We start from the raw sequence: 144179 nt of genomic DNA, 5'->3' as shown, positions 1-144179 counted from the left end.
CAAGCAGTAAAGACAGAAAGAAATGAGATTCTGTTTCTAATGCCTTCCAGGACTGTTGAGTATGGAGAGAGTGTAGGGGCTAGAATCATGGAAGGAAAAAAAAATGGGACAGAAGAGAGCTGCCAGTCCCCATGACACCCTTTCCTGGAGGGCAATAAAGGGTGCTTAGTTTGAAAGATGATGGCAAAGTCAGTGCCTTTTGCACAGCAGAAGATGACTGAGTCCTTCCTGTGAGCAAGATAAAGTCCTTCAAAAAGCCTTGGCAGAAACCAGATGGTTTTCCCCATGTAACTGTGCCTGTCCCCTTGGCTATGGCACGAGTGCTTTGATAGCTTCCTCTGTGGAAGGGGATGGGGTTTTGTGGGGTTTATTTAATACCTCAATCTGGAGGTTAGCACCCTGCGATCACAGTTTTAACATGCTAGGATGCTTCTGTCATTATACTCCCAAGAGGAGGCGTATAATGTGAGTAGGGGTTAGAAAAGGCAAGGTGGTTTTTTTTTTTCCCACTGGAAAAATCACTTTACTTTTCTCTGCCTTTCTTTCCCCATTAGCAGCAGTGTTCTGGAAGGCTGAAGTCCCCAGGGAAGAGAGATATCATAGCCTGACATCATTGGGTGCCTTGTTTCTAATTCTCTGGAGAATTGAAAGTAGCTGTTGCTTCCTTATGACTGAAAAAGGGCTTTTCTAAAATGTTAAGGCCCTTAGGTCTCCAGGACCACAGCAGCTCTGCCAGAACTTTCTCATGATCTAAAAGGAAACATTTTTAACAGAGGATTTACACTGGCCATACAAACAAGGTGTTTTTCATCCATTCTTTCCACCATTTTCCTCCTGAGGAGAGCTGGTGGGAGGCCAGGCAGAACGCCCCACTGGCACTGGTCAACAGCATCACCCTTCTGAAAAGCCAGGCAACCACGCAGTGTGTAAACACACCAACAGACCTTGACAGTGCACACGGGAGGATGCAGAGACCCAGCCCAAAAAGGGTTACTCAGACATACCACTACCGACTTTCCTCCTGACTGGGAACTAGAACTTTGTACATCGGCACTAGTTTTATTTGAGATTCTAATGACTGTATAAATATTGATTACCACTTAAAACATGCAGCTCAAATGGAGGATTGTCTCTGAACTGCTGTTATGGTAGCCACTTACAAGAAGTCCCACTTCCTTGTGAGTTATAGTATGAACCCACAAGTTTCATGGACAATGGGCACAAGATCTTCCTTCTGGAAGGAGCCTACAGTATCCACTGGAGAGAGGTCGAGTTTGTACCTTATGTTCCTTAGAAGCCAGAGGATTCTCTTTTCCTCCTACACAGCCCATCTCCTAAAAATGAAAGGACAGAAATAAATGTTTAAACACACCAGCTGATATCACCATTATAAAAAACAAACAGGAAAAAATGGGCATATTCAGCTAGCTTAAATATCACCAAGTGTTGTCTTTGTCTCATGTTTCTTGCTGTCTGGCTCAAGACACTCACTCTGCAGTTCCCTCAGGCTTTCTGAATTGCTGTCCAGTGGCACTAAACCCACTACAGGCACAGACATTTAGGCGGAATTTGGGCTGGCTGGAAACAGCCCAAAGCAATTTGAAAACATAAGTTATAAGACAGAGCTGCAGAAAAAGAAAGAAGTGTCTCCTTGTTCATTGATATTCTCTGCTCCTTGAAAACCTAATGAGAACTAATTGAAGGTCTCAGATTTCATGTGACACTGTTTTCCTATAATTTTCATAAGGAGTCTTTCTTGCTCTGTTACTTTTCATTTTGGGATCAGATCTTGGCAAAAGGAGAAACAACTCTTATACAATACATGGTATATTTTCACTTTAGTGATAACTGAAACTCTTGTGGGCAGGGTTTTCATCCATGGAGTTCTCAATAGCTACCCCCAGAAAGGATCCTCACTCCCTTTCCCTGCAACAAAGCAGGCTTTATAAATCCACCGGTATTTCAAAATATGTCCTCTTGTGGGAGAGAAAATATTCCCCTCCTTTTCCTTTCTAGCCATCACTTTTTTCCAATTCAGCTTTTATTTTGGGGAACAAAGCCTGATGTATCTCACCCTTTTGAGCAAAAAGGAATGAATGTTCCTATGGGCCTAGATCCAAACACACTGAAGGTAACACAAAATCTCCCCAAAAATTCAGCTAACTTTGTATTAAGCTCACCGAAGATAAACATATGCAGCTTGTATAATGAAAATAAATGAGCATCCGGATTTTAAGCTCCTGCCAGCTCATCCAGTGAAACTCGATGAGGCAGCTGCTGTCAGCTTCTTGACTAAGCCAGGCTAATAATGCTATGAAACAAAAATTGGTGGGGAAGAACATCCTGGCCCAAGTGCGTGAGCTGGCTCACAACTGAGCTGGCTCCACAGTAAACTTATGTTTTCTTAGTGAGCTGAAGATTTGACAGAGACTCTCGCTTGACAGTGCATCATAGTGATGCCATCATCAGCACCCTGGTGTCCAATTGAATTATTAAAGCAACATAGTCACATGGGTACATTGCAAAGAAGAATACTTCTTTAGAAGACGGCTTTGTATGGAAATTGGTCCAGCTTTAGATCCTGTTATGTTGGTCTGCTTCTAGGTGGGAATTGTAGTCTTCTATCTTACAGCAAATCCACACAAAAGAGATGGCAAAATGAGCAGTGTCTTACTCCGCAGTGCTTTACCAGGAGGGGAAGAAGCTCCACCCTAAAAAAGCCCTGAGGCAGGAGAATGGTCAGGGTCTCAGTGGTTTACCTGAGGAAAACATGGTGCAGGAGGGAATCAGCTGTTTAGGAGAGATTTGCAACACAAAAAGGTCTGTGCTCCACAAAGCAGCTGGATGAGGCAGCAGCCAGCTCTCTTCTCCTTCTGTCTATCTACCAGAACAAATATCAAAGAAGAGTGTCCTGCAGGTCTACACCACTGCAGTGCTCCTTCCTTGGATGAAGCTAGAAGCTGAAAGGTGCTGAGCCACTTGAATAAGACCACTGATGATGGGAATCAGTCACGAAAGAGCCCATGGTACCTTCAGCTGGAAGAGGAACGTCAAATCCCAGCTGATGATGGCATTGCCTATGCAGGTTCCCTTCCCACCATTCCACCCAGCTTGAAGTGCATTCATTTTCTGCATTTACACTCTCCAGGCTGCTAATTTTCTGCTGTTTCCTGCACCAAAGGGAAGTGCTTTCCAGAAACTGCCAGTTCCTACTGGGAGAAGTGTCATGTAGATACATTAATTGATGGGGCAGAATTTAAGACCATCAAGCAAAATATCTAACAGAAATTCAAAAAACTCCTCTGATTGCTAGTCCCAAAGTTTTAACTCCAGGTAGCATATTTCCAATATATTTCTTTTGTTTCTGTACTGGCAGTAGTAAGGACTAATGCCAAACAACCTTTACATACAGAAATCCTATGTGAGTTGGGTCAGGCTAAAAGAACAGATAAGAGGGCATTCTGCCACACTTCACTAGTGTGTTTTCTGCCCATATTCACCCAGTCCCTACACCTGAGTCTGTTGGTAAAAGCTCTTGGACTTGGAGAGCTCTACTCACCCCAGACCTCCTCCAGCTGGCCCTCAGGTCCTTGACTGGAGTGAAACATAGCCTTGACAGAAAACCTTTTCAATGGATGAGTCTAGAATTTTAATTCCAGCTACTATAACTCACCATACATTTTGATTTGAACTATAACCCTAATAAAAGCCACTTCCTATAAAGCTAAGCTGAACAGAAGTGGCTGCTGTTTTACTGAGAAGTAAAAAAACCAACCCTCATCTATTACAAGAGACTCCTTGCCATCAGATGTGCTCTCCAGCATTTATTATCTGATTTGATGTGTTAATGGCTGGTTATTCTCATTAGCTGTTCTCTGGATTGATACAAGCTGGTTTTCTGCACTTAGGCTGTGCAGCCTACTGTGTAAAGGTAATTAGCATGGGGCCTATGGATTAACTGGAGAATCAGATGTCAGCTGTGTTTCCATTCTCTAGCAGTGGCCTGAAGGAAATGATGCTTCTGCAGTGCAGTTAGCTGTGCAATGTCAAGCGCCCCTGGCTGAGACGAAGGCACCGGTGTACAAACAGGAAGGCAGTTGCTGCCCTTCCGAACTTGCACCAGGGAAAGACAAGACAAAGATGGAGGTGAAGCACAGCCACAGAAATTAAGATATCTGTTAAACAAGATTATACCAAGTGGGAGACAGGGCTCTGCAAACATGCTGCTTTGCAGAAGAGTGCTGGGTTTTAAGCAGTTTTACCTGGATGCTCCACTTGCTGTGACAGATCCCTCCCCTGCGTCACATAAAAACTGTGCACTGTGTTAAGGAAATCTGTGCAAGGATGATCAGTCACTCTATACCAGAACCAACAGAAGATCAAATGAGAGAAAACTGGAAAGCTACAATAGCACTTAGAGCACAGCAACTCTTGTCTCATGAGGCCTGACATTTAAGCGCACAGACATTCCTGTTGTGTGTGAGGTAATGCTGTCCTCAAGGGCAAAATCACTTTAAGTGATATGACTGTGAGAAATACAGTGCTTCACCTTATTCTTAAATCATCTGAGAACAGACAGCCTTTTATTTTGTTCTTTTGTAGTCAGAGCAGGTGCAGGGTAGAAGCTGGAAACTAAGAGCACGTGCCACACCTACATCTGATGCTGAAAAGGGGTTGTCTTTATGGCTGGAACAAAGAGCTAACAAATTTCAGCTCTCAGGCATAAAATCCTTGTCCAGGCTGCTTGAAACCTTTCTGTTGCCACAAAGTATTACAAAAGGTAGGGCCAGAACCTAGAAGGGACCTGGAAACAGATCTAGCTGCCCAGTGTGATAGGACTGCTTGGGTGGTGCTGCCGGATGAAGCAAGGCTGGTAATAGCAGCCTGCCTGCATAGCATGCCCCAAAACAAAGTAAAGAAAGAAAAAAATTAGCACATACAAAAAGCAAAATGTGCATTTTCAGGTTAGAAGAGGAAAAGCACATGGAAAAGCATAAACAAAGTGTTTGAAAAGCCGAACCTAGTGGGTCAGCCTGGGATCTTAAAAAGAGTCTTTGAGTATGAGGACTGAAAAAAGCACACAAGTGTCAAAGGGATTCAGGCTCATCTAGATCACTACGAAAAGCCTAATTCAACCCAGCCTAGGTTTGTATCTAAACAGAATTTGGAAAACTGAAACATGCCAAGAAAGCCATAGGGGCTCACTGTGTTCAATGTGAGGGACACAGGCAAAAGAAGGATGTCACTATTGATGTACGGTGCTGCATCCGCAATACCATCTGCTGGTTCATGGGAGAAGCTGGTCAGCTAAACATAAAGGTGCAGACACACCATGGCAAAAAGGAAGAAAGCCACTCACCCCCTCCCCAGCATCCATATTGCCCCATGCCTGGTATATCTGTGGTAACATCATTCCAAGGCTGCTGCTGTTGCACTCAACTTCTACAGTAGGGTCTTCTGGCTGCATGGTAACATGTTACTATTACCAATTTACACATGCAGCCACCTTAACTGCTAAAAGCGTATCTATAACTGTGTTCTGGTCTTATTAGCTCTAAAGTATATCATTAGGGTAGACATGGTGTGGATGTGATCCCGGGCTTTGAGCTTGCATGGCTAAATAATTTATACTCATGGATTATGGTAGCCAGTTAATATCTGCTACAATTCCACATGAACAAACCATCACTATGCAAATCTGCCATATTGACGGCCTGTCAGTCAACAGATCTTGTGTTCTCCTGATATACCCAGTAACCCACCAAAAACATTACTTTGTCCTTTTAGAGGAACCACCTAAAGACACAATGCACTGTACTCTGAGAAGCAGATTACTTAGTCTATGGAAATGTTCTGATCAGCAGAAGCATCTATTAGTGTGCCCTCAGAAGGGAACATCCATTAGCATGGCCAGGCTAAAGGATGCTAAAAATTTGACCTGTAATGATGGTTTTGAAGGTGTGTGCAATGTATCAGCTGCTACTAGCAAACTTGGTTTGGCCATATGTGGGAGATAATGTGGGTCCATCCTGACAAGAGCTGATTATGCATTCACTTCAAACAAATCATTCTGAAAAAGCACTGCACAAGAAGAGGCCAGGAGAAAGAGTCTGGGGGGATGAATCTGGCTCTTCTCCTGCAGCTGCTCTACAACAGCATTCTCATTAGCTGCAGGAAAGACAGAGAGAAAACATGTGGCAATATATTGGATATGCTGACAGTGATGAGGAGGGGCAAATCCTGATTCACCTGGGACAGAAACAGTATCAGATACTAAAGCAGAGGACGACAGTCATGATTAGGGGAAAATGCTAAACAGCACAGCTGCACATGCGTCCTAATACAATCTCACCACTCCAAGGCAATCACTTACCCTCCGAGCCGATACTGAGGGCGTATGCACTGGTGGCCTGCAGAACCATCTTACATTCACAATCTTACAAACTCAGGCAAGCAGCCCCAGCCTTTGAGAAATAATCACGATGGGCACAATGGGAGAAAAGCAATCATATCTGCTCATTCCCATGAAACCGCCCACAGGCAGATGCAGAGCTCAGTGGTGGGTCCTCAGAGACTATTTCACATCAGTAACTGGAAGATGTCAGCCACAAGCAGCTGTGACAGCATTTTAGGCAAGCCAAGTGGTAAATTGATGGCATTTAGTGACACAGATTCAGTCAGCCTCAAACCAGCCTGATTGGGGGCAAAAGAAGAGCAAGCCACATGCTGCCTTCAGCTGTGCCATCATGTGTGACAGCTGGAGGCCCTGGGCTTTGCCAAGCTGTCAGCCATATGGCAAATGAGGTAGAGAACCATTAATCTACGTCCCCACCATGAACCTCTTCAGATAATGCAAGCATGGAGCCATGTTAGCACACCACAGATTTTGCTTCACTTCTTGACGAAAAGCAAACCCACCCCCCCACCCCCCCACCCCACATGCACTTGCAGTTCAGGCAGGTAGGGAAATAGTTCATGGTGCCATTGACCTAACTGCATGGGCGAGTCACCCCGCAGGATGCATTTGGGATGGCAAGGTCCCGCTAGCCGCGCTTGTCTGAGCCACCCTGCCAGAGCTGGGTACAGCCCAGGGGTCTTGCCTTCCAGATAAAGTATTTTCTCTGAAGTCTTAGGAGGGTCATCAGAGATAAAAAACAGGGCTGAAGTTCAAGGGATTTGGTCCTGGGGTTAAAGAAGGATTTGAATTTGGCACTGAAGCCACTGAAAGGGGAGGCCTCTCTGCTCCTGGTGGTAAGAAGTTGATGCAATTACCCTCTTTGATTTTTGCTTTCGAGAGTTAAACACAAACAGTAAACCTTGGTCCTCCCTCAGGGTTGAGATACAGAAACAGGCTAGGATGCAGCACTTCAAATTCCAGACAGACGCTGTAATAAAATGTGGAAATTGGATGCAAATTATTTACTCCATTTATGATACCACATTATTTCCTGGAACTGCAGTTTGATAATGACAGCAATAATTTTAAAATTACCTTTGCTTGGCATACACTGTCTTTTATGAGTACTGACATGCTTCCTGTTCTTAAGCAGAGGGGATTTCTACGACTTGTCCTATGCTCTGAAATTGAAATGATTTGTAAATAACTATGGAGGCCAAATGAACTTAAGGCGGATTTTCAAGGGCACATATGGCAGTGAAGCATTATTTCTTTACAGACAACAGGACGTTAAATTAATGATTTGTTGCAGACCGCACAGGAAGTCCCATGTAAAACACTGTGTGAAATTCATGGCTCCTAATTCCCAGCTAGTCGGGAAAAATAAATGAAAAGCCACTAAACCAACTTTCTTCTAGCGTTTACTAGATCCTCATATACAATGATTGCCTCTAACTCCATATCTGAAAAGCATGCAAGTTCCTGAGTTGAGATGATAATCTACACTTGATAAGCTGTACCTTGGGACATGTGCTCAGTATTGACTTGCTTAGGTCTAATTGTTGGCTAGGACACATGGTAAACCAGGACATCAGATATGTGCTGGGAGTAGGTGGAAGATCAGAAATATGATCCTGGGAGCCAGCATCTTGGCATACTACATATCCAGACAGGCAGTACTGTAAAGTTGAGTATGAACAGGAAATTTTCCTTTCCCATTAAATCAATTATCCATTAACAAATAAGCCAGAACAACAGGAGTTGTTTGTACTTCTGAGTACTTCAGCATAGACACAACTAGGCAAGACATCCCAAGTCTCACAACTTCTAAGAGATGCTCGGGGAGAACAATCTCACAGAAGCTATCGTCCATCAAAATGATTTGACTCAATATGAGGAGACCCTGGAACATGATTATTGCACGATGGTCATCTTTCAGTTGTGCTTTTCTGATGTCTACACCCTAGGATAACGGCAAACATGGATTACTTAACTGATGATGCACACAGTGTATATTTTTATCCTAGAGCCATCGATACACAAAAGCACATTTATATGCTTATTAGGTATAATGCAATAAAAATAAAAAAGCAAACCCAAAACAATGAATCATTTCCTTGAAAGGGTTTTGCTTAATCACGTGCATGGTCATGCTGAGTGAAGCTGTTCTGAGTATGCTGACACATCTTCAGCTTAGTTTTCTCTACTGACTAAAAGAGGCACGTCTGTGAAATACTCTTGTGCATCAGCAATTTAATGTGTTGTCTTGTTCTTGTGTTTTTGCTAATTAAGTTTGTTGTGCATCATAGGGCAAGATAGCAGGTAGCAATCAGATATTAACTGTTTTCCACACTGTGCAATATATCCGGCACAGATGAGCAGACCAGAAAAAGCCCGGAGCGAAATACGAACTTGCTCACATGCTTTCTGAGGTGCTCTTTGGTCTTACTATGACTAAAAGTGATTGGCCCTTTGACACACCTTTGGATTGCAACCTTGGTTGTTGTCACACTAGGATGAAATTTATCTCACCTAACTTTGCTGCCCTAAAACACAGGCATCTGGGCTACTAAAGTAGGCTGCCTTTCAGGCTGATGGGGGAAAGCAAGGCATCTCCTGACTGCATGACTCCTTTGAGAGTGGTCAAAGCCAGGTGAGCAAATCCCTCCCATGCCTCTGTACTCACACAGGCTGGCAAGAACTGCACATGCATCAGGAGGAGGGAGTAGTAGTGTATCTCTGGAGAAAGTCCTCAGTGGTGCTGGAAAATACTTAGTGCTTACAGATCTATTTGAAGTATGAGAGCCAGATCCTCAGCCCATGCCTGCTCTTATCCGCTTGCAAGAGCCACAGAAGTTTGCAGGTACTGAGTTCTCCTAAGGATTAAGCAGTCAGCAGAGGCAGTGTGTTATCAGAAAATGCCAGCTAGCATAGTCTTATTGTAGCACCTTTACTCCAGTATTACCATCTTTATTCTCACTGCAAAGTCACATTTGCTCCCTATCATCCTTATACTGTGAAGCCTATTAGTCTGCAGTATCCACTAGCTGCTTTGCATCTGACACCTCATCCGACATTTGCTGGGTGATAACATGTCACTTAAAAACTCTGTCCTTCCTTCCTATGCTGTGAAAGCAATGATGCTTTCAGTAACACAAATCAGCTGGGTGTAACAAAGTCTGAAATTACTTAGATATTTCAAATTCACTATCTTTCATCTCTGGAGCCTGTGTGTTTCACAGGTTTATTACTCAGCCAGACTACCCTTTGCAGTATTACAACGCAGGCTTTTGCTCACGGGGCAGAGTAGGTATTTGTATTTCACAATCTGCATTTATTTGACAAACTCACAGTGAGGGATTCTGTTCTGCTATAACCACAGATCGTCTTATTTACAGAGAGGGTAAAACTAATAATTAGTCTAGTGAGACAATTAGGCAAACACCATTAATTATCAAGTGTGTAAACAAAATAGGTCTACATCAGCATTCACTAAGCTGAACAGCTGACCTTTCCACTGCAGCAAGCCTTTGCCTTTTCTTCTGTTTTCCTTGTATTTGCTGCTCCAGTCATGAGGTTCGAACAGCCCACAAGGCACCCCTCTTGCCATCATTCCACTACCGTAAAAGCTGCTCCCATTTTCAGATGGCACAGAGGGAGGAGACCGTACCTGGTGGCCCAACACGCTCTGCAGGAATGTGTCAGTGTCAATGAATTTCTGACAAAGCCCAGGCTGGTTTCTGGGGGAAACATGCCTGTCGGCCAGATTGACACTGGAAGCCAGCCTGCTCCCTGTTAGTGTGCCTGGCGGGCACCTGCACAGCTGTCATGGCAGTCAGCTTGGATGCCAGCTTTCCCGAGCTCCCGGCTCCTCAATAGCCTGCCTTTGGTAATAGAGACACTTCTACTCAAGACCATCTGACCCCCTGGCAAAGAAGAGGTTGTTCCACTTCCCACTGAATGTCTGTCAGCAGCTGCTCTCGTTGGATCTCAGCAGTATTCTGATTGCCTGCCATTTCTTATATTTCAGGTGACTTTTTTCACCTCTTTATCACGTGCAGGGTCTGCATTTGTGTATTAGGTGTATTGTGTTGTCCAGGACAGTGCTGGTTTCATTGCTGCCAGGAGAATTCAATGCATCTTCAAGAAACAGCACAGTGTTGTCCACAGCTGCTCCCTTTTTGTTATAAAGTCCTTGCTTTCTCTTGAGGCTGTAGATTTCTTACCTGTGTTCAGCTCTTCTCATGGACCGCATGTGTAAGAAATAAGCCGTATAAAAGAAACTAACCGATGGACTGAGGCAGAGTTGTGCTGGTGCAAGACACCAGCAAAATGTGCTGTACTAGGAAAGCTAGGGGAAAAGCTTAAAGAAAACCTAAATACATAGGACAGGTGGAGAAACACTGGCATGTTTTAATCATGCTCTGCACACACTGAGCTTCCCTCTTTGGCTAGGTGGCTTCTTCTGGTCCCCAACACAGAGACTGTCAAAAGCTCAAGCTCTAACAACTGTATCCAACTCTCAAAAGTCCATCACTCATCAGTGCTTCTTGTAATGCTTAAGGCCAGATATTCAGCTCCTTCAGATGTTTTTCTGAGATCAACAGAATGCCTGACCCTGTGCAGAGTACACAGTCACCCCAAAAATCCTGCCAAGAAGAATAAAGCACATGGAGGACCTGTGCTGGTAAATGCTAGCACTCCATAAACCAGAATAAAGCAGAAAGTAACCTCTTTGGGAATACGCACCCTTCCAGGAAAGGTATTGGTTTGCTGGTGCCACTGTAGCTTAGTGAACATGTGTAGAGGAATGAAGCTGGGTTAATTAACATTGATAACATACACTGTGGGCTGGCTTCAGGGGTGTCAGGTTGGCAGATGTGGATAAGGTGCAGCTGTGGCTGGTTCTGTGAGGAGGCTGGGCAGCCAGTGAAGAGGGAGCAGCTGAGGAAGAGAAAGAAGCAGAGAGAAGAGTGAGAATGCACACCCTGGATAAGGCGAGATGAGGAGAAGGCAGTAGAGGGACTGGCACGAAGAGTATGTTGGTATGAGATAGTAAAAGACCTTTTTGCAGCTGGCTAGTTTGGAGAGTGCTGTGACAAACATGCATTGCCTCCTTAAAAATTTCATCACAAGCTGTAAGACAGCTATCCATCAGATGCTATAATTTTTTTTATAACAATGATAAGGGTCCATAAGATCCATCTAGTCTTTTGTTTTCCCTGATAGAGTGTTTTTTTTGCCAAGAACCAGCTTTCAAATAGTGGAAGCACTGTGTTTTGGGTGGCTGATCAGCCCATTCAGACTTTTTTACCTACTGAGGCCGTCATACTTCCTGAAGGATCTCCTCTGTCTACTTAAGTTTTGGTTTTGATGGAAATGCTCCTCAGCCTCCAAGTCAAAAAAGTGCAGGTTTCAAACACTCCTGGTTTTCTTCTGGGTATATCTCACTGTGAAGCCCCAGGGAAAGATCACACACAACAGGTCTGCATTGGTCTGTGTGGCGTTTGCTGATCTACTGGAATCAGAACTGGAGCTAATGCCTATCCATGAAATACCTCCCACGAAACACCTTTTGAACTATAAATGAACCTGGAACAGAGGTACCCAACAAAAGCAAAGCTTCCTAAGGGAGCTTTTTCTCCCTACTTGCAGGGGCCAAGGCTACTTGCTTCTGCACTAGTAAATTCCTGAGACACCTGTATTTACCTGCTACAGTAAAGAAATCCAGGAGTGGTCAATCTGCACTTTAGCCCCAAGGCATCTGCAAGACAAAACCAGCTCTGGCTTGTTCAGTTCTGATTCTGGAAAAACAATTAAATTGAACCCTGAAACGCCCACAGGATGATGAAAGATGTGCTTTACCTGCCTTTGATAAATATTTGGTTACCAAAAATCTGTCACACGTGGGAACACAGACTCTAGGTTGCAGCCCTCTCTGCTCCTGCCTTTTGCTCTGCTGCTCTCTCTTTACTTAACAGTTCCTCACTCCACTACTTTTTCAGGAAGGGTACAAATGGGAGCAACCCCAACAAGAGAAACCCAGAGAGGCTCAGGCTTAAACACACACAAGGCTGGCTTTAGGAAACTTATTTTAAAAGCCCCACTGCAAACTAATACATTTGTGGTTTTGAACTAAACCTGCCTTAACATATAGCTGAAATATGATGCGGTTTCTCTTTGTTTCTGGGCTTTTTTACTTTTCCTTAACATGGCAGTGGCTCACTTGGATTAGGCACCAGACTGAGAGAGTGAGTTCAAGCAGAAAGAAAAGCACATAGAGAATCACCTACTTCTCTCTCTCCGCCGACTGAGGATTAACCTTGCGCATACTCCTCTGCATTTCCTTCTGGCTGGTTGGGGAGGTTTCTTGCTCAACTTGCTGCTTTCTCTGAATCTCATTTTCCAAGGTCCATACTCTACGAGGGCACCTGTACAGGGCACCTCAGTATCTAACTTAGGGCCAGTTAAACCAGACGGCATAATAGACCCCATGTCAAAGGGTTACGTACTGTAGTGCATAAACCCATTTATGGATTGCTGTCCCACAGAGTTTGTATAGCAGGCAGGAAAATTTGATCAATCCCACGCTCTTTCACTCTTTCAAACACTTGAAATAGTAATAGAAAGACAAACTGAGGGTCTGTGAGTATGAACAGGCAGCGTAAATTTCCTCTTCAGCTTAAACACTGCAGTTACCACAAGATTTCTGTTGTTATAAATCTTCAGACATGCAGCTTCCACCCCTCAGCTCCGATATAGTAGAAAATATAGGGAAGTAATAGCTTATTACTGTGACTTCTGCATTAATACTGATGCTTCATGATGCAATTCCTATGGTTCAGTTAAAGCCATCTTCTTGTTATATTGCATTTGAAGCATTTCACTCCGATATATTAAGAGCTTTCGTAGGTGGCAGATGAGGTGAGATCAATAAATACAAGGCCACTCTACTTGGTCCAGCTTTAAGCTCCTACCTAAAGACAACCTTCAAATGGGAAAGATGTTGGGCATTTTCTTTTTTGTTTCTCTTCTGATGTAAAAGCAAATGTGAAATAGCTTAACTTCAGAAATATCAAGTCTTGCTTTCATTTCCTTACTGAGATTTCTTTTAGAACAAATTCTACTTCTTTTTGAAGGGTTTTTTAAACCTTCTTGGGATGAAGCTAAGGGAGATTTGACTGTGGTTGCTAAACACTCAGAAGATGAAGCACATGAGAAATATAAACTACAGTGTAGGGGGGAGTGCAGAATTAAGAGTTCTATGAAAACAAATTAAGTAAAGTTAAATGCAAGGTAAAAACAGAATACTTTTTAGTAAGTATAATGAAAAGTAGAAATATCATGTAAGGAAAACCAACCAACGTTATTGGCTATCCAGTCTTCTTTAAAATTACATAAAGCAAAAAATTTGTGCAGCAAAATCCCCTATCAATAAAGGAATACTCAAAAGGATTACAAAAATGTCAAGAGACAGTACAAAAGCAAGAAATTGACAGTACATATGAGACCACAGACGAGTTACTACTGCTTCAGTCTTATAAACTCCCATCCTACAAACCCTGAAATTACAGTCCTGTTGTTTTGCAGAATTACACAGTAACTGCCATAGACACAGTATATTTACACAAGCTGGAGAATGGGAAATCATTTAAAGTCTCTCCCAGTAAAGACAGGCCACATTATAAAATGCAGTGCCTCAACTATGAAAAGAGCTCATCCCAGTTAAAGAACAGCATTTAGCATTTATACAGTTCTTTCATTCACAAATGCTTCACAAATATTATCCAATTTGGGGCACAGAAGATCTTCCCAATCTGTTTGCTTTTTGGGACATAAGCTGGAGGTTATTGGCCATACAACAAGCTCTGCCTGTGTTCCTTACCCGCTCCAGTGCAAAGTCAGGGTGGTGAGCCCAGTCACTTCCACTGATGTGTACAAGGAACACTCACCTGTATACTCATGCACTATCTGGTAGCCATTGTAGGGGTAGTAACCTCCTTCAGGGGGATGGCAACACCCACAAGGGATGAAACAAAGCTGTATTTCCAAATGCTCCTTTTCTTAACACAGACGTACTCCTGACCTTCCCTTTGAGAGACAATACTTTTACTCCTAATGGCAGTAACACTCCTGTCTCAGAACTTCTTTTGGAGTACCACTGCGACCAGAAAAATTTCCATCCTGTTCCCTCTCCTATTAAAGCTATTGACAAAGTGAAATGGTGATTTATTGGTGCTGCGTTTCCACAGCATGGAATTTTGGCAGCAATAAATCTCTGTCCAGACAGATGATGTCATAATCTGAGCTTTCTACAAATGACTTAATGTTTCTTGGTGATTCCTACAACAGTTCATATTTCCTAATTGAATGAGGAAATGCATGGACTATTTCTCGTTACCAAGATTAAGTTTCCGAAGAAGATTAGATGTTTTTTTAACTGTCTTGTCCTGTCTGGGGTGGTAAAATGGTCCAGCTGGTCATAAAAAAATATGTGCAATTTCTCAGCCTTTTCCATCTGCAAACTTTTAGGTAATTTGTGACTCATATGTTATAACCAAATAGAGAAAGACATAAATCGAAGGGCCAGATCTGAATCCACACACTCCACCCTTCTGAAGGAATTTGAGGCAAACTTCATTCCACCAGCACTGGGATTTTTGCTAGAGAGACTTTTGTGGTGAAGTCTAATTCATTCAGACATACATGAATACATACAAACGCGCACACACACACGCATGCACACTCATTCTCCAATTTGCACCATGTCTCTGTGTCTCTGTGGTCAGTCTTCCAAATTGCCTAAGGGATACTTGCTTTATATTCAGTTCATATAAAACTTTAATTTGAATGCAGTAATCCTGACAAGTAGTATCTGCATTTTAACGAAAATCAGGGCTAAGCATCTTTCCTAAGGCTGCCCAATGAATCAGGAACAGAAGCTTCTAGCCTTTATTTCCAGTTTTCGGCACTAACTACTTCGCAGCTCAACATTGCCAAGAACTAATGACTGTCTTGCCCTTTTTAGATTTGTCTTTTCTTTTTCAGAGTCTACTAATAAACACTTGTGCTAGCTTCCTCTTCTTCAGGGCTCATCACTTTGCCACCTCAAAGAGAGAAAAGCTTGAATAGAAACAATGGAGCTGAACTCCTTGAACTGTAAGGACAACGATACCTGGATGCTGTCTCTGTGTTCTGTGACTCACACCTCTTTGTAGCTTTGAGAAATAAACTAAGTAGATAGCCTCTGTATCACATTGTCAAAACAGCAGCTAAGCTAGCCGAGTTATTCTGTCTTCATGTAAATGCCTTACTGCAAGAACCAAAGCAGAACTATGCAGATCATCCGGGAAAGCTACCTGTTCTGCAGGGCAATCCATTTTACCATTACGAAGAAACATGTGGGGAGACTGTGCATTACATTTCATCGCTCTCCCCTCCTCTCCTGCCTGTTTCTAGTTGGCCCAGCCAGGTAAATTGCATGAACGCGTTGCTGATAGTAAGGCATCACTAAAATCCTCTGTGATGAGCTACTGTACAAAGTTCATAGTCAAACAAAAGATCCCTAATTTCCTGCACAAATCAAATTAACTGAAATCTTGCATTTCTTGCTTGCTGATTTCTATAAAATTATATGAAGTGACAGTGATGGATTAGCTAAAAAAGCAGTGTCCACCCTTTGTGTCTCCTGAAAAATCTGCAGGATGCTTCCCTCCAGGGATCGGGTCACCCTTTCACTTGACTGAACAACAATGGCAGTTCTTAAATCTTGGCAAAAAAACACCTCACCAAGATCAAATATTTAAGTTTCTATGTCCATTTAAAGACCACTGAAAATGTGGTATGGTCCTTGGAGGACATTCGATACAAATGAAATTAGAAGGATCTATACACCAACTCCCTTCTTTTGGATAAACAGGAGAGTGTTTCTGGGAACTTCAACAGAGATAACTCAGGATATTTTTCTACAGTTAATTCAGTAAGGGATCACGGATATGGCAAAGAGTGAGTGAGCATCAATTATTGTATTTAGATTAACTGCCAGGACATTCCAGCTTACACCATCCAAACTGGAAATCCAGTATCACGCTCCATCTTTCCCCAGCCTGGAACCAGCTCACACCTTCACTCGGCCACACAGCTGCCATCAGCTCTGCAAGTAACTGCCAGTGTCAGCCATAGCACCAACCACAGCCGTGGGGCAGCACCTACAAGAAGTCGGACAGATGCTGTCTCAGCAAACCCAGAGATACACATGCTACAACAGGAGAGCCCATACAATCAAAACAGCTTACTCTGTCACTCCTCAAGGAAATTTTCCTTTAACATATTTTCTGAAGACACATGCTTATTTCCTCAGTGTTGGTCATGTTTCTTCCCAAAGTCAGGTACATTTTAAAAAGCTCCTTCAGTGAGGGTGTTTATAGGACTGGCAGTGACTACAACATGTATCACCTGCTGTTGGTCCCCTACACCTAACATCTATCCTGAACTTGGAGCTTCTCTGGACAGGAAAAAATTACCTCCAATATCTGGGAAAAGGCTCCATCCATATGCAGGGCTAGAAACAACTAATTCAAGCCAGTGCCTATACTGTGTTGTCTTTAAACAGATGGGGAAGGGAATGTGTAATGAAAATGTGATCAGTAGTATTTATTATTGAGTTGCCTTCCTTGCTCTGTCAGTTATTGCTGCAGGAAGCCCACTGTTCCATGCCCTGCTTCCTCTCCTGTCCTTCCAAAAATAAGCTGCATTGAGGCCAAAAGTTCTCCTACTCGCAGTTAGGAAAGCATGATTATCCATCCCTGAGAGAGAAAGGGTTCTTCTGTAGCAGGCTTTTCCTTTCAGACCATAGCAATGACGCACTTAATGTCCAGGTCAACAGCTCCCATCCCCGCCCCACAATGAAACCAGGATTTCTTAGGTGCAGCCCCAGCGCACTAAGATAGTTGATGCTAGGTCTTGATCAGCTACAATGACAGCGAGATCCTGTAAGCTTTATCTTCTCAGCTAACAAACATGTGGGACCTGTTACTGTCACAGTGTGAACTGTGTGTTTGTGTGCATGGTGGCACTCGGCAGTAAGCGCTGACTTGCCCTCTCCATAAGCAGTGGGGTTCTGCAGTAAGGTGTTCATCCTCATAAACAATCACAGCCTGCAAGCAAGTGGACTGGGGAAGACATTCCAAAATTGGGTTAATTAGGAAAAATGGAGTGAATAACTTCTCCACATAATTGGTCTCCTTATCTTACATAGAGACATTTTTTCAGACGATTCAACAAACTGATAATGTCTTGCCTTACATTTCGGGCACAATGCCAAAAAGAAATTCTCTTAACTTTGACTAAATCTTGCCCTATTGACCAGCACAGGCTTGCATAACCAGCTTTGCTTTAAGCTTTCATTACACAACTTTTTTGAAAACAAAAATCACCAACTACTTACTGCATTCCTAATTCCCTTTAATTTAAAGTGTCTTGGTTCAACAAGACCTGTAATTTGGCTTGTTCTTGCTTTCACTTTTTTATGGCCATTCCACTAGTCAATTTTCCTTACAACATAGTCCTTCTCTGTATTTTTAATTAACATGTCATCATTAAAACGCACACAGGCAAAGAGACTTGAAATATGTACAAAGAGTCCTTTCCCTTCTAAAGAATAACTTTGAAGAACAGATATTGTGGTGATACAACACATTAATGAGAGAGAAAAGTCAATGTGTAAGTGATGCAGTTCCTGCTCTCAGCTCCATCACTAAAGCCGTGACCTCACATGTGCACAGTGTCATGAAAGCTTCATGCCACACGTGATGTCAGAAAGGAACAATCCCACGGCAGGGATAGGAAGGCAGAGGTGACAACAGGTTAGAAGAGCAGCATCCCTTGACTTTAACAGTGCAGGACTGAACTTCAGCTGTAAACCGTAACTAGGTAAGAATTGCCATGTTCTTTCATTAATCATGATCTGGATGGTGCCTGCTTCTCTTAATACATTACCAGAAAAGATCTTATTTTGGCAATAATTAGGAGAATTTCTAATACTTTTTTAAGAAAGCTTAAGAAACTGGTTAAAAGTTTTAGTGCCAGTTTTAAATATTACAATAGTGGAACTTTTGTCAATCACTGCCAGCTTCAGGAGCTGTCTCTCTAATGACAACTTTTCCTGGCAGATCTCAAAACTAGTTCAGAGATGTCACTTCAAGAAGGGTGTGATGAAAATTTCACAAGCAAAAGGGTGTAGTCTTCTGTAACATACCTAATTGAGATGCGTTTGTTGCTTTTATTTTTGATTGCCTCACTGATGTTACTGCACACCTAAGAATATTATTACAGGCAAGAGCAGCAGAAATTTGTCACCCATTTGCAGGTGTCAGGATTGCACCCATGGAGCCATCCAGTCCCTAGGAACTTAGCCTGGTTGTAGTTGATGCCTTTTATGGATAGCATGCTAGTCTTTTATATCTCAGGCTATTCACCTTGTCTTATCATACTTGTATCTATCTGCTTCATGAGGTAAGCCCATACTGGGAGTGGATGTGGCAACTACCAAGTTGCTGTAATAAAAGGCGACTTAGCACCCTTCTGTAAGGAACTGGTACGTTTGGCTACTTGCTCTGGCTTAAATAAGGCATTGCATGGTGCTTTAGACATGAGGGGAGGAAATTATGGCAATTTAAAACAAAATCAGGAAGTTTTACCATTAGATAAGTCAAAATTGCCAGACCAAATATGGTAACACTTGAAGTAGCTTTACCAATAGGTTACTTCTTAATTGTTTCTTGTTGAATGTTCTCTTTTTGAGGGAGTTCTTAAGGGTTTTTTTTTACAATTCTATTCAACTCAAAATAGCTCTTGGACAGGGTAATAGCACAATGGCATAAGTTCTGCCTTCTTGGATTTAGTTGTGCTGCATCATTATATTTTTGAAAATCCAGCTAGTGAAATGTGATTTTTACTGGCAAAGGAAGTAGCTTTTCATCTTCTTTTCACCTAATCAAGAGTAACACAGAAATCCTGCACTAGGCTGAAGACAATTATTTGTAAGGTAGTTGATAGTTTGTTCTTTGACAAAATTAGCTCTCTTCACATAGCTGGTAGAATATGAATGTCATGCCTAAAATACAGCATGTGAACTTGAAATCAAATGAAGAATGGATAGGAAAAAAATCAAGCTCAAAAAGGCACAAATGTAGTGATCACTTGGCTAAAATTAGTGATGTGGCTTAGTCTGACAAGCCAGAAGAGTAGTAGGATAAAAACCCTGCTTGAAATAGACTTTTTCTTGAGTGAAGGTAAAGTAGAGGTAGTTGCAGTGGTTCAGTTTCCCCAGTATTTTGTATTCCCCAATATTTTAACATGTATTTTAATAAAACAGACAGGGCCTTCCAGAGTGGGGAGGAGCAAGCAGAGCACTCTGATTATCATCTCTTGTGATGATATTACCGTACACCTAAAGTTAGTGTGGAGAGTCACAGCTTTGGATTTTGGCCTAAGCACCTCAAACCATTGTGTAGCTCAGTGACCAGAAGCATTCAGTAAAGTCAAATTTCACTAAATGCTTTATCTAAATATCTGTTTACTCTGAAGTATGTTCTATACCCATTTTGCCAGCAACTAATGTCTAACAAAAATCAGACTAAAAAAGCAAAATCAGATAAGACCAGATGAAGAGCAAAACCAACTTCACAGACAGTCTAAGAAACCCATTACAGAAGTTCAATACCTGCATGCAGTTGCCAGAAAACCTCTAATAGTCAATAAAAGGCAATAAAAGGCCTGCTTAAATAAATGTACCATTCAGTTGTCCCTTCAAGAGCTCTAAACTCAGACTCCAGTATATCTACTAGGAGAAAAAAGATCTCTTATCCAGATGCCTTAAAAGGAATACATTGCACTAGTCCCAGACCTCTCCAGAAAGCTTCCAGGTGATCACAGAATCTGAAAGCAGAGTGATTGAGATGAACTTTACAGTATTCAAATGAATACATGGGAAAATGGAGTTTTCAGATATGTTCAGAGCTGTTAGGGATTGCAGCCAACACAATTTACAGCGAACAGTAAAGAAGAAAGTATCTCTTGCTGGTCATTACTGAAGAGTATTTGGGGGATTATCAGCTGCAGAAGCAAATCACAGTACCAGCTATGAGGTTTAAACTGTTACCAGTGGATGAATAGGTTTGGAATGTAAAATACAAATGCTTCTAAATGAAAAGATGGGGTTTGAACCTAAAGAAAACTGCAATGATGATCAAGGGACTGTGAAGCATCTGTCGTATCAGGAAAGGCTGAGAGCTGGGATAGTTTAACCTGGAGAAGAGAAGGCTCAGGGGGAATATTATCTGTGTTTATAAATACTAGACATGAAGATGTAAAGAAGACAGAGTCAGACTCTTCTCAGTGATATCCAGTGAACGGGACAAGAGGAATGGGCACAAAATACTAAGGATTCCATCTAAAGCTAGGAAAAAAATTTTACAGTTAGGGTGGACAAACTCCAACACCGGTACTCGTTGCCCAAAGAGGCTGTGCAGTCTCCATCATGGAGATATGCAAAACCCAACTGAACATGGTCCTGAGGAAGCTGCTCTAGTTAACTTTCCTGTCAGGGGGGTGCTGGAATACAGGAGCTCCAGAAGTGCCCCCCAATTATATGAGGCTATGACTCTGAGTTCTGGTTTTGTTGTGTCAGGAGGATGTCTGCTGGTATGACTGCAATGTGTGGTTAACTCTTGGCTGTTCATGTAGTGTAATACCTGAGTCGGGGCTTGACCATAACACACCTTCAGAGACACATGAGCTGGCTCTGCAGGCAGAGTGGGACAACAAATGTAACATCTAAGGTGCATTCTTGTGTGGATGATGCTCTGCTTTTCCAGGATGAGCTGAGTTTAATAGCTTTTACAGGTCAGAGTTCAGGCGAGTAAACTCTGCTGGCTCTAGCTACATTCTGCTCCTGGCACTGGAAGCATTGGGCATCTTGATGTAGGGACACTTGGGTCACTCCTCACCTAACTTAGTTTCACTTATTTTCATACTGAATATGAGCTGGCTCCACTTGGAGATACTTTCCTTTCTCTGATCTGGATTTTTTCAAGTTCCAGATTTTTTTCATGGGAGTGTGCCCTCTGCTACACTGTGTAATGTGATGGGAAGCTAAGAGTATGTTAATTTTCAACACCACAGCTCCTGAACACTTTCCTTTTCAGATCCCTAGAAAGTGGTGTGTATGACATTATATTGAGGCCAGCCTATGCTGACTGATCTATGGGAGGAGAAGAGGCTTCTGCCTCTGTAATCTCTCTGTCTCTGGAGAAATTTCACATTTCATGTGAAAATGAACATGCAAACATCTTCAGGTGCAGTAAAAAAGAGGAGCAGTGTGCAGTAATGATTTGCATTATGGTGTACAACACTGAAAAGAATGTTTCATCCTCTTTAGCCCCTACAGTAAAGTCCATCCTCAGCCTTTTTCAGGAGTGTAGCTGCTATATAAAGCCAAAGAGTATGGAAACAAGAACTGTCCTACTCACGTCCAAGCAAAAAATGACACATTCTTTCAGCTCTGCTTTTATGCTTAGGAATGCTGGCAATTTGGTCACTGGGTCAAAGATTGCCTTTAGCCTACCATGCCCTGCCTCACCAAGGCTCTTTTTCTCCTGTCTCAGCTTCGCCGGAGAGAAGGAGGAGGGGGAAGAGCTTGGCAGGGCCCTGAGGGCACCTGTCCAGCTTTGCCTGGAACATCTACCCACAGCTTCTCCAAGGGTCCATGGGGCTGTTTAAGCTCAGGCCTGGGCTTCAGACCCTGCCAGAGCTACATTGTAGGTGTGCTTGGCTTTAGTTCCAACTGTGTTGGCCATGGACGCCCTTGATCTGGATCAGGCCTGACTGCAGAACTGCAACGTTGCTACAGACTTGTTTGATGATCACAGGCTGAGCCTGACCCTCATTGCCGATGCTGGGCCTAACCCAGACTGGCAAACTCATGTTCCCTTGGGCCTGCCTCATCACCGTGGACTCACCTGATGATCTGGACTCCTGGCTGCCCCCAGCTGTCATCCCTAGGGCTGCCCTGCTCACCTTGCTTGGAGGCAGTGGGACACTGGCGGGTGAGGCACTGGGCCTGCTGGCCGTGGTATCATGCTTGGCTTCCCAAACCCTGGGGAGCATCTAGCCCCCGCTGAGCCCTGACAGATCAGCAAGGAGAACTGGTGGTACACATATTGTCACCTGCTGGGGAAACCTTACCTGGGCAGTTAATTAGGCAAACATGGAGTTGCATAAGACTTCCTAGCTCTAAAAGTGGGGGGAAATGCAGGAACAGCTGACGTGGTTGCACTTCTTGGAGAGAGCTGGACAAAACTATAGCAAAACAATAGGGACATGTGCCTGCTGAAAATGTCCTAGACCATTCACAAATGGCCCCAAGTGACTAGCTCCCCTCTTCCATTAGCAATTTATGGAGTTATGTCTTGCTAGTAGCTGTTTTGCCACCACTGCTCACATCAATAAATGTCCACAATATGCCTGTAAATGTGTCAAACTGGGGCCCTGTCAGATCTAGAGAACAAAAGACTAACAGAAGAGGCAAAGAGCATTCCCTTTCAAAGACATGTCTCTTCTGAAAGTATTTCAAGAGTTCCTCTTTCTTCTGGAAACCTCTTTTGAGACGTTTGCCTTCATGTTCTGTGTTTGTGAGCACATAACACTTTGGCCTGCAGAGGTGAAAACTTTTATGTTGTGACTTCCAACAGTGACTTGGTCCATAAGCTGTAAAAACCTTTAAATTGCATGAGTGTGTGCACATTGACACTGGAGACATGGGTCTCTCAGTTCACTGTGTATGTCTGACCTAATTTTAAATTTGGCACCTCCTTGGCACTGGCCGAACCCTGGAGCTCACAGCAGGCTGCCAAGCCATCCTGATAAACAGGGCACCTGCAGAGGTAATCATCTGAACTGATCTCTGGGCTACCCTGTCTAGGCTGCTCCCTATCACCAGTCTCCCAGAGCAGATGAACTGTGAGAGTCAGTCTGGTACTTCAGCAGGGGATGCATGGGGCCAGAGCTAGTGTGGTAATGGGCAGGGTCCCCTCTGCCCAGTGGCAGAGGAGCAGCACGTCCAGTTTCCCATGGTGCTCTTGCTCTGGATCTGCCACCTCCCTTGCTGACCCCATTCCTGGCAGGGGTGGGAAGCACCCAGCCAACTCCAGCCCCTCTTTGAAGCAGAAAGAAACCCTTAGGGGTTTGCTTTTGCAGTCAGGATGCCTGGAGACGACTCTGTTGTCACTAGTTTCCAGGCTGGATGGTTTAAAATTTGCTCTGGGTTATCTACATTAAAGTCCAGTCACAGAACTGTACAGAAGTCAGCAATACAGGCTTACTCTGTAACGCAAGTGAAATGATACATGGTGGTCAAACTAACAAATGAGATTTCCCTCTGTCCGCTCAACAGTAGAAACAGTCAACATACAAAAAGGACACGGCATAATGAAAAAGTGAGTAGCCAGACAAAAATATCTTCACTTAAAGATATAAAATATATGTTCTCTAAGTCTTAGTAATGTTGTGTATTTTTCACTAGTAGGTAAGCTTGTAAAGACCTCAGTGACCCTCACTGAGTGAGGGATTTGGGTCTCTTCAGTTTTTAAAGAACAAGTATCACATGTTCAACTCTAAACAAGAGCAAGAGCTGGGACAGAGGCAGTTCATGATAAGGAAACATCTCCATCCCCTGCTCTTACTGCTGTCCAACACTGGTGTCGGTGGGCTTTGACCGAGGCCTGGAGTGACGGAAGATTGTGCAGGTCAGGTTCAGAGAAAGAAACCTCAAAAAACCAGACATAAAGTGAGCACGTTTGAGTATGTATCTTCATTTACCTTCAGTTGTCTGTAGCAGGCAGTAAGAATGACAAGTGGGAAAGGGAAGGAGGCCACTAACAAAAAAATCTTACATATGTTTGTATGTCCTCAACTTGGAAATAAAACTCAATGAGCTGCATAGTCGCCACAACTGAAGAAAACAGATTTTTGCCTATTGCTGTTAGAAGTTAAATGCTCTAACTTTATTAGCTAATATAAATTGCTGAAATACGCAGAAGGTCATCCCTGAGCAAGATAACAACATTAAAAACTACAAGAAGCTAGAGATAGCAAAGGAGGAGTAGTGCATATGCAGCTGGCAATCCCTGACCTGTGGCTACACTGACAAGATAATAACATGAAAAATGTCAGAAATGAGAAACATACATAACAAAAGAGGGCCTCTGACAACATGGAATTGCTGACTGAAGTAGAAAATATTGAAGCACAAAAAAGAGTAACAGGAGGGGTGATGCAACAACAGTTAACCAGTGTGGTTGACTTGGGAGGGATGAGCATGGGAAAGAGGAAGAACCTGGGAGGGTGAAAAGGAGGATCATAAGGTGATGCAAACAATGTAATGGGGACTGACTGGAAGTACCTGCAATAGCCTTGCACCTGATCTTTACCATTCAGAGGACAACAAAACTGCTGTTTCCACCTTACTCATGCCTGAATGACCTCCCTGGTCAGGAAGCAGCTTGCATATTTTTCCTTGTCAGGGCCTTCAGTCCTTGCCCCAGTTATGTTGTAGATACTCCTGTGCCTAGCCCTGTCTCTGGCACTGTTTCCTAGTTGGATAGCTGAACTGTGTTGTAGGTAGTTTGTATCCTGTCTCCTGGACAGACTTCAGATCTACATTGTAGTTCTGTCTCTAGTTCTGTCTTACACTGCTCCTGACTGGACTCCCTGGACAGACTCCAGACCTGGCTATCACCTTGCCTTGCCTGGGACTGTCGATGGATGCTGCACACCCTGTTCACATAGTAGGACTGTGCCCTAGCCAGTGAGGGCATTATCTGTGCTGTGATCACCCTTCCCCCCAGATTGTCCTCCCTTACAGAGAAACCCTGCTCTTGCTCCTCCCTGACTCTACCTAACATCAACAGAGGAAGACCTAGAAGGTACCATCTAGTATCACCATCACTTCACACCTTTGTCACAGCATCAATGAAATTACTCTCTAAGTTACCTTTTGAATCTTATTTATTGCAACGAACATCTATGAAAAGTGAGTTTATATATCCTTCTCCCCCTTCAGCATAACTGACCAGTTGTTCGTGTCTGAAATACTTTCTTCCAATAAGAAATTTCTCCAGCTTCTCTGAAGAATTTGCTTAGTGTTTGTTTTTGTCACATCTTTCCATATTTACTGCCATGTTTTCTTAGCACACAATACTTAGTGTGCAGAACCAAAGTCTTCAGTCCTAATTTTACAGTTGCTCTGTGGGTCACTCCTCCACCTCTACTTGCAAAAGGACAGGTATCTCATTAAAGAGTAGGGATTCCTAGTTAGTTCAGCTGATGAAAAATTTCCAGCTAGTGAAACAACACTAATAAATGCAATCTCTTTGAAAACAGCCTTGGAACTATTGGTTTTACTAAGAAATGCTACTATCCCAGGGAGACAGGACACTAGTTAAAATAATAAGAAACGTAAGAGTTTTCATCCATGCTTACTTTTTTTTGTATGCACTCCCTTATCACCAGGCTACGATATTTGACTTCTTGTTGTCCTTCTAAAGCTACTTTTTTTGTCAGTAATACTTCTGAGTATACTGATTTTTTTCACCAGTTCTGTGTTAACTCAGGTGGTCAAGCTGTGGCCATGCATGGCTGATTATATTGGAAGGAGAAAAATGAGTACATTGATTAACATTCTGTTCCCTTTGGAGAGACTAGGAAATTACTTTGGCAGTTCCAGATTAACTGACACCCTGCTGGCAGTTTATTGCCTGTGTTTTCTGAATTGCAATCATTTTCAAAAAATGTGGCTGATCTTTGACTGTTGACTGGAAGGGTGAGAACAGAGTTCCAGGGATTTGACGTTTGATGCTGTTTTAAAAAGCTTTTCTTCATTGGGTCCCCTGTGGCCTCTCTCCATAGAGCACTTGAGCATTGCAGGCTTAATTACTTGCTCTGTTTCCACTTGTGCACAGCAGCCTGTGCACAGGGCTCTGCACTCCTGAGGACTCCAGAAGAATTTCATGGGACATAATGACAGTCAGAGAGAACCAGCATTATACAGCTTGTCCTGCTAAACGTGCCTGGGCTGACTGCTCTACCCCTCCATGATGTTACACTTATTCAGAGACAATGCTTTGGAATAAGTGTATGGAAACCAGATCTTTTGTGGGCTTATATTGAGACCTTAAACACATATTTTTTTTGTTAGGGTTGTCCTCATCTTTATCAGACCCAACTGTTTCTTCATGCTGTGAAAATTAATTAGATTATTTTCATTTAAAGATCCAAGCCACAAGATAACTGGAATGGAACGGAATTGTTTTCCTTTCTCTGTTCTCCCTCATTAGTAGCATAAACAAGTGTGATGCTGCATTAAGTTTATAACTATTTTATTAGCTTGGAATCACTTTCTTCTGCAGGTGGAGATTGTGCTTAGATCATTATATTCCAGTGTGTGGTTGTGTTATATTAAAAGGAAAAAGGAAAGTTAAAGTTAGATAATTTACATTTTCAATTACCTTGACAGTGAAAAAGAGGGACAACAAAGGTAAGTGTCACAAAGAAGAGCAGTAAAAAAGAAAGGAAATTATGACATGTTTACATATTTTTTACTACAAAGGTAGCATAAAAGGCTGCCGTATCAAATCTCTGTGCTGAGAGGATGAATTCAGAAAATGGTAGTACGATTGCGAGCTCTGCCTTTAAGACAGGTGAGACTTCCAAGTGTCATCCCATTTATTTTTGTGTGTCTTCACAGAGTGATTGTCTCAATTTCTTACGGGCTTAACCTACAAGTGCAATGATTGACCAGTTCCTCTCCTTAGTAAACTTCGAAAACTATTACTGAAATGTTCAAACTATTGCTGAAATGCTCACAGTAGTTAACACTTCATTTGGAAACTTTCAGAGGCTCACTTCTGGGATGAATGGGAGAAGCACAGACTCATCTCTCTCCACATTGCACACTGGCTGAACATTCAGGCAGATACCTTATTGCACAGGGCAATAGCATGCAGCATTACTTGTTCTTTATTGACAATAAAACTTATGAATGCAAGCGATCTTGCTGACATAGGCCAGTATACTCGACATCTTCATGTGCCAGATTCAATTATGCTGACTGTGCTTGTGTGTAGGACAGACAAATGGACAGTCAGAGACCGCACAAAATTTATGTGAACCAAGAACTGATCCTTGATAGTTTATGAAGACTTCAGCAGCAGCACAGTTCAACTTGTACTAGAAAAAAAGTACATTTTCTGCATATTTACAGTGACTGTATGAAAGACATGAGGAAATTGATTCTCATACCCCCATTTCAAATGAGAATTACACTTTGATTTTGAAACGTTTTGTCTAGAAACTCCTGCTTCACATTATGATGATGCACGTAGCTAAGCAGATTTGTGAAGAAGCCAGCTCATTTAGGAACTGACCTTTGCCAAATTGAGAACTATTATTTTTATATCCCTGTAGATAGTTACTGCATTTAATTGATGTGTGAGAAATACCCAGACCTCAAGCCTGACTCCTCTCTCCTGCAGAGTTCTCTCTCTCGTTGCTCTGCATAGCAAAGCCAAAGTTCACTGTTTACTGCCAAGGTTATAGAAGTGCCCTTTCTGCAACTTCAGCAGTAAAGGGCACCTTCCTCACTAGCAGTCTGTAGCTTTGAGGGAAAAGCAGAGGTGTAAGAGGAGCATAGTTATGGTAGAAACAGCAAGGGTTCAAGCACTTGGCTTCAGTGCTGGCTGGAAGACAATACCTCCCAAGAAAGAACCAGGTTAGTGTTAAAAATTTAGAGGAGCCTTCTTATATTATTAAATAGATAGCAATATGGAAAATACCCCTATACTGTTCACTAAGGAAGAATCAGTAATGAAAGACATCACAAGGGCATACTTCACACACTGGAAACAAAGGAGAAGCTCTGCCAATCTTAGTGAGTTGGAGAAATGTAGTAGGAATGTGCAGCAACAGTCAGGTACCGCTAAGGAGACTTAGGGAAAAGGAAGGGCTCTAGGGAACGGAGCTGAAAGATAGTGAGGGAAAGAACTGGAAATGTAAATCAAGAATGCAGCAGAGCAGTGACTGCATCTTTGTGTGTGTATTTAGGATGGAGATTTCTGGCTTGCCATTATTCCACTGAAATGGAGGACAGTGGGGGAACAAGGCAGAGGAAATTAAATAACCAAACCACTTGACTAAACCCCAAGATTTCATCACCATCATCTCCTTCTTCTTTTCCAGACTCATGGGTTTGTGAGTTTTGAGAAAGTCTGGGAGGGGAAAGCTGATTTAAGATTTTTGCGCACTTAAGAATTTGCAGTGCTGTGTTAGCCTTGGATTAGCTTAGCTTTGGGTAAGAAAAACCTGCAAAGTTCCTTCTGGTGATCCCTTTACACTGTCCTTACTTCTTCCATCATGGAAACTGTGGGCCTGCTCTTGAGACTACTTGATCCGTGGAATTGTGGTTTTCTCAGGCTGTGACCCTTGCTTTAGCCTCTTCCCTCACCAAATCCTTCTCCCTTCAGGGCAGAAATATCTACTCTTAAGTATCTACACTAGACCATGCATCTTAGCAATAGAATGTCTGAACATGAACACAAGCTTATGTTCTAAATTTATATCAGCCACTTTTGGACAAATCTTTCATGGTCCTAGAAACATTTCTTCACAACCCCAGTGATGTTTTATCCTGCTTCCTTGTAACCCATCCTCTTTCCTTCCATACTGACTCCATACTTTGAGCTACAGACTCTGGAACTAACTGCAGGTTTTGATTCCCCTGCAACTTACCATCCAGACATGAAGATATCAAGAGGGAGAGAGGCCAGAAGTCCATGGCCTTCAGGCAGGAAGGCTGTCACCTTGCGCAGGCAAACTTCAGCCCCATTCCATGTGACCAGACACACGACCCTATCCTGTGACCTGAAGCGTAGTGTTTCCAGCTGCAGCAGAAGAAAAGTAGAAAGCCCAATTCCAGTCAGGCTAGCTCCATGCCTCCTGTGCCGATTTTGTTCACTATGCTGTGATGTCAGCCATCCCTTCCAAGCAAGAATGCCTCCCCTAGGCTGTTCCAGAAACCTGGGTTCAATGCGATAGCTTCTGTGAGTATAGACGCTTCAGTATCAGGACCTGAAAGAGATGCATTAGGGTTGAAAAACAGAGAACAGAATGTAACAGCAAGTTGCATCATTTTGTTTACATTTTGTTCCAGTTTCTTTTTTTCTTCATTTATTTTAAGAGCTTTATGCCAGACACAAAAGCTGAACTAGACAGCTATATTGCAAAGACAAGCAGAAAGCAAACATTAAGCAAAAAGACAGACTGTGGGGCAAGCTTGCAAGATTCAGATAATTTTCCATGTATCAGGACAATGTGAAAATAACAATGGATCTAGCAAAGAATCTGCTGAGAATCTTTGCTAAGAGGAAAAATGCATATGGTCACTCCTGAAACAGTGTAAGAACAGGTCAAATATATTAACTAAGAATAAAATGTCTGAAGGAGTGTTTTTGTTAAATACATTATTTTATATCCCTGGGGTTGAGTGGAAAGATTGTCAACTTCATTCTTCTCTAGAATTTTTTAAAAAGGACAGTGCTCACTATGCTAACTGATGAAGAATGTTTATTAATTATTAATGGTTAAGCTTCCTTAATAACTAAAAGTAGTTGTTATTATTAGTGGTTTTGCTAAATTTTTTTGTTCCAGACTTTCCATGTTTCTTTGTTTATGGAAAAAGATCATGTACTAAATATGCCTCTTGCAAGTCCATCAAGAATTTTCTCCAAAGAGAATCATGGAATAATATTTTAAGAGATTACATTGTTTAAGTGAACTCAGCTATAAATATTTCAATTGCTTACAAAATGAATCAAATTTGTCACATCCTTAACTCCTGCATGAGGAATTTGGTATCTCTGTGCCAGGAAGAACTATGCTGTGGGTTTCAAACTGCCTGCAAAAGTCACAGCCAAGCCAGAAGTTCATGCTAAAAAATAATAATACTTACATACAAAAGAAGTAATTTAAATGGTACTGAAAATTGGCAAAATACTGGTTTTGGAAGGATACTTGTGAATTGCTAAGACATTCAGGATACAAGCTGACAGTCTGTAAGGTGACTAGTAATTTCCTTGATTTTGTATAGCTGAATGAGATGCTTTGTTCCTTAGAATACACATATGAAAGCACAAATGGTTTCCCAGTGACATAGATGCTATTAATATAAAGAAAATTATCTGGGCTCTCAGGAAAGTATGAACTAGAACTTTCTAAGAACGGGTCTGGAGATAGCAACAGTCTGTAGTTGCCTTTATGGAACAAAGCTGGATTGTTGCAAATGTCTTCAAAAGGCATGTCTTTTAAAAACTTTAATATTACTTACTTGCTGACATGGCTTAACTTTATTACTATTTTTAAGAGGTATAGCAAAATGGTGTATTCTGATTTCAAGTTAAGAGGTGAGGCAAGAAGTACATGCCCCTGGATAAATTCATGGTTTATCCACATTTTCAGTAGTGAAACTCTGGTCTCTTTACTTCCAAAAATGTAATAGAAATGGAAAAGGTTCAGAGATGAGCTACAAGGATGACAAAAAGTATGGAACAGCTTCCATGCTAGGACTCTTCAGTCTGGAATAAAAATAACCGAGAAGGTATGGGACATAAAAAAACCCAACAAGAGTGGCACTGCCAGGATGGACATGGTTCAATAGTTCACTGCCTGTGCTGATACCAAAACCAAGATCCACACTGAGATCCTTTCAGGAACCATGTTCAGGACAAGCGAAAGCAGATTTTCACACAACAGAATGTGGAACTCCTGTGTGCTGGGAAGATGTTTACAACTTTTTAAGAGACTACACAAGCACTTGGAAGAGCAAACCATTGGAGTTACTACATAGACAGAACACATCAGGCTCAGGATAGTTGGAGAATGGAAGGGTTTTAAAGGAATCCATTGTGAATTTTTTCTGATCTTCCTTTTCCCTAGGTGTCTGCCCATGATCACCAGGAAGACAAATGTGACCTAGACAGAGTCTAGGTTTGAAACAGTGTAGAATTCCTATGTTGTTAGATCTTTTCAAATATTGATGACAGTTTCCTAAATATGGAGCCTGACACAGGGAACAACCAGGTGAATAATGTTCTGTCAACAGTCTCACAGAAGTAAACCCAATCAATTTCAGTGTTACCTAAGGCTTAAAGTGTTCGCAGGCCCAAGAACTTAATTGTTTAATTTAACTGTGAAACTTTGCATATGAAGTACAACTATATGTGCCTCCTTCTAAGTTTGCATTCTGCCTATTACAAAATTACATTTTTTTTTCTACTCCACAGCATTTTCTAAATATTTGATTTCACTACTGTGCCCCACTGGAATCAAGCAACTGAAGATCTACAGTATGTTCAGCAGGTGTGAAATCTTGTCAGAATTGTGTAATAGCATGCTAAGCATCATAAATGAGATTAAAGGATTTGTGTTTTTTCCTGGCCTTCTACGTGTTAAACAACAAAAACATATACTTCTGTTATTTAGGCAGATCAGGGACTTACAAGTAAAATTAGGATTAAAAATAGTAATGACAGCAGCTAAAAAAGTCATAATAAGACACTGGAAAACCTGTGTGAATGTTTTTGTATAGCTTGCACTATGCTTACCTAGCTCTGCATTGTTTCTTAATCAGGCTTAAAAGTTTTGGTATTTTTCAGCTTATTTTGAAGAAATACAACTGGGTTATATTGTATAGGAAAGTAGTAAGAAAGCAAGAAAGGGAAGTCAGAATTGATTCCTAAATGTTACATTAAGTAGTTAGCTGCAAACTACTTGTAATGCCTCCTGTGAATTAAATGTTTACAGGTTATTTCTGAGGCTGAGGACTTTTCATGGTTAAAAAAACCCCAGAATCCTTCCAAGAGACACCTCTCGCATGACTCTGATACAGCAAGTTGTATTTGTTACATCAATTGACTGCAGAAGAAATTATTGTCAAAACCTCACATAAATGTCCTTTCACATACAAGCTATCCCTCTGTTGAATTACAATAATGAGGGCAATATTGTTTTCATTTGCTACAGACCTTCCCCTAAGTTTTTTGAAGGCTTCAGAGGTTCAGTGGAATTTGACAAGAGGTATTTAGGCTTTTGTGTTTGCCTTTAATTGCTGCGCACCAGGGTGTATCCCAATGCTGCAGCCGGAACCGTCTGAGCAGAGGGTGCAGAACTTTTTGCTGCTTGTTGCAACTTGCAGGACTGGAACATTACACAGTGTGCAGAAGTATGCACATTTCAAGCAAAGATTTTGCTTCAAAATGGTTTTGTAAGTCCTATGCCTGGCAACTTAAAGAGATGTTGCCCTTCTACATAGTGAATAGTTACTTATACCTCTAAATTAAGGGCTAACTGCATATATACACAAATAGAAGTTATGGGGCAAACACTGCTGTTAATAACTGTTAAGCTGGATCGCAGTTTTGGTTAAAACTTCATGTATTTCTGTCAAGTCTCCACACTTCTTTTGCCTGCACAAACATTATTTGCAGGCTTGGCTCTTCCGTGGTTTATTTCAGGATGACCATTTGGTTGCAACTTTCTTTAAGTATGCAGACCTTCAAAGACTACCGACATGCTTAACTGTAGGCACGTTAGATATCCCATTGACTTCATCTGCAAGTGGTGATCCCATTGCAAGATCAAGTAAGATAACCTTCTACATGTACAGCTATGTAAAAAGATACGTAAAATTAGAAAATTAAACTGTGTCTGTTTTGCAATGGAAAGTCCACCAACATAAATACTTTTATAGTCACATAAAAATAGAAACATGAAATAGTTAGTTTTTCCATAGGTCTCTTAAGTAACAGCCGATGCTATTACTACAATGCTGTTTCTCTTTTTAATTGTACTACTATTTAGGAAAACTCAGGATTCTGACCTTAGAGGAAAGTTATATGAGATTACAAGGAAAACTTATAGCATAAACAGACATTTATCATTCATCTAAAATAGAAGACCAGTTCTTTACATGCCAGTAATTTTTGTAGTCTTAGGAACCATTTGTTTTCCTTTTCTCTTTTGAAAATTATTAAATAAATACAAGTTTGCCCCACTTCCCCCCTCACACATGCACATACACAGCACCAACAAAACTCAGTAATTTTCCACTGGCACAACGGTCTTTCAGTGTCTGCCATCTGCTGTGCTGGCAGGACCCACAAAAGGAGTAGCAGCAGCAAGTCAGGAATTGTAACGTCATGTTGTGAATATTCATTCAGTTTTCATTGTCACAGCTGGTCCTCATTGTCTCTGAGACTGACCTTGCCTCCCCAACTTCCCTTTGACAGCTTTAGAGCAGGGCAACAGACAGAACCCAGATACTGAAACCAAAACTCTGAAATACCAGAAATCCCCCAGTCAAAATCAGTCCCATTCCTGTTGGTGGAGGGCAGGGGTGTCCGTCACTCCTATTTACCATTGTTACTGTTACTGCTACAGATTTTTAAAGTGTGAAGAGTGCTTTAGTGAAACACTGCTTTTCTAGGTCCGTAACTGGTTTATTTTTAATTTACCAATCATAGTGTAGAGTGTCTTTTCCCCTCTTGCTAATTCTTTTTCTGGTATTTTTTTTGTCTGTACTTTCAACACTGCAACATGGTAAACGTGAATGCACAACTTCATTACTGCAGGCTCCAAATGTGGAAACGGAGTTCAGGTATCACAAAGGGCAGTCCCTCCAGGAAACATTCAAGTTAAAACATGCTAATTTGAGGCTTCTGTTATTTCAAACCTACCAAATCTAATGCTTCTGAAAACTGGTCTCAGCAGGTAGGTCCACAGTGCTCAGGGAGGTTCATGATGAATTTCTGGCTCTGCCTGCAGGCAAAGGGGACGTGTAGATACACTTGCAGATCCTGAGACTGTAAAATCTCGGGGCAAGAAGTCTGCTTTCATGCGCAGAGCTCCTAAGACTCTCGTCTCTATATAAAGACTGATAAGGTAAAACAACTTAAACGCAACTGCCAGATAAGTCCTCTTTGTCAGCATCTATCCTGAAGTGACGACACTAGGACAAATTTTCACTAGCTTCCACACGCTGCATGTGGTGACAGAAGTGTAAGATGGTTGTACTTTGTCACTCTCCCAATCTGAGCGCTAGAGCAGGGGTCCTCAAACTTTTTAACCAGGGGGCCGGCGCACGGATGAAGTGGCAGGCAGTCATCTGCGGCTGCTTGGTTTCCCCCCCAACTGCCGGCGGGGGGTTCTGTAAATACCGGGGGCCGGATTGAGGACCCTGGGGGGCTGTATCCAGCCCATGGGCTGTAGTTTGAGGACCCCTGATCTAGAGATTTGCCTTCTACATAGCTGCCTTTGAAAGACATCTGTATCCCTGCACCCCTGGGGTAACAGCTTCCCCCGTTAAGCGCTGCCGCTTTGGTTTGTGACCAGGTAGCACTAAAACCAAAATGGGGTTTCACTGATCTTCTGCCTGTGTTAACATCCTCACCATCCTACCTGGGTAGTGGGACAGACAGATACAAAAGCAAAAGGCCTGACAATGCACGACCTCCAGTTAATTCTGCTGCCTTCTGCTTGAGCACCGGGGTGCCCATGTCTACTCAAGGCAAGTTTCACAGTGACAGTGCCCTCCTGACCGCAGGGTCTCCTCAGTGAACCTCGGCACCACGGCCTGCAGGGAGCCTAGGGTGACGCCGGCTGCGCGGACCCAGGCGACAGGCACTCCCTTCGGCGCGCGGGGAGCCGGGGCAGCGGCTGCGCTCCGGGAGAAGCCGCAGGCGAGGCCGCTCGCTCCCGGCCACCGCTCCTGGGGCACTTTCGGCTGCTCCAAGGGGGGCGCAGGGGCAGGCCGGGCGCACGGCGGACGCGGGTCGCGCTGCGGCTCCCGAGGCACCTGCCTGCGGGGCGGGCAGGGCCGGGCCGGGCCGCGCCGCGGCGGGCGGGCGGGCGGCGGCAGCAGCCAATGGCGGCCCGGTTCGGCGGCGCCGGCCTCTCGCGAGAGCCGCCGAGTAAACATCCCTGGGCCGAGGCCCTCCCGCCGCCCTCCTCCTCCTGCCATTAGCGCGGGGGAGGGGGCAGTGCTCGCAGAGGCGCCGGGCGCAGGCAGCGAGTGGGGAGCCGGCGGGAGGGCGGCGCGGAGAGGTGAGTGCCGTGGGGAGCCGCCGCTGCTCTCCGCCCCGGGGGCGCCCCTCGGCCCATCCCGGCCCTCTCCCTGGCGGCGGCCGGAGGGGGGGGAGCGGCGTTCCCCAGGCGTGGTGCGGAGGGAGAGTGGACCCCGTCATTGGAGACTGGAAATCTCCCTCTGCTTCCCCCTCCGCCTTCCTCCCCCCCACCGTGAGGCAGCAGGAGCAGCCATAGCCGTAGAGTGTGAGGGAGGACAGCCCTCGCCCGGCTGCTGCTCAGCGCGGGGAGGAGGCGGGAGCATCGGGGGTGGCTCTCGGCTCCGGAGCCGCCGGGGCAGTTTGCCCGCCTGCCGCCGGCGCGCTGCCCCTCAGGTGACTTCTCCCCCTGCCCCCAGCGGGCGAGCCGGGGCTGCCGCCTCCCGCCAGCGGCACAAGTTGCCCGAGTTCGCCGGTCTCCCCGAGGGCGGCGCTGGGGGTGCCCTGCCGCGACCGCCCGCCGCTCCATCCCCCGGCAGGGCCGGCGGCCGAGCCAGCGGGCGGCAGGGCGCCGTGGGCTGCGGGGCTGGCGTGGCGGGTAGGCTGGCGGAGAGCCGGGGGCGCCCCGCGGGGTGGCGGGGGCAGGGGCTGCGCTTGGCGGGCGGGTTCGGCGCTTAGCGGGGCGGCAGGCGAGGTGGGGGGTGTGGGTGCCGTGCCGTGGGTCAGGCTCAGGCGCGGCCGGCGATCGTGAGGCGGTGTGGGGTGTACCCGCGGTGATAACGTGGCTTTCGGGCTCTCCTGCCCTCTTTAAAAATAAACGAACAAAGGGACGACGTTACCTCAGTAATGCGCGCTTTAAAAGCAAACAAAACCTCACAAGTTTCCACTCTGGGACGAACAAATCCACAACCGGCTTTTGTACCGTTTCCCCGAGCCAGAGGGGGTCTGGATCGGGCCCGCGGTCTGACAGCCCGGCCCGTGCTCTGCGTCTTTAGGCGATTCACGGTGACGAAGAGAAAAGTTAAACTGAAGAACTGTGACATGTCTCCTGGTTTTGTTTGGTTTTAATTCGTTTGAAACGTCTCCGCTTAGAACGACAGAGTTCACATGCGTGCTAAAAGGCTGCCACTGTGCGCACCCGATTTCCTGTTGCAAAATCCAGAATAGGAATAAATGAGCCTTGATGTAGCCTCTGAATAAAAAGTAATACTGAAGTTTGACTTAAAAAAATCTTCCAGGATGTGTGGTGGGATATACTCCTGTTATTTTGCTTTTACTTGCTCTTTGCTGAAGAGCAGTGAAATTTATTTTGGAGACCACAGACGTTGGATTTTGTCGTGTACGCTGGTTCAGTATTTTGATTACGGTTTGAAGTAGAGGGATCTTGTTTGTGAGCATATGTAATGCTAAAAAATCTCGCTCAATTGTTGTGCGTGTTCCATAAAAGATGTCTGAATATACACAGAAATGTTAAAACCTGCTTTCATTCCTTATCCTTTAGGAACTTAGGGATGAAAGAGTATCAGTGTTGATTTTACTCTGAGCAGTTAACTGAAATGCTAGCCTATAGGCTACTAACCTGAGAGGTGATGAGCAGTGGCCATGCTCATTGCATATGAGAAATTTCTTCCTGTATCTAATAGAACTGATGCAGTTTTACCTTCTGTGCTATATGTAGGCATGTTTTCCTGCTTTTGTTGAAAGATGTCTAGGATTAGGAAGAGTCAAATTTGTGTAGCTCTGTGAAATGGAACTCAGCTGTTTTGTTGGACGTATAAGTTCAATTTAAATATTGTATTCTAACAGAGCTTAAAATTTTCTGATATTATAAACATTTTATTTCTCAAATACTTCAGGGGAAAAGAAACCCCCAAACCACTAGCTAAACAGAATTCAGAAGCAAATATTTACAGTGGGTAGGAAACTGCCCCCACCCCTGAAGTTACTCTTTAAAATAAATAAATAAAAAAACCAAAACCCAAACCAAACAAAAAAGAAACCCCATACCCTGTCATTAACTTCTGGTGGACTTGGACCAGGTCCCTATGCTCTTGGTGTGCAGTGAGGGAGTGTTCCTTGGAGAACAGAAGTTTTGGATTTCTGTCAGATGATCCATTGTGGGCTTGCTTGTGCAAGCAAGCCTTCGGGAACTGACCTCTGAGGGTCTGATCCTGTTCTTGGTGGAGTTGCTGTGGGCCTGTCATGGATTGGACTGATAGGGGATAGTATGCTGTATAGCTTCTCACACGCTTGGGTGGGGTTTGCGTAGCTATTGTTTTTCAGGACTTCTGTGTAGCCTCCTTTTGGCTCATCTGTCTGTGTGCCCCTGAAGCTTGAATGGTGGGTAGAAGTTTTTATCATTTGAGTTACATGCTGTAGTTTGGGATCTCTTGAATCCTTTAGTGACCACAAGGGGCTTATTCATAGTTTTAGAAGCACTGGTTTTGTCCACTGTAACTGTCTAGGCAATGGGTTTGTCTTGGTTTTAAATCTTATCTTCTCCCTATAAATTAGGTTTTCACTCAGTCCATGTTTATTCTAGTAAAAATGTTCTTCTTCCCACCAAGTTAAAGCTGAGAGTTACTTAAAAATGCAAAGCCAACTGATAAAACTTCGTGTTCTAGGGGATGCAGGGTATACATGTAAGTTACAAGTGAAAGAATTACTTCTCTGAATACAGTATTCATCAGCACAAAGACTGCTAAGCTGATATTATATGGTAAATGGTTTGCTTTTAGTCCCCGAGAAAGAGGCATTATGTATCTTACGGTAATGACAGTTAACATAAATCAAACATATTATTGTCTACAAAATCACTTAATCTTCCTCTTATTCACAGTTCATTTCAACATATAGCTGCACTTAGAGCGTACCTGTCACCAGTAGTAATTGCATTACTGTAGCATGCAAATCTGGGTTTGATAAATGACTGAAGTCTAATTCTTCAAGATGGGTCAATGCAGGATTTTTCAAAGTCTGGTGACTAAATAATGTCTTTTGTTATGCAAAAAGAAGTAACAGTGAGGGTAACCCAATCTAATGTTACAGGGTATGAATTCAAGGAAGAGTTATTTAGTGCATGGTGTGAATTTATGTGGTGAACTGTATTTAAGGTGGGAGATCTTTCCATGAAGGATCAGAAGTTAGTTGTTGCTAAACACAGAAGAGTAGAACTCACTACTTGATTGGTACCAAAAGTTCCACAGCTCTGCAGTCTAAAACTGCAGAATAAATTTTGGCAGTCCCACTGCTCCTGCATCTGCATGAGAAAACAACAATGTTTTTGTTTGACAACAATAAAACCAAAACAGGAACTGGAGGCGGGAATTAATTTATTGGAAAAAAATTATTTTCATTGTCATAAATTATTTGATCAGTATGGGCAAATGGGCAGTTGTCACAGTTAATACTGTCTTTTACTTGTGAAATCAGGTGATTTTGTGAAGCTTGCATTAATATCTCAACACTTTGTAGAGACTTAGAAAGCCAAAGGCAAACAACAGATTGGGAAAGTGTATTAATCTTTATGCTTAAAATACCTTGTTTTCTGATTTCTTAGTAATTTTGGCATCAGATTTTACATTCTGGTTTGAACTGTAGATTTGGAACTTAGTTTGTGATGTATGTCTTTTTATCTACAGACTTGCAATTTGTTAGCTGACATATGGTTTTATGGGAGTTGCAACTGAATAGAATATGAGGAAAGCAGATATCTAGAATTTTTATGTAATAAACTTGCTTCAGAAGACTACTTACATGAGATTTTGTTTGTCAAAGGAACAGTTGACTTCCTTACTTTTACTAGTGAAGGGAACAGTGGTTGATGAACATGGTATTCTGGGTTTATGGGATTGCACAAGAGTGAGAATCTCCTGAAGCAGTAGAAAGAGACACAACCATTCACCTTTTAGTAACAAGGAGCAGACAATATTAAGTAATAGCTTGGTGTGAGCAGGTGCGCAAACAAGTTGAGTTTATTATAGATGGCAGAATGAATGGGAGGGAGGAAGTAAATGGATAAATCAGGTCAGTATGGGGAGAGGAATTGTGTTTAAAGGAAGAGAGTTTATTGTATTGCAACTTAGATTAGCTATGTCTTTTATGTTCCAGAGCTTGAGCCTGTGATCGCTGACAAGCTGTAGAGGAACTGCAGACTTAGCAAAGATCTTGGCATACTGGAACTTGTCAAATTTCCTTCCACAGAAGCGGAAACAAAAACCTTTTTGTTATCTTTGGACAGGTGAAAGGCAATAGCAAAAGGTCTCACCGTGTGTAATAAAGATAGCACTTTACAGTTCTTTGAGAGTACAGTGTGTAATGTCCCATCAAGTAGGGCAATGCTAGTGCATATATAAAATGTGCCAAGATGTTTTAGCAGGTAAATCTCCTTGTAGTAAAACAAAACCAAGCAAACCATGCCCCAGATGATTAGAAAACTTTAGTCAAGTGGCTACCTTACTGGAAATAAGTACTTTGTTTAGGGCCCTTTTAATGAGGTGCTATAGTAGAATAATGCTTATGAGAAATACGGTGTTGCTTAAGTTGGGTGCAATTAAAGTGAAGATACTGGGTCACACCAAGCCATAGGAGTTACAAATAGTCAGTCTCCATATGCAGGAGTTTAAACTGAGGGGGGAGTGGAATTAACCGTAACTGTGGCGAGACACATGACTACCCTGAAGCTACTGCTAAGAAGGATGCAAACAGCAAATGTAAGCTGCTTGGTGGAAGCAGCTTGCTACAGGTGGGGAGTTGTGTGTGCTTAGGGGGGCTCTTCTGGTTGTCCAAGGTTAGGCTCCATCTCCCTGTCCCTGATGCAAGAGAGAGTGAGACAACTTACCTAGCACAGCTTGTGCTCTACCATGAACTTCTGTCAGTGTCACTAGGAACCTGCACAGAGGACAGATGTCCTCTTCCTGCCAGACCAGTGCCAGTTTGGGGACTTTTGAGTGTGCTCTGTGGGAAAAGGGTTTTCTAGGGACAGTGTTCATTTCCAAGGTAGATTTGCTTCTGCCATGTACGCAAACCTTGAATTTGCTGGCACTGTTACCAGCGTGAGCTCAGTCACTTGTGGGGGTCCACTTGAAAGTGGACTGTTCCCGCAGATCACTGTCTTCTGCTACGTGTTTTCCAGAATGAGTAGAACTGAATCTAATATGGAGAGGCCTGACAAAGCTGCCATGTAACATCAGCACAGCTATAGCTTCACTTGGTAGAAAGCCTCAGTGTTATTATGAGTGCACTAGTAAAAGAAGAATGGATAGTTAAATTCCAAGTAATATTTCGTTGTCTTCAGGAGAGCTGTTCTGTACAAACCAGCCAATATGTGGATTACCTAGCCACAGAACCCGCTTACCATTCTTTGAAGCTGAATTTAAGATTAGCCATCTTAGTTTTCCATGTGTCACAACTGAGCACACAGTAGAGGGTGACAGGACATAGGTGTGGTCTGGTATCTCCCCTTTATTTCTCAGTGCAGAACTACCTCTTTGGCTGGTTAGCTAGGTCTGAACCAAGATGTGGAGAAGGCAGGAGCAGCTCGCAGGCTTAAGTGTTCTACTCCTTCCCATAAAAACTGAAAAAACCCTTTCCTTTCAGGAAAAATTCCCTTTTTCCAGATTAACCAGGTAGAAATAGCAGACCTTAGTCCAGTGGCATCAGGCTGCTTTTGTCTTGCTTTGTATGGTGGGAAAGTGTTTACCACAGATATTTCTTAAAATTTATTTTAAATATGTTTTTGCAATAAATAGTTGCATGATGTGTTTCCAGCCCTTCCCTCTCACTGGTGCCTTATAAGGGAGGTAGCCAGGACGCCAGCCAAATATCAGCCTGATGAAAGAATTGTTCCACTTAAAACGTCACTCATTTTTAGCATGCTGAGTCCTGTACAAAGAAGAAAGCTTGTATTAGTAGCTCCACAGACAAAAGTGTTGTACCGCATTATTTAAAGGCAGTTGTTTCTTGAAGTTAAAGATAACTGGATTATTCTGTTTTGTGGTACTTGGTGTTTGGCAGAGCAGGAAAGGAGAACAAATTCAATCACAGGATAAGGATTTAATGGGAGTACCTGTTTTTACAAACTGTAGAAACTGAATATGAAGAATGAAGTCAGCTTAACAATAATTAAAAGCATAATTTAACAAGCTCTAACATCTGGAACTATAAGGGAATTTGTGTTCTGTGCATGAGCTCTGTGGGACGCTAGGCAATCATACAGCAATGAAAGACATGGCTGTTACATGTTTGTAACAATTGTTAAAAACTGTTAAAACACATTCCTATTTAGTGGAGTAATGGCTTTTGGTCAACAGGTATTTGTAGCAAGTACACTTTGAGACTTTACTTGTCAAGTAAGGTCATCCTATGGTACAGATCATAATAGTGGAGTGTCTTGGAAAGCAGTTGAGTATATCACAGTGATTTCCAACTGTCAAGATGAGTGAAAGAAAGCAATTTTGTTGCTTCTGGTGTCATTAACATGCATCTTTGTCACTGGGTTTTGTTGGGTTTGTTTGTACTTGGTTAGTCCACTAAAGTGAGAAGAGCTCTGGTTGAGCAGGCGAGTTGATACGCTTTGTGACTGACTTGCCATATTTCACTTTGGTGCATCAAAAATTTTGTGTGCCTAAAGAAAATTTCTCTTACTAAATTAAGCTTCCTGCTTACAGTTTAAAACTTATTTCCTTCACTTTGTGAAATTAGTTACAGCATGAATCTTGGTTGCTGAAATGCTGTAGTAAAGGAATTATTCACATTAAAGTTGGGGGGGGAGCGCAAAAAACCCAACCCTGATTATATTATAACTACGATTTTTCAGTCCTTTCACAATTTTAACAGGTATAGGTAGCATCTTACAAAGTAATGACTAAGGGCAGATAAGCAAGGTTTGTTAAAACAGGAGTTCTCCATAAATTCAGCTCTCAAATCTCTTGTGAGCAAAGTATATACATGACCATTTTCTATTGAAATGTATTAGGAACAGGTTCTCTTCTGGTTAATTATTGTATGGAGACTCTTTCCCAACTCTGTACTGTTCACTTTCTCAAGGAGTTTCATTGAACAGAGTAAGAGAGTTCATATAAAATACATATTATGGGAGCATCTTAGCCCACTGGTGCTCTGGTATGGTGGCCTCACTGCTCAGTTGCGTAAGTAGCAATTAGAAACCTTTTTGTGGCTGGTTTTGTTGTGTTTGGGGTTTTTTTTTCTCCTTTATAAAAAAAAGTAATTGTATGTTAAGAGCACCTGGAATAAATCTTTTGTAAATTGATTATGCTTTGAATTTTTTCCAACTAGAAACTGAGTGAACTTTATTGTCAGGCAAAATGACAATAAGGTGAATAAAAACCTGTAGAGCAGAGACTGTTTTGAAGTATTTGAAAAGCCTGAAGTGCAGAATACAGACATTAAATCAGGGGGATCCTCATGGGGAAAATAAAAATGTGTGTGTAGTATAAAACATGAATATAATTGACCTTTAGTATCTGCTTAAAGAGATACATGTGGAACTGAAGTCAAATAAAGCTCCCCCTGATATTCAGCTGAATCTGAGTGTTACAGCTGTCTCTGAGGTTAAGTTATACAAGCCATGGAGGGGTTAGACAGCAACAGAAGTTGAGGCTGTGGTTCTCAAGTCCAGTGAACCACAGGCTACTGTCAAGCCACAACACTCCCAGACAACCATGCACTTTTGATTAAAAAACACTTCTGTCCCATTGACCAGCCACAGGCTGCTGACAGCGTCTGTGGACCACGGGTTGGAAATCATTAAGTTACAATGAGCTGTGGTATTAGGAACAATAATCTCCAGAAATAGTTCTAGGTAAGAAAATTAATTGCAGGTAATTTATTATATGATTTTGAGAAGGACAGCTTTTAAATGAAGGGAGATAAAGATCTGGAAAAACAAAACTAGTTATTTTGGTTTGGAAGATGAAAGGAGTAGAGAAAGGGGATTCCTTCTTCCCTCTGTTAAATCTTTTTCCTCTCCTTTTCTCTCCCAGCCTTTTTCTCATGAGCCAGTGATAAAGGGAAAAGAACAAAGTGGAATGCTTTAGATTTTCAAACTTTCCTGGCAAACCTTCAATAAAATTGGAAATTTTTTTAGCTGCTTCGTTACGTTGCAGCATGCCCCCACTTCTTGACCAGCTCTAGTTCTCAGTAATAAGCAGTGTTTACAGGCAGCGTTCATCCATTCCTTCAACATGAAGGAACACACTGAAGTCACTGTGAGCCCCAGGTGCACAAGGAAATGCGAAGTTGTCTCCAAAGAGTTGAGGCCATGTAGCTAAGGTAGTGTTTCAGAACAAATACATCAGGTGAAAACTTGGATTTCAGCTGTGCTGGCATGGTAGTAATATGTGGAAGGATGGAGCTGTCCAGGTGAGGATCATAGTATGTTTACCAGCTAATCAGTTTGAGCATGTAAATCTTGGCATTTCCAGAGGGTTGGTTACACCTGGGGTGTAATTTAGATGCAAATAAACTTGTATCAGAGTTTCTTGTGACAGGAATGGTGGTGTGTCCTCTTGTCTTCCAAGACTTACTGCTCTGGGTTTTGTCATGATGAGGTGTGTGAAATGGATGCTGTACTCATACAATCAGGCCCCCCCGGTGGTGCTGTGAATCTCAGACTGTGGATGTGTTAGTGGGCTAACCAATATGTGGATTTTCAAGTTGACAATATATTGCAGCTCTAATCCCAACTCCTTTATCCAACATCAGTGGTGCTGATATTATTGTAGGGTGACCTAAAGGAACTTTCCACTCGGTTCTTCAGGAGGCATCTGAATACAACCTGCCATGTTCCCTGCTATCACAGTGCCACTTGCTCTAAGTTGATACTGAAAGCGTTGTCTCTCACAGCTGTGGTTCATTCAGAACTCCAAAGTCTTAGGCTTGCACATGGATATGTTTAAGCCCTATTTAATCCCAAAGGGCACCTGATTGATGCTAACTGCTTTTGCTTACAGACATGTAAACCAATTGTGTAGTGGTAAATGAAAAAAGAAGAACAAATTCCTTTCAGTGTTCAAAACCATAGATGAACGTTGTATCGCCCGAACCTGAGAGAATTTCATGTCTCTGAATACAACCTGACCTACACTACTGATTTCAATTGCTGCTTACGGCTCGTGCTGCAGCCTGGCTGACAGAATAACTTTGCTGAACACCTTTGCTGGAGATCAGCAAAGAGGTTCCTTGGAGCCAGCCAAAGTGCCGTTGCCTTCACCGTAGCTTGTCACCAAGATGCAAAACTCTGGCTGTGGTGAGGGTGCAGGGAAAAAAGGTACTTGCCCATTATCTGTTTAAATAAGCAAAATGACATTCTGCTTTGTAAAAGAATGTTTACAATCAAAAGCAACATTTAGAGAAAAAACATTAATAGATACATCCATTTTTTTCATGCGTACTTTTGATCACTGCATTTAAAAGGATTGAAAGACTAGTGGAAAGTAAAAAATCAAAAAGGAAGTCATTATGAGGTAACTGGGGAAAATTGTTATATTGTAGTAAAGATAACTAATTTTAGCTAATCTTCCCTCTGCCCTCTTTATTAAATGCAGTAATATCTAGAAAACAAATTTCGGTTTTGTTTGCAGTCCAGTGTCAGTTTCAGATTTTGACCCCCAGGTGTGGGATGAGCTGGTGGTGTTTAGGGAGAAAAGGCTGCAAGAGAACTGTGATGATGACTTTGGTTATACTATTTCTCTCCTTTATTTTTTTTTTTTTTTAAAAAAAGGGCAAAAACCCACAAATGAAACCTGTTAAGTGTTCTTTGTATTTTTTTCCATGTAGAAGCTTGCTTCTGAAACTAGTCCTGACAGTATCTTATTTCTATTTTACTGTAATTTTCTCAGTCTGAGAAACAGAACGTAAATGTATTTTCTTGGTTCTTCTGCCTAAGTGCTCTGAAGCAGTCAAGTCATCTTTAAGGAATGCTGCCATACAGACTAAGAGGAGGAAAGCTCTGTATTCTTACTTAGGACCTTAGAGAGTGATAGTGAATCTGCATCTGCCTCTGCAGCTGAAGAATGCAGTTGCATGATGAGATTTTCTTCTGTCATTGTGGAATCTTAAAGCCCTTCTCCTCCCTCTCTTGCCTGCCAAGGCAAGGCTGGACTTCACCAGAAAGATGTTGGTTAAGTAAGGTCCACCCCCCCAACCCCTTCTCTTTGAATCATAAAGTAAATCCTCTCCAGATACTGCAGACTAATAAACCACAGTAAGAGCAGTGCAGATTAAGCTCCATATTTGTCTTGGATGGAAGGCCAGACTTCTGTCTGGAACATCTGAATCGGTGCTTTGGGTGCAGCTTCCTTCTGTTCAGGAGTGGTGATCATCTTGTCAACAAAGCATCTGGTTTACAAGATGAAGTCACTTACAGAAGTAAGCTCTCATCATACATGCTCATCTAGGGAGGGAAATAAGGACTTTTTTCCTTGTAGTATAACAACTGCTACACCTGCTTATGCTTTTTCCTCCTACTTTCTCCCCTCTAGGTAGATTGGGCATGTAGTTTGTGCTTGACCAAGAGAGTAGGGTTTGTAACAGAAATAAAATTTGGCAAACCTTACTTTTTACAAGGAAAGCCGCACTGAATGAATTCTCATGGCTTTCCAGATTAATAGGATCTAAATTAATATTTGCTGATAACTAATGTATAGATAAAATAATATTTTTTTAAATTCTTGGCTTCCTTTGGTACCTCAGCCAATGCTGCTTCTAGGCAAGAAGCCTCTTTTGTTGATACAAAGATAAATCTACTCATATTGAATTTGGTGTAAAATGCTCACCAATTTGAGGGAGAGGGGACTGATAAAGCATAATCCAGCCTCCATTTGTGGATACCTAGGACTTCTTTTTTTTTTTTTTTTTTTTAAGCGATAGGCAGAGAGAATATATGAATGTACCAAGATCCTTTTATAAGTGCCTTTTTCAATATTGAAAGATCTGGTGCTCTTTGAGGTACCAACCATATTTGACTTTGCATACTTCAGAGCCATGGTTTAGTCACTTTAGCAGCTGTTTACAAACCACCAAAATCCAGAAGGCTTTCATCATCTTTGAATGAAAAACATTATTTTCTGTCAACTTTGCATCTCTAAATTTACTAAGCAGTACCAGTCCCCTAATATTGTGTTTATATTCAGTTACCCTGTGCCATCCAAATGCAACAAAGTTCACAATAATGAATGTAATTGATTGGGGTTTTTTCCAAAACTATTGCTCTGAATTGTATTTGTGACATGTATGCTTTTGCTTTCTAGCAAACTTGATTCACTGGGATCTATATGATGTTTTCTGTGAGTGTGGGGATTTATTATGAGAAATGAAGATTTATGTTTGTGATCAAAGATTTTGTTGACATACTATCTGTGTCCTCTTCAAATTACTCTGTTCTTAAAGCAGAGTCTAAAGTACTGTTACTTTTTTCTTAATTTTCTGAGTTTGCGTTACTTCCTTCATGCCCTTTTATTGGCAAGAGACAAGGCAAATATTCCTAATGACGTGATTATTAGGAAATTGAGTGGCTTATTCAAGGTCAGCCTATGTTTGTATGCTAAATTTTCTTAAAGAAGAATACTTGGGAGGTGTTAAACTTTTGTTGGCTCTGGAAAGCAGAAGTGCAGTGAGCATGTGGGACAGGAATATTCCTGTTGGCTGCTTTTCTTTTGCATGGCTCTGGCTTGTTGGGAGTCAGTAGGTCTTGGGTTTTCCTACTGAGAAAGTGTGGGGTTACATGTATTCCTTAAAGATATACATAGATTAGTTCATATTTTGTAAAAGCACACTGGGATACTTTCACCAAAGATGCTAGGTAAAAGCAATTAATGTTTTGAAGGAACGTGCTATTTTTAGGGAGGATAATTCATTTTGCCTAGTCTTATTTGTTCAGTCCTTGGCCTTTAGAATGGTATCAACAAAGGAAGTGACTCTTACAGATGCTTTTGTGATGTGGTTCCTAATTTATTGAGAGCTGGACTGAGATCCATTGACTCATTTCATGTAAGCCATCAACAAGCTATTTCCAGTTATTGCCTGGACCAGGCCTTTCAGCTGAAAGATGCCATCTCTAACTGCCAGCCATGCTTCACAAGAAGCACAACAAACTCACATTACAAATATTTCAATGTTATAATACAGCCTGTGAAGTTTTGGCACTTACTTGGCAAAGGATGTCTCCAAAGAGGTATTTTTAGCAAACACTATATAGAGAGCTTCAGATCTTCATCTTTTTTCTTTGTGGAGAATATTTTTTACTGTGAAGTGCCCAGAAGTAAAGGATGTAAAAAAATTACAAGATGCTCAAACCACAGTTGGGTTCAAATTGTCTTAAGTTTGGTGGGAGCTGGGTCTATCCACATTAGACAGTTGCCTGGTCTTCCTGTGCTGGAGTTGCTCTGTGGTGCAGATGGGGTTGGAGGACGGATGCCACCTATTTTGTTTGCTTCATTTGGCCCTTGGATCGTATTTTAACTGTAAGACAAGTCCGTTTGCTGTAGGACTACTATTTGATGAGGCTGGCTTTCTAAAACAGCTTGAGAAGCCTGTTATAGACATGGCCAACAGTTACGTGCTTTTGAGATGATCAGTAAAAGCAGACTGCTAAATCCAAAGGTTAATTCTAGGTACCTGTACCATAATGAGACTTGGCATGCTATTAGCTGCCAGGCAGGGTTCATCTACCTAGCCTTGGGTGCTGAAAATTGCCCATCCAAGCCAGTCATCTTAACCATCCTTTGTAGTCAATGGAGATGGAAAAAGCAGTAGGAGATATTTGCTTCTACCTTCTGCAAGGGTGACAATTTTAGGACTCTGCCACCACGGCTGGTAGAACAGAGGTTAACATCTTTTTCAGGAGAAAAAGATGGGTACAAACAAGGCCCTGGTTGACTTCCAGTTGTGCAGCCTCGAATGCACGTAAACACTCTGGAACTGCCGTGTGACTTCTGAGTTGTTTCCTATGGCAGCTGAAATTTCGACAATGAAATCTGCTAACTTCACCTTAGTAAAATATCCCTTCAGGTGCATCCAAAAACTTGTGAGTTCACAGATTCCTTTTGTTTTGCCAACAGCTAGTCAGAATCCATTTGTTTTTCTCCAGAAGAGTGTGAAGAATGTGCTTCCTCAATAGCAGCTGTGAAAGCCCCAGGGCCCCATGTAAACGACAGTGTAAGTAGGTAGAGCTCCTCTGCAGTTGCACTTCTGAAAAACCCTGGGCTCAGGTCAACTAAGATTTTTTTTTCTGTTCCCTGCTGTAATTCTAGCTTTTTCCCATGCTTCATTGTGCCATTTAGTGTTAAAAATAAGATTCCATAAAACATTTTTATGTTCCTTAAGTGCACATTTTAATTTTCAAATGTGTATCTGTATGAAGGCTTGCCAGAGAAACAGCTTGTCTTTCCCCAGTGCTGACCTGATCTGACTGTAATACTAAACTCAAGGTAAGAGTTGACATTAATGCAGCAATTCCATGTCTCTGCTCTTCCTTCAGGTTTCTGGCAGCTTTTGCAAATTACACTTTATGCTTCAGATGCTGGTAAGGTGCTGCGTAGTTGACTTGGTTTTAATTATTTTTTATTTTGGTGGCTCTGATTAATTTTGTTGTGCGTCATTTTCCCCACTTCTAAAATGAGATTGAAATTGCCCTCATATTTTGAGAACTATGTGGAGGATGCTATGTAAGCCTCTGTGTTATCTTGGATCTATTTCTGCTACTAAGTATGTGGACCTGGAAGGGGTCTGTTCCCCAGGCCACTGTAGATACTTGCTATAAGGCAGGGTTCTCCGGTCAAGTTCTTCCCTTGGTCATTCACCTTCAAAGTCTTCCCAGGATTAAGCCTGGGTTCATTTATTTTCCTTCATAGTCAATAGTGATGCAGTTGCTGACTTTCTCCGTACCAAGATAACGTGTTAAGTTTCAGTTTTGCAAGTACCTCAAGGTCTGGGTGGAAAATACTTTAAAATGGCAAAACATAATTTTCTTCAAGGCTGGAAGGAAGGTACATCACATAGGGAAGCAGAATAAAGCTTGCAGCTCCAGTTCGTTGGAAGATGAAGATGCTTTCTGGCATTAACAGGAGGAGAGCAGCTTGAGGCTGAGGAACAGCCTCAAGAGACCCTTTGCAGCTTTGGGCATGCTGGGAAGGGGGAGGGCACACCTTCCCTCCCAGCGACTGCCAGCAGAGCAGCTTCCCTGTGCCTCCAGGATTTGCTGAAATTTCCATAATTTACTTTATTACTGATTTACTTTGCAAGATTTTACTCAAGGGGACGGAAAAAAAAATAGACTAGCCTCCAGATCTTGCTTCCATTGCTGTGTTACCATCTTCGAGCTGGGGAGAGTAATGAAATTTTTATTATGCTTCTAGGCTAGGGAGGTATCAATTGAGGCATAATCTGTGGAATAAAAAGAGCTAGTTTTTGCACAGACCTTTTCTGACTGCAAGGGATATTCTAAAATAAGGGATTTCACTTGGTTTGCTTTCTGTAAATGAGTACAAGTTGAAATGTATTTTTAAGACTCAATTAAAGCAATAATTAATCATCGGAGGGATTATAGATGTAAATGTCTTTTATTCTGTACTAATACTACATTACCTCCTTTCTCTTTATTTTTCTAATACCCTTCATATTTTCAGAGGTGAAGAGAATGTAGCAGAGCTTCCTAGTGATTGGTGAAATTGAGACGTATTCTCTCTTACCCTGTGTTTTATCAGTGTGACAGCCTACATTCCTGACATTGTGTGGCTTTACCCGGGAACTGGTAAAACTTTCCAAATGTCTATTTATCAGTGTTTTAAAAGACAGCTGATTAATGTTATTTGCATATGAGCAACAGAATGTGTAAACATTGACTGGGGAGTCATTCAAATGAATGCTTTCAGCTGGATTCACAATAGCAACGTTTCACCAAGGCTGAGTGTAGCTCAACTTGGAAAAGTTATCACCAAACTTGGCCACTTGCAGTACATTAACATCTACTTGTCTTTTCTGTTGCCTTTTGCCATATATTTTCCTCCAGCTTCTGAAATCAGAATTAGACTTCAACCCTGTCCTTGGAACAGTGAAAAAATTTCGGTTGCTTATCTTGCCACACACCCTTTCAAACCACAAGATGCAGATTAATGCCTCTTCTGCAGTCGACTGTAGTGGTTATCTCATCCAGTCTGATCGAATGGGCAGCACAGAGAAGTGCAATGACAAGGCAGGGGCCACATGTCTCCTGAGTTTTGGGACCAGGTTAAATAATGAGTTTTCAGAATGAGTTAATAAATAATTTTTAAATACTTCTTTAGCATCTTTCCTCTTAAGAGCCCAGGTTCAGTGCATGTGAACTCATTAAGCCTCCTAACATGACCTGCTAGGTACAGAAATGATATGTTTGTTTTCATGTAGGGTAACTGAGGCACACCCTAAGTATGTTTTTTTTTCTTTCTTTTTTTCTGTAGGGTTTGTTTTTGCGCATGGGAAATAAAATAGAATCCAGATCCTCTGTTACTTAATGCAGTTTCCTGTGTTGTACCCACAAGAGTATCCTTCCTTTGTACATACGTAGTCTGCAATTAGAAAAAGAAAACTCAAAATATTCACGATGTCAGTGCTTGCATCATTGGCAAATACCAGGAATTTAATGTGGTTTTGTTCTGCAGAAAGATTTGTTCACCTCAAGTCACCATTAGAGGTTGTGTTAAGGATACCTTCGCTGGTAGCTATTCTGGTAGAGTCATTGAGTAGAATGAGAGGAGACATGTTAAGGAATGAGTGAGAAATCAGTGGGCCTTTAGGCAGATGTTCTTGGTGTGTTACTGTAGATCAGGTACCAGACTTTGCTCTGAGTCCATGCTCTTGGCATTCTTTGGGTGAGCATAAAATTATTCAAATTCAAGTACAAATTATGTCTGTCTACTGCATAGCATAGACTTCTGCTCCATGTCAGCGTTGCTGTTCGAGCTTGCTTGTCAGTGTTGGTCTTTGTTCAATGTACAGGAACCAAGCAGCGTTCCAGGAGGACCACTTGGTGTGGCTTCTGAAGCAAGCGAAAGCAGTATGTAGTAGGAACCCTTCCTGGTCTCTGTAAATATAGCTAGGATTATTCATGAAGAGTGCAGCATATGGTACACTGTCTAGGAGATACCTGTTCATCACAATTAGCCTCACCATAATGACTTTCATCAAAATCAAATTAATTATGTTCGGTATTGTTGCAGCCTGAAGTAAAGGAGATGTGAGAAACTAGTTATCTAGTTATAGCCTGTCTTTTGAAAGCTTGGCAAAGCTGTCTGCTCCATCAGCCAACTTCCAAATGGAGCCAGCAAAAGTTAGTGCAAGAAGAATGTGACTTATTAGTAAGAGTTAACATTTGTTTAACAGTTCTTACCATTAGACTCTGGGTTGTATGTTGTACCCAATCTGATAAAACTGGCCACTGTGAAGAGTCCTGTCCTCCCACTGCTACCAGCGTATCCAGGCCCTCTTGGATGTAGTTCAAATTCTGGTGCTGGCAAAAGGGCCAGTGCTTTTCTCCCCCTTGTCCTCTGTACCCATCCACGTTTCATTACTCCACTTTCACTGGATTTAGCAGTTGTGTAGTTGGAGGGTGGGACAAACCAACTTGCCGATCTTATGGAAGAGTGGTGCTCTTTTTGACAAGAGCATGGGGCTGGTTGGTAGCTCTAGTTTTGTCAAGCTGCTGAGTTCACCTAACACACCTGTGCCTGCAGCTGCATTGTTGGGAAAACTGTAGGACTACATGGCCAGGACTGGAGGGATCAGTGCAAGCGAGAGGGAGGGACCCCTCTCTCTAAGAAGAGAGAGACCTGCATTGACACTCTTTGAAACAGAACTTGGCAGCAATGTCTATCCCTTTTTGTGTAAGGGCCTTGTGCATGGGGCCCATCCTCACAAGGAAACATTAATGTTAAATAATATTTCAAGAGTGGAAATTATCTCATGCTTCCTACGGCTTATTTGGGTTTTTCTCTGGTTACTGTTTACGGGAAATAGCTGGTTGTATCCAGCTTGTCAAGCAATTCAGGTCACTGCCTGAAAGACTTCTTTATTTGCCGCTCCACCAGTCTCCATCTTTACACAATGTTTGCACTAAACTGGTATTTCCATTCAGATTTCCTGCTGGTAACTCCACTCATCTTTGTCTCCACTTGGCAGATAAAGAAGTGGAAGCATAGTGACAGTCACCTTACAGGGCAATAGAAACTTAGGCCTTGAAAAGGGACAGTGAGAGCCATTCTGCAGGAACACAAGTGTTGCTTTTCCTTCTGCTTTCCTGTAAAGCCCATACCTTTGTATGAGCTGATCTGTGTTTCATGCAGAGTCCTTCTGCTGATGAGTCTTGCTCCTTTTCTCGGGCAAGAGCATGCGTAGCCCTCAGGGCATGCTGCAAGACTGTTCTGAAGGCTTTCTTGGTGGGAAAGGTTTTCTCCTAGAGAAGGTGTCATCTTGTTCTCTTCTTCTTTCATACAATTTATCTCGAAAGTGCATGAAACTGGGCTTTTTAAGATACGTTTTTTTAAATCTGGAAATTTGCCTATTATTGCATGATTAACTATAGTATAGCAGCTATGTACAGCCTTAGTATCTTACAGAAACTTTAGCAGATATCTTCTGTTCCTTTCCCTCTCGCTTTATCTTGCAGCTGGATATAGCCAGAGCTTTTACCCACACCCTGCTTTTGCCTGTCTTGTCCTTTAACTAGGAAACCTGATAATAGAATCAAATCTCTGAGATTAATGTAAAGGAAAACACCACCCATTCTGAGTGAGCTTTCCCAGGCCAAGATGGGAGACCGATGTTTCATGGGAAACGAATGCCCATCACAAACATAATAATCTTTCACCTAGGGCAAATTTTTTTATTTCTTTCTTACCCTTCTCTTATCTTCCTAGAAGAGTGGATATGTGATTGTGTAGGAGGGATCATGTATATATACGCATAGCCATTACAAAGCACTCCTCTGGTCACTCTTAGCCCTAGAGGAGATGAGCAGTTGGGATCTTAAGCAATAGGCTGCAGGAAGATTCTTGGATTTCATGAAGGCAAGGCTGTTTTGCTCTATACCCAAACCTGTAAATCTCAGAAGGATAAGCCCCAGCTACCCACTTGCAGTATATTTTTGTTCTCAAAGTTATATACGTATGGATACAGTGATATGTATGTTCTCAAAGTGATATAAGTGTTGAAATGCCAAACCACATTTGTATTGACTGTTCTGCCCTAAAAACAGTCTGATAATAAGGCAGAATGGTAATGCTTTCTCTTTGCAGTTGTCGTTGTTATCGCTGTAGGGATCAGATACTGCCATTACATTCTTCATGAGGTGATATTTCTTTCTCCACCTTTGGTAATGATGGCCAGAACTCCTGATGGCTTGGTGGTAAGAGTATGGCACAGTTCCATCCGTAGTGTTCCAAATCTGCTTCCCAGCTTCAGGCACTAGGAAAGTGGTACCATGTATTCCTCTCTTACATCAAGAGACTGCAGACATCTTTTCATATCTCTGTATCCTTGACCTTATCAAGGTAGTCTGTTTTATGTGCCAACAGCTGTTTTCTGCAAAAATCAGTTAAAGAAATTAATTGTTGTAGTGGGATTTTAATGGGTAGACACCTGTTCTGCAGCATTGCATGTACTAACAAGATGTACTACCTGCATTTGCAGCTTTTTGAGGCCAGAGGGATCTGTTGTGTTCATTAACCCTGACCAGAGGCATTGCACAGACCATAGCCAGTCATTGATGTTCTGCATCTGATTTAGCAGTCAGCTCCTTTGCTGCCATGGACTTACCGTGTGTAATTACAATATTTAATTTGATTGGTGTGATCTAAAAAGAGCCTAGCAAGAGTCAGGGATTTGAACATAATATCAGTAAAAAGAAAAACAAACTTAATGCCCTCTTCTCCTCCAGCATTCTCCAATGCAAAAGTCCCTCCTAGTTCCCGAAGGTGAAGCCCCACTTGGCTCCTGCTTCCCTGGGCTCCTTAGAAAACAGGCTTTACAGCATGCCTAAAATTTTAGTAGAGATTCTTGGATCAAAGCTGCTAGTTCAAGGAAACTTTATGCAGGTGCCACATAAGAAGCTCCTCCTCTTACTCATCTGTCCTAAGTGGTGTCTCTTGGCCGTGAAAAAGCCAGGTGTAGAGAAATCCCCTGCATCTGAATCTTACTTTTGGACAGCTGTATGTTTTTTGGAATGAGGCATATCTTTCAGTAACTAAGGACAAAGCAGACTTTTGTCATTGACCTTGCTCTGTTCGTAATTGTTTCATGATCCAAAACATTGCAGGGAAATAGTTAGCTTGGGCTTTTTTTATGCCAGTTAATTTAGAAGATCTTAAAACACTGTTGTCTTGAATATGCCTTGATGCAAGTACCTGCTAAAAGCTGAGAAAATGCTGAAGTGTGCAGGAATGCAATTACTTCAGTAGATGGAAAAGCTTCCTGTTTTTAGACAGTTCTAAGAAGGCAAAGATTTGCAGCTCTATGAAACTTGGGGAGAGTCAGGAGAAAGGGAAGATACAAATGAGCTAAAGCAAGCTATGAAATGCCATTTCACTGCACAACATTGTTAGCTTTTCAGCAAGCTACTGATTTCTCATCGCCAGTAAATTAAAATGCATCAATTCAGATGCTGTGGTAAAACCTGGAAGAGAGGGGTGGCTGCATGGGACCGTAAGTCTAGTTTCTGCATCACGTCTTGTGCTTCATTTAGTTGCCCAGAGTGCTGTCCTCAGCTGACCTCCCATTTAGAGCACTCCTTGGAAGACAGAACAGTGTGTGGATACACCAGCATCTCTATTACCTTCCTGTTCCAGGTTTTGGCCCTGTATCCTTGCTGATGGAGCAGAAGTACAACCTCTCTTACTTTCTCCTCTCTCTCTCCCGCTACGTGAGGTTCGTAGAGTGGGTGGGTGAGTCCTATCTTCCAGCCACACACATGGACAGTAAAGCAATTTGAGTGGGTACTGCTAAACCCCAAATGACTGGATTGTCTTAAAAAGCCCACTGTAAAGAAAATAAAATTAGTTATTTGAAAGGACTGAGCTCATGAAGATTTTGGTATGTCATTGCAAGTCATTCAACGCTGTGTGAGTGTTCCAAGTACAGAATGTCTCAAAATGGACTCTTAACTTTGGGACAGAGCTATTGATAGTAAAGCATAAAGAATGTAATTGTATTGCCAGAGATTGAGGGAAGTGGAGCTGAGATGGAAGTGACCTTATTAGTGGTCATTTCTGTTTCTAAACTTTAGGTAACCAGTCTCCTTGTGCTAGTGGCAGCAAAGGTTATGATGTTTGGATCAAAAGTTTCTTTGCTACTTGAAGTGGACAAAAGATTAAAAGGAAGAAAACAAAGGCATGTGTTTTATATAGGTGTAGATTTACACAGTTTATATTTATACCCACATACATACAAGTTGTTGTATATACTTACACAGTGTCACCCAGCACGTATCTTTTCCCGTCAGGGAAATGAATTTGTGTTGCCAGCTGTGCTTGCTGCTGGCTGAAAGTAGCAGAGAACTGAATCACAGCTGCTGTTCATGGGAGACTTCTGCTGCTCAGCTTCGTTGAATAGCAGGAAATCCTGGAGTGCAGCACAACTCCAATATTCAGGTTTTATTCCATATTAGGAAATATTTCCTTATCATTACTGCGGGTGTGTTGGAATGATTTGTGAGATTAATTTCTGTGAGCCAAATTAAAAGACGGGGCCCTGTCACTTCTCGCTTTCGGACAGACTCCATGGGAAGGCATGAACAGGCTCAGCCTGGGGAAGGGCAGCCCTTTTCAGTTGATACAAGTGAAACCAGCGTCACCAAAACTATTTTAAAAGAAATTGGTTCAGCCTGGTGTGGTTCCTCAGTCTGGGTTACGCAGCTTCTCATGCTGGCACAAAGCGTCGAGTGGCAGCAGGAGAGAAACAAACAGATGGTTTGATGGAAAGTGGGACGGCTTCTTTCAGAAACAGTACCGGCTCATGCCAGCCTGCAGTGTGCGCACAGCCCTGGCCTTTGCTGAGGGAGGAACCAGGTGGTGTTTTTTGAGAGGTTTTTTGCCTGGTCCACTCAGAGCCCCTCCTTGACATTTTTGGGTACGTAGAGGTTTAGGAGTCTACCTCAAGGTAGGAAAGTAACTTTCTCCATTTTTAAAAGCATCTTTTACTTGGGTGCATTGGGTGAAAAGCTCTTCTGGAGTTTAGGGGGTATGTTGGAGCCAGCCACTGATGCTCCGAGTTGCTCTCTGGACCTTGCTGTCCCCTGGGTTTCCCTGGTGTCGGTCCTAGAAGTGCAGCAGCCGCTAAGGCTGCAGGACCCATGCAGCGTTTCCATGCCCAAGTCTTGTGTGTCTGTGAATGTCTCCTCAAGGTTTTCTCATGGTTGTGGGGGTCGAGCACTGGGAGTGTCCACCCTTTTTGGTTTATGAGCTAGGGCCAGGCGAGTCATGGAGTGTTCTCTGCTTTTAGCTGTGACTATAATGGGCAGCTCACCCAGACGCTCCATGGGGAAAGCAAGAATGACTTAAAATGGCTAAAACATTTGAACATCTTTTGCTTTTAAATAGCAAAGCCTGTTCTGACAGGGCTAATTTTACTCAGTTTCTTAGTGCTCCTTTAAATAGAACAAATGTAATTCATTCTGTAACTTTAGCAAAACTTAGTAGAACATAACACACATTGGGGAATGAATAACAAGCTAAAGGAAATGAAGTCTATAAATGAGGTAAATGAAATGCTAAAGTGTCAGTGATGTGTTATTGCAGTCTTGTTTCATTTTCCCTTCTCAGGTGGGAACTCTTGTAAAAACTGGAGGGTGTCGGAAAGATCTGGTCTTGGCAATAATGTCAAAGAGGAGGAATCTGCATTGAAGTATCTGATTTGTTTTATTTGGCAGGGAATGTTGCTTCCCTCAGGTAGCATATTAAATAAAATAGGGGCTTATGAATGGTGATACTACTGAAAACATGAATTATGTAGGAACATAATATTTATTTTTCTGAAACACACCCCAGAGCAGTGCTTGGCAAACATGCTGATCTAATAACTATGAACTTCAGTAACAGCAGTAGGGCAGCTAACATCATCTAGATGCCGGCACAGGAATATTAGGTCAAAACCTATTGAGCTGAGGGGGGGGGGGGGGTGTTTATGGACAAATGAACAAGGCTCTGTTCTTAATATGGAAAGCTCTCTTTAGTGATAACACAAGTATTAAGATCAGGCTGCAAGAGTTAAAAAATACTGGTCCATAAATTGATGTAGATTGGAGTAGCAGAGTTTTCTTGTTTGTTTGTTGCTCCAAGACTTCAGGATCCTGTAGTGTTTTGTTTGTTTCTGGTTTTTCAAAAGCTTTGGAATTAAGTTGAAAGTGGGTTATAGAAAAAGAAGGCAGGGAACCTCTCCACGAGGAGGTTCAGTATAATCAACTGGATGGTGAAAATATGCACGGTGCAGTTGCCACACTTGTGCTAGCAGAACTGTAGTGCAGAAAGCAATTTCCCTCCAGGCTGATACCACAGTATGACCACTTTCTCCTTCTGTTTCATCACTGGAACTATCAGCTCTTGTATAGCATTTTTATTTTTGCTTTCTGCCATTCAGTTCTGCCATTTTGCAGTTCATACCATGTACAGTTGCATGTCTCAGAAGTTGCTCAGGGTGCCTGGGTGGTTGCTGCTCCAGCTGCTGCTCCTCCCCTCGCTCTTGCTGGTATGTCACACCACCTTGTCCTGCTGAGCCTTTGGTTGCTTACTTCATCTGTCCCTGCCCACTGCCTTTTGGTGTGAATCATACTGTTATTTGTGTATGGTGGGTAGGTTTTTTTATGTGTGTGTATATATATCCTGTCTCTCTTTAAGAGAATCCAAACAATTTATAGAGACAGCAGGGCTGGCGCTCATACTTGAAGCCTTGCTGTATCCATGCTGCTTTTCTAGGTGGCACTTCGTTTTTTTAAATATAATCCTTGTCAGCAGTAGTTTTTAGTGCCTGGTTTTGCAAGTTGCTTTGCTGTGTTGTCTGTAAGGAGCCAAGCAACGTTACTAAGTCCGCTCTAGCTTCTCACCCAGAAGAGCTCCCTCCCGCACTACGCACGGTGGTGATAGCTGGCGTTTCTGAAGGTACTCATTGAGCCGTATGCGTTTACTTTGGAACAGGTCTGGCACTAAAAGCCTCTCTCTCCTTTCTCTTTTACCTTCTAATTCTTGAAAAATACCATTTGTATACTTCATAAGCAAATTGAATGACAAAATGTGTTATGCTGAGAAAATGGGAACTTTGAAAGGCAGAAATATGTTTCAGTATCTGCCTTACCCAGAGGCTTTCATTCAAGAGACAGATTTCCTTGGAATGTAAAAGGAAACTTTATAAACTTTGCAGTTTTACCCTTTTTACTGTAACAGCCTTCCTAATTGCTGGGCTTTAGGGGCATGCTTGCGTGTATAAATGAAAATTATTATCAGCCTTTCTATGAAATGACGTAGCTGTTTTGGGAGGAAGGATTGATGTTCCCTGTCCTGTTGAATGTGTATGTACCTTTACATTTTAAATCCAAATGAGAGACCCAGTGGCATGATTGATGTAAGTAGCATCGTTCTGTCATGTGGAAAAAACTGTGCTTTTCTTTCTGAGAGTTATATGTGGTGTTTGCTCCCTAACTTAAATATGCACTAAGTAATGAGTCCAGAGTAAATTTATTCTAGGGCTGCTGTGTAATTATACTACACTCACGGTTTCAAAAATGAGGATGATATTTCCATTGTGTGACTTAGGTCCAAATTAATTTGGTAGTATAGATCCAGCCTTATTTAATAGTAAGAACAAGCTGTATGATACAACACAGTTGTGCAGAAGATTTGTGCATAAAGAGACTGACACCTTCAAACCCGTTCTTACAGAAGCCCAGTCGTGATACCACTGTTTAACTGGCACAGACTTGCTCTTTTGCTGGCAATCTGTGTAAGAGAAAGCAAGAATTGATCAAATAGATTACTGTAGTATCCTGAGAAATGTGAAACTCTTTAATAAGGAAGATAGCTGGAAAGGTTGGTTTCAGTTTTCACTGCGTGTGGCATACTGTCACATACTTTAATTCTCACTGAAATGAGAAATCATTGAAAAAGTAAATGTGAACAGTTGGAAGAATATGTTAGAAGGATCTGAAATTATGAACTTACCCGCATTGGGAGTTTGTTTTTTAGTGTGTTTTGTTGGGTTTTTTGGTTTTGTTTTGATTTTGTGGTGGTGTTTTTTTTCCTATCCAAGTGTTTGAATCTTCATCATCACTACAGTTCAAATGTTTGATGATGTGAAGTGTTATGATTGTGCTTTCTACTCCACATCCATGTCCTGTTCCTTCATTTTACAGGCTGGAAAGTATGCCATGGGGTAATAAAGCCAGTTTCTTGAGGTCTTGTTGCACATCTGTTGCAGGATCCTCTTTCATCCCTTATTATGCTTGTGTCTTTAAAGGCGAGAGCTACCTGGAGATGTAGAAACAGGCTCTAAAATTCCTGAGGGTGTCAAACCTCCATCCTTCCTTCCTGCCAAACAACAGCTCTGTGCTCTCCCTCACCTTCACACATCCTGGATGCCCTGAGCTGGAGCTGTGAAAGCTGGAGACAATGTGCAAGAGGCTTCAATTTTGTGTTCTCATCCCTTCCTGATTAGAAAGTGATCCCACAAAGTGCCAAGTGTTTCTTTCGGGGGAGAACGGTTCTCCAGGTGCCTTGATTTCTTCCATCTCTCCTCCTCTGAGTTGTAGCAGGTGGGATTGGATGCCTGCCTCAATGATTTTTGTTCTCATTAACTGGAGTCTTAATCTGATAGTCTAATATAAAAACATTAATGATGGGCTGTGGGAGCTGCCAAGAAGTGCCCCAGAGAGGACATGAGTGTTGAGTTACCAGTTGTGTAGCAGAAGCTGGAAGCTCCTGTCAGGAAAATCAATCAAGGGTTTGACTAGAGCTGTTGTGGTAGGTAGGTAGGATTAAAGTTGTAGTAAACTTCTTGGCCTTTCTCCGCTTCCCAGTCAGGAAAGATCTGGGAATAAAAAGATCAAACGTATGCTTTGACCAGGCAGCATTTTTCTAGCAGAAAGGAGAGGTCCCTTCCAACTGAAATAGCGTGTGCTGAGTTTGGAGAGACTTGCTTAGAGGAAACATTTGAAAATTCCAGTTTATTAGCACTGGGCCTGCTGTCCCCTTTCTGCTGTTGTACCTTGCTCTCATCCTTCAGGAACGTCCTTCAACTCCTCCCTGCTACACTGCTGTCCCACTTGCCTCTGCGGGCAAGATTTGCACATCTGTAGCTCCTCATCCCCATGGAGTAGGTGCTTGCTGCTGAGCTGAGCAGGCATCAGGAGAAAGGCTCATGCTGTGAGTTCAGCCATCCATCCAGGAGGCACAGGCTTGATTTCTGGGCCAAGCAGCACATATGGCATCTCTGCTTCTGGCAGCTCTGAGGTGATGTCCTGCAGGCTGTGCGCTGCTCAGTGTCTTCTGTCGATTAGATGGGTTTGATGTCTCTCTCATTCACAGCCAGTGGTATATCATTTTTTCCGAATTAACAGGCCCTTCAGAAAGAAAGATCTTTGGTCCTCAGCAGCCAGAGGAGTTTTGGCCAAATGCCTCTGGCTGGTTTAACATGACCTTCTCTGTGGTCCAGGGAGCCTAGTGCAGGGCTGGTGATGCAGCAGGAATAGAATGGTTCCATTATGCAAATGGAATGAATTTGGGTGAATTAGTAGGTTTTTGAGGGCATTTCCAAGAAACTATGGGTGGCACCTTTTCAAAACATGCCCGTTAATGTGGTGAGGTCAGTAGAAATAGCCTGTGCTGTCAATAAAAGCCCCCATTTTGAAGCTTCTTCCTTTCCACCCACATCCCCTCCGGTATCATTTGTTTATAAAGGTCATGCTCAAGGACTTTACTTGGTTACTCCCAACTGAATATTTTGTTTGAGATGTGGATTTGTGCTTTGTTTGAGGGTTTTCTAGTGGAAGCAGAGAGGCAGGAGGAAAAAGGATGAAGAGATTTTCTCGGCTGTGAGTTGACATGGGTCTGTGCTCTTTTCCACTTACATTGGGGAACCTGGAGAGCTTAGGGCACCACTTGGTTTTACAAAGTTGTTTATTTTCCCCATGGTGACAGAGCTTGCTGGGGACACTGGTTGCAGTCTGAGCAAATGTAAGGTAAATTCTCTCTCAAGGAAATAATGTGCTGTGGTGCAGCATGGTCTGGAGGCAGGGCTGGTGGGGTGTGTGTAGGATAAATGGGATGCTGGAAGCAATTGCTTCTAGTGATGTAGCCCTCCTGCTTTGGTGAGCTTATGTCATGGTGTGATGGTAAAGTCGGTACAAGTTTCTTCTCTGGTAAACAGCTTTCTCTGAGCTTACTAATTTACAGATTGGGTTCTTGTCTGCATTCTCCTACTGTAGAACCATCGTGAGGGTCAGCCCTGCTATTTATAGTGTGCTGTGCTGCCAGAATAGTTATCTCCTTTTTACAGGCTTAATAAAATCAGGTGACTTTAGATTTGCTATTTGGTAACGTCTGTGAGTTTGTGAGTATAGAAGCATGGAAAAACAAATTAACGGGAAATAAAATTGCAGTCTTACTTTCCCCTACCAGGAATACAAGACGTGGAAAAGACGAATACCCTGTTGTTTGCTAGTGCTAGAGTGTACTCATTATACCTTAAGTAAAGGTTAATCCATTTCAAGCCTGGGTTAATGCTACGTTATCCTGGCACTTCAGAATGATCAGAAGGCAGGTTTTTACTCTATTAGGTCATTTCTTGAAATAACTTAATCACAGATACCAGTGTGTGGTCAGTAGTTGCTCTGTTTGATTTGCGTGTGTCAACATGCTGTTGGTTTTGCTCTCAGATGCCTGTTAATTTATCTTTTCCCACCTATCAAGGGAGAGAAAGAGTGCGGTATTGTACAACAGACTTGATAGGGAGAGCAGTGCTAAGTTCTGCCAACTTTTGGAGCAGTGTCCAGTGTGGGGTATGTCTTTGTGTGAAGAATAGAACCCCTTAATTTTTAGTAAAGACTGTTAAGATTGACAGCTCTCATATTCCTATAGTAGAAAACTGAAGAGGATAAAAGACTCATTAAAAAATAGAAATATTGACATCATCTTAAAGCAGCTGTATTGTAATTAAAACCTCTTTGTATATGTAGAGAAAGATACATTTTTGTTCTCAGAATTCTGGCGTCTTGTGCATTGCAAAATACACAGCTAAAATAATACCTACATAATGTTATAAAAAGCCTTTATTTGTGACACAGCAGCTGTGTTTCTGGCAACAAATATCTTATTGTTGCAACAAATCCAATTACAAATCCACAAGATAAAATACCATCCTCCCGGAGGGCAGCAGACAAATCTGAAACAAAAAATCCAGAGCAGGGTTAAGCAATCTTCCTGTCCTGATGTGGACGTGCAGATTTCCTTCTGTATGAAACTTTTAATCGGTTCACCTTAAGAAGTATTAGGATCTGCTGGAAGATCATAATTTGGGATTTGTCTTCCTCAAAATCCCCTGGTGATATAGAAGGTTACGTAAATAATCAAAGGGACTGCATGTACTTCTGTGTCATTTTCCAAAAACAACCCCTAAACAACCTGAACAAATGAGCATGGGGCTGAGATGCTGCTGTTCATGGCTCCCCTCTGTGAGGCTCTACTAAAGCGCCTCCAGGTAGGGCATGAGTCCTTGCGCAAACTGTGATTTTTTTTTTTATTATTATTATTTTTATTTTTTGGTTGGTTGGTGGGTTCAGTTGGGTTGGGTTTTTATCTCCCCTGTCTTCCCTAGACCAGCTGCAAGGGACTCAGGACTGTCCTAAGATGGCTTTTCCCAGCATCAAAAGTGGTGTTCTAGTACATCTAAGTTCTTTGGGTTGAAGATGAAAGCTATCAAAGAGAGTAACCTTCCTTTCCTCTTCCAAGTTTTCAACTGCTCAGTGACCACGTGCCCTGACCTCTAAGTACTTCACCTACAAGGGTAACGTTATTTACAGCAGTGTAAGACTACTCCCCTTGCAAATTTTAGAATCCAGACACAGGGAGCTCTGTAATGAACAGCCACTCCAGAAAATGCTCATTTCATTCATCAGTGGCATGGCACAGAGATGGTTGCAAAGGAAACAAACAGAAAGACTGGTTGCCTAATGGTCTTGTGGTGGGGAAGGGTTTTCTATTTTTGGTGGTTGGTTGCTGCTTTAAAAAAACCCAACTAAACAAAAACCCAGAAACAGCAGTTTTCCAATTAAGATATAGCAATTCCATTTTTCATTTTCATGTGATAATTTCTAGAAATACCCCACAGCTGTCCACATGTAATTTTGTTGAGCAGCTTTAAAATCTGAAAATACTTGATGGCTATCTTCCAGCCGTGAGTGAAATAGCTTCTCCTCTGAATGGGATTAGGGTTTTTGCCCGTTTAGTTTTTCATTTTAACCTGTCCTTTTGGTACCATCTAAGATTTCTGCAGTCCGAAATTGTCGTAGAGTTGTGACGTGTCCAGCTGTGGGAGCTGTCTGGTCCTTCTCTTACTTCCCCCTTCTCCTTTCCATGTTTTGCTGCCTCTTCCCTCCCCCGGGCTGGGCTCAGGTCCACCAGAGGTATGTTTTCCTCATTCGTGGACAAGCGTGCTGAGTGAGCTGCCTGTAGCCTGCATCATTCTTTGCTATTATTCACCCTTTGTTTTGCCAGCATGTCGTTATTTTTTTTAGAGAGTGGGTAGTAAGTCCTCCTGCTATCTTGGGATAATTTTATAGTACAGGTTTTTTTAATGGAGTTTCTTATATCATGTATCCACAGTACCTTTCCTGTGAATTCTGTAGTGTCTAAGAATTTGAGATGGGGAGTGGGAAAGAGGAGTATTTTTTTTTAAATAGATATTTTTTTTCAAGTGAGTAACCATTTGACATGCTGTTTCAGTACATGTTACCATGGCGATGACTGCAGGGACTACAACATCCTTTCCCATGAGTAACCACACCCGGGAGAGAGTGACGGTTGCCAAACTTACACTGGAGAACTTCTACAGCAACCTAATCATACAGCACGAAGAGAGAGAAACCAGGTACTGGCTCTGCCTCCTCTCACCCCTCTTGAGCTCTTCTTTGTTGGCTTTTGGCAGTGTGTGTTTAAGGGCACTTTGATCCACATGCACAGAGCATTCTGGTTGTAAGGAGCTAATCCCCAAAGGGCGCAGGCTACCTTTCAGCTGCTGGCTCTGCTGTGAGGCCTGGGAACATCCCCTGCTACTGCACCAAGCAGTCACTGAGAAACTGAGGACCTCCACTTCTGATGTTCTTGTACAATTTACCTCCTCATCAGGTTATTTCTACTTTGCAGAAACCACTCTGTGCAGGGTCTTACTGTACAGCATGTGTGGGGTTGGTGACCTCAGGTTCCTCCACGTGTGCCTGAGGGAATAAACTACAGAGGTAGATGCAGCAGAGCTGCTGATGGGTGGTAACTTGGTGTTGTGTAAGGCACTGGCTTGTGGTGTCTATTTGTGCTCTGCAGAATGGAGCTCGTGCCAAGACTCAAACCCTGCAGAAGGGGGTGTATAGGAGGTAGGGAACTCAATGGAGAGGTGTTTGACAGGATATGGGGTAAGAAAAGGAGGCAGAAAGCTGGGGGTGGCCTGGAGTGGAAATAAGGGGCAGCAAAGAGCATAGGGTTGGTGATGGGTGGTTTGAGAGGCTCCTGGGTGGACAGGAAGAATTTTGGGGATAATGTAATACCCACCCTTAAATTCTTCTTGGGTGGTTTTGAGTGGTAGTCCTTGCATAGGAGTATGCATTGGTCATCTCCACTTCAACTTCACTCATCAGTGCCCAATTCTGCTTGCAAAGTGGTGAAGTGCTACTTGAATTGTCAACGCACCAAGCATTTGATTATAATGAATGTTGTGTTTCAGATTGTCATCAGCATGTGAAATTGTCATTCCCCTGGTAATATGTTTTTAATTGAGGAGTTTTCAGCCAAGCAGCGAGGTTTCTCTCTTCGTCATATTTAGTCATTATCCCGTGTAATTGAGTTGCTTCTAGTTAGGAGAATAGACTGTCTGCTTTAATTTAGGGGATCCTGCTGTACTTCCCAAAGTGCAGAAAGACACCCACAGCTTGGCACCCAGCCTTCAAACTCCTGGCCCACTGCTAGTGGGTAGCTGGCTTTCTAAAAGCTGCACCCTGATGGTCATAAAGAAGCATCCCATGGGTGGAAAAAGAAGGGCCCAGTAGACACATTGCCACATGCTGAGCCCCCGCCATCTGTGGGGTACTTCCAGGCTTCAGTCCCTGCTCAGACCCTCCCAGCCTGGCACGGCACCAGCTGGAGGAGTCCTGGGACAGTGAGCCCTGGCCTAGGTAGGACACTGGGAGGAAATGATGATGGGTCTAGGGTGGGTAGAGTTAGTTGGCATGAGAGCAAGGGGAGCAGGACCAGGAGTGTGACCAGGGAGAGAGAGGTCAACAAGGCTGGGGCTGGCGGTGAAAGCTGGAGCTGGCTGAAGGTAGAGCTGGGATAGAAATGGTGGAAAAAAACATGTTTATTCTGATTTGTAATCCTAATTGATAAAAACAGCCTTACTTCAACAAGATTAGATGAAGAAATATAAGCCACGAGAGTGGTTATACCTTTGGACATTTAATGCCTAATTCTGCAAATACATAAGTATGGTCTTACATTTGCGTATGCATTTTCAACAGCTTTGGTCACAAATGAGTGAATGGGTGGAGTGTGCAGTTACGTCTTCAGATTTCCATTTAAGGCATATTCTTTGGTATATGGAATATATGATTAATAAATAAAAGCAATCTCCTGTTTCTCCCCTTCACAGGCAGAAGAAGCTAGAAGTGGCTATGGAAGAGGAAGGCCTCGCAGATGAGGAGGTAAATACTGCTTAAGTAACCTTTGAAGGGGTTGTTTTGCTTTTGTTCCACTACTTCAAATTGGCATTTGAGGAGCTTACAGAAACATTAGCTAGCATGACATTAAGTTTTACTTTGTAAATGAACATCGCCAATGTAAATAACTTATTAGGGAAGCTGTGAGTATGCTTGAATGATACTTGTAATAGCTAAGGCTTTTCAAGCCACCCTTAGTCCTTATGACACATATGGCTGCAGCAGGTATATGACATGCTTTTCAAAGATTAAAGTAGTTTGCCATTATGTTTGGCAGGAAAAAAATGTGAAATGCTTTTAGATGTGGGTAGAAAGCAAAATGCTGAACCATTTTTTCTTGATTTAAACAACAAATTGGGCACACCTTTTCTCCATTCGGATACAGATGAAAAGGGATCTCTGTCCGGTTGGCATCTCTCAGAACTTTGCTCAGTAAATTGCCTGTCTGAGGTCTGTCACACCATGGCTGCCTGTACTGCCTTCAGGATAGGCAGGGAAGTAGGAGCAGCGCCTGGTAACTTCTGAGAAGAGGGAGAAGTGAGTGTGGGTGCCTAATGCCATCTTGTGGTTTTAAATGACGCTGTCATGCTACTACAAAACCTGGCAGGTGCCTGAGCGATGGCACTCGTTAGCAGTGTCTGAGATCTTCTCAGCATCTTTGGGAGCATAGGTCGGCACGTGCCTTCTCTCAGGGTGAATCCCGTTGACATTTTTATAGAACAAAAGACATGACAGGATTTGGACAGATTTTTCTTCCAAATAAGAGTGTTTGCCTGCCATACACTATTTATAGCAAAATCCATTTGGTTTAAGGTGGGTCTCTGCTGCTGCCTGTGAGACTCCTTGTCATCACGCTTTTCAGTGGGATGCAATTTTCAGTTTTTATTGATCCTTCACCCTACCCAAAAACTGCCTCAGCTAGTGACTTTGTCCTTAGGACTGACATACTTTGTTGGAACCAGTATGATTTTTTTTTTCCTTTTCATTTTTTTAATAACTATTTATTCAAGTAATAAAAAAAACCCAACACCAACATCCCCTGCCCAAGTGAAACTGGGCCTGAGGCCTCTATATAAAAGACTGTGCTCATGGATCATACTTTGAGATATTCAGAAAGACTTCTTCTACATTTTCTCTGTAATCCTAATGGGAGAGAGAATGTTTCACAGGAAGGTAGATTGTATATCTTGATTTCCTACTGTCCAATAACGCAGAAATGTATGCGTATGTGTCTCCTTAGAAAAAATTGCGCAGGTCACAACATGCTCGCAAAGAAACAGAGTTTCTGCGACTGAAGAGGACTAGACTTGGCTTGGATGACTTTGAATCTTTGAAAGTTATAGGAAGAGGAGCATTTGGGGAGGTTTGTGACATTCTTGCTTGAATAGGATATTAAAATTGGATTTAATATTAAAATGAAACATTTTAAGTATGGAATAAAAAGTTCCAGTTGGGGAATATTATTGCAGAAGAATAGCTATTTGAGTAATTGTGCAAGTATGGTAAGTCCAGTAATGAATTATGTGCCTTGATTTCTCAAGGCCTCTGGGAAGGCCCTTAGTTTCCCACAGCTTCCCAAACTGTTGTTGTCCATTTGGCCCTCTGAAATGATGGATTTGCAGTTGCAGAGCTCCTCTCTGTAAATGTCCTGCCTGCCTGGTGTCACATCACAGTTGTATCTGCTCCTGAATTTTAGTGTACACAATCTCACGGCTACCTGGAATTTAGTTAGTGGCTGCTAACTTTTCTAAAAAAATAACTACTTCAAACTTCATCACTAGTACTAGTGTTGTACATTGTGTAGAAACATTTCTGTTTTCCATGTGTTTTTGAACGTTTAACAAAGGAACTGTTCCATGCCCAGTAGAGCCTTCCAGTAGATTCCATGCTGGGGTCTAGTTTCTGAGGTAGAGAATTGTTTGGGTTATATTTCTCATTATAGGTACGCCTTGTTCAGAAGAAGGATACTGGTCACATTTATGCAATGAAGATACTAAGAAAAGCAGATATGCTGGAGAAAGAGCAGGTTTGTGTTGGATAAGTCCCCTAGATTTCAAGTTTATACTGTCTAGAAAATTCCCACAGTTCTTTGTGGCAGATACTGTTTGGCCATTTTTTCCACTTCGAAAGCCCTAATGATGATATAGCAGCCCAAAGCATTTATGGAGTTGCTACCGTAGTACAAAAGAATAAGCAGAAGTTAGGAAAGAAGGTCATGTAATAGCATTTTGAAAAATGTTCTATTTGGAATAGTGACAAGTATTTTTTTTTCTCCCTTCCTTTATCAATGCAGACCTTATGGTACTTAATCTGTAAAACTGCATTTCAAGGAGATGCTTCTTGCAAAGTAATACTGTGCCATAGTGAAAACTGAGATTATTTGATGTTTTCTTTTGGTGGTTAGATACTGACAGATGTCACATTGTTCATTGGCTTTGTTTTCCTTTATTTTGCTTTTTAATCAGCTCTTGTCTTGTTCTGCTTTACTTTGTTTTTATTAGTTTGGTTTGGGGTTTGCTTTCACTTTTTAGTTAGTAATTCACTGCAAATTCCCCGTAAGACACAGCAAGTACTGTAGCACCACAAAGCAAAGAAATCAAGTATGAATGTCTCAAGGGAAAGGGCAGATGAAAGAAGACTTCTTACCAGTGCAAACCTTACCCATCATTTGATCTTATATTACATTTCTTTGCATTGGTACTCATACTTTTTTTTTTTTTTTCCCCCCTGGCACAGACTGTGTGTCTTCTCAAGCCCATGCCCTGAATATAGGGAACCAGAGGAGCAGCATGTGCTGCACAGCAGCCAGGATGTGTGTGGCCCTCTGAAGCCTTGCCCCCATTTCAGAACCTGATGTGGCAAGGAGGCTTAGCTCACACTCTCCATTTAGTTCGGGACAGTAATCTTCCTTGGAGAGTGTTTATCTGCTGTAATTTTCATTGCCTGGTTTGTTCAATGGAAAGCAACACAGGGCACAAATACAAGAAAATTGAGATTATTTTTTTTTTTTTCAAGCCTGATAGCACTGGGAGATAACCTGGCTGTTCTTTAAGCAAGGTTTTAACATTGTGTTTTATAGCTACATTGAGGAGCAGAGGGTAGAAAGAAATAACAATAGACAGAGCTAGATAAATCAAAGCTGGAGTGCCTACTGCAGAGAGAGAACCCATGGCCCTGTGAAAAGAACATACACATGTGAAGATGTTCCTGGCCAGTAGAATTGGTGAAGAGATGCAGAAGACTGCTGTTAATTGGTAATAGCCCTCAAAGCTGGAATAGTGTACATATTTTCTCTCCAGAAGTTGCCTTCTAGTGTATGAATAATGAAACTCTTAGAGCTGTCAAGAAATATTTTTTCCATGCATATGTCTTTCATTTTTCTTCAGGATGAGGGTACGTTCTAGTGAAACATACACCCCTCCTCCAATCTCTATTATTCTTATTTTCCAGTGAATTCATGGGGTAGCAGCTCTCTGTATATTTTTCAAAGCCTCAGCTGGGACTGCAGTATCCTGGGCAAGGTCAGACATTCCCAAACTCACTTGCCCAGGACCAACATCAGCAGCAGCCATGGCCGTATTAGTTCTGGGTCAGCTTCATGCACATCATTTGGAGGAATGGCTCCATCTTCTCCCTGCACCCCCCACCCTTAAATAACCCAAGACCCTTACCATTTTTGCACTGCTTTAATACTGGCCGCTGAGCTCATTGCTACCTGCCATCATCTCTAAGGCCTGAAATGCATCCCAGTCCTTTTCCCACTTGGCCAAGGCACTTACCGTGCAGTTCAAGTAAGGTATGCCCTGTATGTGCATACATACGTGTACCATCTGGAAGGGGTTCACGCACCATCGGTGGCGTGCACAATGTGGCTTTGGGAACCAGACAGCAGTTCCCTGTAAGTCAGGCATTTCTTCTTCACAGCAATGAAGGAATTGGGTTTTGCAGGAAGAAATTAGTTTAGACAGTGTCACTTTTGCTAGAGAAGATTCCCCAGGCTTATCTTGCCAAGTTTAAACTGTGAGTTTTAACTCAGTTTAAACTATCTATATAGAAGTGGTTATTAGCTTTCTGTTTCTTTGTATACTTATATGAGAAATCTAGTAACTTCTGACAGTAATCATAATGCATCTACCATTTTACCTCTTGGTTCTTGCATTCTTTAAGACCAGCTCTGGCCTTTTCCAATGTTTTTGTCAGTATTTGCACACTGAATGGCATGTTAAATTTTTGTCTCAGCTTGCAGTAGGGACACTACCATATAAAGCTCTGTGATGGTCAGCTTTATAATTTTTTTGGATGTTCCTATTTCATGTTAGGGTGTAGTAAAGAAGGGAATTGCACTTTTCCACCAGCTTTATGAGTTCTTTCCAACAAAAAAACCAAACCCTGCTTAGCAGTCTGTGCTTTGTGTTTCTAGAGATTGCTTCAGCAGAGTTGTGTGAATGGTTATTTTCAACATTAAGTTGATTTCTGGTGGGTATTTTCTGAGGACTTTGTAGGATCTAGTTAAAAATTATGAAAAATATGAATATGAAAAGAGCATGAAAAATAGCCTTGTTAGTAAAGATCGTTAAAATAGATCGTAGGACTAGGAATATAATGTGGTGTTTGTTGCTGAAATACTTAAATTGTCCTTTAATAACGGTAATTCTAAAAAAAATCTAGGTGGCCCATATCCGAGCAGAAAGAGATATTTTGGTTGAAGCAGATGGAGCCTGGGTAGTGAAAATGTTTTACAGCTTTCAGGATAAAAGAAACCTTTACCTGATCATGGAGTTCTTACCTGGAGGTAAGCTGTATGCTGTGGTGTCAGGTGATAAAAGTACCTCTTCCTTAGTTTTTGTTGTCAGCTTCATAAAATCTTAGAAACAAGGATGCTGTGTGATTTGTGATAATAAACAATTTAATGCTGTTGAAAAGATGTCACAGTAATGTAACCATTCCTGATTTTTAGGGGAAGAGAAAGGTTATGAAGGGGTGTTAAAATAGACTTGGATTAAATAATTACTGTAATCCAATGTTCTGCTTTATACTGCTGAAGCTATTAACAGTAAAATCAAAATAAAACCTCTTGTTTAAACAGTTTATTTGTGCAATTCATGTATTATGTGTTACAATTCACTATTATCTTCTTGGGCTGTCCAACTAAAATTCCTATTTAGAATTTTCAACAGTTTTACATCCAGTTTACTGAAAAAGTATGTTGGGTTTGTAGGTCCTTACAGTAATAGTTCTATAATTAGTAGCTATAAGGCCAGTTACAAGGTTAAATTTGGATTCTACTGGGGTTTCATGTAGAATTAGTCTTGTGATTAAAATGTTCTGATTTCTAAGCTGTGTTTTCTTCTCTTTGATTAGGTGACATGATGACCTTACTAATGAAGAAAGATACCTTATCAGAAGAGGAGACACAGTTTTACATTTCTGAAACTGTGTTGGCCATAGATGCTATTCACCAACTGGGATTCATCCACAGAGATATTAAACCAGATAACCTTCTGCTGGATGCTAAGGCATGTCATGTGCATGTAAATTGCCTATGCTTTAAATATCTGTCTGCAGATGATGCCATTAGAGTGGTGCTAATTGGTGGGAACCAGTAGTGCCACACCAGTGATTTAAACTAGCTGGAGTAAAGACAGAAAGTGGTGTTAACTATCTTTTCCTTGTACCAATATACTTAAAGCAAAACTGCCCTTGTTTTTTGTTGGAAAAGCTTTTAACCCTTTTAAGTCAAGCCTGACCCACTTAGGGTATCCAAATGCTCATATTCATGCATATTAAAAACTGATACACTCAGTTACTTCAAGACAAATGAAAGCACAAAACATTCGAGCAATGCTAAATAATCAGTTCAGTTCCTACAGTTATCTCATTTGTGTTACTGTCCAGTCACCAGCAGAAACACTCTGTCTGTTAGACTGACTACAGTGAGTCTCACACTCAGTAAGTATTGTACACAAGTCTGTGGACTATCTGGTATTGATGGCTGGAAACCTGGTTAAAGTGAGGTTACCATCAAAACAAAGGAATGTTATCCTGGAGGCTTACTCAGTCTCAGTGGTATCCAGTTCAAAACAAAACCAGGCAAACTAGCTGCCCTCAGCTTTTGCAGAATTGTAGACCATTCCCAGGGGCAATAACCTGTTTGAGAGAAAACACGCTCCCGCAGTACACGGTTCAGACATTATTTGCCTACTTGCCCTGGATTAGGTAGTCCTGTGCAAGTCCATCATGGCCTGAGGAGGCACGTGCAGTATTAAAACTTCCCTTTTCAAGCACTACCTTTCTAAATTACATTTTCATCTTCTGATTTTTATTTTTTTTTAGGGTCATGTAAAACTCTCCGATTTTGGGCTATGCACAGGTTTAAAGAAAGCTCACAGAACTGAGTTCTACAGGAACCTTACACACAACCCACCAAGTGACTTCTGTAAGTATAAGGTGTCCTAGTTAAACAATTCTACAGTTCTGAACTGCAGCTATGCCACATCGTAATTTAGTTCTGCTGGGATAAGCAAGATTGGTCAGGCTGATTGCATGTAATTGGAAAACTGGAAATGCATGTTCCCTGGGACATGGAAGCTTTTCACAGGAAAGAAATTATGATTTCTGCAATGTTAATGTATTTTTGCACATTCATACACATATAAAAATCCACATAATGTAATGTATCTATGTTTTAATGTACTTTAATGTACTTTTCATAACAATGTTAGTGAAGTTAAAGAAATGCTCTTTCAGAAGGAACATGGGTTTCATGTGCCAACTGAAGTCAGGGGCAATCTCATGAACCTTTTTGTAAAAGTAAAGTTGTTGATCAACATGCCTTAGTGACACACCACGTTTGTCTTACTCCACAAATGTAAAACTTCTCTGCAGTTCTTCTTGGATTCTTCATTTGTTGCTTGAAAAAACATCACCCGTATCTGAATATATGTTGCCGGCTGCAACAACAAGTGCTGCTGATCTCAAATCGATCTGTAAAACTTATATCAAGTTTTAATTTAAAATTGCAGATTATGTGTCCTACTTACATGAGTTTCAGCTGCAAATTGGACAGTAGTTACTCATTACTGGTTTTTTTCCCCTCTCCAGTTGTAATTGTTTCTAGACTAAAGCATTCTAAGGATATAAAATAGTTATTCTTTGAAAACAGAATGCTGTCAACCTTTTCCTTTAATTCTTAAAAATGTATTTATTATCTAATAACTATTTTGTAAATTAGCATTTCAGAATATGAACTCAAAGAGAAAAGCAGAAACGTGGAAGAAGAACAGGCGACAGCTGGTAAGTTAATAAAACTATAATTTTTTTTTGCTTTTAAACTATTTGCAAGAAAAGTTAAATATAAGCATGGCATTAATGCTGCTGTTTTAAAAAAACTGGAAGACCATCATTCTTTACAGATGTCGCTCTCTTCAAGCTCCCCAAACTGCACATAACTCAAAAGCAGGTGGTCTAGTGACTCCAGTTGTGGAATAGCTCAGAGACCAGGGTTGCTTTGTCTGGTCTGTTTCCAGAGCTGTGACTATCAAGACCCTGCTCTTCTCTGTGCCTTCTTGTGTTTGTCTCTAGACTGATCTGGTATTGGCACCCTGTGTGAACTCCTGGGTTTAACTCCTGCGGTTCAGTGGCACAAGAAGATGCATAGCTGTGTAGTTCTTTTTCAGAGAACTGTGGGCAAAACTTCTGTGCCCTTTTGGTGAACAGGAATATGATGGAAAGGCAGTGGAGGGTGTTGGGACTGGAGTGCTGCAGCTTGGGTTTGCAATGAAGAATAATCAAGTAATAAAGGGAGCTCTGGCATTAACTCAAGGCGAAGTATCTGGTCATTCATGAGTTTTCAGAATTTCAGCCCTGCTCTTGATCTTTACCAAACAGCAGTTGCAAACCCCTCAGTTTTCAAATTTTGAACTTTTTGTTTTACACGCCCTGTTTAAGAAGTGATATGCTGCAGTATTCCCAAAAAGCTTTTGGGTGGGTTTTTTTCTTTCCTTGTGAGATATAATGAGATTACATTGCAGTCATGGTGCCTCATAGGTGCTGTATTTCACACCCTTACTACTTCTGCTTGGAGTCAAATCCCTGAAAAGTCTACATCTCCAGGTCCATAAAGACTGACGTAGCAGAACTGTGTGGTGAAGCTAGGTGAATCAATAAACAGTCCAACAGAGAATAAGAGGCCAAAATGAGAAGGAGCCATATTCTTGGTTTTCTATTGGCTTAAAACTAAATGTCTTGGCCTCGTTCAATCAAGTGAAGTGTTTTGTTTCTGATCAGACAAACACAGGTGAAATATTTTATTTTTTTTTCCTAGCCAAACTGGTCTTGGTGGACTTTTGTGAGTGTTTTTGTTGGTTTTCGGTCATCCCCTCCGGCCCTGCAAATTTTCCATCAGTAAAGAGAAATAGCTCAAGATTTAGTTATTAGCCACAACCATCTGGGCTGCATGTTGTAAAAGTTAAAAGCATGGAGCTTGGGTCCAGTAAGAGCTCAAATTAATTAAGAGCACAAATCAAGGGATCACCACTGGTTATCCCTTTTTAAAAAACCAAACCAACAACAAAACAAACCTAAACCAAAACTAAACCAGCAGAACTTGCATATCTTAGTAATGCGGCTACCTGAAACTTTAGCTAAGATGACCTTCTGATATTGCAGTGGGAATAATCTATGATTTCATTACATTTAGGGAGGGTGATTTCCATTTACTTTCAAGGTTCTCTGTGCTTACCCATGTAGAATAATAATGTTCTTGGGATTTTAGATATTGTGAATTTTCAAATTAAGCGTTCTTAAATAACAAGGTACCCTATATGTGAATCCCCAGGAAAAGGTTTTCCAAAGTGTAAAATCATACTATTTTTAAAGAGTTTATTCTTTTTTTCCAGGCATATTCTACTGTTGGAACCCCAGACTATATTGCACCAGAAGTATTTATGCAGACCGGGTACAACAAGCTGTGTGACTGGTGGTCTTTGGGAGTGATTATGTATGAAATGCTAATAGGTATGTTAAAGACCCTGACTTAAGAATCACTTCAAAGGTAACAGGGTCCATTAGTTCACTGAGTCTGATTCCCTGCCTAGTGGAGGTACCAGAATTTCATTCAGTTCCACCTGAAGTAAGCTGTAAATTCAGCTTCCAGAAAGCTTTGAAATGTTCCACCTTTCCAAGAAGACAGCAAGAGATGATGCCTCAGTTAGTTGTTTCAGTGAATAATTGTTCACTATTAAATGTTTTTGAGGGTCAGTCTTATTACCTGGAAGTAACGGAATACCATTTAATGTTACATTACAAAAGAAAACTTTTGGCTAGTACTCCTTGTTAGATTTGGGTGCCATGCTGGCAAAAGCAGAGGCCCAGGTCACATTCCTTTTCTGGGAAAAGCTTGTTGATTTTTCTGTTTGTTTGTGCAGGGTATCCACCTTTCTGCTCAGAAACACCACAAGAAACTTATAGGAAAGTTATGAACTGGAAAGAAACATTGGTATTTCCTCCAGAGGTGCCCATTTCAGAGAAAGCAAAGGATTTAATTCTAAGGTCAGTAACAAAAGCTCACTTCTGGCCACTCACCCAGACAGTCTTATCTTCCATTAGGTTAATTTTGTTCCACATGAAAGAAGTTTTAGGTTGGAGGGAAGGTTGTTTTCTTCTGTGCCACAATCCTTCATGGATTTTTTTTTTAAGAAAAAAAAAAAGTCTTTTTCCCTTTGCCATTTGTTTAACGTGAAGGAATAAGCTGTAATGATCTTGATTTGTACCACAGTGTTAGGAGAAACAGAGCAGACTGGGAAAAAAAGAAGGAAAAAATTATTAACACACAATTTGCCTCTTCTCAGAGGGAACTAGAAAATAACTGCTCGCCAGCATTTAATGCACTGAACAGAAATCTTTGGATGTTTTGGATTTACTCACTTTTTCCAAAATGGTAGGTTTTAGTCCATTCAGTTTGCACTGAAGTTTTTGTGAGGGGTTTAGGGATCAAGATCAGGCAGAAATGCTCTCTTGACCTGGGAGGTTTGGGGGAGGATGTGGTTTTCAGCTTTGACACACACACACACCCCCCCCCAAAAAAAAAAATTACAAGCTTACACAAATTCATTAAAGGCAAAAAGGGGAATGTACTTTGTAGTCAGAGCCAAGTAGTAAACTTTATTATTATTTCAAGCAGTGCTCCAGTAGCATACAACAAACGTAAGAAATAGAACAAACTGTTATTCTTAATCCAGTGATACTAACAGTTCAAATTATTTGATTATTGCTAATCCTCATTAATAAGTTAGTGTATAACAGTTTTATTGTGTTTTCAGTATCTATTTCACTAGCATTATGCTTAACCTCTCCTGTGTGTTGTCAGTATCCTGCGTTCTTTGTTGGAAAGAGTAGCTGGAAAGTCTTGGGAAGTGTTGCTGCTGAGGATTTCTTCCTCCTCAGTCTTGGCTGAGTTTGGGGCATTTTTAGATATTCCAGGCAGTTTATTTGTTAACATTTCTTGCTCATGAATTTAGTTAGACAATGACAATGTGAATTTATTCGATTTTCTCCCTATATGGAAGGATTTACATTAGGGTAAAACATGTTTAGTTACAGTTTACTAAAATGAGGTCAAAACAGCAGGTTAGGCAACAAACACCTGGCCATTGGGTCCTTTGTCTGTTGCAGCTTGGATGAGTTAAAATATATTTCAGTTAAAGGAAGTTGCAGACAATGCTAAAGTTTCTTTAACTAAAATGAGCTCAAGTTCAGACATAGCCTTGAGAAATCCTGAGACCTAGTCTGTCTAACTGTTGTTACAAGGTTTGAGGTCTATTATTAGTACTTGGCATCAACCAACTGGCTGGGCTGCAACAGAAATATAATCAGGTTGGTTTTTTTCCCCAAGTCACACTCAGCTACAAGTAAAAGAACATTACAGTCTAATTGGAGACAGTTTATAGCCTAACTTGCTATGTTACTAAATTACCTGCTGAAAATTTCACTGAACTATCAAGAAGGGGACCTTTTTTTGTATTGCAATGCATTGATGTGGAGAGTGCCTTCAAATCTGGATGACGTGATTGTGTGGAGAGATTATGAGTTCAGGATAACTGAATCAACAACCAGAGGCTTTGCTCATCTAGGCAAACAGGATTTCATTTAACAAAGGTCAGCTGACTTTTAGAGCAACAGGAGGCCCACATCCCCATGCTACCAGGTACTCCCCATTGCCAGGAGGTCATTGGGTGACTCCACACTTGGCAAGACCAAGCGGGTTTTTTGGCATGGGCATTGTTTCCTGTTTCTGTAAACTCCCTCTTCGTGTCACCGTTGACATCTTTTGCCATCCTCAAAGAGATTGCAAGGACAGCGAAAAATACAAAGCAGTTACGTCTCTGCTAACACATAGAAAGGATGGCTAGGATTTAATGAACTTCTAGGCTAAGCATTGGGGTATGCTCATCGTCTCCTTGGTGAGATACTTCAGAGTCTTTTGCAGCCAGCTAGGCATTAGCCCTGGCAGGCATCATTCCAGAGAAGAAGGGTCAGCCTCTGCTGCTCGCTGGAACAAATCCCTGATGTCCCCAAGTTGCTGTCAGAGAGCTTCCACCTCCCTATTTTTCTTCATTCGGATTTTATACTTTCCCTGGTTGGTGTTTTTCCTCCTGCCTACTGGAGCAGGTAACTGTCTCCATCTGAACAATTCCATCTGTCTCCAGTTTCACCTTTTTCTTCTTACTTGACTCTACGGGCTTTCCCACAGCTGCTTCTCATAAATTGGCAATTTCTTCTGGAGTATGAGCTGAGGTTATGCAGCTGGGCCATATCAGAAATAGGCCTTGGGTCTCGGTACCACCAGCACCTGGGCCTCTAAGGAGTGGGGAGAGGGAGTGGCTGGCAGAATAGGGATGTGCTATGTTTTGAATGTGTCTGGCTCATTGTAGCTCCAAAATGTGACATCAGAGAGTGGTCCTGTTTCACTGGGTGTGTCTGTTAGTTGAGAACATGCAGAGGAGTTTTCAGTGGTAGGGACTTAAGCCTCAATTCCAGGCTAATCTTGCAGGGCTAGAACTTGCAGCAGCTTTTCACAAACCTGTAAGAAGTTACAAGTTATTGTCATCATAGCTTTTTGTTCTGGGACTCCAGCAATATTCTGGTTCCATTTCCCTTTTCTTCTACATGCAATGGGCTGCTCTTACGTTACCCAGAGTAATGGAACAATTTGAAAGAACTTCCTCAAATTCCTGATGTAGGATACCGTGACAGTTTTATTTGCTGTTGCTTCTGTCTACATTTATTGTAACGTTCCCCTTACCTTTTTCACTTTTTCAGGTTTTGTATTGACTCAGAAAATAGAATTGGTAGTAATGGAGTAGAGGAGATAAAAAGTCATCCATTTTTTGAAGGTGTGGACTGGGGACATATCAGGTATGTGTGTGTATATAGATATACACATTTTATAGAGAGAATAAAAGCAAGAATTTCATGTACTATGGAGTCAAGGATAATTATTTCCATTCATTTTTTATTTTGAAAGGCAGCTACTGGCAGTAGGTGCGTGACAGCAAAGGTTTTCAGGCCTTGCTGACATTCATAGATGTGATCAGAGTTTAACTGCCTTGAGATGCCTCAGATTGCCCCAGAGTGCCCAGGATGGAAAGAAATGGTGGTAGGATGGCTGTGTTATTCCTGATGTATGCTTTGATATCATCGGAGAGCTCCTCTTCCAGTAGCAGTGGGCTCTGCAGCTATTGCTATAATTGACTTTTTTTATAATAGGAGCACAAGAAAAGCAAACTCTATTCCAAAAATGCAGGGGAAATAGATGAATGAAGAGGAGAGGCAGCAAGTAGGAGGAAAACACAGGGCATGTCTTTACTGCACGGTGCAGATACTACACCTGAGTGAACCGGTATGTCTACAGAGTGCTGGGCAGAGGCACTGACTCACCTCAGAGTCGTAGCCTCTGTGGCCAAATTCTGCTGGGTCAGGCCTGGGTAGAGGGCCTGGCCAAGGCAGCTGTACCAGTTCCAACCTGAACTTGTGCCTGCAGATGCTGAGAAACATCTGCATGTATCCAAAATGGTAACACCTTTAGAGCAGACTTTGATGGCCCTACAGATACTTTCAGTTGAAATGATGGCTACTGTTCAGCTGTCTTTAAGGTCTGAGGTGATCTGCTTCTTCAGCAATACTGCAGTTTTCTACATGAACATCCATACTGTGGGCGTGTGATTGTCCAGCTCTTGTACTTCTCATTTCCTCTGGTGCAGAAAGCCTCATTTAACTTATCAGTGTGGGAGACAGTAATAAGCAGCAAGAGCAGTAACATATCTATTCATGCTGCATCTGGCAACCTGGCAAAATGGTTTCCCTGTTCCGCCCATAAGTACATTTAATTGTAATAATTACAACAGTATTAAGTTTACAGGTGCTAATTAATGACTTTCCCACAGTGCCATGTTCCAGTTTGAATGCTTTCATGGGACAGATCACATAAGAAACTTTGAAAGCCACCTTAAAACTTCTTAAAGGGCTGCCTAATTGTTGAGCTGATAAAGCAGTAGCATGTCAGAGCCAGCCTATTTTGGACAAGAGATGCTGGTGACTGAGTGTCAGAAATAGGAGCTATAGTCAAAAGGTATTTGGATGAGGTCCAGGCTGTTGAGTGCTGGAATTGTAAAGCAACACATCTGATGGCTCCAAATGCGAGTAGAATCCTGCTCAGCTGGGTAGGCTGGGTTTATGAAAGGAAGGTAACCACAGCAGTTCTTGGTGACAGCCAAGATTGTAGTGATAGCTGTATGGCAGCTAAGTGTGGAATGCTGTTTCAGTTAATGAGAAAATTATGTTTTCCTCAAGTTTGCCAAGAAGATACTAATGCTAGATAGGGAACCAAAAAATCTCCTCGTGGCGTCAGCAAACAGGCGAGTCAGATACATCTCTGATGGACTCAGTGGAAACTTTGTGCTTTAAATTAAAGGGATGTTGTAACTTTGAAAAACTAAGTTAAACAAAACTGGAACTTAAATGGATGTTTTCCTAGTATTCACTAGGCTGGCATTTATTTCTATTCACAGGGAAAGACCAGCTGCAATCCCTATAGAAATCAAAAGTATTGATGATACTTCTAACTTTGATGAATTTCCCGAATCTGATATTTTACAGCCAGGTGAGACTGCCATTATAAATTCTAAATTTCTGTCTGTGACATGCTAGAATACTCCACAGATGCTTTTGTTGTTGTTGTTTATATTAGTTTTTCTGATACCCTAATCAAGGTAATATACAGACTTGCTCTAGAGACTTTTTCAAATAGAAATGTAAACCTATGATCTCTCATAACTTCTGCTTCCTTAGAATTTTAGAGGGAAAAGAAGCCCACTGATTTTAACAATTAAATCTATTGGTAAAAATGGTTTGCCTATGTAGTCAGCCTATATAGTTTTCTATCACACACTCTGTCTACCCCAATTGTAGTAAAACATTAGGCACTGGTTTGCTTTTGATCTTTAGTGACTTTTGAGTTTCATGCCAAACATAAATGTTCACATATTTGTGGGCAAAAATTTTCAGACAGATGATTATTTAACATAATGATTTGTGAACCTCAGTGGCTCTGCAAGTCATTTAAGGTTTTTTTAGTTGTTCATTTTTATTGGCAAGTAGTAGGAATTTTTTATACATAAAAGCCTTGATTCTCTGACATGCCGGATTCTCCCAGCTTCCACTGTTTCATTTAATTATTAATGGCTTAAAGATAGGCAGATATTTAAAAATGATTAATTGATGACAGATAAGTGTAGATGCACGAACTACCGTAAGAATTATCAAAAAGCTGGGTGGTTTGTTTTCTTTTTTCTGAAATGGCTTTTGTTTAATGGCAAAGAAATTTGTCCTTTTAATGCAAAAGCAATCAATTTCCAGTGCCTAAGTTAAGCTGTATAACTCTATATTTGGATAATGCCAAGTACATTTGTATTGGTTTTGGCATTTCAGACCCAATGAAAATATTATTGTACATCTAGATACCTAAATACAAACTTTTCTGTCTGTGTGTTTGGCATCTTGAGTTGAAAATATTGCTTAGAACTCTAAAAGCAGCAACCAGAGAGCTAAATATAGAAGCCCACTGCAGTGAGTGTCCATGTGCAGCACACCGGTCATGTGGGCTGTTCATAATATAAAAGGAGGCTGTACGAGCCTTGCTGAAGCCAGAAGTGAAGAGGAAGTCCTAGAAGAGTAATGTGTGCATGATATGTGTAGTTCTCACAGGAAAACTTGGATATATGTTTTTCTTCTGTTTGTGGTGAGGATAACATAGTACGTGTACATGCGTTTGTTGTGCATGGAACATCCCAAACTTTATGATTTTTGTAATGGTATATCCCCTGTGGGTGTGTTAGAAGTTCCTGTCAAGGTATGGGAGCCTGTTACGGTGTGTAAAAAAAAAAAAAAAAAAAAAAAAAAAAAAAAAAAAAAAAAACCAAAAAAACAAAAAATCCACACCCCAAAACCCAAACAAACAAAAACCCCCGTTTTCCACTTCAGAGGTACAAGCTGAAATTATAATTCTTCTCAGACCATTGACAAAAGGTGACTGACCTGATTAGAAACAGGATTTCTTCAAGGAATTTTTGCTGACTAGGGAAGTAAGAGTTCAGGGCTGCGTATGTCAATGCTGTGTTAAAAGTCCTGTGAGAAGCAGCTCTGGTTTTAATTGTTTTGTTTTGTGTTTTCCTTTTTTTTTCTGAATTCTAGTGCCAAACACAACAGAACCTGACTACAAATCCAAAGACTGGGTTTTCCTCAATTATACCTACAAGAGATTTGAAGGGCTCACACAGCGTGGCTCAATCCCCTCATACATGAAAGCCGGGAAGTTGTGAAACAAACACAAACCCACAAAAGAAATAAAAATACAAACCTCAGGTAGCTGCATCACCAGACCCGCTTGGCGTTAGTTATCAATACATTGACTCTGGTGCGCATCAATTTCACAAGGAAATTCTACAGGATTAGGATTTCTAAGACTACTACAGGAATTAGTTGGCAGTGCCAGCTCGCTTTTTTTTTTTTAAATATTTGAATATTTTTGTTAACTTTATTATACGAAGGTACTGGAATAAAAGGAACGTACATCCCTTTAACTGCACTGCCTATGTGTGTATAACAGTTAATGATGCCTCTCTGTACTGTGGCTTTGTTTGTACTGTAAACCATCTAATCCACCCAGGAGTAAAACATCATTTTATGCAGCATTGTTATTATACTGCTTACCTGGTGGGTTTTAGATACGCAGTATAAAAAATACATTGCCCACATTTGCAAAATTCTCTGAGCAGTTGCTCAAGGGTATTCCAGTTGTGGTCGGCAGATATCCCATGAGTGTGTCAACACTGAATTATTTTCAACAGCAGTGTCCTGTGGGGTCTACTTGTACCCTGCCTACCCTCACTTCTCCCCACTGGAGGGCTTTATCAGCTCATCATCCCTTCTCTTTTTTCCTTTTTCCACTGTGTGTGGTGGTGAGACAGTCCCTGTGATCTTTTCAGTAGCATTTCTGCTTTAAATGATAGTTGCTGCTTTTTCTTTTTTGTCTCCCTAAGAAGTTCCAGGCAGAAGCGGTCCTGCTCTAGCCTTTTCTTTCCAGAATATCCCAAAGCAGCCTCTGCCAAGCTGGAAGAAACAGAGTGCCCAGCTAGACCCACTCTCCTGTCTTCTTCTTGGCTCTGTCTTCTTCTAGAATCTCCATCTAACATGGACCATGGGATTACAAAGGAACAGCTGAGTCTGCAGCCCAGTTTCCAGGAACCACGACTGAATTGTGCAGGGCATCTAAATGCTATTCTCCCCAGTCTGCAGGATGGTGACAAACTGACAGCAGACAGGTCTCCTTCTCCTAGGTCGAGGAAACTGAAGCACAAATCCCTCTGTACGCAGAGTATGGTTTGGCTTCTCAGCCCAGCAGCAGTTCAGGATTGAATTGCACTTCTCGAACAGTTTACAGTTATCTGGTCACGAAAATTTGTGTATATTTCTGCCTGTACTAGCATCTAGCATATTATCTGCAGTACTTTGAATCTATCACAATACAGTAGAGATCTTTGACATCATTTTCTGGTTACAAAATAGATTTACAGCAATGACCAATTGCCCAGTAATTGAACAAGCAGAGTCACTGTTGCAGTCTTCCTCCTCTGAATGCATGTGAAAAGCGCTCTAAAGCCTCTGCAGCACCCGTTGGAGTGAAGCAGAGAATGTTTTGGCATGTAGTAGGGAAGATGCCGTTAGACTGGCTTTTGCAGCAAAATGGAAGTGACTGTTTATGAAGCCATTACAGAAATATTTATTGCTGTTGGGCACCACGGTATCAGCTGTTTTGAATTATTTTTATGCTTGAAGAACACACTGGGATGTTCATCTGCTGCATATGTGCATGTAGTCTTCCCTGATCCAACAGCTATTAGTTTCCTCAAGGACTTCAGTGATGTCTTTCCTCCAATATTTTGTCTTTCTCCAAGCACCTGATATCTGTTACTTATTCTGCATTTCTACAAAAAAATTGAGTATTCAGCTCACCAAAGAGGAGTAGCCAGTGCCTCAGGGCCCATCCAATTTATACAGTTATATCAGAACGTTGGCTATGCTGAACTTTACATGGGAACAGCTTATTGATCTCCCAGTTTTATTTCCCAGACCTTACACTAATTAGCACCCCTTTACTGCTGTTGAGGCAAGATCCCTCAGAAATTCTCTGGTGTTGTTCTTTACCTTGTCAACGTAGCAAAGCTCAACCTGTGTTCATCCAAAGACTGTCCCAAAGCAGTCACTCACTTAAATCCACCTTTACACTTTCATACTTTGTTCTGCCAGTACCCTGGCAGTTTTGGAGGCTTCTCAGGAAAGGAAGTTCCTTTTCTAAGGGCTTCAATCCATTCTACCAAGACAGAGGAGCCTGGGCAGAAAACATCTGAGATGCAAACTTGGCCTCAAAGGACATCACTATGGAAAAGAGAATTTTTATTAGTTTTGCTTTCCAGTCTCACTCATGGGGCACTGTGTACACCAGAAGTGGAATTCCTGCGAACAGCACATTTCAAAAGACTACAGTAACCCTATTGGTGTAGTATTAAAAGAAGTCTTTGCTTGAACTTGCCAAGACAAGATAAGTTTCATGGAAACTGCAAATGCTCAGTAATACTGCTGATTTTATTATTATTTTTTTTCCTGTGGGGTTGGCGGGAGGGGAGATAAATACACACTTAATTTAAAGCTATCTATTAAACAACTATGTCTGTACATACTCACTGGTTTACAAACTTGGGGAAAAAGCTCAACCCTATATCTGTAACACTAAAGATAATACTCATTTAAAATTGCGGATGATTAATCATATCAGTGCTCACATAGGAGTTATATCCATAGGGAAACAGCCTGCAGCCTATTTAGCATAAACTCCTGTATTGTGGTAGTAGTTGATTTTTTAATTTTTTTTAAACATAGCATTATTTTAATCAGTAAGTCAAGTTAAACAAAGTATTAACTACTGCTTTTAGGATGATAGAATTTTTTTTAAAGGTGAAACTGTGACACTGTAATGAATTAAAGAGAACAGAAGGTTAATCTACACTGGCTTTCAAAAAATGGAAGTGCAGCATATCTTTTGTTTTGTTATTTTTGCCTCATACCTTTGGATGCTTGTGGTTTTTCCTTTGGCAATGTTTGTCACTGTGCCATTTATTTTTCTTATTCTTGGAGTACCAAAGATCCTGAAATGGCTTGATGATTGCAACCATGTGAAAATTTATTTTCTGGAAGTATGTTTTGTTAACTTTTGTTAAAATGTGGAACTGTGTATGCAAATTGTTACCAGAGGTTTGCTGGGAAGTTAACCTATTCCAGCAGGTAAAACTTGAGTGCATCGATGGAAGTGGTAAGCCTGAATCCAAATTCTGGACCTGAATACCCTGAAACTGGGGAGGAAGCTTGGATTGGGAAATGCAGCTGAGCTTTTGCACTTTGTTCCATCTCCAATCAGCATGAGTGAGTGGCCTTAGGTACAGGACATCAGCAGAGGTTGTTCCATGTGCAAAAGGAGTTAAAATTGCCAGCATTCAGAAATCAAATATTGTTGATACTGCATTTGCACTGTTAAATTTGCCTTGCTGGAGAGTTATATAAGTGTTATTTTTATAGGTCAATTGTTAAACACCTGAGCCGTTGGATACAGTATGGAATAATAGCATCTGACGTGGGTGAATTCACCTAAGTGCAAAGGGGCTTGCTGAAAGCTCTCCACACTACCAAGATAAATGGGCATAAGCAGTACAAAGGGTGTTGTGTCGGCTCTTTCTAAAGAGGTGATTTTCCTCCTCTGCAACAGCAAGTAGGGAATACTGCAGTTTAGCCCGGTTATACTCTAATGCTTAGGAAGTGCTCTCACTTTTTCAATAATACGAGCAATTACAAGCATTGTAACATACTGTACTTTGTCCTTTTAATGTTGATATATTACAGCAGCTCGTTCTTGGAGTCAAAATGGCAACTGCTATATTTTTCCTAGACTGTTTCATTAGTTGTGGTTGGGAAAGTTACATAGAAGCATTATAAAAATTTATATGAGGCTTTTTACAGCATTTGAAAATAAAAGTAGCATTTTTTTTTAAAGTTGCCAGTTTGATTTTTTTTCACACCAGTGTACTGGATCTCTTTATCTTCTGGTATGGGAGACGTCTAAGGAATTGAGACAATATTTTGTGTATTCTCATCTTGAATTCCACAGACAGTGAAAACCCCGGTGTTGCTACTCTAATCCAAGGAGAGCGCAAAAATTGCTTAACTTGTACCAACTGCCGTCATGTGAAGCTACTTCTAAAATGGTTATTGCTGTTCACAAGAGACTTGCCGCCTTCCCTGCAGACCATAATTTATTCAAGAAAAGCTTCCACAGCCAGTTGTGTCCTTCAATTCACTATATAGTGAATAGAAACAATTTTGTCCTACTCTTCCCTGTTCCTTGCTGAGTTCAGAGTAGTGGCAGCAGACGCAGTTGTGAAATAGTCACATAAAAAAATTATTACAGAGTTGAGCAGCTGAAAGCAAAGGGGAGCTAGCAGCTGGCGACTGGCTTTCTCTGGAGCCCTCCAGTGAACAACAGCCCTCCCTCCACTTGGGAATTGCTGAGCTCAGTGAATGATACAATTTTAACAGAGTTTTACAATTTTTATTTAATGGGATTACACTTGTCTTCCAGTAACCATATATATTATATCTCAGAGCTACATATCATAAGGAAATGGGGGCTTAGTTCCTTATCTCCTTGCATTACCAAATTAGCTGTTCCTCAAAACCACGGCACTTTAACGGCAAATATAAAGGCTATGCCTTCACCATGTGCAGAATATTTTTAAATCAACCACTTAAATAATATTTTACAGTTTAGTGTTTGTAAAACTGCAAATATTTGTTGTGCATTTTTCATTTATTTATTCTTGCACAGTGTGCCTTGTACGTAAGCAAAACAATTATGCTTTGGATGATAAAAGGTCTTCTGACAATCGTCCTATGGAAAGAGAAGGGAGGAGTATTTGAAACAGTCTGTCTTGCTGTTGGGAGTCATGACAATAGCGGTTCCCAGCTGTGGACTAGACAAAGATGTATTTGCAGTTCAGGAAGTGTGTAATGTACTTCTTTAAGGTAATTTTATTTATCATGCATGTAAATTTTAAATATCACAGAGGTTCTAAAATTCCTGTCCCATAGCTGAATTTCAAAGATGAAAGCAGGTTTTAAATACGGGTGCCAGCAGGCTGTAACCTGTCAGCCGTGCTGGGTTCTGCCGCAGAATGCCTTTCTGCCTAAAAGAAGCTGCCACCTGAAGTGGCCCTACTGGGACAGCTGAAGGGCAAGTTAATGTCTATATAATACAATGAATTTACTGCCAATAGTAATGGCACCAAGATCTGTACACCTCATTGCACAGGAGCACTTCTACAATTGGTGTAAGGGGAAATGAATCTTTATACGTGCAGAGAGAACTGATCTCACTGCCGCCACCTCCTCCCACCACCTCTGGCCAGGTTATTTGGTAGCATGGAGGTTACTGTTCTCTGGGGAAATGGGGCATGTGGGTTTGAACCTCTCCGTGCCGAGGAGAGAAATTTCTCAATCAAGTCAGAGTACTGCTAGGAACAGTTTGTTTCTGGTTTGAACCGACCCTTGATGCCGCATCTTGTTCCCATACCAGCTGCTTTAATCTGTTCCTAGTGAGCCACCATCTGCTGCTGCTTCTCTCTCTTCCAGGAATACGTGCTCTCTATGCGTGCTGTCCCCCGGCAGTGCACCTTCAGCTGGTAGCGGTTCCTTCCCCTCCAGATGTCTCTGCCCATCCTCCCCCCTCCAAAGACAAAATCTTTGCCCTTGCCTGTACGTTTCCAGCCCGCGAAACTAAATGATGTGGAGAGGGCAGCTTATCAGCAGATTAAGTGCTGTGACCTTAAAGCTGTTGTGTAAAGGCGTAACCACAGCCCCTGCTCCACATTTTGAAAAAGAGACGGCAGCTACAGATAGCAAGTGTTATAACACCAAGTCTATGTAACACCTTGTTTCCTTCCAGGGATGCAGGCCGAATCTGCCCCTCAGTGTGGGTGTGCAGCCTGGAATATGAAGGTAATGGAGCTCCAAGAGGAAGCAGGTGCCAAGACGTTCCCCTCAGCTACGTCTAAGCACGTGCAGCCATCTACAAAGCTTCGTGACATGAAATGGGAGTGCCGATTTGAACGGGCATCTCCCTAGTGTTAGGGCTTACTCAGAAACAGCAATAGCTCTGCTAGTCTTTGACAATTCCCATACTAAGTCTGCTTCTGACTTCAATATATCTAATTAATAATAACGAATTATCAGATGAGAACTTCAGTGACTTTTTGGTCATGACTGAGTGAATCACTGGTAAAACCAGACACATGTGTCAAGATTTTCAATCCAGCAGACTGCCTTTGAGGTCTCATCCAGCTCCCACTGACGTCAGCGGAAGATCCCTATCTAAAGCCCAAAGAAACCAGTGAACAAGCATGGTCTCAAAAGCAAGCTGTTTGCTGATGCCATGCTTCTGTGGTCTTTACAAATGAGACAAAAAGATTTTACTGTCTGTACAATTCAATTGGTTGAAAAGCAGTACGTGAAGAGGATGCCTTTTGGCTTCAAATACAGTGGTGAGAAACTTGCATGGTACTTACGCTATTAAAGAAGAAGGTATTACCTGGTTTTTTATAAACAAACTAATACTTCAAGGAAACTTTGCAAAATATACAATTTACTTAAATACCTTTTTCTGAAGTAGCATAGTACGTTACTGGGCCCCAGTATGGATTTTTCATATTCTATGAACCAGATTGGCATGACTTCTTGATTTGTGAAGTTCACAGGTAGTGAACAATGAATGCGACCCTGCAATTGGCACGGTTCTGCTGAGTAACGTTACACATCTTGTGGGCCCACTCTGTGCAACAGTTGTTGGTTTCTCTTTTCAGTTAATTCTGCCTCGAGTAGTGGCACAGACTGAAGGTGCCTTACATTTCTGTATCTTTGCATTGTTCCTGTACCAGTTGTTTCATATGAGGCTGTTAACATTTGAAAAGACCAGTAATCTGTACTGGGGGCGACAAGTCTGCTTTAACCAAGGCGAAGGCTTTCAGGCAGTGATGTAAGGCACTGTCAGGACCTTTGCAGGCAAGATGGGTGAGACAGCTGCAGCGAAGGAGGTTCACAGAGTGGTTCTGTGCAAACCCAAGAAAAGCTGTTTTGGCCTTGGAGATACGCTGCCCTTGCAGCTGGATTTGTTCTCTTTTAGCCAGAGCAGAAAAGGCATTGGGTGGGGTCTCACTGATCCTGGAGAGGTAGGGCTCAGCTTGGGGGCTGCCCCTTGTGCACCATGGGCACATTTCAATTGCTTTTCATTTCAACAGGCCCCTTAAACAGCTTTATTTATCCTTGTGTAGAGATTTGTAACAGCAATACTGTTTTTCAAAGACATTAGGCTCTTGTTAGGCATTCAGGAAATACCAGTTTCTGCCAAGAATGAAATGGCTATTTAAAAACAGAAAATTACTTTGTTTTCAAATCAAAAGTGGCACGCATCATCAAGCACAGAGAGTTTTAGGTAAGAGATTTACAAGCAAGCATATTACTTTGTGGGCACAAATCTCATCAGCCAGGACTCCAAAATAAAGCAGGCACTTCGGAAAATGCTGATCTTTTTCACTGGTTTTAGTTTTGTTAGAAAACCACACAGTAAATTGGTCATCGTACTGGTTCCAATACTGAGATTAGAGAGGGAAAGCAAGTAGGATTTGGAAGCTCTTTCTCAAACTAAACTTGTTTCATCATGCAAGGAATTTGTCCATGACTCACAGACCTTTAAGGCCAGACTATATCACTATCACAATCCAGTCTGACATACTGCATATCATAATCCATACAACTTCACTCACTGTATTGTGTCAGTATAGCACAGCTCACTGCTGGCAAAGCCTGAATTATTTTGTGCTGGGGTTTTTTTTGTTTTGGTTTGGGGTTTTTTTTGTTGGGTTTTTTTTCTTCTTCAAAGGGCTTCTGCGCCAATTAATGAGTAGAAATAACTTTAAGGAGTTTATTTTTATTATTGGCTGATTACAGTGTAATTATGCTATTTATATAACTTTTGAAGCAAAAGACTCTGTGATTGGGAGAGGAACTTTTGCTTTAAAAGGGTAGCAGGTTTTTGATGCACAGACACAGAATTTATAGCAAAGTCAACCAATTGCTTGTGGTGCCCTTAAAAATAATCCAGTGACTTTCAAGCACAAACCACAGACTAAACCAGACTTTTTTATTCATTTTATTCATTCTTCGAACTAGCTAGCCTGTTCACAGGTAATCTATAAAAACACAAGTGATTCAGGATACAGGTATTGTTCTTCACGTTACTTTGAGCCATGTAATGCTGTGGCCTGAGAGGAAACCATAAATAACTTGCGTTCTGGAAGAGAAGTCTGTGAGAAAATTGTATTTGTATTTACAAGTACGCTAAGTAACTTCAGTTTACTGCTATTAAGTTTCAGTAGGAAAAAGTTAGCTAGCTCACCCTAAGCAGTCACCTAAGCGTGAAGCAATACAAGTCACTCTAATAACATAGTGACTCTCAGTGTTCCCTCAGAGGAGGAAAGTACTTCTGTCCAGCTGCTCTCAGTTCTGAAACAGGTCTCTTAAGCGTGGCGTGCGTGAACCTAGCTTGGCACCAGCAAATACACAGAAATCCGCATCCTCTTCAGGATGGTATCTCAGAGAAATGCTGGCTGGATGCTCTTCATGTCCTTTGTAACAGCTAAGACATGCTTTTGATGTCATTAATCATTTACTGAAAAGAAAAAGGAGTAATAATACAGACACCTTTCTTTCACTGCTGTCTCAGGCTATTATTTAACTGCTCTGAGGTCTCGTTGTTATTTTTACCCCTTTAGCAAGTTGTTGTATAAGTTGTTTGGAAAAAAGAGGCTATCTGTTGCTTACATAAAGCATTCTGTTCTCTATTTTATAGCTAAAAGCTACTCAAGAGAAAGTGCTCACCTAAAAATGGGGCAAAAATATCAGGTGTGGCCTACTCAAAATCAGTGCCTTACATAAACTGGGATCTTGCTCTGCCAAGGTTTAAGGCTAATGACTTACATGAAATGTATGAAATTATCAGCGAAGAGACCAATCATCGCCTTGGAATAAGAAACCGGTATAATAAATGGTGTTTAAAACCTGTGTTAATGAAGTGGCAGTGCATTATGTTTATAAGAACTTTCTAAGTGCCAGGATATGTGACATTGACCATGGATGAGAAGTACACATGCTTTCGCATGACAGGCAGAAATATTGCTGAGATTGATCTGATTTCCTGACTTAGACATATCATAAAGTGCCAAAAAATTCTTCATTGAATTACAAGTACTTCTATTGTTACACTAAAAAATATGAGATAAAATGTGAATAAGGTGCATTAGCTCTGTTTCTAGTGAGTCAGATTAAAAAACCCCAAAACTATTGCATTTCGAATATCCTCATTGAATGTTCCCATACGGAGAGGGTTTGTATTTAATAGCTATTAAGGTTGTTAGAACAGTTTTCTGGAGCTATTTAAATCTTTAACTCATTGAGCTTTGTAACAATGGCCATCTGCAACTTTCTGTGGTTACTGAGTCTCTGAAACATTTTTAGTCGATGTGGCTGACTCACTCTGCTGAAATCTCCTTAACATTTCAGTGTCCACTGATGATGCAAACCTGGAGGAGGGAGCTCCTAGCTTCAAAACTGGGCCAAAAGAGTACTTTAGCAGGGCCAAACATGACATTTAAGCTTCCTGTTAACAAATTATTGGAAATTTTTTTCAATATAATTTGTAGTATATGAATAAAACAAATATGCATTAATGACAATGATTTTCTCAAAGATGGCAACACTGTCTAACTTCTGGGTTTTAGCTCTTCCTGCTGCTTTTTATTTCATTTTGGGCAGAAATGGTTTGTAATTGATTTTGTCCGATACAAATTCTGTAAGACTAACTGAACCCAGCATGGTGGAATACATATAGCACTGCAATGGTAACTGCAGGATTACACATAACTTGAAATTCTGAGATGAAAAGTTGAATTTGCAAGGGGAGGAAAGTACCTTATGAAGAAGTGTGCGTTGAGACTGTTGCAGTAGCTTATTTATATTTCAGCAACATCCCCAACTGGAACCCACAATTCCCTGGCCAGGTAAGCATATTCTGTAAGAGCAGTTCACCCACTTGGCCCTTCCATATGCCTGGCTGAACCCTGAGCTGCCCACTCCCATACAGAGGGGGTGCTTCCCAGCTGAGTGTGAAATGTGCTGGGAGCTTGAAGTATAAAAGATGGCACAAATGGAGTTTGGGACTGCATAAGAGTAATCATTCTCAGGATTATAGTCTGGAGTTCAGGCAAGTAAATTCTGCCTAAATCTCAGAAAGCTATGAAGGAAACACATCCTTGTTTTCTGGATTTGTTTCCCAGCTCTGTCATTGAGTAGGCAAGTTACTGATCTTCCACCACAATACATTAAACTCATAGGTGTTCAAATGCATTTGGCCATGTAATTTTGTGAGGATTTACTTTCTCAGGTTCTTAGAATCATTGAATCACAGAATCATTTAAGTTGCATAAGACCTTTAAGATCATTGAGTCCAACCGTTAACCCAGCACTGCCAAGTCCACCACTAAACCACGTCCCTAAGCACCACATCTACACGTCTTTTAAATACCTCCAGGGATGGTGACTCAACCACCTCCCGGAGCAGCCTGTTCCAATGCCTGACAACGTTTCAGTGAAGAAATTTTTCCTTATTATCCAATCTAAACCTCACCTGGTGCAATGGTAGGCCATTTCCTATTGTCCTATCGCTTGTTACTTGGGAAAAGAGACTGACACCTACCTTGCTACAACCTCCTTACAAGTAGTTGTAGAGAGTGTTTTGGCAGACATAGATGTTTATACATAATTAAAGTAAAACCAGTACTGAACTGCTGTCTTAGATGGAATGATGGAAGCAGAGAAGCAAAGGTTTGATGAGACTTGGGTTCCAAGGTACTAGCTTTCCCAAGATAAAACACTTAACTTTCCTACACAGAGAAAACAGACATAGAAACAGCTGTTTTACACATAGGAGGTTTCTGTCCAGGTAGATCAAACTATAGTAAGAATCTTTAGTAGGACTTCAAAGTTTCCTTAATTTTGAAGGAGGAAAAAAGCTTTCTTTTTTTAGAGAGAGTCAACAGTAAACAGTCTCTTGTAATTTTATAAATAACCATGATCACTTCTAGTCTTACCATCAGTGGTAACATGCTTATAAACATTACTGCAAAGGTTCCTCTGCACTGTTTCTACAGCTCCAGACCCATTTTTCTGTTGCATGTGACTATCCTCTTGGAGAAAACAGCCTGTCAGAAAACTATCTTTCAAGCAATTTATTTCTGCCAGAGCAATTTTGTAACCCACATGTTTGGTTTAAGCCATTGCAAGCTTGCAACTTCCTTTGACCTGGACACATAACTGGCATTCCCATACATATATTTCCCCTCAGCATAACGTAGTCAATGATGGAAACACTTCTGTAAATAATATTCCTGCTTTCATTAAAACCACATGGATCTTTGTGTATTTAGTCACACTACCTTACTAACTTTTAGCAAAGGATGGTTTTATTTTTATCTTGAGTAATTTTATTATGTCCATAGCTCAAAAAACCCAATCACTTGTCTGCATATCAAAGATGTAAGTTTTGACAACTGAGATATTAACCACTAGAACAGATGATGAAGGAATGTAATATACCTTCCAAAATACTACACCTACTTTTATTAGTTCCGAAGGACCCCCCATTACTAATAACAGACAGATGCTCTGAAAGCCCACTGAACAGTACACCTGCAGAAGTAGCTTTCTTCACACATATCACCGATCACCTAGATCCAGCCTTACTGGTGAGCAATACCAGCTGCACTGTACATTTAAGCTCCCTCATACCCAAGTGCGACAGATAGAAGGTGACACACATGCAGCCCATGAAGATGGCACAGGTAAGGGTGCGTGAGTCTAGGCAATAGCCTATTCTGCCACACCTACAACTGGAACTGAGCAAGCCCCGGCTACATCAGTATTAGCAAGCAGGGCAGGACAGTAAGAGAGGTTCTGCCAAGTTGAACGGGCCTGGGTGCACACACTGCATGTGATGAAGTTTTCATTTCAGACTAGCTCTAGTGAGGTTTGCTGGAATACATTAACCTCTTACAATCGCATCTTGAGCTCTTTGTGGCAAAGGAATACACTTTGCACATACCAAGACTACTCCAGGATGCAAACCAAGGCCCAATGCGGATGATAGGTAGGTTCATTTCAAAACTGCACTCCTGCTATTGGCAAAATACATAGCTACAGCCTCAGCATCTAGTGTAATCCAGGTCTATTACCACAATATAATATACTGGTAAAAGTTAACCTATTTTTATGCTTTTTACTGATTATGTGTGCCTGTTCTCTGCCCTGCTCTGACCACACACTGGACCCAATAACCCAGAGAGGCCTCTCCCCACCAGAACGATGGCAAGATGTTGATTCTTCCTCAGACAAGGTGTCCTCTGTACAGCACCCTGAAAATGTAACAGGTACACAGGCCAAGGCAAAGCCATTTGGAGATTTCCCCTCATACTGCAAAGGTCAGAAGCAGCCCACACCTACCCTGGCTCTTCCAACATGCCAGAAGGGTGCGGGGGCACCCCCATTACACTCAACACACCTGGTGTGGCGTGGCGTGGCCTGGCCTGTCCCACTGCCGCCACGACGACCCTCGCGGGTCTCAGAGCTCTAGGGGAGGGCCATGCGGGTGGCCCCGACCCTCACCCACTGCTCACTTGCAGCCCTGCGCTGTGGAGGGCTGAGAGAACGGCACCAGCCCGAGGGACGGCACAGCAGGAACCAAGACCCCCTCCGCCCGCGCCAGCCCGGAATCTCGCGAGAAGTTGTGCCGCGGGGCGGGGCGGGGGCGGGAGGAGGGCGGTGGCGGCGGCGCGGCTGAGGCGGCGCCAGGGTGTGGGGGGCTGACGGGACGGGCTCGCTCCCGTCACCTCAGTTCACCTCCTGCATGCCGCCGGGGCCGGGGGCGCTGTGGAGCGGGGCTCGGGCCGCCCGCCATGGCCGAGGCAGGAGCGGGAAGCACCGAGGGGGCCGAGGAGGAGCGGCGGGCCACTGAAGGTGGGGGGGGGGGGGGGGGGAAGGGGGCGGCTGAAGGCAGCTGCTCCCCCTGCCCAGCTGTGACGGTACGGTGAGGGCCGGGGTGTGCCTGCCCGCCGCCGTGATGGGGCCGGTGCCCGCCGTACAGGGGCAGGGGTGCATGTCGCCGGGCTGTGCGCGGCCGCCCGTGGCGGTGGCCTTCCTGTGAGGGCACTCGGGCCCGGGCCCGGTGCCGGTGTCGCGCTGCGGCGGTGCGGTATGTCAGCCAGCCGGGCCCGGGCGCTGCCGGCCCCGTTCTGCCCGCGGTCAGTGGGGCGCGCTGGGGGGGCGCTTGCAGGGGGGTCCCGGGTAGAGGGTTCGCTCTCTGCCCCTTCGCTCTCAGCCCCTGCTATTACAGTTCAGGTGTGTCATCATACTGATGTGATATGCGATAAAAATGATTTGTTTTGTTTCGTTTTTTTTTAACTCGGTATGTAGTTTCTGATCTACACCTACCCGTTCTATGTGTTTTCAATATGCTCATATAATTTTTTAGTAGGTAAGCATCATTTATTGGTTTGGGTGTAGTGATTTTGGGTTGTGTGTGTGTGCATGCCCATGCCTCCATAGTGACCAAGGTTTGATGTTCCTTCCTTGTTCTTAATCAGAAGTTTCTGATTCCTACGGCAAGGTTGGTTGTAAACCACCGGCAGCTGTTTGCACTCCTCCTGCTTTGAAAGGAGTGTTGCTTCTCCGAGGAGAAAGAAGTGTTTTGCACAGGGTTTGGAAAACCAGAAGTGAATGAATCTCTCCTAAGTCGCCGTTGCAGTTCTGTTTAGCTAGCACCAGTTCTTCTAGGTGTAGTAGTTGTTTTCTAAACGCCTATTATGTGTGCTTTCATATATGTGGGGATCCTGATTGTCTAGAGTAATTGGCATTTTTCTGTCTCTGCTGCTTGATTGTTTAAATTCTGGAATAACTTTGTAGCAAGTAGTCTAGTGTTTGAAAACAAAGCGGAGGTTTTGGTGGGTTTTTTGTAGAATTTTTGCAGTCTGTTAAATTGTGCTTAAAACAAGGATTTATTGTTTCTATGCCATGCACACACTGTAAAGAAAGGAAATAATTAATAATATAGAAATAAAGAAAACTCCAAATAGGCAGACATACAAATAGATTCAGGAAAGCAATGAAACATAGGCGTTCATGTTTTGTTGTGAAAGGAACCCGCCTCCCTGTTTTCATTTGCTACCCGTGTTTGTACCTGTTCTTCTGATGGATTTTGAAGAAACAGGTTTTCTCTTTTTTTTTTTTTTTTTAATAAAAGTATCTTAATTTTTGTGGAATAGGTCTACACTAAGGTTAGCTGCTTAATAGTTTGAGGGTTTTTTTTCACTTGGGTGTACATGTTATTGTTGGTATACTTGCACATTATGAACAACAAACTAAACTGGACAGTTCACATTAACTAAGATTCAAATTCATTGTAAGAAGAAATAATTTGGTGGGTGACTGTGGGAAATGAATCCTTGTGAATTGTTGAAAATCCCCTGTTTGGGCTCTAGGGCTGGCTAAACCCATGGAAGTTCTGCAGCTGACTTGATGGGAATCAGCATTTTCCAATAATATGAATCAAAAACTTAAAAGAAAATAGCTACCCTCCATTCCTTTAGCAGTATATAATTGGAGAGTTCCTTTTTTCTTTTCCAGTAATGAACTATGATCTATGAGACTTGGTTTCTGTCAGCAACCTGGTTTGAGCCTGAAAGTGACTGGGAAAGCAGGGTAGCCTTTCAAGGCTTGTATAGTATCTTTTCCATAGCTAGTTACAGTCATACTTTTTAATACTGTAGCAGGTCTGGCTGTCGCTGTCTTCTGAGCGGTGAAAATAAGTAAAAATAGATGCAGACAGTAATCAGTTGCCTGTATTAATGTTTGATTTAAAATTCTGTAATTCAGGATATTGTAATTTTTCCTTTCATAGTTTTGTGATATTAAAAGCAAATCCATAGTTCTTAAGTTAACCTGTAAGAGTTTATTCTCTCTATAGAAAGTTGTTCATAAGATGGTTTTATTACTGAAGTTTCTGTATCTTGCTGCTGCATTACACATGCTTATAAATTTTTTGGGGGAAAAAATTCCTTGTTTTAGACAGTAGATTTCCGCCATTTTCACAACTCCAATGAAAATTGTTGCCCAGCTTTCAATGAGAGATCTGGATGCCAGACTTGCTGTAACTAGTCTGAAGATGCTTGTTGTGGCCTATTTCAAAGCTCTAAAATAAATAAAGACAACAATACAAGTCTCACCTCTGTTTAGAAAATATGGTTCTTTGTTTTATAGATGTTCAGATCTGCAGGACCTGTAAAGTGATGCGTATCACAGCACCTGTAACTTTCTTCCTCATATAGTACTGTCAGATATAATTATAGCTTTCTCACTCTTTAATGAAAATCAGCAGTAAGAATTAATAATTTTAGAAAAATAACTCCATAATAAAATAAAGCAATTTACATGATACAGACTTATTTGAAATTATTTTACTCAATAGGTATCCTCTGTGTGTGCTACACATACAGATAGATATATCTGTAACTGCTTAGGTAATCAGAGAAATCTATCTTTGGAAAAAAAATACCATGTCAATTGTCACAAAACTTAAGGCTCCAACTTGACATCTTGAGTACTTCAGTTTAGAGAATTTAGGTTGCTTGTGTGCCTAGACTTGTGTATGTGTGTATATCTCTGCTTCTTTGTATGACTGTGCTCCTAAGTACTTTAGACTGAGACCCTGAAATCAAGTAAATACTCAGGCTGTGTGCCCGTTAGTGTTTTAGTTCAGAGCAGTAATACTGGTTTGAATTGCATCCCATCATCCTCACTTACTGCTTGGTATAAATTCACTGGACTCCCTTCAGAAGAAACCACACTCAAATTTTGTTGTAGCAGGGTTAGCGCTACTGCAGGCACATAGCAAACATACTCAGCTCTAAACATAAGGGACTGAACAAGTGGTTTGTTCTCAGACAGCTTTAAAATACATGCATTGTAAGGATTTTTGGCCCAGTGAACCAAGCTAAATGTGATTTAACGTAAGCTCCCTGAACACACTTACAAATTAGATGCAGGGACTTTTGCACCAGCTGCTTCTCTCTACCGACCTGTTGCTGTTATGCCATTGTATTTACTACATACGTATTTACTAGACATAGCCTAATAGCTTATGTGAGTAGATTTCAATTTTAATAACTCATCGAGTTAGACTAAAGAACCCTTGTGTGCCACTTTAACCACTGTCACTTGTAATCTAACATTGACTTCTTTAAACTTGTCAAAGCTTGAATTTTTTTGCATGCCAGGAACATAAATTTGGAAAATACACATTTGTAATATAGTCTGTGGTCTTAAAAATTTCAATTCAAAGCAGCTTCTTTCTTCACCTTTCCTTCTGCCAGAAAGTGTTTCAAAATGGGAAGCTGGATTGAAAGTGCCACCTTATTCTTAGAAGGGTTGTGCCAGTGTTACTACCTTGTTAACTTAAGCAGCTGCAGAGCTGTGACATTTCTCCAAGCCTGGTTTGTACATTTATTCACGGACTTTGAAAAGTGCTACCCATAAGTTTTGTAAATGTACTTATTCATCGACATTTTATTTCAAGTGTATTTTACTGTAATATCCTGATAGATGGATTTAGATGTTCTTGTTTAAGCTGGCTAAACTGAGGGGCTGACAGACGGCTTTTTTATTAACTTATTAATGCTTACATGACTTGTACTTTTCTGCTGATTTTTTGGAGTGCTTATGTGTATCTTGCATGATTTGATGATTCTGAAAAGTCAAATTAACTTTTAATATTAAAGTAATATTTTAGCAAAGTCTGTGAGGGGTAAACCTAGCCAGAAAAGCTAACCTTTCATAGTGGGGTGAGTGGATCATGAGGTTGTAATGCATAATTAAGGCAATAATTTTGAGAGACTGTCTTGAGCTTAAACTTGTTGCAAATGACACAAACAGGTGCTCTCTGTGGCTGTTGTATTTTAAGAATTTCTTGATAGTTCTATAGCCACCATGGGTGGGATTCATCTCAATTATCTCTAGATATTTACAGAGTAGATACCCAAGTCTGAGCTAGTTACTTTGGTCTCTGTGTAATTACTGAATAGAGGTAGGCACTCTTGGACTGTATTTCATCTAACCAACTGTAGGAATCTATTTTAGATTGAGATGAATCACCCTAGAAATGTTGTATTTCATCTAGCCAACTGTAGAAATCTATTTTAGGTAGAGATGAATCACCCTAGAAATGTCTTCTTCCCTCCAAGATGGACTAGAATGGCTAGTTCAGATGTGGACATCTTTATTTGTTCAGATGAGTCTCACCTTTTATGGCTGGTGGAGTTTGGCCATACGCCTTTTCTAATATATCTTGTTTGTTTAGGCACTGAAGACCTTAAAACTGTTAGTGGAAAAAACAGCTCAGGAATGTGGCATGTGTTTAGAAAATATTATTGTCAGTAACTGGAAAAATGTTGCCTCCCAAGCCTTGCTTCTCAATGCATTGCATGTGATTTATGTAGAACCTTTGCTGAACACAGGAATGTGGTTGATTTCATATGTCTTTACTTCATATCCCACTCCTAAACTGTGGTTTCATGTGGCTTATTTGCAGTTCTTCACTTCCTCGCCAACTCCCTTGGGGATTGTAATTTTTAAATTTTGCTCTTTTCTTGTAGAAAAACAAGAGAGGTTGTAGTTCAGTAGGGTATGATTTTGTATGTTGATGTGATAAGAACTGTATATATTGATAACCATCCCTTAAATGCTTTGTTTGCCTGATTATGAAATACACTAAAGTTAGTCTTAATTATTTTTTTTTTTGTTATTTCTGATACACTTACCAGGGCGTTTTTCGTACAGTGTGCTTCCAATGTTTGGATGGTCTTGGCTTTTTTGCAGAAAGAATGATTACATGGAGTTTTTTGCAGTGTTACTTTCATCTGTCCTGATGTGTGTAAAATGCTTTTAAAATACTTCAGATTTGTAATATAGGTAAGCATATGTGCTTTACACTGAGAGCCAAACATAGATCATAAATAGACATATATATATATGAAGAACCATTCACTTATCATTAAAATTTGGTTATCAGTGTGCCAGGGTATTAGCAAAATTTTGAAATGAACAGGAATATTTTCTTTTTAAATTCCAACTGAGAAATGGCAGGTTTTTTGACTTGCAAATCAGACTAGTGTAAGTAATAGCCTTTGGGGTGGTAAACAAAAATATCTCTGGTTGAATTAAAATGTTTCTAGTAGTTTAAAATTTGACTGATGATTTCAGTTTTCCAGGAAAATAAACTTGTAATACAGAATGGTCTTTCTGGATAGTATTTTTCATGAAGCAAGAATGCTGTGAAATTGGTAAACGTTTAGTTTGGCTTCTTAGGGGTGTTTGGTTTTGATGTTAATGGTTTGAAACTGTTCACAGAAATTAAAAATATAAGAAATTCAGCGAGGTGCACAAATGGAAGGTAAGAATCCAGCTTTTTTCCTATCATAGAAGCACACCCTGGTTATTGGGGTGCATTCTAGCTCATTCTCTGTGTGAACCCAAAGATTTTTAAATCCTTTATTCAGCTCTTCCGAAGTGGCATAGCTGAAGAAGTAAAGAAGTCTTTCATCACAGACTACATGAGGTTAAGACTCTCTTGGGGGAGAGAGTAAGCACCTTGGAATCACCTGCTATCATATTGATAGCTATTATAAAACCTTAAGGGATAATTTTAAACCACACTTACTGACTTCTCAAAGCTGACTTTGCTTTATGAGCTGTTTCTGTCTGCTTCTTGTTCAGTGAGTGGTAGGTCTTCTCTGTTAAATTCCAGATAATTACTTTTCTACTATATTTGGTAGTTCTGAAGCTTTAAATTAATTTCTCAATTTGTTTTCTTTGACGTTGTTTTTGGGTTTTGGTTTGGGGGGTTTTGAGAATCAATATAGACTGCATGCTGTACATGTCAGGGATCAATACAGTTTCTTTATATTTTTGTCTAGGATCAGTTCGCTATTTTATTGGCATTTAGTTAGATGGTATATAACATGGCATTTAGTTTGTCACAGTGGTAGTATTTGGGATTCAATTTATCACCTAAGAATTTTAGTGTAGAAGTTCTTAATAGGTCATTGTTGCTGGTAGTCTAAACAGTTCTGGTTTTCTCAGTTAAGGAAAGAAGAGGGTGTTGTTGGGAAATGTAGAGGATGACAATAAAGTATTTAGAATTTGCCTTGAGTGTGAAGAAAAAATAGTAGTTACTTTGATAATATGAAGTATAAATTTGAAAAGCTGTAAATGATGCATTTCATTTTGTTTCTTTAAAGCAAAGTAGTTTAGAAAGCAGGCTGGCCATCTGTGTGCAATGGAGTATTTAGGTCAGTGGGTCTGTTCTGTCCTGCTTTGTTCCAGGACGAAGGGATCTGTTGTGCTGAAGGCATTCTTGTCTTTTATACATGTAGGTTTCTGTTTAGTAAGTACTTTTTCATGCTTATTCATGAAGCGTGATTATACTTCAATAGTTGAATCTAGTAACTGTAGGCTGCTATGACCTAAGTGAATTAAAACTACTCTTTATAAAGAAAGAGTTCCTTTGGAATTGTTGAGGTGGGTAGTTACATTTTTTTTAATATATAATTGCCTGAACTTATAGTAGAAATATAAAATGAGACTATTATGAAGTGACGATTAATCATAAAAATATTTCAAATTATCTACCATTTGTGCCTTTGTAGTTATAGTGATGTCATTTCTTTTAATGTGTTTTTTTTAATATCCCTAACTTGAATATGTTATGTATTTGAGGTAACCAAATTTTCTTTCTGTTGTAGATACCCAAAGGCTGTTATTTACTTATCAAGTATTTATTGATTGTTTCCTTTTTTTTTTTTTTTTTTTAACTTCCTGCACGACTTAATGAGTTAAAGAGCTTTCTAAAATAAAACAGGGGCTGACTGTGTAGTCTGACTTGGTAGGGAGAGGATTAGTGGAAGGCCAGACAAGCTGTTGTTCAAGTATTAGCCTATTTTTGTTTAACACTCCAGATTCGTATTCTAGCAGAAAATGAGAACCTAGAAGGAATTTTTCTGGTGTTAGATGTGCTTACACTTAAGAGGAAAAAAACATACACTGTGTATCGTTCTTTTTACACATTTTTACCTGTCATTTACAGACAGCATAGATGCTAAAAAAAAAAAGCAAGCTCACGATAAAGTATCCAGTTTTTCTTCCTACAGATTTTGAAAGTACTCATCTTGGGTTTTGCCTCCTGCTGAAAGTAGATGTGCGCTTCTTGAAATGACCTCTCTCAATCCCCCATCTGTCCCTTGGTGGAGTTAATTCTTTATTGTTTCTAGATGTATCACATAGGATACTTTCCTCATTAATACATTAAGCCTAAAGGAGTGCCTGCACATTTGCTGAAACAGTTAATTCTGATTCTTTACCTAAATGTCAGCTGGATGATTCTTTGTGATAACTTTGCATGGAGGTAGAATAAAAGTGTAATAGTGCTTAGATTCCTTGAGACTGTTTTCTTTTCCTGGTAGGTTGCTAGGATTATTTTGGCTTGTGACTTCTTTTCTGTCCCTCCAGAAACAAAGCAGTTTTTATTGAGAGAATTGTGAAGGGAACTTTGAGGTAGAACGTGACAAGCTTTCAAGACTCATCTGACTTACATGACTGATGTTATGTATAATGGTATATTTTTATGTCAGAAACATAGTTATGGCAAACTTTTGGGGTTTGGATGTCCAGCTTGTTTAAAAAGCATAGTTCGCTATATATTTAAGTTTAATCTCATGTTAGTCATAGTGTTTTGATCTGCTAACTAATGCCACATCTTGTGATTTTGCAACAGGATGTTTGAGGTGCTGGGGGTTTTAAGTATAGTTCGCTAAGGTTGTGTAAGGAGGAGAATAAATGTATTTTATATTGCATTGGTGTGTTGATTGGGTTGATGAGATTGTTGCAGAACGGTGGGAAGACAATGTACTCTTTTCCGTATTTAGGTTGCAGCAGTACAACCTTTATGTTTTTTGTGTCAGAGGCGTAGAAGCCACCCATGGGCAATTTTTTTTTTTTTCAAATGAAAATCAGAGTGCATAGATGATGGTGTAGCTCTTATTGGGCACTGAGCTGCTTTTTCATCATTCATAGATAATTTCACAGTAGATGGAAAGACGTGCGTTGCTTCTGGAGTCCCCAGCCTCATGAATCCGATAACTAAGCCTGCTGCCATTGCTTCTTTCAATGCTTCTGCAGCTGAGATTCCAAGGAAGCGCAAAGGAAGTGATTCTGATAACCAGTAAGTAAATCAATTCTGTATGTATCTCAACATAAATTTGAGACATTCATCTATTTTTTATGCAGTATCTAATTGCATAAACTGTCTAATTATCTTTCCTTTATTTATTACAATTTCTTCCAAATGCATTGTTTGACAGTCCTGAGTTATTAAAAATAGAAAAATAATCCTTAAATCCAAGGGATACAGGTAGGATTCTATAATGCCATTTCCTGGCCTGAAGTGTCTGGATAATGTGTCTCTAATGCTGAGATTTCAGTCCTATTTTTTTTTCCTTCTTTGTCTGCTAGTAAAGGCAAGTTCTCTTTGCAGCAAGATGATGAGTTGTTTGGAATCTCACAAGTACACGCTAGAATATCACCTAAAGTGTGAAACAAGATTACTAGTTAAGCCCTTTGATCTAGAACTGTGGAATCAGAACTGCTTCTTCAGTGACCAGGGTAGCCATTCACTAAATGTCCAGACAGACCTGTGACCTAAAAATGAGGACTGTCCTACAGTAGCGCTCAGTCTTTTTAAGTGGGTCATACTTGACTACTGAGATCACACTGTTAACTGTTTTCTCCTGTTTTAGAACTGCTAAACAGATGCCAGTTAACCAAATAATCATTTACATAGAAAAAAAGATTTGTTAAAAGTGATCTATTCAAACCTCTATTAATCATCTAGAAGTAAGGGACACAACTCAGCGTGCACATCTAGTGCATTACAAATATCTCCGAACTAGCATGGTAAATCTATGTTTCAAAGAGGAGGAGGAGGTAGGAAATTTGCATGTATTTGTGATTATTAAAGCAATTCTCTGTAATCACTGCTTCTTCCATATATAGTCCATTGATGTACAGAATGTAGCTACACTGTGGATGTTGATATAATTGTCAACTTGGAGATTCAAGTGTTATCTTGTAGATCACAGAAAACTCCAGAAATACATTCACTTCTGAAAAAATAAATTCTCCAGTCTTTTTCAGTAGCACTTGTTGATTTTTATCTGTTCAGTAAAAGTGCTGGTTCATGAATAATGTTTCCATGAAGTTTGGATCTTTCTCTGATTTCGTGAAACTTTTGTTTTTTAAAAAAAATTATGTCCAAGTTGAAACACTAATTGCAAAAGTATTGTTCTATAAGAACTAGTCCTTAGTTTCTAAAACCTAATGATCTTGCTGAAAATAACGAACCAAGTGGGGCTTCCGCTAAAATTGTTTGGTGACTTTTTTTCATTGGGTATATCAAGTCATCTTTTTGTGCTTCAAACTATACTTTGCTTACTTTGTTACCTGTTTCTGCAGGGATGCAGTTGAAGCTGATGGTGATGCTCAGAAAAGGTATTTATTTATAAATGAATCCATTTCTGTTTTCGGTGCTATCAGTATGTTGCATTTTCCTGTTTGGCTAGATGAGCTGTGTGGTTTGCCTTAAGGAATACTTTAAGTGCCGGTCTTTGTACAGCACAAGGTGATAAACGTAGCTAATTTAACAGGATGGATAGGCAAATCCAATGTTATCCAATGTTAAGGTTTTCTGATACTGCTTTCTAAGAATACACTCCCCTTTGCTTACGACTTTACCAGACTCGTTAGTACTGAATTTAAGGTAAGAATGGGAGTGAATGAAGAGCAACAGTTAAATGAGAAGACTAGGGCAGTGAAGGTCTCCTACTTTTCTCTGACTGGTACCTGTAAACATTTTTTGTTTTTAATGTTGCCAGGTGCTTTTTAAAATAGAGCTACCACAACTATGTTAAAAGAATGCTATTACAAGGTGGCAAACCAGAGTTAAGATTGGCTGTGCAGCATAAGTAAACCTGTTTTGTATAGATGTGATGGCATAGTTATTAATTGGAGGATCACTTTAATGTGATTTCTTTTCTGCACCAGGATACCTTACCTGGACAACGTATTTGTTTATATGTAGCTGTGCAGTGTTCTTTTTATATAAAATAGAATATTTCAGTTGGAAGGCACCTAGAGTAATCATCTAGTCCAACTGCCTGACCACTTCAGGGCTGACCAAAACTTAAAGCGTGTCGCTAAGGGCGTTATCCAAGCACTGACAGTCTTGCGGCTTTGGCCACCTCTCTATGAATCCTGTTCCAGTGTTAGACCACCTTCTCGATAAAGTGATGCTTCCTAATGTCCTCCCCCGCCGCAGCTTTGAACCATTCCCATATGTCCTGTCTCACTGGATTACCGGGGAGAAGAGATCAGCACCTCCCTCTCTGCTTTGCTTCCCCAGGAAGCTGTAGAGCAATGAGGTCACCTCAGCATCCTTTTCTCCAGCCTAGACAAACCTAGAGTCCTTAGCCGCTCCACATAGGACAATCTTTCCAGCCCTTTCACCAGCTTTGCTGCTCTCTTCTGGATGCATTCAAGGACCTTCACATCCTGCTTAAATAGTGGGGCCTAGAATTGCATGCGGTATTCAAGGAGAGGCTGCACCAACACTGAATACAGCGGGGTAATCACCTCTGACCAGCTGGTTATGCTGTCTTTGCGCTCCAGATGTGGTTTACCACCTTGGCTGCCAGGACATGCTGCTGAGTCATGCTGAGCCTGCTGACAGCCAGGACCCCCAGATCCCTTTCTGCAGGGTAGTCAGTGTTTGGTACATGGCTTGTGGGATTGTGTGAAAATCTTTGGGGAAAAATTGTTTCTTTGTGGATTTTTTTCCATGGTGCTCATGATGGAAAAGTGTAACTAAAAATAATTCTCCTCTGTCTTTAAAACCTCTGCTTCCATTTTAGAAGAAATGGGGAACTATGTATAATATATTAATTGAGGAAAATAGAAGAAAAGCTGGTATTCCTTTTTTTTTCCCCTGATTAATACAGGTTCTGTTCTTTCTAATACCAATTAAGTATTATATTATTTTAAGTATATATTATATTACGTTATAGCCATGAAGCAGAATTTCATCTTATATTCACATAGTCAAGGTAGTTTTAATCTAGCTATTTATATCAGTAACAACACAGCTGTTAGGACAGAGGCTATATAAGTCCTTTGAAGGCTGTGACTGATTGCCTGGGCAGCAAATTTGTTCTAGTTTCTTCCCCAAGTAGGGCTTCTGAGGGAGAAGGAGAATTAGTTAACAGGCTGTGTGCTGCATTGCAGTTGGTCTGGCTTCTCCTTACTGCTACTGCTCTTAGGGTCAGACAGTGTAACTTCTGTTGGAGTTCAAAGTATATGCACATTCCTGATAAAAGTTTATTTTAAAATAAAGGAAAAATATTAGTTATTGCCAGCTCATCTAAATCTAAAACAGTTTCACTGAAGAAAAGCCCTAGGGTCTTGTGAGCCCAGCCTACCTCCTGTCTTTGGGTTTATCAGACTGCCTAGAAAATTCTTGTGTTCCAGTGGAATCCCAGGTTGAAGAGCTGGATCTCTGATCTGTGTGTTAACTTTGCTCTGGCTGCTGGATCCTTGCTGGGGTCAGCACTTAGTTATAGGTGGAAGCAGCTTTTGCAGTCTTTCCTAAAGCCGTAATCTTCAACTGTCCTTCTACTTCCTACTTCTGTTTCCTCACAGGAGACAACTGCTGACTGATTCTGATTCAACATCTGCTTCTTCTAAAATGCTCATAGGCTAGCAGGTCTCTCCTCTGGAATGGAATTCAGAGTTAGACAAAGCTTAGGATGTTTCCACTGCTGAATTAAAAGTTGAAGAACTGTTGTAGAAAGATTAAAAATATTTGTATCAGTTTTTCTTTTGAAGAAAATAATAGCCAGTATTTGTATGGGAACTGCCTCTCTGCGAGTACCAAATCGCTCATACTGGATTGATTAGATAACTATTAGGCCACATTCTGAAATTCTTAATAGCTGGTGGTGAAGAATACAGTGATCTTGGGGCAATGATTTTTTATCTTCTCTTGTTTGAATAATCCTTCATATTTTCCTGCTGCAAAGTATTACTGTGATATAAGCCCTATAATTGTCTTGTATTTTAGGCCCAGTCTAGGCTAGGGTTGCTTTTTTCATCATTTGACAATAATATTTTGGAAATAAAAACATGAATAGATGATCTCTTGCAAAATTCTAGATAAAATCAAGCCTATACTTAAGTTACTTGAATGTTCCATTAATGTTGTTTTCTCCAGAATAAAAATAGCCCTGTAATTTTGAAATATCCCCTTAATATGTTCGCATAACTGTGAATATTGGAACCTATGTTTTGGTCTCTTTCTATTATGTATCACTTGCTAGGTAGGTTTTGTTTCATGAATTTTTATCGGTTGCTTTTGTTAAAGCCATGGTAAGTTTGTAGCATTTTCTATATCTTCTTGAATTCATGGGAGGAATAGAAGTGCCTAGTATTAAATATGCAATGTAAAATTTTATATCTTGTTTTCTCTAGGAGTGAAGATGAAGAACACGTTAAAATAAAAGATTTCAGGTACTAATTTACAATAAAAGTACATCTTGCTAGTAAATGCTAGGATTTACAATAGTAAAAGTGAGTAACATTCATTAAAACTGTCAAATATTTAACAGTAATTTTTTTTCTTTCCCTCCCGAATGTATAGGAATTTTTAGAGCCTCATTGAGGATTTTATTTTCTACTGATTTTAATGAAAGTTGTGTTGCAGAATATTTCAGATGGTTTAGCAAAACCCTGAGGTTAAAATTTTCAAGGTGAGAATTAAATGCAGTATGCTCAAGTCATATGTGAAGGGAGGAGCTGATCCTCAATCTGTATGAATTTCAGAATTGTTTTTTCTAGATTTGTCTACACTTGGAGGTACTAAAAATTTATCCCACATGAAAATGGGTTCAGCTAAACCATGACAAAGAATTCTTGTTCTGGAAGAAGCTTTGTATAGGGAATTATTCAAGGTTTGCCATTGCACTTTGAATTCACAACTTTCCTGAATCCAAATTGAAATTCAAATAAAGCACTTGTAAGAATTTAAATACTGTGTGAATGATTGCAGTCATGATTCATCCAAACAAGTATTTTAAACTATAGACAAGCCACTTAGTAAAAATAGACTTGTTTTGTATTGTTTTTAAAATGTGTCTTTCATTTGTCATGGGAGCAGAGATGTCAAAGCAGAAATACATAAGCCACTTTGTTGTTAAAAGCATTATTTATACAGCATGCTAACTGATCATTATCAAGTGTTCCTGTAATTTAAATAAAACTGAAGAAAGTATTCCAAAGCATATTTACAGGTTTTACTCCAAAATTGATTCTACTTTACTATCTCAGATTGCTATCAAGATTCTATTTTGTACATTGCTTTAACTTTCATATTGTATTGTTAATTTTCTTCCTTAAGTTTTGGTTCATTAGTTGGAGGAAAAGAATAATTAGATGACTATTTGAAGGTTTGCTTGACAGTTAATCTCCCTCCAGTGGTTCTTTTCTCACACTTACTGGGGAACTTGCTTTTCTTCCTTCCCCTTTGTAGCTGGGTAATGTAACAGAAGGCTTCTGATTTATCCAGTCATCACCTGAACTTCTGCATCCATGTGTTCAGGTTTCTATAATTTCTTACTGACTTTTAGAGATGTGGAAGATTGTTCTGTTTTCCCAAATGTTTGTATCTGCCTTCATGAGGTTCACAGTTCAGGGAGCATACACAAGATATTAATTGATTGTTTCTGCCTGACTTGAAGGAAAGGTGAACCTGTAGAGCTGAGAATAACTGATAAAATTAAATTTTTAAAAAGGCTTTAGAGAGAAAAAAAGCTAATTGCTTGGATGAATGACCCATAATTATTTGTGTGGAGAAGGGATTTATTTTGGGGGGAAATAATAAACTACTATTTAAAACTCAACTTTATTCTTTCTCAACAGGCCAGGTGTACTTTATTACACCTTTATTACCTTTAACACCATCTGTTACAGTACGCTGAAGTGGAAGAGTGTTGGAGATCAGTTAACCAAAACCTGTTGTCCCTCAGTTTGGTTAACTACCACTGTGTTTGGTCTCAATCAGAAAGGAAAATATTTGTTTTAATTGAGTGGCTAGCTTGTCTTCTAGGTAAGGAAGGAATAGAATAAATTAAACTTTTCTCAATCTGCTAGAGGATGTTAGAGGGGAGGAGATCAACTAGAAAAGCTAACATATTCCACAAAAAAATTAAAGCAAAAGGTGACTGGAAATACAAATATATTTGCGATGTGCACTGTTATGTGCCTTAGAAGGGGTTTTCTGATGAAAACCCCCAAGAAGAGAAGCTCTCATTCAGTGGTTGTGCTCTGGGACAGAGGCTTACCAAGAGATGAAACCTGAGACACAAGGTATGCACTGAGGATGAAACCCTTTCTACCATTGCATCAGGTGAATGAAGGGGCAAGCTTTCTGGAATACCTGTGGTGAATGTACATGTGAGGCATAGCTTTTTCTTTTGGTTTCCACTACATCTCTTATGGGCACATACTGTATGTTGCTTCTACTGTGCTATCAGTAAGTGCTTATGTTTGTGTCTGTCTTCAGTCTGAGGTAATGAAGTAAGAAGACACTGCTCATCTCAGATTGTTGTGTGTTTGCATAAAACAGTTCAGAGATGCTATAGTGAGTGCAGGGAGCATTCTGTTCTTAAAAAAAAAAAAAAAAAAAAAAAAAAGGTAGCAGATTGAATACCCCTGTGCTAGTTACACAGGCCAAGCAGAGATAGGGCCAGGGAGCAGAAATACCTTCCAGTGATTCCTAATGACATTAAAATTTCTCTCGTATACAGTAAGGTGTCAAGTTGTTCACTTGGACGTCAAGCGTCACAAGAAGAATTTAATTTCTCTAAGTCTTCATAGCCTGTTCTTCCTGCCACATATAATCAAGTTGTTGCCTGAGATATTTTCCTCCTCAATATTTCACATCATTGTTGTGACCATTCCTGCTTTGTTCAAATTAATCCAATTCAGTTGTCAAATACAAGTAGTATTTCAGTACAGTAATACTTCTTCAGGTATGTTCCATTCCCAAAATTGTATTGATTAATATTATGGGGAAAATCATATGTTCTACATCTTAATATTTTTTTCTTCTTAGGGAGGCTCACAGTCAAACAGAAAAACGAAGAAGAGACAAAATGAATAATTTGATAGAGGAATTGTCTGCTATGATACCTCAGTGCAATCCCATGGCGCGAAAGCTAGACAAGCTTACAGTGTTACGGATGGCTGTGCAACACTTAAAATCTTTAAAAGGTGGGTTTTAGGAAACTAATCCTGAAAGTCCTTGTTCTGTTGGGAGTTATACTGTGTATTTTCTTTGATGTTAAATAAATCAGGGGTCATTTATTCTACATTTCCTTGCTAAATTCAGTTCCAAGTCTATATTTCATTTAGATTTAGCTGTTTGTGGCTTCCAGAACTTGATTTCTTCTTTTTGCTTAGTATAGCAGAAAACAAGCCACCCTTCAGTGTCTTGATTATTTTCTGTCTGATAAGGGTATGCCTTGCAATCAAGTGGCTCCTTGCTTCTTTTGAAAAATTAAAATGATCAAGCAAGTCTGTCTTCATTATTTTCAGACTCTCAAATGAAACATGTTCTGTGATCTCTCCACATTACATCATTCTTTCTGTAACAGTAATAACTGTGGTGCTGTACTGATGCCAGCAGTTATACTGCTAATAGAGAAGCAAATGGTCTTCGTAGTCCTGTTTTTTTCCCATATTTGTGATTGCGTCAACCTTTGTGTTGGAATTTAATGTTTATCTGTTGACCTTGAAATTTACAGCATAGTGGAAGAAGACCATTAAAAAGAAAAAAACAACCCCAAAACAGACAAAAAAGCCAAACAAAGCACCAACTAAATTTTGGGAAGGCTTTAAGTTGAAGGCCAAGGCATTTATAACATACCACATACTTCCAATGAGTTTTTTGTCCATTGTGAGATTAGGAAAAAAGTATCCTCAACAATGGGAAACTATGCTAGTGCTTACCTAAAGAAACTGATTTAAGTAGTTGCACTGGTAGGGAGCATGGAGAATTCACTTCAGTGATAGCTTAAGTCTTTTACAGTATAACTTCATAAAATCAAACCCAGTTGTGTAACACTAAAGAAAAAAATATGTTTGGACATAATCATCTTTCAAACTTATTTTTGTGCCTGCAAGAACAGTAGTCAAGGAATTTTGTAAGACAAAACATACTTAAACAGAATGGTTGATGACTTTAATGTAATCAAAGTCTTAAACACGTGAAATGTTAGAGACTACCAAGAAAAAGTTATCAAAAGTTTTTATTAGTCAGCTAGCAAAGTGAAAGTAATCATGGATCTCAGTGAATGGTTTAGTGTCTGGCCCAAACCAGGATATATTATTTCTTCTCCTTTTGCTATTGCTAGGTTTGGGGATTTTTTTGTTTTTCCTTCCTTAAAAAAATTATATCCAAATACAAGTTGTGTATCACATAGTCTATCAGCAGCGCACAAGATTTCAGATTTTTTGGCAGCACTGTTTCAGAGTAATAATTTGGTAAACTGAAAGCAAAGATCAAAGACTTGTCTGCACTGCAAAAAAAATTGGTTATGAGTAAACATATGTAATAAGAACTGAGTTAGCCTTGAGTCAAAGGAGTGTAGGAAACTAATTACGCTACTAACTTGACAATAATAGAATCCTAGAACAATTTAGGTTGGAAGGATTTTCTAGAGGCCTGCTGGCCCAAGCAGGCTGAGAATTTTGTGTAAAGAAATGACATGACAAGTTAGCAGGGCAGTAATTGCACTTGCACTTTGAACAGGCATCTACAAGAAATCTGCAGCTCAAATATTTATATTTTAAGTGGGATGTGAAAACTGGACTCCATGCAGCACAGTTGTTATATGTATCTTCAAAACAAATGCTTTAAGAAAATACAAGATACTATGTGGAATTACATTGAATGTTGAAATTTGCTGGAAAGTTCAACTGCTGTCTACCACAACTTTTCTAGGTATTTTTTGAGGAAATGTTTTAATGGCTAATAATTATTTTAGAGTACTTGCCACAGGTGCTAGGACAGTAAAAGTAGTCAGTCTCACTACATTTAGTGAGACATTCAATTTAACTGCAATAGAGTATTTTTTGGATTGTTGGATGAATAGTGTTAATGAAGCATTATTCATGCCAAAGACGATAACATTGGAATTACTCACATTCAGCAAATGTTAAGGATTCTGAAATAGGCCTATGAAACATTTCTAGAAAATTCAGTTCTCATAATACCATTTATCTAGCAGTACATTAAAGATATCTGGACAGAAGTTTCCTTGTTTTATGCTAAGTAAAAGGCAAGAAAAAACTGGTTGTGTGCCTGCATATGTTTATGAGGGCTTTTAAAATACATTTAGAATTTTAAATATTTTTTTAGTCAGCTGTTGTGGTTGTAAAGAAAAGTTATAAAATACAAAAATACAACTTTGTTAAAAGTGAATTTAAAATATAACTTCTGACATGACATGTACAAATAATCTATTTTCCAGGTTCCACTAGCTCTTATACAGAAGTCCGGTATAAACCTTCATTTTTAAAGGATGATGAGCTCCGACAGTTAATCCTTAGGGTAAGTGGACGGAAACTCAGTTAAATGATGTCCTTATTAAAGCTTGCCATCATCTTGGGTTTTCTGTTGGAGAGTGCTTTCTTCCCCATCTTTTCTGTCAAGCACATGCTTTGACGTACTTGGTAAGTACTGGTTTATAAATTCTGTACACTATATAGGCTTTTTCATAAAGGGGTACCAAAAATGATTTGTGAACATGGCAGAGAGCAGCCCTTGAAGGGATAATAAATCTTTATACAATCTGTGTATTTAATACATAAAATTTCTTACGTTGATATTGAAGCCTACATGCAAGTATAGAGAATGCCTTTAATTATGCATCAATAAACTTGCAGTTGTTTGTTCTCTTTCACTTTAAACTTTTAAAGATGTGCTTTGAAAAAGATGCAGAAATAATACCTGAAAGAAAATTTGTCTTGTTTTCACACTTCATCATATACCCACACCCCTTTACCCTTTCTTATTTGCAACTATTTTTTTTCTTTTGTTGTAATAACAGATTTTGCTAAGGTCTGTAAGATGACTCCCAAGTTAAGTTCTTTTTCAGCCAGCCATCTCTTTTTTTTCCCAAAGCTGTGTTTAAGAAATTTTAGCTGTCTGTAGCTGAAGGTCTGATTTGGTCCTTGCAGTATTAATTGCTTTTTGGTGTGATTTATAACTTACTTAATTTAAAAAATACAAGTTAAAAAGTGTGCTTCCTTGTAGTCATCAATATAAATGCTATATTATATGGTTTTAAAGACAGTATCTTTATATTTTCAGGCTGCAGATGGATTCCTATTTGTGGTTGGATGCAACAGAGGAAAAATTCTGTTTGTCTCAGAATCAGTTTGCAAAATACTTAATTATGATCAGGTGGTTATAATTGAGTTTCTTGGTTTGCTTTCAATGTGCATTTTCTTAGAAAATTTTAAACTTTATTGAATGTTACTGAAAAACAGTCCTTGTGTATCATTTCTTGGAACTTCTTTGATTTAATCCCTTTCAGGTAAGGCTTAATATTGTGGAACAAAATATTTGCAAGTACAGTCAGTGTTCCTGATCTGAGTAATAGCCCTGGATGTCAATTGATCATCCTTAACAAAACTGCTAGTCTGAGAGGAAGGGGTAATTTGAAGATATCCTAATTTCTATCTCCAAGAGATTTTCTTCTAAATAGTGAAATGATTTGAGTTTGGGTTTTTTTGTTGGGCCAGGGAAAACTGGTAGTTCAGCAGTGAAAGTTAATAAAAGCTTTCCATGGTAATGCCTTTATGCTCAGATGCACTATGTAACACCTCATCCACAATAACTGTGTTATATACTCTTAACTTGAAGGAAACTGAGATAGTGTGAGTTAGCGAGTTAGCTTAACCCATAGAATAAGAGAAATAGAAAAAGTATAAGCACCTTCTATTAGTTGACATTTAACATCATGGACAATTACCATAAATAATCAAGGCATAACAACTTATTCATGTATCTATGACTTCTGTTCCAAAAACAGAGGCCAAAACAGTTAGTGCTTCCATCTGTCTACTTCTATAACTTTGAAACCATTTGTGTTCTGTTCGTTTTCTTCATAAACGGAAGGGTAACCAATCTGGACTGCTTTATAATTTTTTTATTTTATTTATTTTTTTTTAAATATATCTTTTTAAAGTGAAATGAATAATTTTATGGGAACAAGCATGAAACTTTTTTCCTACACTGAATTTACTCAGGGGCTAAAAAGTACCTTTTGGAGTCTCCACATCAGACATACCTACTTCCAAACCCATGAAACCTTTGCTGTTCCAGCCAGAGAGCTTCAGAGAACATGACTGACAACCCATGAATTTATTAGCTTATTTGGGAATCATTCTAGGTTATGGATCCATCCTGCAGCCTAATCTGTTTGTTAGACCTATATATTTTGACAAGGCTACTTAGTAGTAGCTAGCCTTTCCCAGTGGCTATTTTCCCTTTTCATTAGGGTTAGATGGGGACTGGACAAATGAAAGAGGCTGTACGTTCATCTTGCTTTCTTAGAAGCTTTTCATTAAACCCATTTCTGACTGGCTTATTGGAAAAGTGCTCCCCTTTATGTATGCAGTGATCACATAGCAAGTGTCGTGGGTCCAAAATGAGTTGCAATTTGAATCTAGAATACTGCTTGTCAACAGAGCTCCTTTCTACCCATTGATTTGATCTGCTGTGGTGAAGGTAAGCAAGGGAAAAACCAAAAGCAGCCAAATTCTTTTGAAACAAATTCTCACAGAAATCAGTGCTGCCTACAGTAGTGCAGCAGACCAGTTACTTTGCGTCAGCAAAGTCATCAGGTTGAATGGATCCCAGCTGGAAAGAGTCCTGTAAATATCCCCTACTGAGGAGTGCTGAAGTGAGCTGACCCCAGCTTCCAGGTGGCACCTGGCTCAAGGGTACCATTTTGTCCAGCCACATTAGAGCTGAGAGTCATTAGGCAGCATGAATGTTTTTTCCGGTTTCCTTACCCTGCCATATCTGGGAGTGGAGTTGTTTGTGCATAACCTTCTTTGGTAGGATGAGGAATCATATTATGTACATAAATTAAACGTTTGGTTTTACAGAACTGTTTTTAATATCCAGCTAAATCTGCTGGTTTTCAAAGGGTAAGTAACAAATTATGGTTTTACTGCCCTGTTTTTATTAAAATATTAAACAATGGCAATTTAAATGTGGAGCAAAATGTTGTTGTTTAGAGTAACTGCGGTATTTGACTTCTTTAATGGTGTAGAAAATTGTTTTTCTGAGACAAGTAATGTGTGGGGTCCTGTTCTAAAATTTCTTATTTCTTTTGGTTTTTTGCTTTTTGTTTGGTTTTTTTAATAGGCCAGTCTAATTGGACAAAGTTTGTTTGATTACTTGCATCCAAAAGATGTTGCGAAAGTTAAGGAACAACTTTCTTCTTCGGATATCTCTCCTAGGGAGAAGCTCATAGATGGGAAAAGTAAGTCATATTCAAATGTGCTCAGATTTTTTTAAAAGAGATGTTAATAAATTAATTATTATGCAGGACGTATTCATGTGTTCATATGCACATGGATTTACAACCTTGCAGGATAGTTTCTATGAACCAAACACATTTGAATGCTTTTCTGCTGCTTAGAATGCACTTAGAATTTAAAAGCTAGCCCAGAAAAGAATTTATTTTACTTAATAAGTGTTCAGTAAATTTGCATTGTTAAACATTTACCAAGATGTGGTCTGACATTCTTCCTACCAGGCATACTACTTTCTTTTCTTGTATTTGATAGGTCTTGTCAATACAAAAAGACCTGATGTAGTCGAACATGGGATAAAATACTTCAATATCAAGAGTCACTGTCTTCTCTGAAAATGCTAAGTGTCAAACCTAATTTAAACAGATCTTATTTTGTTTACAGTTATTTCTAATATGGAAAGCATTATGTACTGTGCAGCTAATGACTATTTTATAGCTGGCTTTTGTAAGCATCTTTGCAGTTCTTCCTTGTACCAAATAGACATTGAAGGTTTATAAAGCATATTTAATTTATCAAAATACCATTCAGAATATCAAGAAGGGTTTAAAAATAGGTTGTTAGTTCTTAATTTTGGAATCTGTGACACAGTCATATTTTCTTAGCCCTATTTAAGTTACTAGACTTCTTCCATTTTTAATTGTAAAGACAAAATTTAGGCAGCTAGATAGTAAGAGAATGTACGAGAAGCTAAAATTAAGAAAAGGCCTGTATTCTGAAGTTTTATTGTTGAATTTTTAACTGCTTTACTGAATTTTTGTAAGCTGGCTTGCAAGTACACACAGATTTTCAAGCTGGACCAGCTCGACTAAATTCTGGTGCTCGACGTTCCTTCTTCTGTCGGATAAAATGTAATAGGACCACAGTCAAAGAAGAAAAGGAGTGCTTGCCCAACCCAAAGAAGAAAGGTATTCAAAGAGTGTAGATGAAGTGGGGGCTTTCTGTCTGAAACTTGGTATATTTAAGTCTGAGTCATTAGTGTGACCCTTGTAGTTACCACTGACTTCACAAAGTAGCCGTAGAGAGGTGTAAATATGTACTGGAGACATGTTTTGAAAAACAGTCTAATTGTACTCTTTGTCCTCCCTGTTCATTCCTGGAAAAGAGGGAGAGAGGAACCAGAGGTACAGTGGTTGTTTAGGTCTGTTGTAGTCAAATTTTAGAAGTCTCAGGGAAATTTTTGAAAGCACTGGAGCAGATGAGAAGAATGAGACTAAATAACATATGTCTTGAAGTTAACTGTGAATAAGGCCCGCAAAATCTACTGTTCTGAAGAAAAAAAAAAGCAAGTAAACAGACTTTTTTTCTGATTTACTTTGTGTTGTGTGTACTTTAAAGTATGATTTTTCCTTTTTCTTTTAGTAGTTAATTTATCAGTGTCATTCCATTCATTTTTCCAGTCATTTAGATTTAATTCATATTTTGCCATGCCTGTACAGCAGTATACCCTTTTCAAGCTTTCAGTGAATGGATCTTTTTAAAATGTAATTTCCAGCTTTTAATACCTTAGTATTGTTTTTTGCAAAGCTGTGGTGAAGTTGCTTGGCCCTGAAATCCTTCTATTTCTGTTTTTCAATGTAACCTGTTATTGTTGAGATATACCATACAATAGAAGATTTTGAAATAGGTCTGTAATTGTAAGTAAATGGAATTCAGTCGCCCTTGATGTGCCAACTAACTTGGTGAGATAAGAGCTTAACTTGTATAAATGTTTCTCGGGAAAGCAGTATTAAGGGAAGGCACCTCGACAATCTGAGAGACCGACAGAGTCACAGTAGAATAACTCAGTTTTTCATTTTACAGAGTTGATGTATGTTTTCTGTAACAGACAGGAAATAAATCTACGCAAAGTGTAATTTGTTCATAATACAGGTATCAAGAATATGTTGGCAATTTTTTGAAGGTTAGTTACTCTAGGACACTTAATGTCATCTCTCTGCCTCGATGCATGTGGGGGTGTTTGCATGTTATATAGGCAGCAAAGTCTACCAGCCATAGGAGTGAATAAACAGCATATGCTGTAGTTTAAGGCTTCTAAAAACTGAGGAATTAAGAAGCCTAAGATAAATAGAAAATAAGCTGGGTTGTTTTCTCTACTGATTCTTTTAGCAATTGCAATAAGCATAAGATCATGTTCACAATAGGTAATTGATATGGAAGCTGCAGAGAGCCTCTTCAGTTCATTTTCTCTTAATATGGTTTCATATGTATTGTAAATTAAAGTGATCTGTGAGTTACCAGACTGTTGGTTTACTTTCTCTGTGAAAGTGTTTGAACTGCCAGCACCTATAACTTTATCTTTCTAAATCTTACATAGAGTTAGAAGTGCTGTCTACAGGTAAGCCAAAACTTTAGTACAATATAGTAAAATATACTCTAATATTTTCTGTAGCCTTGTACAGTTGTTGTAGGTAAGCATAAAATATAGTTGCTGGTCTCACAGTGAACGGAATGAAAAAAGTAATTCAACTTACTTTTTGAACCATAACTGCCTCTTATTTCATTTCTTTTTATTAGATCACAGAAAATACTGTACCATTCACTGTACTGGGTATATGAAGAACTGGCCTCCTAATGAGGTGGGAGTAGAAGAGGAAAATGATGTAGAAAAAGGCAGTAGTAACTTTAACTGTCTTGTTGCAATTGGGAGGTTACACCCTTATGTTGTTCCACAAAAGAGTGGAGAGATAAAAGTCAAAGCAACAGAATTTGTTACACGATTTGCCATGGATGGAAAATTTGTTTATGTAGATCAGCGGTAAGCGTTTCGTTCTTTAATGAAGAGAAAATGAAAGTGACACCGCTAGTTAGATTGTCTAATACTTTTTGTCAGAACTGTAATATCTCAAGCAGGATAGAATTTATAGGTGCTATACACAGGAAGCAGTTCATTCTGAATCTATGAGTACTTGGGCTTTGGGTTTTTTGGCAGACATAAAAGTCATGTATATAATGTATAAAAGTAATATAAATGTATTCCTGTAATGTCCTACAGGAAAAGGTGAGCTAGCAAGATTAAAATATGTCAAAATGCACTCATACTTACTTATTAATAAAGAAAAAATTCAACTTAGAGCTTCATAGCTATGCATATGACTTAAGTAATAATCACTTAAACAGAAATTATTAATTCTTAAGATCTTACTATTTGGAACAAATACATTATATCTAAATTAGGTACCAAATTATTAGGCCTGAAAGCTAAGTCCCTATTTTCTGAACTTTCTAAAACAGACTAATTTGTTGTAGAGACTGAGTTACTGCTTTGCATTTTGAATTTCATTATTGTCACTGGAAGCTTTTTATTGCTTTCAGTCATCTTGTATGTATATTAAAGAATCTACAAGTGTCAGTTTAAACCTATTCCTTTAAGTGGCAGAGCAAAATTCAACTACTGGATTTTTATTTTTTTTTTTAATGACTCCTTTATGTGTGACCAGTACCCTGACTGGCTAATGGGAAGACCTAATGATCATAAGTATTTTGTGTGTACATGTGGTTTGCATGTTTAAACACTGTTACTTTGTCTTTGAATTGCCATTCGTTGCAAGTGGGTGATTTGCAGTGAATGATATTTCCTGTTGTTTTAGAGCTAAACTAATACTATATCTTTTTCCCAAACATGAACACAAGCATCTGTTTCTTTGAATATTAATTTTCTGCTTTATCTGATACTGAAGAGAACAGCTTTGCAATTGTTTGAATCCGCTGTAGTTCATGGTTTTTATTTCTAACAGTGCAACAGCAATTTTAGGGTATCTGCCACAAGAGCTTCTAGGAACTTCTTGTTATGAGTACTGCCATCAAGATGATCACAATCATCTAGCTGAAAAACACAAAGAAGGTACAAAATAATTGGTCCTCCCAGACTACTTACAACTGCATGTAACTGCTGTATGAATATCAAAAAAGCAGCAGCTGAGAATTAATAAAACTAAACAATCTTAGCATTGTCCCTTTCTGCATCTGCATTAAGACATGCCTGCATAAAGCCTGTAATAAAAGCAGGGAGAAGCTTCTGTTGTCTTGAATCTTGGTGCAGTGCTTCAGTCGCAAGGGAATAATATTAATGCTTCTTTCAACCCTCTGCTTCAGTTCTTCATAAGAATGAAGAAGGAATGCTGAAGAACCTAATCATGTAATTAAAGACACCAATTATGTTCACCAAGTCAGGAGTCTCCCTACTAGTGGTTTGCAGAAACACAGTACTTGGTGTTTAATTTAAGATTAATAATATTGCTGAAAAGATTGTTGGATTTTAGTAGGGGTCTTGTCAGTTGTTCTGGCATTTAATTTGTATTTCTGGCCATCAAAAACATTTTGGGTTTATGATGCTATAAATCAGATTAATTTTCTTAACTTTCTCTTTCTAAGTATAAATATGGTGATTACAACTTTCCTTTCTTATCTAGTGTTGCAGAATAAAGAAAAAGTATTTACAAATTCCTACAAATTTAGAGCGAAAAACGGGACTTTTATTACTTTAAAGAGTCAGTGGTTTAGTTTCATGAATCCATGGACCAAAGAACTGGAGTACATTGTATCAAACAACACTGTGGTATTGTAAGTAATTTACGTGCATCCCCATGTTATTTTTTGTCTTAATTACAGTTAGCATTAGCAGAAAGCAACCTGCTTAAAAAGCAGACCAAGACTAGAAAATATCAACACTGCACAAAAAGTGGTTGAGTAGCCTGGAACTGTGTTGTTTCCCAGTAGAAAATATGAAGTGGAAGAGTTTCTTACTAAAGGAAGAAAGGAAGGGTCTTTTAAGAAAACTAGATGAATAAATGGAAATGTGAACTTCTGATTTTCCTTCTGAACTTTACAAGGCTGCATGGGTCAGTTGACCTAATTTTAAGTGCTGCCCTACCTACCATGTGTCAGAATGTGGAGAAGCATAATTTGTAGATCGTAGAAATGCAAGGCAGGACAAAAAGATACTCTACAACAGGGGTCCTCAAACTATGGCCTGTGGCCCGGTATTTACAGAACCCCCCTGCCCCCCCCCCCCCCCCCCCGCCAGGGGTTGCGGGGTAAACCAAGCAGCCGCAGGTGACTGCCTGCCACTTCATCTGTGCGCCAGCCCCCAAAAGTTTGAGGACACCTGATCTACAAACTGATAGCAAGGGAGGAGCCTGTGAGACAGACAGTAAATGTGTGTTTGATTCTTCTTTTTCATTTTCTGTGCCTTGCAATGGAGCTACAATTTGGATTGTTCCGATGATACTGAGAATCTTTGCCAAAGTCAGGGGGTTGGGGAGCGAGACAGAGGGGATTTTATTTCCATTAAATGAAGTTGTCAAGTGGGCCTTTTAACCATTCTGTAGCTGGTTGGTGTCTTAAGTCAAGATCACCCTCCTGTTTTATGCATGTCCTTTTTCCTCAAGAAGACAGAGAAGAGCAGTTAAGACAGTCTGTGCTGCCCAACAGCCAAAGGGCACTTTTGCCTGCCCTGGAGGTGTGGGTGTCTGCAGCTGTCTAGAGGAGGGAAGGTAGGCAGTAGCTGCTGGCAGAAGGTAGCCACTGACCTGTCCTTGTAGCAGTTGTTTCTGGTTAAGTGGTCTCCCTCCTAGTAGTAAAGGTGGCAGCCACCTTCCCTTGTCATGGAACACAGACAACTACATTGGCTTTTCTTCTTTATTTGGAGAGTAAGTGGAAATGAATATCTCACCCAGTGCTTCAGAAACAGTACAAAGGATTGAACACTGAAACATGAGGAATATCTTATTTTTTTACTAGTTCGAGGACATTTGTTTTTACTCTGTGTAAAGTATTGTTGAAATCAAACATAAATATGCTGGGGTTTGCATTTGAAACATTTGCTGATTTTTTTATTTTTTTTTTGTCTTTGTGTGTGTTTTGGGTTTTTTTTATTTAAATCTCAGAGGTCATAACGAGTCAGCTGAAGAACAGGTCCTCTATGGTTCCCAGCCTGCAGAAGGCAAGTGTCACTTCTTACAATTATCATAGGTGCATCTCTTGGTCAATCTTTACAGTGTTAGATTTATTCAATCCAGGCATTTTTTTATTCTAGGTTGTTGTGCAAGGAAAGATTAATTTTGTTTTTTAAAGCTAATTGTGGTGACAATTTCACATTAGTCAGGGCATCCTAATTCATATCATTCACATAGAATCATTTAGGCTGGAAAAGACTCAAGGTAGTCCAACATAACTGCCATCAGAAGGGCTGTAAGCGTATCTTCTAGGAACTTCTATTATAGCTAGGATTTTGGTTGATAGGATATTATGCTTCTGTCAGATGTTTTTCATATTTTGCCTGGTTTTCTGAAGAAATGCAATTTTGTACTGTCTGAGTTTACCAATAGAATATGGAGTGATACTGATATTGATAAATACTCTGGTAATATTTTTCTGCTGTGCATAGATTCTGATTTCTATGTGCTATTTTATCTTGCTTTAAGGTTTATTATTTTTTCTTTTTAAATTGTTCTTTTTAATAACTGATTTCAGTTTGTGAAAAATCCAAGGGCTTTTTCTCATGTGTGTTTCATTGTCTGTCAGAGAGACTGGAAGTGGTAATGATTAAAGCTAGTTTCACTACTGGAGATCAGCAATTTTCACAAATATGTTGTTTACTTACTGTTATATTACAAATGTGACAACACTCTCCCCCATGAGTTAGTGTTTAAAGGAATTTAATTTCTGAAAATAAGAGATACAGGACAAAACCTGCTTTAAAATTAATCCTTGAGGTGGTTGTTCCTTGCTGTGTAATGAAACTGCTACAGACTTAAGGTTTTATTTTGTTTTTTTAACTGTAGATGCTGTAAAACAGACTTTAGTAAGTGTACCTGGAATGTCCTCTGGAACAGTTCTTGGTGCTGGAAGTATAGGAACCGAAATTGCAAATGAAATACTAGAACTGCAAAGGTAACAAACACTTAACATCATACGTTAGGCTTTGAAGTTGAGAGAGAGGAGAGGTGTATGTGTTTATATGGGGGTTGTTCAAGTTTAATTTTTATTGTTATGCATATAAAGTATTTTTAGATGGAGCAGTGGCATTATGAGATACCAATTACAACCTAATGTTAGTCTCATGCATGGCAGAACACTTTACTGGTGGTGAGAAACAGTTTTGTTCTGGGCATACAGTTCCCTTTGTTAATGAAAGTATTATTTAACTGTGACTTTGAAAGTGTTACTGTGATGCAGCTTCTTCACATGATGTTGAAATGGGTAGATAAACTATTCGGGAACAGAAAATCAGTTGTCTGTGAGTAGCATTTATATTTTTCTGATAGCATCGCTCTGCTAAGAAAACTTTTCTTGAAACAGTCCCCAGTGGAGCACTTTCATAGCCTGTATTGCCCTTCCTGATTATCCTGAATGTAGACTAAAGTGCTAGCACAATTCCCTCTCAGTACTGCCATAGATTAAAAAAACCCCTCACTGCGTCATTCCAAATGCAAATCTGTACAAGATTAAAATTGTTGAAGATTGACCCTTTTAAAACTAACTAGTTTTACCACATACCTAGTATAGCCAAGGAATTCAAAAGGAAGAAACACAATTTTAATGTGAAGATAACCTTATATATTGTTTTTGTGTTGTGCCCGCAGTGTTGCCTGACTTATATATAGAGAGAGGTTATTAAGCTGTCAGTTTGCACTGTATCAGCATTTGTTGTCTAAGAACATTTTTTTAAAAAAAGTCTCTGAGCCCCCTTGTTCCAGGACTTTGGGATGCACATGCATAGAAATGTCTGTTTTGAGTCTCAACTATTTCAGGAATTAAGGCTTCATCAGAAGGTCCAATCACTTTTGTTAAGGTTAAAATTAGGATAATGGTACTATCATCTCATCGGCATGGGACAAGTTATCTAAGTGTTAGCTTTGGATAATGAAGCCATCCCTCAGACTTCAGATCTTATACTTCCAGTTCCAGGTAAATGAATGACAGAAATCTTCTGTGTCTGCAGAACAGCGTGTTGCGAGGTTCCATGTAGTTTTTCCCACTGACGCTTTTAACCCGGACCTGAAAGAATAGTAATATTAAACCTTCCAGGAAAAAGTGCATTAGTTTTGGCAACAGTGGTAAAGGTATAAGGAATAGTTTCCTATCATAGAATATCCTGAGTTGAAAGGGACCCGTGACGATCACCAGGTCCAACTCCTGACTCTACATGGGGTAACCTAAAAGTTAAACCATATATCTAAGAGTGTTTTCCAAACACTTCTTGAACAGCAACAGGCTTGCATCATGATCACTTCCTGGGGAGCTTGTTCCAGTGCTTGACCATCCTCTCGGCAAAGATCTTTTTGCTAATACCTTCCCCTGATACAGCTTTAAGCTGTTCCTCACATCCTATCCTTGGACGCCGGCGAGAAGACATCAGCACCTGCCTCTCAGCTCTCCTTCAAGGAGGTTGTAGACAGCAATGAGGTTACCTCTTATTCTCCTCCAAGCTGAACAAACCTAGTATCCTCAGCTGTTCTTCATAAGTCATGCCCTTCAGTCCTTTCACCATCTTTGTTGCTCTTCTTTGGACATGTTCTATTATTTTTATATCCTTCTTATATTGTGGAGCCCAAAGCTGTGCACGGTACTTGAGGTGAGGCCACACCAATGCTGAGTCTAGGGGGACAGTTGCTGCTTTTGACTCGTTAGCTGTACTGTACTTAATGTACCTCAGGATACCATTGTCTTGCTTGGCCACCAGGGCACATTGTTGACTTGCATTGGAGCTTACTGTCAACCAAACCCCCCAGATCTCTTTCTGCAGGGCTGCACTCCTTTGTGGAACAGCAGTTTAAGGCAGCAGGATGTTTACCATAGTTTGTCTGATTAACCAGAACATCTTTTCAGGAAGATCACAGTGATAGTTTATACTTGCTTCTAATTTAAAAAGTGAGGCTGCTAAGAGAAATTAAAACCCCTGCAAGTTAGGAGTTCAAAGAACTACTTTCCAACACAAATACTTGTGAAAGTGCTGGCAGTGATGAGCACGTGCCTCAATAAGCTGCACCAGGTACTCTTGCTCTTCAAGTCATTGATTGGACTTGGTGTTTTGCCTGGTTATGTTCACATCTTGAACACTGGTTAGTAAATGAAACATTACATTGCTTTCTTTGGGAACAGTCATCTTATTTCTCAACTAATAACTGAATGTCACAAGCTCTTGAAAAGAAAAATGTTTTGCTTACCAGCTTCGTTGGCCAGTGATCTGAGCCATTTTAGTCTTGTGCAGGTATGTTTGTTTCAGTGATCTTAGTTGTCTGTGGACACTGGAAATTGAGAAATAAACTGGTGCTGAAATTAATAGCCCAAGAAGTTGCTATGCAGGTGAAAGAAAAAAGGTTAAGAGCAAAGTCATGCAGGATAAGGTAAACTGTGTCCAAAGGAAGGGCAGTTCTGAAAAGAAGCCAGCTGTGTATGGAAGGGAGCAGTTGCACTGTGTAACTGGGACGTCTGGCATGATATTCATCATACAGTCCTGTATCTTGGGGGGAAAATAAGCTAAAGGTGTTCACAAATGCAGTTGGCCATTGAAGGCCTCATCAGTAAGAACTGAATGTTTCTAGAGATGTCTGGAAGTAGCTGCTTGCATCCAGATGTAGCTCAGTTTTCCAGAATTGTTGCTGAAAACAATGCTGTATTTCATTCCAGCAGAAGAAGAGTAGAACTTTGTGCTATTTCTTCATTTTTCTTTTGTATGAAATCAAGTTACTATCTTGCACACACTGAGGCAATCAAAACTAGAGAAAAGAGTGATCAACAGAGGCTAACACCAGCTGATTTTCATCAGATACCTTTGTGACTACAAACATAATCAAATAGCATGACTGTATTTACTATCTGAATCTGCTCTCTGCATTATTTTTTTATATCAGTAAGACACAGATGGTTCTCAAGCTGTGCATCAGACATCACCAAGTTCATTTTTTTTTTTAAATTTCAGGACTATGCCTACAGCTCTATTTACAAGCATACCTGAACTGAATTAGCATGTGATGAATGATCGTTTCAGTTACAGCAATGCTATACAGCTACTCAACCTAGAGTTTCTGTCCCAGCTTAGGGAGATGGCAGTACTGCTTATGAAATGTGGCATTGCATATTGGAATGTAGGGAACTAACAAATATTCCACACAAATAACTCAACTTACTTAAGATAGGCTGTTTATCCACCCATTTTCTGTCTTTCTTCCAATCCCTTATCACATTTCGGATCTGAGGAGGTGATGAAAATGGAAGCATCCAGGGTGCCCCAGTTCTTCTATAGCCTTGTCCTTTGGGAGTCAGGAAGAGCAGGGGAGGTGGGAGCAAGCTGTCCAAAGGGTGCTGGTACAACATTTTCACTCTTAGTTTCGTATCTGGCATGTTTGGTGAGGAAGGATGAGCAGTATCTCAAATAATTCTGGTACCAAACAAGTGCTTTTTCTTTTTAGTTGGAATTTTATGAAAATATGGAAAGACGGGTATAACAAAATAATAGTAGAGGGAGTATTAGAATGATGTGTTGTTTTCCCTCCACCATTTAGCAGAACTTCCTTATGTTGTCTGTATTCTGTATGTATTTGAAATGTACCTGTTTGTCCCACTGTGCGTAATTCTGAAATCTGTTACTCTTTGGTCTGTCAGTGCTGGTGATTAAACAGAAAAATAAAAGTGTACTCTAGTAATTATGACCCGTGGCCTTTATTAATCTCTTCTGCTTTTTGTGATATCAAAACTTGGAGCAGAAGAATTTAGAATCTTCAGGAGAATTTAAGAATGTTGTCTCAGATTAGGTGGCTCATGCTTCATGACTGGGGAGGTCTGCAGGTTGTTTTTCAGTTTATGATTAATGTGACTTGGCAAATGAACTAAACATATATAATTTTAGGTTGCATTCTTCACCATCTGGGGAGTTAAGTCCGTCACATCGCTTGAGAAAGGCGCCTTCTCCAGCTCTAACTGTAAACTGCAGCAATGTGAGTATGTCTCTGCCTGTAAAAATCTAAAAGGTTAATGTCAAACAGCTCAAAGCCTATGTTTCACCCAAATTACCCTGACTTGTGTGTTTGTGAGAGAATGTGTAAGGTGTTGCCAACTGCCTGCCAGCTATGAAATTCTTCTGGGAGGTGTGACAGCAGCAGTTGTTCCAACCTCATTCATGGGGGCATTAGTTCAAGTCTTAAGGGGCTATTCCTGAGGCCAAGAGGACTGCAGTCCCCACTCAGGTATCATGATCTCTGCCAAAGCTCTACAAATATGCTAAATATGAGTGCGATTCACGTGATGAGGACTCTTCTGGATTTGGAATTGCCTTAAAACTTCTGCTAAGTAACTCGTCAGAGAATAGAAGTGTGGCCACCTGTTCAGTTTGACAATCTCAATAAAATACGAGTTCTTGTTTTCTCTCACTTGTCCTTTTAATCTTAATGTTCTTAAAGATCCTTTTAAGAATTTGTTGTATGTTCTCAGTTTTGAAATGTCTAAAATTTTTACTTTGAAGGTATTTCAGTAGTCTAAAACTTGATAGAATATGCTTTTTTAATAATCTAGTAGTGCTGGTAATACCACAAACTATCATAGTTATTGACCATAAATATGGAATAATTACATATTTTTTTACCGAAGTATATTGTATGTTGTATATTGTGCACTGTACGAACAAAAAATTTACTACTTCATCAGTACTTCTTTGGGTGTAAATTCCTTCCATTTAGACAGTTTATCTTCCTGTTGCAATTTTTATTTCCCAACAATACTATTCCAGACTAGAGATTGTTTTGGCTTCCTCCCTTTTCATGATCAGCTGTGCCTTGCCTTACTGCAAGTCTTTCTTCCTAAGAGTTAGTGGACTTGTGTATACTGACCTTTCTAAATCATGCAGCATGTCATCATAAGCATAACTTCGTTGTGTTCATTGAAGGGTTTTTCTTAATATTCTGTGCTTTGGTATCACATTTGTTCATAAAATGCTTTTGTAAAGCATTTCAACTTTATATAATTTCATAGTGGAAAATGCACAAGTCAGGCAACCCAAGAAATCTATCCTGCTAAGTTGCATGTATGTGTTACATGAAACAAAAGGCAGGGGCGGGGAGAGGTTTTTTCCTGGTGTGTTTGGGTGGGGATGACTTCCATCTCTGTTGTTGCTAGCCTCATTTTTCTGAAGTGCAAAAATTAATTTAAAACTACTTAGATTTTTATTATGATGGTAACAAGATGCAAAAATAATAGAAAAGATAGAATTTATAGTTTAGAATTCATATACTTTAATGCATATGGCAGAACATTTTTCTTAATCTCTTAGCTAGAATGTGTCAACATCAGCAAACATGATTTCTAGTTTATGGTACTAGACATGGGAAGTATATACTAGTACAATTTGTGCTGGATTTATTTGCTGAATATTGAATTAGACCCTCAATAAAGCAGACACCATCCCTGTGAAGTACCTCTGACTTCGTCTAACACCTTTTATTTAAGCCAAGTCCAGTGGTATGTTTCTTTAAAAAAAAAATGTTTTAAAATGCAGTAGATCTGCCTGTTGGTGCATATTTTTCATTTACTCTATAAATCGCTGTCAAAGTGTTAAGAACTAAATAATATTACTGTAATGTAATAATTGTGACTAAATTTAAGATTTAGTTCTGTCCCTTTTACTACTTCTGTTCTTTCAGGTGCCAAATAAAGAGGCGATTCAGTTATGTCCTTCGGAAACAGAAGTTCTAGAGACTTCAGAACAAAACCAGGGTGCTATTCCGTTTCCCAATAATGAACCTCTCCTCAGTAAGATTTATTTCTCTTGTGGATATTTTGGGGATTGCAGGGGGAGACATTTCTGAGAAATGGTGTAGATTTTCAGTGCAGCACTTACCAACCATGTATAAATTGTAGAGAGATTTGTCTGTCTGCCTGAAGATGAGAGGACTCTTAAACCAGATGTATTATCACTGGAAGACAAACAGCAAAATTTGATCAGTGATTGAATCTTATGACAAAAATAACATCATGTAACAGAACTTTACCATTACATTCTTGCATGCCACAGTTTTAGTTAGGTACTTACTCGCACTCTCTTCAGAAAAGAGAGATTGGTAAGAAAAAGTATTTCAGTGCAATGTAAGGGAACTAGTTGTAATTTAGCACTGTATCTCTTTCTGAACTGCAAACTGTGAATAGTCAATACAAAGGGCTAGTCAAAATGTTTCAGAAGGAAAACACGTGTTTTTCTTTTTTTTCTTTCCCCTCATTCAAGCATGCACCAAGGCAACAGTTTGGCTGGATATAGGATTCCCTGACCCTATAAGAGGAGAACACCACTGTATTATTTTTAACATAAAAGGCAAAGTGATATAAAAGCAATGTTTATGCTTATCCTATATTTCAGGTCTTAAAAACTTTTCCATCTCCCTTGTTTATTTCAGTTACTACAAATTTATTTATTTATTGATGTGTTTATAACCTATAGCTTTCTTCCAGTGTAGCTATAAGCCCTTCCTGTAAAAACAGGCAAAGGGAAAAAAAAGTTAAAACCTAATCCTTGAATAAGGGTTTGGGGCGGGGGGGGCAGGGAAGCCAACAACATTTATCCAAGATAGGCAAGGAAGTGTTTTTCATTGATACGTGAGCTAAAGCGTTTTACCTTCCTGTTGTTGAAGGCAAGGGTATAGCGTTGATTTCTAGAGGTAACACATAGTAACTTGGAAGGTTTCAGGAGTTCATCTGGCATAGTACATAAGATGAGAATTCAGGTAGATGATTGTGTTTTCCCATAAAGTGACATAAAGTAGAAAGCAGTTTTCTACTTCAGTGACAAACCTGACTGCATGGATACAAGTTTTATTAGCTAGCAGTTGGAGGAAGTCCAATGGCTTGGCGAGACTTAAGTCATCGTCTTAAATCAAGTTATGTATGTCCTTGTAACTGTCTGCAAACAGCCATCATTTCCATTACCTGACTTACCTTTTTTTTTAACATTTATGTGTAAATGTTTGCCTCGACTTCAAAGAAAGGTGCCGGTTACAAACAAGTAAGTTTTGAAAGTTACCATGTTCTTCATGTTTTGTACTGCTTACGTTAATATTTTAATAATTCTATAGGTGGTAATTCTCAGCTGGACTTTGATGCAATATGTGAAAATGATGACACTGCTATGACGGCTCTTATGAATTACTTGGAGGCTGATGGAGGACTTGGGGATCCAGCTGAACTCAGTGATATACAATGGGCTCTCTAGTTTTGCTTTTTCAAAATAAGAAGGAATGTAAAATTTGTAATGCACAAAACCGTACATCCTCAGTACTGTATTATAGTTTTTTAATGTTTCATTTGAATTGCTGTCTATATATTTTTAAAGACTGAAGCCTTGTTCAGAGAGAGACAGTTTCTGCTGCACCTATGGAAAGATGCACTATTTTTTTCATGAGGGGAAATATTGAAATTTTAATACTGAACCATCTATAACTGGAATGCTTAAAACACATTACTATATTTTTGCTAGAAAGCTTTAACCAAAAGGTACTGTACAATGTACAGGATTTTTTTTTCTTAGTTTTAATACTTACTTTTATTTATTGTTTTTTTTTCAAACGGTAGAATATTGATCATCCATGTTACTTTCTGTAGAACCTACTGTTTCACACAGTTTTAAGAATATTTGTAACTATGAAATCTCAGTGAAATGATTTGCACACACTACAGTTGTAAAATAACTGACTGTAATTCTCAAATGATGCAGTTTGTGGTTCCTTGCCCTTTTCAGAAGTGCGATTTTTTGTAGTCAAAAGTGTAAATAAAGCATGCAGTTCTGGGAGCAAGAATTTGAATTGGATCACCGTAACAATCAGAAGAGAGTGTCTGGAGATGTATAGTAATTTCCCCAGTTTGCAAACATAACGAGTGTAAGAAAAATGCAACAAAATCTTAAATACTATCTTGAATTATTTGTAATGTGCTATTAGAGGGGCAGTGCATAGAACCTAAGAAAAATAATGCTATACCTATTGCAAAGCACTTCGATCTCATCACAGGTTAATTACTAACTAGAGAAGTCTGGATAGATTGTCTTGGTTCCAGAATGAGGCTAGTACTGTCTACTAGTGAAAAAAATGTTAAAATTCTATAGTATTTTATAGTTTCTGTGTTTTTGGAGAGATTAGGGTGACTTTTCTATTGCTTGAGTCTGTGACTTTTTAAAATATTTGTGTAATATAGTGCTGTCTGTAAATAAATGCTATCTAGGATGATCTTTTGGAGGACAGCTTTTGCAAGAATTGTCCCAGTTACAGCAAATTACTCAAGAACATGGCACTTAATAGGTTGTATTAAAAGAATATAGCATTAATATACAAAGTGGATCTCAATCTCTGGTATTAAAAGTTCAGACAAATTTTTGCATTGCTGATGTATTACAAAAGCATAGTTTTTCTGTTGTGTTTTTTTTATTCAGGTAGTGCAAGGAAAGCATTTGAAGATATTTGATACATGTGCATATTTTTAATACAGACACTTAAACATAGGTACTACCGTAAGCGTGGTGGTGTTCGCTTTAACACTAAAGGTGAGCAATGGGCAGCGTGCTTCAAATATTTTTACGGAGGCCCAAGTGTGTGACCAAATAGATGTGGTAGCCACTAGATGTCATGCTTTACTGTTGGATAACTACTGTTTCCTGAATAAATTCATCACTGTGTCATGCACTGGCTTCCTATGCTTTGACAGAGCAGCTTTATATCTTATAGATATGAATCGTTTTGCAAATGATGAATTTTTTGGTGACATCTTGTCCAGATTTTCTAGAACAGCTTATTGAGTTAAGATTTTTAAGTCTATAGATTTTTTGCATTCAGCTTGCATGTGACTTCCTGCATTCAGCTTTTAGTTTTTTTGTTTTGATTTGGTTTTTTTTACAGATATGGGGCCAAAATTATCTGTTCTCTAGCTTTATTAGAATAAACTTTTATGTTTCTTTGCAGAAAATTAATTTTGGGCTATATCATGGAGCAAAGTGAGAAAAACAGGCGCTTTCTAAGAATTGATAGAATTCTATTTGTATAAATGAAATCTGATAATTTCAATTTCTTCCACTGTAAAATGCAGTTTATTTTTTCCATTTTATTCTAGAAATAAATTCTAAATAAAACAAAAAGTACTGTAGCTAACATTGATAAATTAGTAAATAAATACCTTAAAATTATACAGGCTTTCTTCAACATAGCTTCTTTAACTGGATTAGTTTCAAAATGGTGCGGATGTTGTTATTGAAGGAGAATATTAATTCTTTACAAGATTTATATAACTGTCTAGAGTCAAATCACTATTTTTGGATTCTTCTTGGGTTTCCCTAAAAAATAAAAACAAAAATGTAACTTTGAGTCTTTTGCAGTCAATGATCAATATTGTGACTTTTAATTCATTTATTAGTCTCCTTTTACTTATTTGTTAATTTTTCTGTCTTAAAGCAGTTTTACAACAAGACGTGTCACTTGCAAATATTTACAATGAAATTAATACATATTTTTGAATAAAGTTGAGATAGTATGTGCTTATTTCTGTTCATATAACAATAAAATTCTAGTAAGATATGGACATTTTTTTTCTTGGCATGGTGCAGGGTATCGAAGGATGTGGTTAAATCAGGTCAATAAAATGCTATTTTGGTGCACTGCTGTGAGTCTGCTGACAATTCTATCTAATACTGAATTTAAATAGGGAAGTACTCAAGCTTTCAGATCCCAGGCTTGTTCCCTAAAAATATCAATGGGGGAATTGAATTAATGTGGATTTTGGTAGCTCAAGATGATATTTGCTAGCCAGGGTAACTTTGTAATCTAAACCAACACGCATTTTCTACGTTCTGAAAACAGGTGCTGTTGCAGCTTAATGGGGCTGTACCTGGAAGAAGCTTTTTAAACGGTGTACATGGGTACGATTCTTAGAGTCCTGTGTGGGTAGGTATGGTGGGTGATAAAGCAGGTGTCAACAGGCTCTTAAAAGCCTGATTAGTTATCAGGGTTGTACTTGGAGATGTGTCAACTGATTTGTTAGAGAGGGCACATACAGAATTAAAGACAAAATCTGGATGGGAGAGAAGTTCTGTTACAAGCAGGAGCTTATTTGGGAAACCGCTTCCTGTGTGTACAGGAAAACATGGGAATTCTTCTCAGAATTAGGAGCAGGGAATGGGAGTGTGGTAGAGACAAATACCATCCGGGTACTGCTGGAATGAGAAGGTGATCTGGCTGGGTGGAGGGTAATAGTTAGCTGTCACCAGCCTGGGTTAATCGGAGCTAGACTGCCAGGTGGCCTGGGCTGCCGGGTGGCACACAGGATTAAAACAGCGCTTCAGAACAGCATCATGTCTCACAGCGATGAATCATGAAGATGCCAATATATTAAACCTTAACTTTTTTGCATTTCCTGTAAACAATGTTTGGCAGTTGGTAGCGGGGGGGTGATGGTGTGTGTCCTTTCTGTGCTGTTGGGTGTAACTGCTTCTTGGGATTCCCTTGTAGTGTTCAGCTGAGTGCAGTGCTATTGGTGCTCTGAAGGGTTGGTCACAGCAGTTTGTTCCTGTTCATGATCCAAACTGAAGAATTTATTCATGATCCATGAATTTAAACATGATCCATGCCTGAACATGATCCAAAGGAAGAATTTATTGCTGCCTAAGTGATGCTGCATCTCCGCAGACCCTGACTTCTGTCCTTTCTCACTTAGTCTTTTTCTTCTTTTCTGTGGGTTGGCACATAGAATGTAAATTCATAAAATGTCCTGGAATTCCAGGAAGGAATTGTCAGCTGGACAGCTTTGTGCCGCTTAGGACTTCTCTGAAGATTATTAATTTTTTTTTCGCCGTTCCTGGGGAGAATTACTTTGCTCTTGCAAATATGGAGGTCAAGAAGCTACCTGGGGTTTTAGGTTCTTGCAGGCTAAAAAATAGAAAGGCATGTTTCAGAGCAGCAGAATTAGAGGATCCAGGAAAAAAGGGGAGCGATGTGTGAGCTGGTGAAACACAGCTGCTGTAGCACATTCTGCGTGTACCTCACTTCTAGAAAATTGTTCTCGATAGCTCCCCTTTACTGTGACAGATGGCTGCCATGACTAAATTTTCTGGGTTGTTCCTGGCTTATGTGCTTTTGGAAAATTCATATCTTCCTAGTGAGGAAAAGACAGACGTTGAGACATGTCAAAAATTCTCACGTCCTTTGGAAGTAGCTAGTTATCCTGGTGCAGCTCCTGGGGACCTGTGGAGCTGCTGCCGAGCTATACTGGACTACTACATTTGGGAATTCAAAAAACCCCAACAAACAAACACAAAAAACCCAATTAAGGCTCCCGAGAGCTGTGTGTATTATGTGTCAGCTTCTGTGAAGTGCTTTTACCTTAGGTCAAATGGGAGAGAAAAGGGGATAAAGTACCTCAGCATGCTGATTTATTAAAGGGTAAGTTCACGTATGTGGGCAGTTGCTACACGTAACTTTTTATTCACCATTTGGTTTCATGTCAAGACCTCTAGAAATAAACACACAATCTTTGGAAGTCGTAAAAAGTTCTGTGGGGAAGATCTTCCTTGGCTGGTGCTCTCATGGTTCTGGCCCTGTCTGGGTGGTAGCTTATCTGCAGATGCTGGGGCAGAACCTAAGCCTACATGGCCTGACATCAGGGATCTCCTGCAAAACTCGGGGAACTTTGGCACAACTTAGAGAAAGGAACATAATTAATGGGCTGTTCTGTAACAATGAAGCACATCAGTGTGTTTCTGGAAGGGACTGTATAGTCAGCAGCAGAACGTTGAACTATATAGTATCTCAGGTAACGTGCAATGCTTTTAAGCCATAAATCAGACTTTAAAGACTTTCTTTTACAGCTAGGGCTATATTATGGAGAAGACAATACTACTGGGGCTTTAGTATTTAGACAAAATAATTTGAGTTTAAAAATTCTTTGACAGGAGTGGTTCTGTTCCTAGACTTAATCTTGTGAAAACAGGATAAGCAAATTGATTTCTTAATTCTTCATGCACGTTTGATTTTCCAGGTCTTTAAGAATACCTCCTTCCCCCCTGCCCCCGCAAATATAGTGGTAATACCAGATACTGGTTTTGTTATCACTGAAGAGATGGTAGAGCTCTTTAAAAAAAACACAATCAAAACAAACAAACAAAAACCAAAACCAAAACAAAACACCACCAGTGCAAAACAAAACAAAACAAACCAACAGCCAGGTGATCTTGGTGTTGTTTCAGCAAGATCCAATCAGCTGCTAAACACTTCTTCTGAAGAGCCCTGGGCTTCGTTCTGCGCCGAGCATGAGGGCGGCTGGGCTGTTCAAGGCTGCCCGTTCCGCGGCGGGCAGCGAGGGGCACGAGCCGGCTCCTGAAGAAAAAAGTTCAGCGTCGAAGCACAGAGCTGGTTCAGCTGCTTTCAGCTCAGGGGATTTCCTGAGCTTGGGCTGGTTTGTCCATTTGGTAAACCCTGAGAGATGTGGAACCCAAGTGCGTGTGAGCACCCCTCGGAAAGCGCTGGTATCCAGGGATCCTGACAGGGTCTTCCTTCCCGCGTGCCTCTGCTCCGTTTGCAGAGTACCGCTTCCTTCGTGGGTTGTTGCTTCTGGTACTGGGACAGACAGCAAACAGTTGTTTCTTATCTTCTGTCTCTCATGACGACTTAGGTTTTTATGACAGTTCCCCCTTTATGAACCCCCGGCTTTAAAACTTTTAAATCGTACGGTTTTTCAGAGCTGTCTTGCTTGTGGCTTATTACGGTAACTTACAGCCTGCTCCTAGATTGTCTTTTCAAAAATGAACTATGTATTTAAGTTTCCTGTGGTATCTTTTAACTCTTGGGGGTATTTTGTGTCCAAGTTCTGTAAGGAACTCTGTGTTGCCAGCACGAAAACATGTGCTGTGTGTCTCGGGATTCAGAGGTCAGCACTGCAGAGTTCTTACAGTCGCTTTGGTGGGAAGCCATGGGAAATGCTCCAGTGTTGTGGGAGTTTGCAGATAAACAGAAAGATCAAATGGAGTGAAACTCCAGATACAGTTGCAGGAAAAATACACATTTAAAAAAAAAAAAAAAAAAAAAAGTTGGACAAGTGTTATATAAATAATCTAAAATGCAATTCTATGCCATGCTACAAGAAAGTTGCTCCTGTGAGAGGGGCTGTGGCGTGGTGCTCCGTCAGTTCCTTTGTGATAAAGCAAAGGGGGCTGGGTGGTTTGTTTATCTCCATCTTTGCTGTATTTAAACCAATTATTTACCGATTCTGGTAAGTGTTCCTATCACCATTACTGTAATGGTGTTTCAGATTTGGTGATAAGCATAAGGGTTAGTAACTTTAAAAATGGTGGTGAGGATTACTGGTAGCAGTCTGAGGGGAAAATATTTTCAAGTGGATTATTTTCCTGCTCAGGCTAGTGTGCAACTGCTGCCTTTTCAGGCAGGTACTGAATAATCAAACCCATTTCAAAATTGTTGATTTGGGGTTCTGTGGATTATCTAAGCAGAATTTGAAACGTCACTTTATCAATCTGGAAGCAGTTGGGCACAGTGCTGAGCGGAGCTTGCGCTGCTGGAACGGCTTGTTTGTGTTAGTAAATATGATGCTCTTTAGAAGGGCTGCAAGTTACCATTTCTAACTCCTCATCTCGCTGCTTTCAGTCTGGTTTTGGTACCTTGCTTTAATCAAGCGAAGGCATTAAGAGAGGGTAATAGAGAATAAGACTTTCAAAATCTGGATTTAAGACATTTGCAGTCTTTGTAGTTCAAATACAGAGTCAAAGTTGTTCAGGTATTTTTTGGAATGAGAAATTTGGAAGATGTAACTTAGAGTCCAGTAATTTACATTTTTATGGCAGGAAGCTTTTTGTAGGACACACAGAACTTCTACCTTGTTCCGATAGTCCTGATTCAGTTGGTTGTACGTTGAGAAATAACTGGTTACTCATCTGGGAACCAGGCACATACTGTATGGGATGACCAGACTGTCTTTTCCTTCTAAGCAATCAGACCTTCATAGGTATTTTGAGTCACTTGTGCAAGGAAATGTGTTGGCACTTTTATTTGTAATTCAGTGCAATGCCCAGTTAATGTTGTATATGCCAGTGGATGATTAAGCCCTTCCGTGCCCTTGAACAGCTTGGAAAACTTCTTCCAGCTCTTTAAATAGCTGTAAGGGAGAATGAGCTTTTAGCTCTTTGCAATTTTGTTTCTTCTGAAAGTTGTTTCACTGAGAATGCTGACCAGAATTTATAGGATAAGTCCCAAGTGAACTTTTAACATTGCAATTGATTTATACTAGCAAAAACTGAGTGCAAACTTGACTCCACAACAATCTATAAGATTATTTGCCTCTGGCTTCAGCATGGCCAAGATCAATACTAAGAATTATTGCAAGGTCACTGTTAAAACTGAAGTTCAAAGTAGAAAAATGGGCTGGGTATAAATCCTCTCTACATTTAGGCTGTATTTCTTTCTCTGCAGTTAACCTAGGATAGATGTATGGACATTTAGATACACAAACTGGTATATATTCAATTCCCATCGGCTGCAGAGGAGATCATCATAGCACAACTTATTTTGTCGCTTGTAGATACAGTAATGCATCTTTTAATAAGACTAAACTTTCTAAATGTTGTAGCTTTTCAGGAACTGATAAATTTGTCATATATAGCTGTTGATATCTAAGAAGAAAAAAAAGCAACAAAACAAAACAAAAACAACAAGAAAAAAACAAACATGCAGCAATGTTCATGTTCTCCGTTAACTGTGGCACTAACCTGGAGTGCAGTACGAGTTATATTCAAAAACAGCATTTTGGCAAGATGTTTTTGTCAAAACAATGAAATTAGTTCACAACTATTTCAGAGGTAAAAATAACAGCAAAAAGGTTTTTCAGTATTTCTACTGAGGATGCAGTACGTTTCTGCGATATCTGGGAGTTATGTCTTTGAATAGTGTTTAAATTGTGTTTCAGCATCTTGGTGGAAAACCAAGTTGTATTCTAGCTCAGATATGCAGGTGTCCACATTTTGAAATAAATATAAAAGGTTTTGCAAAAGGCATAAATTATTGTAAGAGTTTTAATGATGTTTATTATCATTGCTTCCTTTCATGATGGCTAAATTTAATCTTTGGTTAAAAAAAGACAGTCCTTGGTAGCTGTTCAGGAGGAGTTCTGCATAATAAGATGTTCAATTTTAGAGCTGTAGTTTTGAAATAGTGGCCTAACATTGATTATACGTGTTTGATTTCAAGGTGGAAACAGTATAACCAGTAACTGGTTTTAAACAAGTGCTTCAAAGGTATCTGCTGTGTATAAAAGGGTGATGTTGCTTTTTTTAAATTAGGTAGCATTTTCCTGCAGAAGGATCCCTGCTTTACTGTTACCACTAATGATGGGATAACGCTGTGCAGTACTGTCTTGAGAAGGTCCAGGGCAAGTTCTGAACAGGCTGTTTTGTACATAGCACAGTACAGCACAATCATCACACCAGTGAATCCTAGAAATTACCTAGTTATGATAGTAAAGCCTGTAGGACTAACCTAACTGGCTTGTCTTCCATCATCTAGCTCCAGATACAACTTGGGTATCTCTACACGGCACTACTCACTGTGGTGTAAACATAGCCTGAAAGCTTAATTTTGCAGATGTTTGAATGTGAGTAGCTTTATTCACAGTCCAAGCTCCGTTTAGAATTAGCCACATGTTTAAATGAATATTTGCACTCAGAGTGCACAAGGTAGAATTAAACTCCGCAGATTAAATTGCTTCTTTGATTGGCGGTCAAGTGAAAGCTTGTGGCAGCACAGTAATTCTGCACTGGAAGTAAAAAAAATTAAAAAAAATAAGAAAATAAGAAAAAACAGGTGGAGCCACAGGGAAAAAAAAATACCATCTTTTGGCAAAGTTTGACAGCATCAAAATTATATTGAGATACTTGGAAAACTGTAGTTAAAAATTAAATAGAAGTGACCTGCACCTCAAATTTAAACCTAATATGACTTTTTGTGCACCGATTTTAGTCAAAATATTTCTTAAAGAAACCCGTAAGATCATTGACATTAGAAAAAAGTATTAATAGCATTCTCTTGAGAATATTTTTCAATAAAAACTAAGAAATCACGGAGTTCTTTCTGCATCAGAGATAACATTTGGGCTGTTTGCTGAAGCTTCAGAACAAACGTGAAGGACGGGCTGAGCAGAGCTTCTGCTGTGGAAATAGGAATCTTGGCTGAAGAGCAAAGCCAGGATAAACATGTGAATTCAGCCATCATTTAGCTTAAGCAAAGCCAGCCATACTGAAATAGCTGCAAACTTTACTAAGCAGATGTGACTTCCCCTTCCTAAACTTGGGATACCACATCCTGATTTTTAACTTTGCCTATCAATTCCCAATGTTACAGCCGCTGTTACAAATTGCTGTGTATTTTTAGCAAGTAACTTACTTTCCTAAAGCCTATAAACAGAAATGAAAATGTTTTCCGGTCCTGCCTGTTGGAATTCACGCCACTGTACAGGAATAAGGGGAAGATTCATGGGGCCAGCAGGAGGCTGAGGAAAGGAGCACGCTTCTGGTCACAAGGATGAATGAGTCTCTCCTGGAGAAATGACCGCGTTACTTGTAATCTAGCTTAAGATGAAAACTGATCATTCGCTGCTGAAGTTGGGTTTTTTCTCCCCAAATAGTTGAGATCTTTACATACACTGGAATCGTAAGGAAAATTAAGACTCATTGTTGGTTGGGATTTGAGTCGCCCAGCTGGTCTCACTACGTATGCTCCTCTCCTCGAGCCCTTCTGTGGAAAATGAGTGAGTTTAGTGCTCTCGCTTGGATTTCCAAGGTGTGTAATGGAGTGAGGTGCTGTCTCTGGCTGCACTTCCATAAGCAGTGAAGGCCTAACCCTCTCACGCTTCTTCAAAAATATCCTGTCTTCAGTCACTTGCGCATACCCATGTTTTCCCATATATAATATGTCTTGGTGCAAAGGCAAGTGCAAACTAAACCAGGCATACTCAACAATACTGACACTTTTCATGACTGAGTGCACCCTCCCCATCTCACCGTATGTTCTAACAGAGGTAACTCAGAGCGGTGTCTCACCTCATCTGCTTTCTGATGATGTAAGGAGGATTCAAATAGGTTTTTACCTAGTGTTCCTAATGAGAAGCCTGGAGTGAGACTAACTTAATCAACAAAACCTCATTATCTGGGATTTCATTTATGGCAGAATTACATTGCTTAAATGAGTTTAATGCTGAGAAGAGGAATTAGACCATTAAATCTGAAGCCCTGCTAGGATATCATGGGTGTTACTGCTGTTTAGACCTCACCAAATCCTATTACTGTGGGGTTTTTACCTGCAGTTTTGGAAGGAGAGGTCTTTTACTAATGCTAAAATAACCTGGATTAATAATGTTACCAATGAAGTTTCTCTGCTCCAAGGACTTGCACAATGTAGACTAAAAATAATACTTAGTGTAAGTATTGATAGGTGTAGGTTTGTGTATGTTTGTACACAGTGCAACTTCAAATCACCCCCTGAACCTATGTGTTAGTCTTTTTACAGAAGTAGAAACTTGGATATGGGCGTCAAATGCCTTTGTCCCAAGGCTGTGCTGAGAGAACCTGGTCCGTGGAATGTTGCGTGCTTTGCTGTGTCTTGACACAGCTCAACATGGATGCAGAGATACCTCCTCAGCTGAGAGGATGCATCAAATTCACCTTCAGTTTTCTTGCCTGCTTTGCCAAGTTTGCAAACCCGGGTTGTAGTGCAGCACCAATTGTGATCATGTTTGTTTTGTGGTGTGTAAGTGCTCATGCCTCTGATACTGGGGTAGCCCTACTCACAGGTTTTGGTCCTTGTTAATTTAGTAGGTTTGTAGTCAAAGGGTGCTATGCAGATGAGAGATGTTTGTAAATCTCGGTTCTGAGAACTTCCAGGTGAAGGGTGATCCCTGCAGCTGGGGCTTGTGGGAGCAGGCGAGAAAGAGAAAATGCTGAGCTGAGACAAAACAAGCTAGGAAGACTCCTCATGATTCTTCCGCTTTTTATTTCAAAACCAGTCAGGATCCTACAGCCAAAGTCGAAAACATACTTGCTATTTTCATTGGCATGATAAGGCTGAGCCCATCAGCCGTGTGAAACTATATTGCTCATAAAATCCCATGCTTTTTGGGTAAAGGGATGAGTGAACCATCCTGACTGCAGTAGCTTTGCTTCTTGGCAATGGCGGGGGAGATGGATGGGCTCCAGTGCTTTAACATCAGTGCCTGCAACTTCCATTTGCCCTCATGATGGCTACCGAGAGTTTTTCCTCAACCTCTTTAGACATACTTTGCCTTCAAAGATGTGTGCTGGTGCAGATGTTTTTGTAAACCCATAAAAGAGAAGGAAAATAGGAGGGAGCTCTTCCATTGCTATTTTTATTCTACCTTACATCACATATACAAGGATACAGAGTTCAACAATTGTGCATTTTAAACTATCCTGGTACTTGGAGTGTCTGTGTCCAGTTCTGCTGCTTTGCTGCAGGTAACCTGTGTGACCTTTGGACTTCACTGAATACCGTTGTGTCTGTTTTCTGCCTGTGAAAACAAGGTTCAAAGTACTGCACGCTTCAAAGGCCTTTTTTTGAGGATAATTGCTTTACTGCTACAGTAAGAACAATTATAAAGTGCACAAGGCAGAGGAACACAACACATTAGTGATGCTGGCGTATCTGGGAAGGCAGTGCATATGGAGAGTTAATAATTGCCAAATGTAATTATTGTCAAGCTAAGGCTGCATTTCTGAACAGCATATAGAGCAGAAGCTAATGCCGTACCATTGTAAGGAAATCAGTGTTGCACCTCAGGTATGGGCTGAAAAGTTCTTGCCAATTTGTTAATGAATTAGTGTACCATTAGGTTAAAACCAAGAAGAGGAATAGCAAAGAATGCTGCAGCGACTGGCCTTCAAGACCTGTGAAGTCTGTTGTCTCCTGCTGTTGGCTCTCCTCGCCCGGTCAGAAACGCTGCTGCAGCCTTAAAGTAACAGTTTTGCTGGGAGCTGCTCTTGGCAGGCAGAATAAGCATGACAAACCAAACTTGAGTTGCATATGAGAAGCTGCACTTGCAAGCGGTGACACCATTTTTCAGCTTGATTAATTAAAATTTAATCAATAGCTGGGACACAGCTGTTGACTAGAAAACCAGCATATGGAGCTGATCTGTGATTGTCTGAAGAAAATGAGAACTTGTGCGCACATTAGCCCTACGCTTCTGTTAGAGCAATTGCTGTTTATATTTAAATCTTACCAGATTGACAGTAAGTCTGAGTTCTTACCGTGACTTGACTTTTTAAGGTTTTGGAGAAAATGGCATGCAAAGTTGAGCTTTGTGCTAAAAGTGAATCTGGTGCTGTGCTGCTATCTATAGTATTTCCTGTCTCACAATAGCCAACCCAGCTGTCTTCTCTATAGCTGAATATTCAACCCTAAGTAATGATGCACAGAAGACGTAATTCTGCAGTGCAGCACAGTGCCAATGGCAGCTGTAGATTTGCTATCCCCCACGTTAATACAGACTGCAGAAGCTTTAGTGTCTCACTGAAAAGAATTGCGTGGCCAAAATGTGCTGCTTGGGAATTTCAGATCTACCTGGGGGACTGCTGGGATGGTACGCATAATTGTTCCCTTAAGTGATTTTAGCACATGTGCCCTGCAGTGTGCAGAGTGTAAACTGATGTTATTCCCCAAGACTGAGAAGGATTTGAAATATCAAAGAGAAGGCTGTGTGAAGTACCTGAATCTACACGCTTCTCTCTGTTGGACATAGCTAACCTCTATTTTGCACCTGACCTTGATGATCCATTCTTCATCATCAGATATTACTGCCAAATCAGCTATTTTGAGATGTATCTAGGATTACGGGATTCCACCTTTAGTTAAATGAGGTTCCCAGAGTCAGGACTCGCAGTGCCCTGTTTACTGCCAGTTACTGAGCTGAGCAGTGCTGTCACTGAAAGAGTCACCTGGAACATTCCCATCACAGAGACAGCACTTAGATGAGGCGAGAAAAAGCATTTGGGTTTCTCTGAAACTCTGCAAAATGTTGGTCCCGATTACTAGAAAGCAGATGGGAACGGAGGATTCACCATCTTGTGTGCATAGCAGAAGCTGGGAATGTGCAAGCAACCCCAATGTCTCAAGGGGGGATCCTCCCTGGGTACCACACCTGCTCCCCAGCTTTTGCAACAGTATTTTGCTCTCTACTATTGCAACAACACATCATCAGTAGGGTAAAACTAGTCTGTCTCACGATGGTCTAAACCCTGCTCACGTTCCCTATTAATGGGTGAACAATTCAACGCTTGATGAATTCTGCTTCACAATGAGAGGAAGAGCCGACACTGAAGGATCAAAAAGCGACGTTGTTATGAATGCTTAACCACGCAAAACTGCGGCAATAGCATTGTCTTTCTCCGCATCTGGCCTAATACATCACCATGGGGAATGTTTGATTTAACGGACAGATATGGATGGCCACAGAGCCAGGTAAGCCCCCAGTGAGTGCACTGGTACATGTGCAGCACGTGTGCAGCAGAATGTTATTCCAAGTAAAATTTGTGCTAACCTAGGTTCAGAAACATCTACTCCAGGTCTGCCTACTGTGGCTGGTAATGCTTTGCTTTAAATATCATTCTGTGCTGCTTTGACGTTTCCCCCTTCTGCAAGCTACAGAGCTCGTCTAAAAAGCTGGAAGGGCCTATCTATTCAAGCAGATAGGCAGATCTGCTGTGGGGCACCAAAAAATAAATGATAGCGGCCCTCGCTGAACATAGTGCAGATGCAAATTTTAACTGTCAAAGATGATGCACTTGCTCCTCCTGCGCCATCAGAGTATATACCTCATGAAGATGGAGGCACAGCTCTGTGGTGTCCTACAGTTGTATTATAGGTTTCTGCCTCTGGAAGCTCCTTATGTAGTTTCACACAGAAAGCAAGTGTCTACAGCAGGTTACAGCAAGGGATGGAGGAGAAAGACAAGGGTAATACAACTGGAGATTGCCATTGTGTCTCTTGGCACCTCTTCTTGCTGTGATTCATTTCTGGTTTGTGTTCAAAATGACGCTGTCCTTGTC

The 144179-nt window shown here is 40.4% G+C and overlaps 2 protein-coding genes across 8 annotated transcripts; both read left to right on the top strand.

Annotated features, from left to right (window-relative positions):
* The first annotated feature begins 35453 nt into the window (after window positions 1-35453).
* On the top strand, window positions 35454-86167 carry STK38L (serine/threonine kinase 38 like). Of its 2 annotated transcripts, none has more exons than XM_055711665.1 (14): window positions 35454-35605; window positions 64533-64677; window positions 66445-66496; window positions 67752-67874; window positions 68454-68537; window positions 71180-71303; window positions 71873-72027; window positions 72845-72947; window positions 73743-73804; window positions 75409-75526; window positions 75937-76060; window positions 78830-78925; window positions 80578-80669; window positions 82259-86167. In XM_055711665.1, exons 2-14 carry the CDS (start codon window positions 64544-64546, stop codon window positions 82384-82386), a joined length of 1395 nt encoding a protein of 464 aa, XP_055567640.1. In that variant the 5' UTR covers window positions 35454-35605; window positions 64533-64543; the 3' UTR covers window positions 82387-86167. The 2 variants fall into 2 exon arrangements, with proteins under 2 accessions (XP_055567640.1, XP_055567641.1); XM_055711666.1 differs by lacking the exon at window positions 35454-35605 and adding an exon at window positions 35691-35958.
* Window positions 86168-95118: 8951 nt separating this feature from the next.
* On the top strand, window positions 95119-132429 carry BMAL2 (basic helix-loop-helix ARNT like 2). Of its 6 annotated transcripts, none has more exons than XM_055710988.1 (17): window positions 95119-95290; window positions 103454-103601; window positions 104891-104926; window positions 107957-107995; window positions 110598-110755; window positions 113017-113096; window positions 113859-113951; window positions 115926-116043; window positions 116860-117003; window positions 118613-118853; window positions 119833-119939; window positions 120508-120658; window positions 121984-122039; window positions 122881-122989; window positions 126948-127035; window positions 128734-128842; window positions 130156-132429. In XM_055710988.1, exons 1-17 carry the CDS (start codon window positions 95230-95232, stop codon window positions 130290-130292), a joined length of 1875 nt encoding a protein of 624 aa, XP_055566963.1. In that variant the 5' UTR covers window positions 95119-95229; the 3' UTR covers window positions 130293-132429. The 6 variants fall into 6 exon arrangements, with proteins under 6 accessions (XP_055566963.1, XP_055566964.1, XP_027653243.1 ...); XM_055710989.1 differs by lacking the exon at window positions 95119-95290 and adding an exon at window positions 95336-95355; XM_027797442.2 differs by lacking the exon at window positions 95119-95290 and adding an exon at window positions 101735-101753.
* The last annotated feature ends 11750 nt before the right edge of the window (window positions 132430-144179 follow it).

This window comes from Falco cherrug, chromosome 5 (genome assembly GCF_023634085.1).
Source record: "Falco cherrug isolate bFalChe1 chromosome 5, bFalChe1.pri, whole genome shotgun sequence".
In the NCBI taxonomy this organism is placed as follows: Eukaryota; Metazoa; Chordata; class Aves; order Falconiformes; family Falconidae; genus Falco; species Falco cherrug.
Note: the sequence above shows the minus strand (reverse complement) of the source record. Positions and strands in the feature narration are given on the sequence as shown.

Excerpts from the sequence above, each read along its gene's own strand:
- BMAL2 (XM_055710988.1), top strand. The coding sequence starts at position 95,230 with ATGGCCGAGGCAGGAGCGGGAAGCACCGAGGGGGCCGAGGAGGAGCGG. Across the intron at positions 110,756-113,016 it reads ACACTTAAAATCTTTAAAAG|GTTCCACTAGCTCTTATACA; the intron begins GTGGGTTTTAGG and ends TCTATTTTCCAG. Across the intron at positions 120,659-121,983 it reads TCAAACAACACTGTGGTATT|AGGTCATAACGAGTCAGCTG; the intron begins GTAAGTAATTTA and ends TTTAAATCTCAG.
- STK38L (XM_055711665.1), top strand. The coding sequence starts at position 64,544 with ATGGCGATGACTGCAGGGACTACAACATCCTTTCCCATGAGTAACCAC. Across the intron at positions 72,028-72,844 it reads ACCTTCTGCTGGATGCTAAG|GGTCATGTAAAACTCTCCGA; the intron begins GCATGTCATGTG and ends ATTTTTTTTTAG. Across the intron at positions 73,805-75,408 it reads AGAAGAACAGGCGACAGCTG|GCATATTCTACTGTTGGAAC; the intron begins GTAAGTTAATAA and ends CTTTTTTTCCAG.